Source organism: Cylas formicarius, unplaced genomic scaffold (genome assembly GCF_029955315.1).
Source record: "Cylas formicarius isolate icCylForm1 unplaced genomic scaffold, icCylForm1.1 PGA_scaffold_10__41_contigs__length_53128322, whole genome shotgun sequence".
In the NCBI taxonomy this organism is placed as follows: Eukaryota; Metazoa; Arthropoda; class Insecta; order Coleoptera; family Brentidae; genus Cylas; species Cylas formicarius.
This window is the reverse complement of record NW_026844214.1, coordinates 43276235-43420413: the sequence shown is the minus strand read 5'-3', so window position 1 is coordinate 43420413 and position 144179 is coordinate 43276235. Positions and strand designations below refer to the sequence as shown.

General features: G+C 35.7%; 6 protein-coding genes and 1 pseudogene across 8 annotated transcripts; 5 read left to right on the top strand and 2 right to left on the bottom strand.

The window, feature by feature from the left end:
• Nucleotides 1–55680: 55680 nt before the first annotated feature.
• Nucleotides 55681–88689, top strand: LOC132705180 (ras-responsive element-binding protein 1-like). Its single transcript, XM_060675626.1, has 5 exons — nucleotides 55681–55954; nucleotides 75405–75485; nucleotides 81445–84580; nucleotides 84705–88468; nucleotides 88522–88689. Exons 2-4 carry the CDS (start codon nucleotides 75419–75421, stop codon nucleotides 85843–85845), a joined length of 4344 nt encoding a protein of 1447 aa, XP_060531609.1. The 5' UTR covers nucleotides 55681–55954; nucleotides 75405–75418; the 3' UTR covers nucleotides 85846–88468; nucleotides 88522–88689.
• A 481-nt stretch (nucleotides 88690–89170) lies between these two features.
• On the top strand, nucleotides 89171–98146 carry LOC132705247 (conserved oligomeric Golgi complex subunit 1-like). Its single transcript, XM_060675733.1, has 8 exons — nucleotides 89171–89320; nucleotides 89376–89476; nucleotides 89528–89694; nucleotides 89746–90015; nucleotides 90073–90301; nucleotides 95154–95445; nucleotides 95735–96361; nucleotides 97458–98146. Exons 1-8 carry the CDS (start codon nucleotides 89306–89308, stop codon nucleotides 97557–97559), a joined length of 1803 nt encoding a protein of 600 aa, XP_060531716.1. The 5' UTR covers nucleotides 89171–89305; the 3' UTR covers nucleotides 97560–98146.
• Nucleotides 98147–98325: 179 nt separating this feature from the next.
• LOC132705255 (uncharacterized) lies at nucleotides 98326–110465 on the bottom strand. 2 transcript variants are annotated; one of them, XM_060675746.1, is made up of 7 exons: nucleotides 110340–110465; nucleotides 106071–106122; nucleotides 105443–105524; nucleotides 104359–105385; nucleotides 103334–103461; nucleotides 103127–103276; nucleotides 98326–101074 (listed from the first exon to the last, which is right to left on the bottom strand). In XM_060675746.1, exons 1-7 carry the CDS (start codon nucleotides 110361–110363, stop codon nucleotides 100759–100761), a joined length of 1779 nt encoding a protein of 592 aa, XP_060531729.1. In that variant the 5' UTR covers nucleotides 110364–110465; the 3' UTR covers nucleotides 98326–100758. The 2 variants fall into 2 exon arrangements, with proteins under 2 accessions (XP_060531729.1, XP_060531726.1); XM_060675743.1 differs by lacking the exon at nucleotides 110340–110465 and adding an exon at nucleotides 107581–108143.
• Nucleotides 110466–110764: 299 nt separating this feature from the next.
• On the top strand, nucleotides 110765–113081 carry LOC132705287 (cell growth regulator with RING finger domain protein 1-like). 2 transcript variants are annotated; one of them, XM_060675784.1, is made up of 7 exons: nucleotides 110765–111007; nucleotides 111063–111214; nucleotides 111263–111434; nucleotides 111485–111638; nucleotides 111714–111821; nucleotides 111877–112001; nucleotides 112055–113081. In XM_060675784.1, exons 1-7 carry the CDS (start codon nucleotides 110913–110915, stop codon nucleotides 112260–112262), a joined length of 1014 nt encoding a protein of 337 aa, XP_060531767.1. In that variant the 5' UTR covers nucleotides 110765–110912; the 3' UTR covers nucleotides 112263–113081. The 2 variants fall into 2 exon arrangements, with proteins under 2 accessions (XP_060531767.1, XP_060531773.1); XM_060675790.1 differs by having other exon boundaries at nucleotides 110766–111007; nucleotides 112088–113081.
• A 403-nt stretch (nucleotides 113082–113484) lies between these two features.
• LOC132705203 (DNA excision repair protein ERCC-6-like) lies at nucleotides 113485–120842 on the top strand (annotated as a pseudogene).
• Nucleotides 120843–120988: 146 nt separating this feature from the next.
• Nucleotides 120989–121566, top strand: LOC132705323 (acylphosphatase-1-like). Its single transcript, XM_060675850.1, has 4 exons — nucleotides 120989–121151; nucleotides 121206–121222; nucleotides 121272–121381; nucleotides 121435–121566. Exons 1-4 carry the CDS (start codon nucleotides 121019–121021, stop codon nucleotides 121547–121549), a joined length of 375 nt encoding a protein of 124 aa, XP_060531833.1. The 5' UTR covers nucleotides 120989–121018; the 3' UTR covers nucleotides 121550–121566.
• Nucleotides 121567–123460: 1894 nt separating this feature from the next.
• On the bottom strand, nucleotides 123461–143429 carry LOC132701999 (focal adhesion kinase 1-like). Its single transcript, XM_060670426.1, is given in 9 exon segments — nucleotides 123461–123797; nucleotides 129304–129632; nucleotides 129700–129972; nucleotides 131669–131857; nucleotides 134916–135085; nucleotides 135526–135864; nucleotides 135933–136087; nucleotides 142830–142867; nucleotides 143000–143429. Coding segments are annotated over 9 exon segments (2031 nt in total). The 5' UTR covers nucleotides 143204–143429; the 3' UTR covers nucleotides 123461–123463.
• Nucleotides 143430–144179: the final 750 nt, after the last annotated feature.

Genomic DNA, 144179 nt, shown 5'->3' with positions numbered 1-144179 from the left:
CAAGTCAGTTTCAAATGCCGTTTACCACACTTATTGCAAAATATGCTATTCAAGTTTAAGTTTTCCACTAAAACTATATGTGTAACAAAATGCAAAATCCAATAAAGAATAAAACTTGATTGATTGAAAAGGGCTCAACACGAGCATTTGATTGATATCTTCGAGGATTGTCATATAAAATAAGCAAGTTACATTCGTCCGTCGAAAAAACAGAAAACGCCACTGCACTTGACTAAAAAGGTGCTTCAGTAATGTTTTTATCAGAATCAGAGATTTTCATAATCAAAATAATTCTTAAAAATATAATTCATGATATGTAAGTTGATTTTCTTCTATCTGTTCAAACACTCTGGTCGTAAGACCATGCAGTACACTAAATTTTAAACGGTCAAAAATGGCGGCCGGAAACGAATTTTCTCCATTTCCAACGGACACTGGTTCACGGCTCATTCTGAAACCCGACGGTTTTGCATTGCGAGGCGGTTTCGACCGTTACTAGAAAATTCCCGCCTCACAATGTCCATTCGAGAGTGACGGCACCCTGTAAACCACCATATATTTCCCTTTCAATGAACTTAAAAAAAAAACACACACACAAAAATCAAAAACGGAGCACGGGTCACACGGGTGGCGGTCATCTAACGGTCGAAATTTGCCAGCAATCAAAATTGGTTCACATCCTTTACTATTTTACCTGACTTCCTCGCGGTATCCTTCGGGAACTTTCTCATGGTCAAACTTATCCTTTCAGGTAAATTTTCCCCCGCCGCCGTGCATTAGAATGACCATCCGACCGTGGTCATTCGACGTGGAAAATGTGTAACACGGCGGCCGGAAAGCGTTTTTTACCTGCCCACAATATGTATACACGACGTTGATACCCTTTGACCCCACCTGAAGAAATTCGATCTAATTTAAATAAAGGATTAAATATTTTAAAGGAAAAAAGGTACGCTACCTAGACGACGTAACTATACGGTTATTTTTTTTTTGTATATACCACGACCGCTGGTCATCAAAAACAGATGGACCAACTTGTGGACATCGGCGGCGACAAGGTAAGACTACTAGGAAGGTTACTTCTCGTAGTGCGAAAGAGTGAGCTAGATGGGACGATTCCCAAACGACCGTTATACGTTGCTTCGAAAAATTCGTTACAGAAAAAATTGGAGCGGCCTCCTGATAATGACGTTAAAGAAACGATTAAAAACAAAAAAATAGTTTTTTTGGCTTATACTTCGAAAAAAATCTTCATTTGCAAATACCTGGAATATGCCTTTGCTGGTTTTCTCTAAAAAAAAATTCCAAACCTCAGTTTGGTTAATAAACGCCAGAAAATGTCTTCGTTGTCGTTTGTGAAACAGTCACTATACCCAGAGATGCAGCATCTCATTATCATTACTTTTTATCACTTTAAATAAGAGTACCTCTTTTCGAAGCGAACTGTTTAAAAAATATAATTTTTTCAGAAAAAAATAGAAATTTGAGGGCAAAATCAGTGCAACTTTTTCTGAAGCACTTTTATTAACCAAATTGAATTATTTAAAAAATATATTTATCCTAGAAATGTTTGAAACACCCAATATATTTTGTTCCTTCACCTCTCTTTATCTTTATTTAATGATTTGTTTTGTTATTAGTCTGCTAAAGATTACAGAAAGAAAAAATTACATAACCCCGAAAGCAAATATTTTAAGCAAGTTTTGATGCAAAATTAAGCGAAAAATTATGTAGACTTTGTTTCTATTGGTCATAACAATGAATGGAATGCGTCATACAGTATAATCGTTGCAGCATTCTGATCAATCCTGTTTCCAATTTCCCAAAAGAACATCGAAGCCTCTCGTAGACCTACTATATCCCACTTCGTTCAAATTCAATTAGCCTTTTTGCAGGAAATCATATAGCTCTGATTGTTAACAGACTTTGAAAAAATCAATCGACAAAAAATACATCTCAAATTTTCATGTCATAACATGACGTGATTTAAACACAATCAAACATGATAAGTTTGATTGTGTTTACATTTTAACAAAATTCAAAAAAATATAGACAATCATCATATTTAACTGTGTTTAGTTTGTTTCATTATGCCATAAAGTTAAATATGTTAGACATGAAAATTTAGGCTAAATGTTTAGTTTCATGCAAACACATTTGTCTCATTTACGATAAGAAATATGAATCAATGAAATCATTCAGGAACATAGGTGGTATATGATAAGTAGAGTGTTATGATTTCAAAAACGTTTTTTTTATTGAATTCTTCTGTATGAATTTTCCGATATCCTGAACTTTAATACTGTTAAATTGACGTCGCAGTACGTATGAAAGTGAATATGTTTTCTTAAAGATCAAAAATGTGAAGTGTAATCCAGATTTATCAGTTGAGATTGAGAACAGTAAAGTGCTAAAGTGGTTCCTGCTGTTATACAGCAGTGGGACATGGACGGTGAAGCAGGGAGGAAAAAGAAATTAGACCCTGTCAAAATGTAGATGTATAGGCGAATGCTTCGGTGGATTTCCGGAAGAACAAATGGAGAAGTTCTATCTAAACTGCCCTAAGTTAACAAAAATTATGAAAGTGAGGAAGGTAGCCTACCCGGGGCATCTAATGGGCCACGTGGAATATGAACAGCCCCAATTAATACTTAACGAAAAAATAGAAGGAAAGAAGAAAACGAAGAAGAAAAAAGAAAGAAGGCTCAGGAACATAAGAGAATAGACGAACATAGATGGTAATACACTAATCCATCCAGTCCAACACAGAAAACAATTTTCCACAGTGGTCGACAACCTCAACGCAGTTAGCACCTAGAAGGAGGAGGTACAAAAGAAACAATAGTGCATAAGTATTGGAGGGATGTGATATATAGCAACTTTCACTTAAGTTAGCTCCACAAAACCATAGTCACATGCAGAAAAGTCTGCAAACCGCATTAAGTACATTCCTGCACCACCACCACTTCTGCATAATGAAGTTACGTTAAGCGTACAGCATACAATAAGAAACCTCGCACTATGCAAGAACTCAAAGTTGAAATTCGTCCAGAATAACAAATACTTTTGAGAGCGATGCACAACATTCAAGAGATGTTAGCAATGTGCGACAACGAAGAACAGTGACACTGCCTATCCCTTCATTTAGATCTAATCAAAACAAAATCATCTTGAAAAGAAATATTATGGTTATTTGAAAAACATGCGCCTCGATGTATGAAAATAGAAAATTTGTGCCTCTTGGTAATCGATTTTTCCTGGTGAAATTAATTATTATTTAAAACTCGTTCGACTTTCGAGCGAATACACGAAACAGGTAATTTGAGTCGACGCGTTATCTCTCTCGTTTCGTACGTTCGTATTGTTATTATCGGTACCGCCGCGATAAGAGCGACCGGCTCCTGGAACTACCTACTCGCGTATTAGAAGGTTTAAAATAGAAAAAAAAAACTAAAAGCGTGTACTAACGTTCAACGTATCTCGCAGAGAACGGCAAAATAATAATTGTCCTCGATAAGAGTGCCCGCCCGTCGTCGTCTCGCGTTTTCTGTCCGGAAAAATACTTATCGTAAAAATATGTTAAACTATGGAAAGAGGCTTCGACGGGGTCTGACACGCGTTTTAAAATGGTTTCGAGATAAAAATGGGCCTCGAATCGGAGCGAGAATGAGTGTAAAACGAACGATTCTTCGTCGAATTAACGTCAAAACGATTTTCTTCAAAATAAATTATTTTATACTGTACTATTAAAGAAAACCATCAAAGGAAAGTAATTGTTGTGTTGACATGTATATACCATGAAAAGCTTGAAATATTAGCAAACAATTATTGACAACCTGGCGTTAATTTGAAAAATATGGACATAAGTAAAAAATAATTAAAAGTAAAGAAGTGCCAAATGCTGTAAAAAATTAGATTCTGAAAGTTCTGATCAATGACTGTACAATCGAATATTTCACAGGCTACCGTAATATTATTTACATATATTCTGGATTCCTACTGCGCGGGTTGTTTATAAATCAAACTTGCAGACATTTTGCCAATCATCCCGTTGGCTTCTTCAGAGTTTAAGTGAAACTGGCTCGCATTCTACTCTGTACCTCCTTATATATTGTTTGAGGCTAAAGGATGGGTATTCCTATACTTGCCTAGAGATTTCTATAAATTCTCGGATTGTTCATTGGTAGAAAAAACGATTTCATGCAAGAATAAGCAATCAAACAATCTCAAGAGCGACTCAGGACTTTACCGTTCTCCAATATGGGAATCAGTCATCCGAGGCAATATTCATGCCCATCCTTTTGCTCCGCCCTCCTCAAATCAGGTGCAGAGTAGAATGCTAGCCAGTTTCAGTTAACATTTGAATAAACCAATAAGATGATTGACGGCAAGTTTTATTTATGTACCACCGACGTAGGAAGCATCCAAAAGATTTGTAAATAGTAGTTGATACCTAGTTAATTTTTTTTTAGTTTATGACAAATATTATATTTTATTTTCAATTTAAATAAAATAATAATATAAATCTAATATAGTATATAATAATAGACAGCTACATCTGACATGGTGTACGACCTTACTCACCCATCAATAGGGTTAGAGTAGTTTTCAATGGCAAGTCACTTTTTATTTGTAGGCTCGTGATGGTTGTATAGATGAGTCCGCCGAAGATGTGAGGAATGCGCCAACTTCTAGATTAATAACACGACACAACCTGTCGGGTTGCTCTACCAATCAAAATTTATCCAGCAAGCTAATGTAAACCTTCTTCCGTGACTCCCAAGGTCACCAGACTTGTGACCAATTGAACATAATAAAATATGATAGAAAACTGATTCTGTTGCCGCATCCTATTTTTTAAATCCTTTCAATAAATTTTTGTTTTGTTTGAAAATGTTTGAAAATGTTATCGACTAATGCTCAATATATTTTGTATAACACAAACTAAAGTACACTAAACCTAATAGTTTTTTTTATATTCACCATCGTGTAAAAAAAAATACGAAGAAAACTTGTGAAATTGTGGGAAAACAATTCATGTATTTTACATCACGATAAAGCAGCTGCTCAGTCATCGTTGCTTGTGTTTAATTTTTTGGACAAAAACAAAGCCACAATCATGTCTCACCGGATATGGCCTCTTGCGACTTTTTCCCGTTTTCAAAAATCCCATGAAAGTAAGGGGCTTTGGAACGATTGAGGAGAAAAACTCAAGGTCATAACAGAAAGTGCTTACCAGAAGTGCTTCGAGGATTGGAAGAAACGTTGGCACAAATTTATTTATTTTGATAACTAAATAAATACTTTTTGATAAAACTTAGAAGTCACCTTACTTTTTGAACTTACTTCGAATATGCCAAATGATACGCGATTACTTTTTGACGAGAGAATTCAGAGTTTTGGTTAGCAGAAATATTATAGAAGCTACGACTTATTGCCATTACAATCTCTCAGTTCCATATACCAAGTGCCCTAATTGAATGAAGAAATTTCAAAAATCCAATATCTAAATTTTCGATATTTTTTAATTTAATTTATTTATTTAGGTACACTGTTCAACAGGATAAACCCAGCTACAGAACAGGTACATAAGTGACATTTTTTTCTAATGCGAAAGGACGGCAAAATGCTAATACAACGTAAAATAAAACAAAAATAATTATGTGCCATTCATTAAAAAACAAATTTTAGCGTCACGTACAGATAAAGAAAATATATCAAGCTGGAAACTTGACGAGTTGCACATAACGCAAATTCTGTGGAAAGGAGAAAATTTGAAAATATTCGTACGCGGCGTAAAAAGGTAAAAGGTTTGATATACTCTTGAGGTAACACTGGAAACACCAACGTTCAATTTTGATAAGAGGCCCGAATCAACAACAATAATTTTGTACATTATGCCTATTACGAAGCGAAGTATTGCTTATATCACTTGGGGGATACTTATTATCATGCCTGAAAGACAAGAGGTTCAAGAATTTTCGTTGTACGGATTCCAGCTTCTTTGAATGGACTTGGTAAAACGAACTCCATAAAATATCAACGTATTTTAACTCAGATCTAACAGATGCGTAGTACAGAGTCTTTAAAGTTTCTAAATCTGTTATGTCTCGAGAGTTTCGTGCTATAAACCCGTACATTCTATTCGCGGGAGACCCAGCGGAGTCAATATGTGGAATGAAAAAAGTTTAGAGTCAAAAGGGACACCTAGATCAACAAAAGTAGCTGGACGCTTAAGTACGATGTCATTCATTTGGTAATCATATCGGATAATATGACTTTCAAGTGAATGCGTCATGACATTACATTTGATAGGATTTAACGACAAGTTATTATGGACACACCAGTTTTCAATACGCTTTACATTAAATGGCAGGTTTTGGCAGCCCCGAATACTATCAATTTTGAAGAACAACACGTTTTTCGGGCTATTCCTCACATGACATATTTCCACTTATCATATCCCTATCTTTCATAGTGTAACTATTAAACATAGTAACAATTAGCTATAAAGTTACTTCTTCTTCTTTCTCTTTTAGAAGGCGTATCGCCTGTTTAGTTCCGGTTTCCTCCTCGTCTAAGCAACTTTTGCGAGGTTGACTGCCAACTATCTCGCCAACGTTTAGGTGATCGTCCAGTAGGTCTTCTGCCATGGGGTACGTTGTTGCGAATTATTATGGCCATTCTGTCGGGGCCCATTCTACTGACATGCTGGTTAAATTCTCTTCTTCTCTGCCTTATCAATGTGTATCCAGTTATCAGTCTTAAGGTCTTCATTTCAGTAGTTCGTAGGATTCTCTTTGTTACTGATGTTTCAGTTCTGGTTTCCGCACCATATGTCATCACTGGTCGTACGCAGGTTTTGTATATTCTTGACTTACATTCTGCACTCAAATGATTGTTTTTCCATATGGGATATTTAAGATGTCCTGATATTGCGGCAGCTTTATTGGCTTGTTTCCTTACTTCTCCTTCCAGGAATCCAGGGCTTGTAATTTTGCATCCCAGGTATTCGAATGACATTATCTGATCAATAGTTTTGTTTTTTATTACCAATTTGCACCGTAGAGGCTCATTTGCAATGGTCGTGCATTTGGTCTTATTTGTGGAAATTTGCATGTTAAGTTTTTCTGCCTGTCTGTTAAAAGCTTGTAGCATTCTTCGGAGGTCGTCCTCTGACTCTGCAATAAGTACTGCGTCATCGGCATAGCATAATATGTTTACTTTATGTATTCCCATTCGATATCCTAATCCAGTATTCTTATAAAGTTACATTAGCATATTATAGCATGGCAACTTTAAACATAATAAATGAATCAATAAATAATAATTATTCAACTATATGTAAAAGGATAGAAAATTAAAAGAGTAATTAACGATCTTATTTTTTATATCTTTCAAATCCAGGATGTAGAAGGTTTTATTTTTTAGTGTTATAAATTTGATATTTAAAACAAAATCTTTACGCTATTGAATCAGTGCCATTTTTCTCCAAGAAAATCATTAAGTGGTCTTAAAAATCGCCAACCTTTGGGCATCACACTGGTCCAAAATTAAGTGACTCGTTTATTAATCACTCCCTCCAATCAAATCAAATAAACTTGTGACTCAAATGCCGTTTACCACACTTGTTGCATAATATACTATTCTATCGACGTAAAAATTGCTATGAGAATATCAGGTGTAATGACAAACAGTCCCTTAATTTATACGCCAGTGTAACCTTGAGACAACATATATGTACGGAGCTCCTAAAAAAACTACTTGCTTAGATAAGTTTCTATACGCATGTTTCGTTAAAAATACTCGAAATAAAAAAACAAGTACAATTAGCTTGTCTTCCTCCGACTTCAGTTGCTGCTTATCTTTTTCGGGTATATTACCAAGTTTAACTGTGGCTTGGTTATCAGTAGGATCTAAAAGACTGGGGTTGGAAGTTGGTCCACAATACATTAGAACCAATAAAAATTTTACTCCCACCTGCACCGAAGAAACTGCTAAATACCATTTTTGGTGTGCGTGTACTAATGTTGAATCAACCACAGGGGGGAATTCGTTTGATATCAACCATAAGACATGCGAGACATCGCTATTGACGCAATTTACTCACATCCAAGAAATTTAAGAAGATGAAGAAGAACAGCAAGAACACTTACTACATTTTGAACAGTTATATTTTAGAAACGGTGGGTCTTAGGAAAAAAATATTAATCCACTTTTATAGATAATTTTACTTTTAGTAATTTTTTTTCCAAATACTGGAATGATGAGGAACAAATTTTATTCTCGAGTGTTTTAAACAATTTCACTCGTGTCCAGCTTGTTGTGAATTTATGTACTTTCACTCTTCTGTTCAGGTCTAATTTAACCCGACTACTTCTTAATTTTTTCTTTTCTTTCTTATCCCCACCCGATCCAATTAAACTCTTCAGTCCACCAATGACGACCCCAGATAAGACCCCACCCCGATACCGAGCTGACAAATTAAGCCCCCTTAACCCTTTCCTCTTTGTACCGCAACCCTTAACCCTTTCGAATCATCCGTCAGGAATCCGCACGTTTTCTCCCACTTTTATGCTAATTAACCCGTCGGGATGCTTCCAGAGGCTGCGTCTCAGCTTCAGTCTGGTTCTGACTTTACAGAGCTCACCAAGCCAAAAGAGATCAGCTCCGAAGAGCAGAAACATCGATGTGACGCGATCCGTTTTAGATTTTAGTCTGCAACCGTATTGTGATATTCCCCGTGATTTTTATTTTTATTCTTTATCTCGTGTTCCTCTTTATCGTTATTAGTTAGGGCGACTTTTTTTTTAATCTTTTACAATTTAGGTAATTAGGTCTTCGCGCGCGTTCGAAACCCGTCCAAATATTTATTCGACAAATCTCTCGCGCTTATCGTTCGATTCGATTCAGTTTAACGAACAAAAGAAATTTTATTTTGTAAAAAAAAATCTCCGAGCCCGCGGCAGTAGGTATACGACAATAAACGCGCGTTTTTATCGTGGACCTTCGTGATGACCGATTGTTTTCCCGTCTTAAATTTTATCGTACCTTTAAAAATCACGTAATAATTTATTTCTCGCGACGCGCGGTATCGAGTTGGCGGCGATCGACGAGGACGCGTGCCACGCCATGGACGACGGATCGGATGTCATTCTCGGAAGCCTACTGCGATGCCCGAACGGTAAGCCGAGATTTTTTTAATTGTTATTGCCGTCGCGGGTATCCCGACGACGTTATCTCCGCTTGTCGGGCGATAGGGGCGGAATTCGTCGTGTGGAAAATAATAGTCTCGAACCTGATATACTATTGGCGATTTTACAACTCGGTGAGAGTTTTGGCGGAGAAAAATGTTAATCTCCCCTGCATGTAAAATTTGGACCGCTTACGTTGTTTCCATATGAGTTTCCTATACTTTTTCTGGACAACTGACAGCCGAGTTTATTTGACACGAGCGGAGCGCAGCGGAGCGAATGCTTAATAAACGAGTGAGAGTTTACCAAACATGTTGCATACTCTTTCAACGACCGTCTCAATCTTTTGTGATTTACCATGATATCAACTTTTTTCCACGCAGGTCTAGCACATTAAACTTTTTAACAGATATTTTTAAAATCAAATAGTATATTATGCTATATGCTATATATATGTTTATTTGGCACGAGCGGAGCAAGTGTTTAATAAACGAATGACTAAAAAGTTTAACAAACGTGTTGCATACTATACTTTTTCTACGACCGTCACGAAAGAAATCACAATTTAAGAAATTAACAATAATAACAGATTATCGGATTACTAAATTCGGAACAAAATATTTACTAGTTGCCATTAAACCTATTCGTTTATCGTTCGTATCGGTTCTACTATTGTTGTCTCTTTTTAACTGTGTACGCTAGACAGAGAGAGATGTATTATTGGATATGTCATATAAACAACGGAATAAACACAATTTTAAAACGTTATGTTGTTTAACTTTTACAATTGATCATTAAGTAGTTTATTTCAAAAAAATTAGTGTAACTGGAAGAAAAATCATCCAAGGACAGAGCTTTTAAGAGGATTAAATTTATAAGATCGTATAGGTAAGAAAAAGCAGGTCCCAACATTCAATTTTGTTTTGTCTGTACTAATGTGACATGGATATTTGAAAATCGTACAATTGATCTAAAAACTGTAAAAAACACTGAAGTTCATGCGAACGGAATGTAAAATTTCTGTGGGAAACTGAAATTGTAAATGTCACTTTAGTTACCGACTAGTCCACTAGATTTTAATCGTAGCTTATAGCACGTAGTATTCAAATTGTCTGATATATTGCATAACATTTTTCTGTGTATTAGTTTTTGGGTACATTTTTGCAAAACAACACGAATACATTCACTGACATGACCGTCAGAATTGACAATCTCTGAAAACATCCGATTGCTCCCAAACCCGTGCGGTAAAATCCCGGAAATCTCCGAAGTGGCTCGGATCCGTGGGAAATGAAGCTGAAGTGTAAAGTGACGCTTCCCGCACGCTAGGTCGGTGTATAATAAGGCATTTTACAGACGGGAGTAGAAAAAGACATTTAGCTACTACCAACGCATCCCCTTTTTGAACGCGTTTTTAGAATTTCACTGATATTATTACTATTAATGTAGCTGCCCTAAAAGTATTGAAAATAAAAAAATTATGTAACTAATTTTTTTCCTATTTTTGTTGTATGCCTAGGTGCTACCTAATCTAAAACAACGCTAATCATCGTTCAGTTCAATTATTATTTTAAATATCAAGAGTTCAATAAGAGAAAACAGCGTTTCGAATCTATGTTAAAGAAGGCGAAAAAATTTGGACAGCTTTTTAGGAATCTGTGCTTTTTTTTTCCAACGTGAAAAAGTTTTATCGTTTAAATTAAATTTTATTTTTTTTTATATATACAGGGTGTCGGATAAGTGCTGAACCGACATTAGCTTTAAAATTTGAAACGGAACACCATATATATTTTGATATGTTTAGAATCCTTGCCAAAAATAAAGGTAACTTTTTATAGAAATTACTTATTCGAATTTTGTGCAGTTTAGATAAAAAAACTGAGATTTTATATTTTTTATGCTAAATTATGTTCTTAGTAAATATGGTCTTCCACGGCTCGCAGTAATGACTGCTTGATCAAATGTTAAACACATTTTTAGAGGACTTCCTTGTAACGACTTTCGATGACCAGGTATTTTAAAATTATACAGGGTGATAAATTAAACGAAATTTTTTTCAAATTTCAACTTGCAGCATTCATTTTATTATATATATATATATATATATATATATATATATATATATATATATATATATATATATATATATATATATATATATATATATATATATGATGACACTATATTCCGGGATATCATCCGTTCGGTCGTTGAACTCCGACTGGAATCCTGCAAATCCTGCATCCGACTGGAATCCTGCAGACGTTTCGCCAAAATCTCACTTGGCATCTTCAATTCCGCGTGAAATGGTTTTCGTAATTTTTAGGAATAAAAATACTGACATGAATGGCATATCTTTCTTATATTTTATTTAATTTTAATGATTATTTCAAGGAATGATGGGACAATTACGATTTCGCATATTTAAATAGTTTTCATTAATAGTAAAAAACTCCCCATTTTTTTAAAGTGGTAGGCTGTGGTAACCAAATAAGTGTTTATAATTGTTTTAAGTGACTTTATAATCAAGAGTCAGAGATGTGATTTTAATTAAGCAACATTATTATTACTTAAGTTAAAAATGTATAGTGGTGCAAGAAAAAGCAGATATGCTTGAATGTTTTTTATCGAATTCGCAAAGTTCAGCTGTGGCTCTTGGAGAATATCAAAGAAAGTTTCTTGTAAGGCGGAGCAAAGCAAAGCAGTTGAATATACTAGTACATTTTGAGAATATACCAGAATCCTCCACTCGTCAAGCCGCGTCAAGACACATAAATTGTGTAAAATGAAATAGGTGAAAAGCATTTAAGTTTTTACCAGTGCAATATCTAGAGGAACTGGACTATGACGCAAGATTACACTACTGTAATATTTTAATGGACATGCATTTTGCTGATAACGCTATGTGTCATATAATTTGGACCGATGAGTCGATTTTTCATACAAATACCCCAATTTTTAATCGGAAACACATTCCTGGAGTGATAAAAATAAGAAAAGGGTGTTGGAACTAAAATAAGGTAGACGATCTTTGAAAGTGTGGTGTGGAATATATGGATCAAAGGTTTTAGAGCCAATTTTCTTTAATGACAACTTAAACTCTAGACGATATTTAAATATACTCAACCATTAATAGTAAATAAAATACCGGCTTGTGAACGTGCTCAGTTAATATGGCAGTAGGATGGCGCTCCGTACCACCGGGGAAACGATATCACTGAATTTTTAAATCAAAATTATAATGTTTGGATAGGACACATCTTGTGGCCACCTCGAAGTCCAGATCTTCCTCCACTGGACTTTTTTTTTGGGGAGCAATCAATTAAAAATTAATCAATTCAATCAATTAAAGAAAGATGCACTACGGTAAATGAACTACAAAGGTGTATTAGAGAAGCTGTAGTGCAACTAAATAACACCGATTTTATTTCTAATGGTGCAAACCATATAGAGGTTGCTTATACAACGTGCGTTATTCAAAATGGTGGACATGTTGAAAACCTACTGTAGATTTTCTATTTGGTTTTACCTTAGTTTTTACTTTAATTGTTAGGGTTACTGTTGTTCGTTGCTTTTACTTGTTACTGTTGTTTTAAATTTTTAAACTTCTATCATAATTATACATATTATTTTACATCGTTGACTATATAAAAAATGATGACGTTTTAATTCCCTTTTACAAACCTTTTTATTACCTTAGCTACAAAAAAGACCCATTGTCAATTGCAAAAATTCTTAAAATTATTTAGAAAATAGGAATGATATGCTTTTTTAAAATTCTTTAAAATAATTAGGTGTCAGTATTTCCAAAAACCATTAGATTTAGGCATAGGACATGTATATACCAAATTATAGATATTTTGACCACCCAGGATTCTAAAAATATCAAAATATATAGGGTGTTCCGTTTAAAATTTTAAAACTAATATCGGGCACCCTGTATATATAAAAAATAAATAATTTTTAAATTTAATTTAAACCATAAAACTTTTGTATAAACTGGTGCCTTAGGGAGACTTTTTTATTTTATTTTTTTTAAGAAAAGCTATTATATAGTTTGTTTCTCTTTGGTGCGTTTAGTGGAAAACCGGCATACAGTCGGAGGAGACTCTTAGCCGAATAGGCAAAGTCACGGGCCCGCGAGGTGCCGTTAATTCGGACACGACTAACGACAAGTGTTACATGGTCGGCGACAAACGAGGACCGCTTTTTTTGTCCCTCTAGTTTCACGGAAACGCGGAGATGCGTCGGGAAAAATCTGCCGGACGGCGCGGTTTGAACTTTGACTCGCTTAACTGTGGGAGCATGTCGACCCCGGCAGCGGTGAAACAGGTCCATTTCTGGTTTCGGTGTAGTTTACGGAAGACGTAACGACCTCGATACACGGGACGAGATCGTTTAATTTGGTGCCCGGAACGACACATCTCTCCGCGTTCCAAGATGATACGTACGCGTGTGACACTGTACGTTTTAATTAATGGCCGCCCGTTATACGGTTTTTTTATTATGGTCGGCATCCGTTTGTGAACGACGGGACGGCGTGCCCTGCGAAGAACAGCCGCGAATATTTGCCTGCCTAGATAAAAATCACATTCTAAACTCATCAACTCAAATTTTTAGATATTATAGCCGCTTTTCCAATGGGTTAATTATTTGCATAATTCCCTGAAGCTACACCATAATTACATGACGGCGGTGAACTAAGAAATATTTGACAAAAACCAGAGCTTTTGATTTTAGTATTATCTTCCCAGCACATTTATTTCCCATTTAACCAAAAAAAAAAAGTTCTACAACAATTGTAGGATTTAAATTGAATTCGCTGATGAAAAAATAAATAAATATTATACGCTAGAACATTGGCCGCCTGTATGCCGCACAAGCACGTGTAAAATTACAACCTACGGCTGATACTGAAATTCCACATTCAGCGTATAATTACAGATTTTTCATAGAAAATTTTATAATGTAAGAGTGGATTATTACGTTAAATCTACTATTATAAATTGTAAACTTGGTTTTATAATAATGCAATTACACCGTTAACTCAATCTTTTGTGTTGTTTGTGTTTTTTCCAGTCAGATCTACAACATTAAACTTTTTGACAGATGTTTTTAAATTGAAATAGTATATTATGCAACAAGTGCGTTAAGCGGCATTTGAGTCACGAGTTTATTTGACACGAACGGAGCGAGTGTTTAATAAACGAGTTACTAAAAAGTTTAACAAACGTGTTGCATACTATACTTTTTCTACGACCGTCACGAAAGAAATCACAATTTAAGAAATTAACAATAATAACAGATTATCGAATTACTAAATTTCGTACCACTCAAACAAAATATTTACTAGTTGCCATTAAACCCATTTGTTTATCGTTCCGATCGGTTCTGCTATTGTTGTCTCTTTTTAACTATGTACGTTAGACAGAGAGAGATGTATTATTGGATATGTCATATAAACAACGGAATAAACACAATGTGTTGTTTATTTAACTTTTACAATTGATCATTAAGTAGCTTATTTAAAGAAAAAGACTCTAATTGCAAGAAAAATCATCCAAGGATAGAGCTTTTAAAAGGTTTTTTTTTTTGCTCGTATAAGCAAGAAAAGGCAGGTCCTAACCTTCAATTTTGTTTTGTTTGTACTGATGAGACATGTATATTTGGAAATCGTACAGTTGGTCTTGACAAGATATTAATATAAAAACTGTAAAAACTACGAAAGTTTATGCGAAGGGTATGTATAATTTCTGTGGGAAACTTAAATTATAAATGTCATTTTACTTACCGACTAGTCCACTAGATTTTAATCGTAGCTTATAGCACGTAATATTTAAATTGTCTGATATATTGCTTAACAATTTTCTGTGTATTAGTTTTTGGGTACATTTTTGCAAAACAGTACGAATACATTCACTGACATGACCGTCAGAATTGACAAAAGTCAAAATTCAAACCATGCGGTAAAATCTCCGAAAACAATCTGATTGATCCCAAACCCGTGCGGTAAATTTTTTTTGCATATATTAAAGGAAAACAAAACGATATTTCTGAAATAAGACACTAGCGGTCCTTCCTGAGTAAAATATTGACTTAAGTCTTTTTCGCGATCCCGGTAAAAGCGTGATGTGACGCTAGGTGCCATAGTTGCTTGTCACAAAGTATGGACCGTAAGAATTCGGATGAATCCTCTGGAATGTGCAAACCTCTAATTAAATCATTTAATTTGCTCTGGTAAAACACTTCGGGCTCTCTGAAATCTGGTGAGAAATCTGAGTCAACGAAGTCAGCCGCGAACACGACGACTAATAACCAAACTGCGCAGAAGCAGGTTACAACGCTGTATTGACGCTTCTGCGCCAACTGTTCCTTTATAGAGAAATTTACTATTTCCACGGTTGCCAAATCACATCTAATTTCATAAAAATCATGTAACATCATGTAACAAACATATTCATGTCATAGATATGTATATTAATAAAATAACATTTTTAAGTATAGAGTGCTATTAAAAGATGACGTGTGGAGCAAAAATATGGCGTTTTTTGAAAAAAAGGCCCACAAAAATATACAAATAAGCAAACAGACAATATATACTAAGTAGATATAAAAAAATATATATTTAAAAGGCTAAAAATAGAGTTAAAGCAAATAAAAAAAATTGTCAAGCTCAACACATGACCGCTAGTAAAAAGATTACTTTATAAAAAAATCTCATTCATTTATATGAACTTTTGTTAATCTACAATAACACCACATAATCGCCGAGAAACCAAACTAAAACTAAACTTTACGCAAACAGAAAAATTTCCCTGCAATTCGTTAATGTGATTAGTAAAATTTACACCGTTCACTCTAAAATCACATTTCCTTTTGTATTTTCAATGTAAATTTAAATAGACACGAAGTGTCCTACTGTCAATATTGAGATTTTTTGTGGTTCCTCTGTTCATTTGTAGACAGTTTGATAAAAACCAACCGAAAACATAAGATTAGTTTTTGGTTATTTTAGTACATCATGCCTATTTATGTCATAATCAAATGATCTGAAGGAAACTCAACTACAAACACAAAAAAAACACACGAAATAAAATATCACCATAAAATTTTGTTTACTGCATTTTAAAACTACATAAAAAGCTAAGATAGGAAAGTGCACACCGTATCCCTAATATCGAATTGTTTCAACATAGAAAATTTAGAAAATTCTGATTTTCAATTGCATTTTTTGGATAACGAACGACATTAGTCATTATGGTCAATTATAAGATTAGCTTAGTTGTTTTTGAAAAGAAAAAGCAGCAGCGTGTTGTTGTAAAATGTCAATATTGACAGTAGTTACGACACCCTACAGACCAAACAAGTAAATTGCTAAGAAACTTGGGAAGCCTACAATTTATGTATAATTTTGTTTGCAAAAAAAAAGGAAATACTAAAATCAAAGAATTTGGTTTTTGTAATATATTTCTTAGTCCACCTAAATACCTAACTTTAACCCATTTAACCTCCATTTTTTAACAGTTTGAAACTCAAATCAAAATTTCCAGAAACAACAATTCGATCAACTTGCTAAATATGGATGCGATTAAAAAAAACTTGTTTTCGTTAATTGCTATGAAAATCCAAAGTGGCGTCCAACAATTTTTAATTTATATAATCTAATTTAATAAAATATTCAATTTTATTAATTTTTTTCATTTCAATTTAAGTTTTACAGTGCATTAAAAAAAATCCAAGTTTTTTGTATACTCAAAAGTTTTACAGTGCATTAAAAAAAATCAAGTATTTTTGTATACTCAAAATTTCCTAAATTTTGCATTTCTACCTTCTCGTCCGTCCAACGTCTTAATGTCGCCTAGAAATAATGAGGTTACGGCTCTACCGAGAAAGAATAAAAATATAAGTAAAAATAAGTGGGCAAAATTGTAGTTAAGTAATTAATTAATATTGGTTATTAAGTGATAACACGAAATAATGTTGAAAATATGTCTAAAGTCGGCTTCTAAATGGCGTGGAATAATAAAATCAACCGGTGCGTCCAAATTTAAAAGTCGTCTGATGACTGGAGTTGGCTATTTAAATTATTGCATGAAAGAAAACCAGGTCAAATATAACGTCCCAAAAAAAGTTCAGATTTTCTATTTTAAAATGGAAATACCCACCTTGGGCAGAATTTGTTGTCCTTTTGTTTTAATGTTTTAATACTCCGCATCTTTCTGTATTCGTGTTAATGCTTAAAAAATAGCAACCGTATACGCTTATAGTAAGGAAAAAAAAAGTAAAATTGCATACTAGATCACTGACACCCATATACCACAAAAGTATGTGCAATGTTGTCTTACATGAAATTCTACATTCAGCCTGTATTTACATAAAAACGTCAATTTCCCTCTAACCACGGATTATTACATTAAATTATGTAAATAGATGTGTATTTATAAGGTATTATGGAGTACTTTTACATAATGTATATACAGTGACATTCAGCTAAATAAAAACGATCCAAAATTAAATTGTATTTGGAAAACTTTTTTTTTGTAGTTTTACGTGTGATATTTATTTATAAAGGCTGGTAATATACAACACATTTTACCCTAAATCGATCATGATTGATAAAACAATTTATTTTTTTTTTCAAAAATCAATGCTCAACAAAATTTTTAAATTTAAAAAAATCAGTATTTAGTAGGATAACCTTCAGTGTGTACCACCACATCACAAACACCACAAACATCTTGTTTGCGTATACTCAATTATATTTTGACACCGACTGACTGGGATGGAATACCAAGCTTCTCGAACACCCTTCACTAATTCATATACGTTTTTAAATTATTTTGGCTGCATAATTTTTTTTTAATAATTCCACAGAACGTCTATGGGGTTCTGGTCTAGACTACATGAGGACCACTCAATTATATCAACAATGTTTTACGCAAACCACCTTCTTACTGACCGTGCCCTTTGTTAGGGTCATTGTCTTGTTGAATTTTTCAGGTCACAAGTACTTTTTCTTCTGCATATGGCAGCGTCACATTTTCTAATTTAGGTTTGTATTTCTCTTGATCTTTCGGGAAACTTTTCCAAATAGGTGAAATTCATTAAGTCGGCGACGAATCGTTCTTATTGATGCTTTGGATCGTTCGCTGTATACATTTCGCGTCTAATACTGCTGTTAATTGGAGCGACATTTTCAGTTTTTATTCTGGACCTTTCTTTCTAGGTACATTTTTAAAAGTACCATGATTTTAGCATTATAAAGCATAAACTTCCAAACAATTTGAGGTAAAGGCTTCAAATTTGGCTCCTTTTAAATATCACACGAGTGATCACACACCAATAAAAAATAGTCAAGATTAGGTAAATCCCGGCGTCCATCTTTTTTTCGTGATTTTCTTCTGTTTTTCGTACATACCTATGAAACTAGATATATGTCTGAAATTTGAAGCTGTCGTCTCCAAATTTAGCAGGCAAATAGCTTTAGTCGCCTAGCGGAACCTATTGAAATTGGGGGCTGGGGGACAGTGAAGTATTTTTTAGAAATTAAAAAGCGTCTATGCAACGGATTTTTTTTCTCAAAAACGGTTGCAGACATCAAAAAACTTCTTGAACGGGAAGACGTGCAATACCCAAATCTAAAAACGAGATTTTTTGAAAAAGTATAGGGTACGTCAGCAATTTACAAAAAACGGAAAACTTTGTCCTTCTTTTACCGAAAATTGGATATAACTTGAAGACTATGTTACAATTGTCAGTTCGTATTACTTAGCCATACCGGTAGTATGGAAAGCTAAGATTTTTGTATTCGAGGTTTTCACATATTGTGCAGGGTGTTTCGTGCTAAATTGTTAAGTATAATAGGTGTCTCAGCTTTGCATCTGTCGACTTCCGATTTGGTTGCGAAATAGAAGTCTATACGAAGTATTTTATTTTAAATTTTTTGAAACTATTTTATGGCAAAATTCTTGAACCAGGATACGCGATACGAGTTCCGGGACTATAAACTTCAACATATCATTTCAAACATTTTTTCAATTATAAACAGGGTTTTTCTATTATGGACAAACATCTAAAAGACCCTTCTTCTTTCTTCGAGTAAATCAAAATTCCTAAAATATATGGATCTTTGATTTAGATGATATTGTAGGCCACAGCAATAGCTACAACTTTTGTATTTACGATTTTCGTCGAAATATTTAAAAATATCCAAGTGAAAATCGCCATTTTTCGCCCTCAATCTAGACGTGATGACGTCATTTACTATTACTAAAACAAGTATTTTCTCGAAGACCATTTTGCTCTGTGCGCAAAAATTCTTGAACCTCTATAACCTCTCCTTCGAACATTGAACAACAATTATATACAAGGTGTGTGCTTTATGGACAAAATTATTAGCTGTAAATGAAAAACTATAAAAAATGGGAAAATTTGGTTTAAGCAGTATCGTAAACTGTGTGAGAGAGAAACAGGTTTCGTCTATAACACATAAAATATATATTGGAAGTCGCTATTATTTGTACAAATTTTTATATTTACCAAAGTTTGCAGAGACTTTGAAGTTTCGCGAAATGTGAAAGATGCTTTATACAGGGTGCATGCACAATAAAATTACATCGATCTTGCGAAAGTTCCATAGTGGTCCGCGGGAGCACGCTAGAAAAACTATGCGACCCTCTGGGACAAAAAGCCTTTAAAATACAAAGCTGCGTAGTGACTGTGTAGACTGCGTAGCGCATAGTACGGAGCAGACGCTTGGCACAACCACGATTTTCCATCAACATGCAAAAAATAAATGGTTTTTATTTACGGGGTAAAAGATATCTTTAAATTTTTTATATATACGATTCAAAATGTGCTCTACGAATTTTAGCACAAAATAATGAAAATTGTATCGTTTTTAATTTGAGGGCCGCCACTGTACGTAGAATATCTTTTTTTTTCTATTTTTCTACTTCTAGAAAAAACGCAACGGCCCAAATTTACAACTAAAATCACACACATGAAAAACTATAGCAATATGTAGTGCAACAATTGAGAAAATCAAAAATTTAAAATAGTAACACTTCACAGAAGGATCTTTATGTTACTTACCTGGCCCTTTTTTTCAACAAAATTTCGATTAGGCACATTAGCCTTTCTCTCCCAGATAGGAAAAGTAGCCGAAACTATACTGGCCAGTTTCTAGCATCACGTCTCCAGCGATCAAGTGATACAATTCTTTAATGTGGTTGGTAAAATTGCTAAATATGCATTATGTGTATGCTTTTTTTTTAATTCTGCTGTTTAAATAATCTAAACTGTGGGTAAAAAATTAAGTAAAATTACCCTTATTTTTATTAATGTATACCTACCACTCCGTAAACAAGTTTCGGCATGCCGAAACCGTCCCATAGCCGCGATAACAATTGTTATGTTTTGACTCGTCATTAAACCGATTACAAAAACGGCTTATTGCAGTTATTGGCGCTGGGTGTTTTTTTTTTCTAGTAAAGGAAAGCGATAAACGCGCTCGTCGTAAGGATGAGTTTGCTAATAAGTTTTCCGTTTCAAGGAGAAAACGCGACGGGCTGTTATCTCGTCCACGAGTTCGCGTGCGATATATTATCCGTCCGTTGGAAAATTTTCGTCCGCTAATGATTCGCTACTGCTACTGCGCGGAAACTTAAAAAGAAAAAACGTTAATGCGTTTCTTTTTTCCGACGTGCGTCGCCCGCGCCGCTTATCGTCTACTTATATCTAATCGTTCACCTTCTATCACCCTTCCTCTCGTTTTGAAAACCCTTTGACGAATAGGAGCGAGAGAAAAAACGTGCAGTAGAGGAAATGAAGGAGAGACAATTTACTAAAATTGGAAGTGTTTATTTTTGTCGTATTATTGCGCTAACTGACGACGTATTGGATATATCCTGAAATAACTCAAGTGTTAAAAGAATTCGCGGATCGATTTTGAGAATGATAAAAAAAAATACTCAAATTTTTTAAATGTCAGATAATATTATATTGGGGAATATTTTCGTCTGGCAATAAAGAACCTTTATTTTTCATTATTTTCACCAAGATTTGCTGGAACTTTTTGCGACATTTTCGTCTTTAGGGAGTCACAATCTCTGTTCCGTTCCTTAATCTTTCCAATTCTACTTACCGATGTTCAAAAACAGAGGACTCTCTCTCCCGTTCTCCCCGCACATTTCTTTCAATCCCTCCCTATGCCTCTCTCTCTGCAGCTTTCTTTCTATCCCTCCCTACGCCTCTCTGTCTCTCTCTCTCTCTCTCTCTCTCTCTCTCTCTCTCTCTGTAGCTTTTTTCTGTCCCTCCCTATGCCTCTCTCTCTCTCTCTCTGTGTCCCTCCCTATGCCTCTCTCTCTCTCTGTGTCCCTCCCTATGCCTCTCTCTCTCTCTCTTTCTCTCTCTCTCTTTCTCTCTCTCTCTCTCTCTCTCTCTCTCTCTGTCCCTCCCTATCTCTCTCTGTCCCTCCCTATCTCTCTCTGTCCCTCCCTATCTCTCTCTGTCCCCCCCTATCTCTCTCTGTCCCTCCCTATCTCTCTCTCTGTCACTCCCTATCTCTCTCTCTGTCCCTCCCTATCTCTCTCTCTGTCCCTCCCTATCTCTCTCTGTCCCTCCCTATCTCTCTCTGTCCTTCCCTATCTCTCTCTGTCCTTCCCTATCTCTCTCTGTCCCTCCCTATCTCTCTCTGTCCCTCCCTATCTCTCTCTCTCTGTCCCTCCCTATCTCTCTCTGTCCCTCCCTATCTCTCTCTGTCTCTCCCTATCTCTCTCTCTGTCCCTCCCTATCTCTCTCTGTCCCTCCCTATCTCTCTCTCTGTCCCTCCCTATCTCTCTCTCTGTCCCTCCCTATCTCTCTCTGTCCCTCCCTATCTCTCTCTGTCCCTCCCTATCTCTCCCTGTCCCTCCCTATCTCTCTCGGAATTTTTTTGACTCTTAAAAATGCATGAAAAAATTGTTTCAGAAACCTGATCGATACATGTTTTGGCAATTTTTGAAATGACTTCTTCAAAAAGAAAACAAATAATGTTTCAAGTCATTGCAAATTCCGTAACAAACACATCTTATAAATTTCCATTCAACAATAAATCCCTTCATTTAAATTAAATAAAAAATTGAAAAAATCTCGTACACGACGCATATGGATCACTTTGTGCAAAATTAATATTTTTTGTTTTAAAAAGAGAATAATGCAATCAATATATAATTATAAAAACATATCTTTACAAATTTTGTAATACTCTGATATGAGTTATCTTAATATTTCAGTTTTTATTGCACACAGTGAGCGATATAGGTATAGTCCAGCACACGATAAATGGTCATAACTTGCCTGGCATCTCTTGAATAGAAGGCCCTTTACCATCAATAAATTCAGCAATAAACCGATAAAAAGTCGATTTACAAGGGCTTATCAGTACAGGGAGGTATTTTTATTTTTGTAATGTCAACACATTACAAATTTTAAAATCATTTGCGCTTTGCCGTTAGTGGTGTTACAGTTATTATTTGTCATGTTTCGACTGCGGATTGACGAAAATTTCGACGACATAATGAAGCAGAGCATTGAACCAACAAGCAAGTGGCATTTAAAGATAAACTGCAATACGTATATCTTTGTCTTTGTTATTGGACAATTGGACATTCAGTTTGTACGTATTTCATTTTTTTAAAACTGTTTGAAAAGGCATCAGCACGCGTTTACTATAACATTCCTGAAAAATCTATTAATAATTTATACATTTTCATGGAAAATGTGTGTGCTGCAGGTCTTTTTAAAATGATAGAGGGCATGAAAGCTACCATTGCGATGACAGTGGTAAACCTTCGCTTTAATTCCTTGATAATGGTTCACCAAAAAGGAACAAACAATATGACGAAGGCATAATGAAACTGTGCAATGATAATGCAGAGTCGATTCGCTGGGAAATGTATGAGAGTAATCAGATTTCGTCACTTGAATCATTGCAACAGAAATAAAAAAAATGGTCGATTTACTGGCAGTGGTAAATCATTGCGCAGATTTCTGCACAAAATCGCATTTACATTTTAAAAAATTGACAAGCGTAATTGCATTAAAGAGACCAAGGGATCGGAGGAATGGAGAGAACGATATTTAACTCCAATTCATGTATTCAATTTGTGTATATATATAATTTTAACTATACACTCCGCAATACAATGGAATTCATTTAGGTATTTTGAGTTTCAATTTCCTTGCTAGTATCTTCACCCGGTTTGATTTATTGGTCCAAAATTTTAACAAATTTATTACATCATGACCATTTATCGTGTGTCACATAAATTTAAAATTATCCAAAGTCTCTATTTGCAAATAGTAAATATTTTACAGTAAATGTAATAAAAATGAAAATAAAAACATTCTGACTCTTTTCGTGCAATACGATTAACTCCCTGTTTGTATACGTTGGGTGATTTCGACCGAGTAATCGCTCATAAAACATTTTCCTACCTGTAAACGCTTATTTGTAAGTTACAAGACCGACCGTTACGCCGTTAAAGGCGCGCCCCCTGGCGGCGGAGTTGCCCACCTTAAGCCTCATAGACACCAATTATCTCCAAAATTAACCCAGTTCGCTTTGGTATATGACATAACTTTTTCCACATAATTTTTTTTGTAACCTGCATACGAAGTGATTACACTTAACTAGGCATCTAATTATCCTAATTAAATCGCAGATTTCTATTGCAGCACCTAATAGTCTCGTCCTCGATCCAAATGCACTTATATATCTATCTCATTTGAAAATTTAATCGTTTTTTAGGTAAGATAATTATTATTATGTCATAAAAATTACGAAGCTAACCGGCCACGCAGCAATAATTTTGCACGCAGTGGAAGTGGCAATTTCTTGTTAGTCTTAATTAAACTACTAAATTACTATACATACCTACCAGAAAAACATATCATCAAAACAACCAGTGTACTAACCTAAACTAATCACCAATTTAGCGGCGAGCAACAAAAGAGAAATTCACAAAAAGAAATTTAAATGTCAAAAAAGATATTTTTTTTATCTTTGTTTAACCAGAACTTGTGCTCGATTAAATATAATCGTTGTCACAGGGTAATTGGAAGGCGTGAAGTAAGAGGGGTCCCGATGACCCTTGGTCACCCCTAAATGATACCCACGTGTCTTGTTAACCTGTAACCTAGGGTTCATTTCTTTTTGAGCCGTTTGACCTCTTCAGTCAATACCAAAAGTATATATTTTTTTAAGGGCTGTCTTCCAGCGTAATTACTGTTAGGAAACATTTGAAAAATATGTAATCAAAAATTAAAAAATATATAATTTTTCAAAGAAACTTCCACAGGCTACTGTAATACTTTTTTCAAAACTTCTGGATTCCCCCTGCATCGGTTTTTGCTGAGTCGAAATTGCTGACGTTTCGCCAATCACCCTATTGGCTTCTTCAGTTTCAGTCAAGCTCTGAAGAAGCCAACAGGATAATTGACGAAACGTCAGCAATTTCGACTCAACAAAAACCGACGCAGGAGGAATCCAGAAATTTTGCAAAAAAAACATATGTGAATTATATATTCATATTATATGAAATATCAAAGTTGTTGCTCCCAACTCAAAAGCTGCGAATATTTTTTCCTAACGTTTTAGAGATACAACAACAAAAATAAACTAAATAATACAGGTGCTTAGCGAATTAGTTCGCTGTAAAAAAATTATATCTTCCGATCGCTAAACCAGAAAGAACACTTATCTGAACAAACAAATCTGCGTCAGTTATTAGCAGTTTTCACTTTCGCGGCATCAAACGCTAAAGAAATCTGGATCCTTATTAATTAACTTACACGCGTGCGTCTTTCGCAAACCGTAACTACGGGGTCCGTTCGAGCAAAATTTAATCCGAAAACGTCATTAAAAGTATAACTGCCTTTGTAGATCTCGAATTATTCGTTTTGTCAGAAAATTCTGAAAAACTTTTGATGTGTTAATATTTAAAACCAAAAAATAACTATTTTACCTGACCAACACGAGTTGATTTGAGTAATTTTAGGGCGAGCAGTGTATATTGTGCTTGAATTGCTTTGCTTTTCAAAATACCACTTGGCGAAATTGTAAAAAATGTTTTTGACAAAATGCTTGAACGATATTTCTTCTTATTTTTTTGGGTTTTTCCTACATTTACTACATTGTAAATTATAAACTATAAATAAGTATATTGCTCTCTTGAATTCCCTCTAGTCGATTATTAAGATATTTAGTGAAAAACGATTTAAAAAAAAAGTTTCACAGCCTATATACTGAAAACAAACTAAACAAAGGATATAACCTCGCTTTTATCCACTCGTTCATTCGTGGTGTCAAGAAATGATCTGGTGATGTGCTAAGTTATAGGCAAGGCAATTTTGCTAAGGTATTTAAAAAGGTTGTTGTTGATCAACGATGGACGTTACACAACATAATATGTATCCCTACTCCGGGACAGAACGCAATATAGAGGTGTTTTATGACACGTCTTTAATGATGTTGCGCTGTTTGCTGGCGACCTAAAAATGATATCTTCTATTACTAAGTCAATTAGCCTCCAACGGCAGCTCGATGCCTTCCAAAAAGGATGCACTGACAATATTATATTTAAATGTTTCTAAATGTAAAGTTTGGAGTTTCATTCGCAACCTTCATACTAAATTGTATTTCTATGAACTAAATAATATGATTTTGGCATTGTGTTTGACATTTGAACATATTTCTCGCTTGGTGAATTCTGCTCTGAAGAGGTTGGTATTTATTTATACAAATTGTAGTATTTATTTGAATCTACAAACTCCCATGATTTTATTTAATTCAATAATTCGATCTAGAACGGAATATGTGTCTAAAGTACAGAGAGAAGATTCAAACATTCACATTCGCACACTTGATCGATCTACTTTAATTATTTAATATTATTTTAAGATTAAGTCAATTTGTGATATATATTTCAATACTGCTAGTTTGTAGGCTATAACAAGAAATATATTATCGTTCTAATGTTGCTTCTACGTAGGAATAGGAACTGATTTTATTTTTGAAAAATTGTTGTATTAACGATAACCACATTACCGTTTCTCGCCATTGAACCTGTTCGAGGCGTGCTTTGTTTTATTGACCAATCCCGATAGGACTGCGGAGGATGCCCGGACGAAAAATGCGCCAAAACGCAATCTTTTGTTTACAAGAGCATAAACCCGCGATAGAAAACGAGGCAATTATCATAATAATTTTAAATTTTTACGCGCAAATGCCCGCGAGAAATCGAATTATTCATCGCGAGTATGTAGAAACGTGGACGCATGCTCGTACACCCGGAATATATAGGATGAAACTTTAGAAATCTTAAATTTTATCTTCTTTCGACACGTATAAGTAGACGCATCTAACCTAGAAATTGCCACTGCAACTCACTTACGTTTAAATTTATATTAACGATTTGCCGAAATTAAAAAACAAAACAAACAAAATAAAGTTTTTTAAAAAAGTCTCATCAATCGCGAAGTCCTTTTAATGGTTGGCCTCTAAAATTGGATCAATTACCTAGAAATTGCAAAAAACTAGCTATGATCAAGAGTGACGCTCGTCTTAGGTCCCAGGTATATTTCTTGCTCCTTATTTACTGATAGTTTCCATTTTTTCTAAATATTGGAATTGGTATTGAAAGCACTACTTTAAAATCAGTTTTGGTTAGTGAAGTGGCGCACATCGTGGCAATTTTATGTACCTAGTGCCAACGTATATATTACACAAAACTTCCACAGAGTCTTCCAGGTCAAAATCTAAGGCGCTCAGATAGTGCAAGAAAATTACAATCGAAGTTGTAGCGCTTGCTATTAGAAATTAGCAAAATAACATTTTCATCTCTACCTATAGAGTGTAAAATAAGAACCACTTGTTCATTTATCTGTTGGTAAGTAATTTGCATGAATATTAATTATTTGCTCAGCATATCTACAAAACCTCTCTTCTGTTGACATTGATGTCTTCATTCTCGTGTCTTTTTTCTTTTACTAAACTAAAACAGTTTAGTGAACGTTGTTTTATGCATTAATAGAAAATTTCTAAAACAATATAGAACATTTCTTGACAATTATTTAAAAAAAATTTCACTCGTGCACTCTGATCTTCTCTTGCGATCCAACTGAACATGAATAACAACATAAATTGCAACCATGCATATAGTACTTCTTTTCCTCATATTGTTTTGCATACATTGCCTGCCTGTTGAGCCCCATAGTATGTTTAAGAGAGATGTATAGTAATAAAACCTCATAAGGTATGCTAAGGTACGGTACTGCAGAGTTAAACTAGTAAGCCTTGAAATCAAAAACTTTTATGGTTTAAAGTAGCAGGTTGCTGTCATAGGTCGAATGATATTATTTCGAAATGTGAATTATTTATTGCAACGATGCATTTTAGAAGCGCGAAGTAGAACAAGTCTTCCAAGTAAAAGGGATTTCCTACAAAACAATATTTAAATACAAAATTTTGTTCGTTAATCCTTATAGTTCCTATTTTTGTAGAAATAAATATTTGCCAGGAAAACCAATTTCCGTGGAGATGCCTTCTTAGAAAGAAAGTCTAATATTGCTATTATCAAAATACAGTGTTTGAGGGAAAGCATGTAGGAAAGCTACCAAAATGGAGTGATTTCACGTATATAATGGCGAACATAATCTTCGAACTTTAATCCCATTAAGAACCTTTGGGAAGAGTTGGAACATAAAATAATAACAATCTAGATAAAATTAACGAAGCTTAGACGAACATGGCGATTATTACTACCCCAAAACTTAATTTCATCCATGCTGCGACATTGCCAAAAAGTTACTACATTTTTCGAACAGTTTCAGTTAAGCTCTGAAGAAGAAAACAGGATGATTGGGGAAACGTCAGCAAGATTGACTCAACAATAACCGACGCAGGAGGAATCCAGAAGTGTTGTAAATGTCTTGTAAATTATTAACAAAATGTGTTAATGTTAAAACCCTTCAAACCTATTTCTTCTTTTCTATGTACTTAGATGAAATAAGTTTACTTATGTTATTTTATATTTATTATATAGCTATAATAGTCGTCTACTAAGACTATTTAAACTGCATGATTATTGATTTCCCCAATCATTCTTTCAATTACAAATTTTGAAATAATTGACTTCATCGTAAAAGTTCACTTTTATCCGATAGTGTATATCGAGTAACTATAGTGACACTTAGTATACCGAGTCTTTCAAAAAACATCATCGCTGAAGGGGAAATTCCTCACGTAAAAATAAGACTTTTTTTTATTTCAACATAGGTCCGATTCTGCTTCTACTCCAATAAACTTTGGAGGGTAAAATTTACTTAAGCTAGTACATATTTTACTACTATGGACAACTTGACCACTGCCGTACATATAGGCTGTCCCTGCAATAATGATAAAACTTTGGCGCCACTGACTTGTTTTTTCTTTGATAGTAAAATTACGAAAGCAAAAAAAAACTAATATGCCATGTCTTGGCCTGAAAGTTGTCATTGTCATTGACTTGTCAAAGTGATAAAAACTAAAATTTTAGTATTTTTTATAAGTGTTCGATAAATATTTAGTAATTTATATTTAGAGTTCTAAAAGTTTAGGTGTTTTTTCGTTACCGTTGTTGTTGTGGAAGAGAAGCAACTAGAATTTATCAAGACAGAATTCCCGAATGAAAAACACCCAGCGAAAAAATTTTTGAAGAGATCTGCAGACATTTAGGAGGAGCTTGTAATTTAAAGCCTTTAAAATCCAATTCCGGGTGCAAAAGATACCAATGAACTGTTTGGGTTAAGAGGCAGTTGTCAAGGCAGTGGAACGTGGTCCATTTCAAGTTGTCCAAACTCTTTTTGTAATTAAATAAGCACTAATTTAAATCGGATCCATTTTTATATAAAAAAAAGTCTTATTTTTACCTGAAAAAAAGTACCCGAACGCATAAATTCTAACATGGCAAAGCTGGAACGATAAAATCAAATTCCAATGTTGTCAGCTTTACCGCTTTTACGCAGCACGTCATAATTTTGTTATTTTATATCGTCTTATTTATTTTCCTTGCATTTTCGCATGTCTAATTTAGTAAAAGTCTCATAATTTCAAAATTTTGTTTCTTTTAATTACTGCACTACGACAATACCGCTTTTTCAATAAAAAATACCGGAATATTTAAATAATACCTCCAAAACTGCCAAAGCTGACACGATAAAATTCAATAACTGGGATTTTTTGAACATGCAGAATTCAAAATTGCTAGAGTTCTCCAAACGATATACCGTTTTTACAACATAATCCGGTATTTAACTTTGGTAATTTGTTATGAAGATCTAACCGCCGGCAGGCCTACTTCGCTTAAGTTTCCCTTTGTAACCTTGATTAAATAGATTCGGTACTTCGCGCATACAAATGCTGAAAGCTGTCGGATTTGATCGATCATTATTAGTCCAAGCACTGAAAAATCTATGCATACTTTAAAATGTTTATTATAAATAAACAAGAAAGAGAAAATTTAGCTATAAAACAATGTTACAATATTTATAAAAAAAAAAGTTATTCTACATAAAAATAATCACTATCGTCACTGGACCCTTTCTCAATATTAATAATTCATTCTGGCACTAGTTGACTTCTGTAAATATTTTCTTCTTCGATGATATATTCTACACATTTTCTTCCAACTAGAAGCAAATATTTTTTCTACTTCACTTCTATTTAATTCTATTGCCCCAGAACTAAATTTCGGCGAGGTGTTCTTCTTAAACTGGGTTTCAGCTGTCACTATATCAGTTCTATCGGATCAAAGTTGCAATTATATGGTAGAAGATGGTGGAACATGGGCAACTTATACTTCTTATCAAACGTTCCCGTCTTGTTCTTGACGGTATCGTGGGTATCAAACCAGGTCTCAACTAAATATAAATTTCTTGGATTTCTCTCAAATATCTTGTTCTCCACTACGAAATTATTTTTGCATGCAAAGTCATGTAGACTTTTTGGGGCCCCATTTTTCAGGGTTTTTCTTTCTTGGACACGTACCGTGGCATACGGTGTGTGGAAAATAATGTTTAATATTCTTTGGTTTGGTATACTACTTAGTTTAAGTTTATTAGTAATCATTCTTATTTCGTGTGTAATACAGAGTGTGTTGAATCGTGTGCGAATCATGCAAAATATGTGCGAGTCTAGTGTATCTCAGGAGATGCTCCCGCCCAAATGTAGAAAACACTATTCTATTGAGACTAAGGAAGTTATAAACAATGTTTATTTGACTCTCATTGAACGTGGTGCCAGCAAGCAAGCATCTTTAGAAGAAACGGCCACATTGATGAAAATTCCAACATCAACTGTATGGAAAATTGTGAATAATCCCATTTCAGCGAGGAAAAAAAGAAGCGATGCTGACATTTTCTCAAGTGTAGGTGAAAGTGATCAAGATATAATACGGCGTAAAATTTACCAGTTATACGAGGAACAAAGCGTGCCTACATTAGATATCTTAATTAGGAGGCTTGAAAAAGATGAAACCGATGTTAAATTTGGCAGAACTACCTTATGAAAGTGTATTCAACACATGGGTTTTAGATTTAAAAAAATTGACAAAAGGCAAGTTTTAATGGAATCTTTTAGAATTCGGAAATGGCGACTGGAATATCCAGAAAAAATTAGGATTTACAAAGAACAACAAAGGCTGGATGAAACCGGGTTCGACACTTTTGATGCCCAGGAAAAAGGTTGGGTTGACTCAACTGATAAGTGTAAAACAAACGTGCCATCAAAAAGAGGTAAAAGAATAACTATTTTGCATGCTGGCTCTAAAGATGGTTGGATTCCAAATGGACTTTCTCTCTCTGCGAAAAATATTAAAGATTCTTCTCTGGATTACCATGAATACACCACCGCTGATTTATTTGAAAGTTGGTTTAAAAACAACATTCCTCCTAATAGCGTAATTGTAATGGACAATGCAAGTTATCACAGTAGACAGTTGACTAAAACTCCTTCCTCATGTGACACAAAAGCAACAATCCAAAACTGCATGTAAAATAACGACATTTATTTTCACGAAGATGATACCAAAAAGCAATTAATTTAGGTTCTACAAATCTTGTTTTAGTTTCAAAAAAATTGACAAAGGGCAAGTTTTAATGAAATCTTTTCGAATTCGGAAATGGCGACTGGAATATCTAGAAAAAAATTGGATTTAGAGAGAACAACAAAGGCCAATTATTTACTTGGATGAAACCTGGTTCGACACTTATGATACCCCGGAAAAGGGTTGGGTGGAATCAAACTGATAAGTGTAAAACAAACAACATTTATTTTCACGAAGATTATACCAACAAGCTATTAATTGAGGTTCTACAAATCTTGAATCTACAAAAGGAATACGTCTGTGATAATTATGCAAAAAATCTAGGGAATACAGTTTTACCTTACCACTGTATATTTAATCCCATTGAACATGTTTGGCACCAACTGAAATCTGCCATTCGTCGTAACAATGTTTTTCCCCGTGTTAACTCCAATGTCCTCAAACTTATAGAAACCGAAGTTTTTAACATCCCTTCCACAAATTTGGGCAAATTCTGTTAAACATATAGAAAAAGCAGAACAATCGTATATCGATATTGCAAATAATGTAGAACAAATAATAATTAGAACAGGGGATGATAGCGATAGTGATACTGATATATTATGTGAATAATTTTAAGTAATTTAAGTAGGTAATAAAAATAATTTGTAATTTTATTTTAGATTTAAACATAAATATATACATGAATAAATAAATATTGTTTAGTATCCTTTCTAACAAAACCCCAAATAATTAAATTCTAAGCAAAATACGGACCTGTTCGGCCATATTTCATTCTTACAGCTTGCCCGGGTCTTTCCTTAATTCGTATCAGTTAGTCACTTTCTTATATCTATGAACAGACTTTATCGAATTTTATCGTTCCAGCTTTGGCAGTTTTGGAGACATTTAAGCGTTCCGCTACTTTATACTAACCCGGTATATTAGGCAACGCGCAGTTCTACCGGAGAACGACACGCAGCGTACGTCTGCATCTCGAAAGTAAAATTGCTTTCAAAACATCGTTACGGGGCGGCAATTATCCAAATTGTCGTATTAGTCTCGCAAGACGGATTGCGTTTGATCCTTTCCCGTAAATAAATTCCCCAATTGAGAATGATTTTGTTGTCTCTCACGGCGACCGACATGTCGTTTTGCAACCCGCGACGCAAAGATGACGTTTTACGTCGCCAGAGAGAGAGAGACGCGCACGGCCACCCAATTATCAGACCGGAAAATGGGTGGCGTATACGTGTATTTGCAAATTGGCGAGTTTCCCGACGTAAATGGAGGCGTCCGAGACGAGTCCCCGACGTTTCGCACTCCATTTAACCGATCTCGACCGTTTATATTGAATATTTAGAAAGTTTCTCGGAGCTCGTCTCGTAATTACGACCACAGCAATTTTATAACCACCTCTTTCGACCCGTCGATCAGTGAAAATTATATACCTATTAGTGAATATAATGTCCCCTCTTCATCTGGTGCCTTTGGCGATTATATTGGCCCATCAAGCTTTGTCTACTGCCGCCCTGAACAGTTCGACATATGTTTTTCCTGTCGATTGCCTAACCATGAGATTCTTTGCCTACCCAAACCTCTTTTGCCTTCTAGTTACTTTCGAAAATTGATGAAATCGAATTTTTCGAAAATATCTACGCCCGTATAAAAAATTTATTTCGCGGTAACGGTAGGTCCTAGAAGACCGTCGCGTCGTTGGTACAGAAATGTTCAGCGTCGAAAAAAAAATTTTTTTTGTCTGTTGGATGTTCTCCGTTCTCCGTTCGTCTTTTGGTTTCTCCGGGATAAACTTGTTTGGGCTACGAAAATGAGATTTACCTCCTTTTTAACATAGATACATAAGCCTATAAAAAATGGCCTCGATCTGACACCGACATCCATCTTTTTTTTTGCGATTTTCGACCGTTTTTTTGACATTGCTATGAAACACGATAAGTATCTGAAATTTAAAGAAATCGAGTTCATATTTCACACATATATGCAGCTTTGCCCCGTGATGGAACCTATTGAAAATGGGCGGGAGGGGGGAAGTATTTTAAAAAAAAATAAAAATCGCGCGTGCAAGGGTCTACGAAAAATATCATTTTTCAAAAACCGTTTAAAAAAACTGAAAAAATTCTTGAACAAAAAGCCGCAGAAGATTCGGCTCCATAAACGTTTATCCTTGACAATTTTTCTAAAATGTACAGGATGCGCCGCAAATTCAAAAAAACTGAAGAATGGCTCTCCCTATTATTGAAAATTGACTATAACCAGATTTCGCTTTATTTTACATTACCATATAGATCGTATAGACAGCTAAATCTTTTGTAGTTAAGGTTTTTACCTATTGTACAGGGTGTTAAATAAACCTTTTTGAGTTCTGGTCAAAAATTAGAAAAATCATACCTATTAAAAATAGCAACTTCATTAAAACAACTCACAAGGATTGTTATTGATAAAAAAGTAGGAATGGTCGTTTGTCGTGCAGAGAACATTTCAAATGCATTAAATATAAGGTTTTTTATTTCGGGTCTAAAATCTGTCCTTTACCAAGCACATCTTCCCTGCGTTTTATTATTTTGTACATTTCGTTACTTTCAAAATGAAATATTTATACAGGGTGTTTTCTAATTCAATATCAATAACAGACGGGGCAATTTTTAGGTCCATTTAAAAAAAAAAAGTTCATATGAACGTATGTCATGAACGTCTTAACTTTTGAGGATGGGTAATTTAATTTAGATATTTCAATGAAATTTGGCACACATGTACTATCTATCAAGAGGCTTTTTTTTGTTATTTCTCTTAAAATAAAAATTATTCTCCAATAATTTCATTTCTTAATTCTTTTCAATCCGATGTACGGTTTTCGTTGTCGTTAATATAACAGCATGCAGAGAAATTAGTTTTTATTTTTAAGTGAAAACCGTACCACTGACTGTCTATAAATAAATAATATTTTGGTTTATTAGGTTTCCACTGCGCTGGTTGGTTTTGGTTAATTATATGTATCTAAAACAAAATATCTAGTTTTTAGTTACAAACGACTGTTCTTTTTACTTTCGCAGTTTTAATGAGATAACATAACATTCTAACAAAAAGATACATAATAAACGATCCCTATTTAAATTTATTTTATTTATTTAAGTCTACGCACTTCGCATTCGAATTTCGATTTTTCAAAGTATTTTAGTAAAACAAATAATAATAATCAAATTTATTTCACATTGTGTTATAAATACATTACACAAAGGAAATCGCCGTCCAAAAAGGAAAAAGCACTAGATATTCTTACAAATTTCAATTACATCGTATTAATTAAACAATTATTTAAATATTACAGAAAAAATCTTCTATGGAGTAAGGTTCTAACTCTATCAATAACTTTTTTATTGTGTATTGAAAGATTTTTAGATTTGCAATTGTTTTTACCTCATTTGGTAATTTATTATACAATCTCAGGCACATGTAATAAGGACTCCTTTCAGTTAAGGTTAAACGGTGAATAGAGTAATTTACATTTAGGGTTCTGGTATTATATCTATGAAATATCTGTAGTTCGAAGTCCTTTCGATTTTTAAAAAAGAATATCAATGCTTCATAAATATATAAAGCATATACAGTAAAAATACCTGCAGCCTTGAACACCCCTCTACAGCTCTCTGTAAATTGCATTTTTTGACAGTGCGAAGAGTCCTCTTTTGAACCACGAAAATTTTCTGTAGTTGACCACTACCCCCCCAAAAGATAATTCCATACCTCATGCGCGACTGAAAGTTTGCAAAGTACATAATTTTTAAAGTGTCCTTATTCATATAATTTGCAACGATTCTAATTTCATAGCGAATTGAATTTAATTTATTTAGCAGATAATCAATATGTTCAGACCAATCAAGAAATTCGTCAATTTGTAAACGTAAGAATTTAGTGCTATTTACAATGCTAATATTTTCTTTACCTATCTCTATTCCTAATGGTATTTCAACTCTACATAATTTAGTTCTAAATATAATTAAATTCATTTTCTCTTTGTTTAATATCAATTTATTTCCTAGAAACCAGTCATAAGCCCTTGTAAAAATATCGTTGCCTTTATCACTAACCTCAGTGAGATTATTTCCACCTACAGACAGGTTGGTATCATCCGCATAGAATATTATGCTCTCTTGTTCTGACTGTGTTACGAAATACAAGTCATTCACAAAAATGGTAAATAAAATTGGACCAAGAATACTACCTTGTGGTATGCCCAGACTATTTTTCTTAATATCCCAAAAATAACTAGTGCCATTTTGGGTTATTCTTACTTGTTGTTTCCTTCCTATTAAGTATAATTCAAACAATTTTAGAACATTACCTCTTACACCGTATAGATCCAATTTTTTGAGCAATAACTCCCTGTCTATACAGTCGTATGCTCTAGAAAGATCTAAGCAAGTACCTAAAGCTATTCTTTCGCCCTCCAAGTGTTTTAAAATTGTTTTTATAAACTGAAATATAGCGGTTTCTGTTGATTTATTAGCTACATAACCATGCTGATGATTGTTGAACATTTTATATTTATTAAAAAACTCTAAGAGTCTTTTGCAAATAACCATCTCAAATGTTTTAGAAAATCCGGGCAAAAGGCTAATTGGATCTCCTCCCTCCCTTTTTATAGAGCGGTTTTATTAAAGCTGTTTTAAGTTGGTCTGGGAAAACGCAATTTTCAAAGGATTCATTAATCAAAAGACACAACACTTTACTTAACATACGGGACTAATGGTAATAATTCTCTGTGTGTTGTCATATTAACGATATTGTTATGACCATGCAAAGAAAAGGTTTTTATTTTTTTAAAGCAAAAACCGTACATCGGATTGAAAAAAATCAATACATTAAATTTCTTTAGAAATTATTGGAAATTGTCAGAATAGGATTTATTTTAAGAAAAATCAGTAGCGTACCATCAATGTTTGCTAAAAAAAATGTGGTACACTAAATAATGTCTCTTGATACATATAATAATAATAAATAAATAACATAATAAAAATAAATTAATAATAATAATAAGTTTATTTATCAATCAATACAAGCCACAATATCACGACTACAATATAATACTATTCATACTAATTCCCGTAAATACATAACCAAAAAAATAAACGTTAAAAAAATAAAATAAAACAAAAGATCATTTAGTAGAAGTGGAAGTAAAATAATTACGATTATTTGATAAATAGACTAAAATAACACCAAAGAAAAACTTCTTGTCGGTGAGAATTAAACTTATAGGTCTTATTTAATTATGGAAAGTAAAAAGTGTTAATGAAAGATAACGAATACCTACCTAAATTATACATGTAATTAAATATGGAAAAATCAATACAAATTGGAAAAGTCAAAAAGGTAATGAAAAATCGAACAGTAACAAATTGAATGAAAACTAAAATGAAAATGAAACAAGACGTTTCCCTCAAAAGCCTATTTTCTTGTTTCAAGGTTTCATTTTCTTGCCTTCTTGTCAGTTGCAGTCCATTCGATAACTCATCCTTCACTGAATTTATCTCGGCTCTAACGTCTTCTCTTTTATCTCCCCATTTGATGTAATTAATCCTTGAATCAAATCAAAAAGCTGTTTAGTTGTAATTTCGTTCTCTTTCATAATAATTTTAATCTTATAATTTATTTGTTGTGTATTTGTAGTGTATGGTCGCCTTTAATCGTTTGTTTGTTTGACTGAGTATAAAAAACTATCGAATTTAGCGATAAGGATTTTAAGACTCGATCTTGTAGGTTAATTTTAACAGGTTTTGTGTAATTAAGTAATTATAATTATTAGGGTCTAATACTATAATCTATTCGTACATACCGTATATCGTAATACATCATCTGCGTACGTTTTTACTTTTAAAAATCACTTTTTGCTTTAGTAACACAGGAGTTTACTTAGGACCCATGCAGTCGGGTATCTATCTGCTAAGGCCAACCACACAACACCAAAACATTAAAAAACATATTTTTTATTTTTGAAATTTTTACCACCCTGTATATCAAAAGATAAGACGTTTGGGACATATGTTTATATACACTTTTTTTTTAAATAGACCCAGAATTCGCAGTCTTAATTATTGATATTCAATTAGAAAACAACCTGTATATAGGAAATAGGAAGTCTGTTTTAGGTAAAACTACTTACTACTAGGATTGTGGAATTGACCGGTCAAATTTTTTTGTGTCAATTGAAATTAATATTTATTTAATTTATATTTATTCTTGGAACCAAATGGGGTCGATATTTTTATTGGGTTTACCCGAATCGTATTCGGATATTCCTTGAAGAGGGCCCCAACACTACTACTTCCATCTGAAATCAAAGTGAATACCAATTTAAAAGTACAAAAAACGCCAGCTTTTTGTATTATTTTAAATTCTGAACACTTTACACAATAACGTATTGAATTTACAAATTTTCTGGATTCTTCCGGCATCAACATCAACAAGTTTGATTTATAAACAGCCGACGCAGGGGGAATCCAGAAGATTTTTAAATAGTATCACAGTAGCCTGCGGAAATTTCTTTGAAAAATTAATAACATATTATTTAGTCGGAAGCAATGAGACAAAGAAAAAATGGCCGTTCATTATTATGTTAAATACTTTGAATATTAAAAAGCAGAAAAAATATATTAAAACGTAAACACGAAGAGCGAAGCTCAATATGCATTTTAAATGACCCATCTCAATATTTTTTTCCAAAGAATCGTAAACCTAATAGGATTGCCCAATCCCATAAGACGTTCGCCAAAATTATCGATCCCACGTGGTCCCTTGTGACGTAAGCGAAGTCCTGTAACGGTTTTTGTGTATTCTGTCAATGCATTTGAAGGCGTATTAAACCGTTGTATTTTGTGTTCTTTAAACAATTAAAATAATTTAAACTAGTGAGTAGTGCGCTTATGTTTGTGTTAATTGTATTTCTGTAAAAAAAAACTTGGACAAAACAGTGTTTTTAAGCTTTTACAAATACTTTAAAATTGTATGTGCTTGAGTGGCGAGAACTGAGAAAAACAGTATTTTTAACCTTAAACAAAGACTTAAAAGTTTAGTGTTCGTGCTGCTTATTAGCGATGTTATTAGTTAGGAGGTAAGCTCAAAATATTGAACATAATAATATAGGTACTTTTTCAGTGGGATAAGTTACATCAGAAAATAGTTAGGTATTGGTATTGGTATTGGTATTAAAGGGGGGCGCCCTCGCGGGCGTCCAAGCACTTAGGCTACCAGATGGGCCCGTTGTGCCCCCAGAATGCCGCCCCTCCTGTAGAAGGTCAGCAACTCCTTTAGCCCAATACCGTGCACTGAGTCCGGATCGATCAGGGCCGTTCCGAAGACTCCCAATCTTGCCCATGTCAAGGCAGGGCACTCGGTGAGCAGATGATACGGGGTCTCCTCCCCTTCCATGCACCACCTACACTCCGGGTCGTCTCCAATGCCTAGCAAGCAGAGATGCCTCCTAAGCCTGCAATGTCCTGTGTAGGCCCCTGTTAGTGCTCCACACTCCCTTCTGGTCAGTCTAAGCAGCTCCCTGGTCCGAGGAAGGGCGGGCCCATCCATTATAAGCCTCGCCTGCCTCATTCCCGGAGCAACTCTCCAGCCCCCCGCGGCCCGGTCTCTCGCCCAGGCTTCGAGAGTTCCCCGCCTCAAACACGGGGCGATCCCCAAGCGGGGCTCTGGCCCTATATGCCTATGCGAGGAGCCCTCCCTGGCTAAGGCGTCCGCTGCCTCATTGCCCCGGATACCGGTGTGACCCGGGACCCAGACCAACGTGATCCTTCTCTCCTCAGCCACCCTCCTCAGTACCCCTTTGCACTCCTTTATCAACAAGGAGCGCGTACGCACTGACTTCATCGCCATGAGTGCAGCCCTACTATCCGAGCAGAAAAAGAAATAGTTAGGTATGCCTGGAAGGAAATGTACCATGTATGGGTGCAATAACAACTATTTTGATGAAAAAGCAAGTAGTTTTCATCGCTTTCCCAAAGGGAAAGATCTAGCATCCCGAACTACTCGGAACGAGTGGATAGTTCGATGTAGAAGAGAGGACAAACTTAATCCAGGTAGAAGCTATGTCTGCTCAGTTCATTTTACTAAAAATGATCACGAAAGAGACTTACAAAATGAGTTATTAGGTTTTTTTGTTTTGAGTAACACATTAAATTTGCCACAAAATTTAAATTTTAGGTTTACCTTTAAAAAAGATTCTAAAAAAAGCTGCTGTTTCCACCCTATTATTATTTAACCAGAAGACAACAACACAAGCAGGATTATCTAGATCAAAAAGACTTCTTTCCAAAAAAGCCAAAAAAGAAGCTCAGCAGGTATTGTCTGAGCTTTTACCAAAAACATCGAATGCCACAAGTGAAATTTTAGAGAAAAATCCATCTCCAGAACCCATGCCAGAACCCCGACCAGAACCCACCTTCGAACCCCAAATAATAAATTATGATGATACCTGCAGAAAAAAAATTAGAAAGTATGGTAAAATTGTAAAATAAAGATTTAAGTATATGTAGTTAATTTGTTTTAGGTTACGCAACAAATTTGTGTATAAATTTGTTGGTACCAATCTGTAATTCCAAGATCACTCTGGTTCCCCGTATCCGAAGTAAAATGATCGTAATCATGCCCTGACTTACCCCAAATTTCCTTGTGGGGATGTGCTGGGTTGAAGGGAATGCGCTGCACGGTTCTACCGGAGGGTTCGACTCTTGAGCGTGTTGCACACTGCTTTTCAAAACAGGTGTTCAAATTTCCGACTCGCAACGCGCAATTCTCGATTCCGGCACGGCCGCTAGCGAAGTGCCGGAGGCAGGTAAAAATGGAGTAACAAAAAATGTATATATAAAAGAAGGAAAGGTTTCCCGGGAATAAAGGAGGGAGAACAAGACGGAGTATACAGTTGTCAAGGCATGTATATACGCACAAAATAATAATAATTAAACTATATCCCGAAACCCAAAGCACTTCCTAAAGTGAATAAATACCACCCAACGTAAACAAAAAAATCATTCGTAAAGTTAAACAAAAGTAAGATAAAAAAGAGAAAAAGAAATACAAAGTAAATGGAGACAGAACAGTAGTAATATGTATTTTTTATATTATCTACATACGAGGGTACATATAAATACATATTACTATTTACCTACCACCTATAAATAGTTGTTATGCATGCCTAATATATTTTTTGTTTTTTAATATATTCTTTAATATATCCAAAAATAGGGATTTCTACTTTATAAGTATTTGTTGATTTTTGTGTATTTTAAACACAAAGTTTTACAAGTAAATCGTTTTGTTCGCTAGTTCTATGTATTTGTGTGTGACAATATTTAATTAATATATGTATTTCAAGATAATACATATAAGCCACACTTGATTGCCATAGTATTATTTTTACCCGTCTGAGACCCTACCCTACGCTACTTCCCAATAATTATTAAATAAGTACTAAAACGATTTAATGTTGACATTAAATGAAAATGACGAGTGATTATCCAAACAAAATGCTATATTAGCTACTCAAAATACTCAAAGTCCATCAAAACTCATCAAACTCATCAATACAGGACTTCACCTCCGCACAGCCAGCGAGAGTTTTCGCATTGGACTTGCCGACAGATTTGGCGGATTAGGCAATCCTATTAGGTTTACGATTCTTGATTTTTTCCATTATCGCTTTAACAATCCCTATCTTGTCAACATAGGGCTCCTATAGATCTAGCAGCTATATTGTTATCCACTAGCAACTAAAGGTAGTCACTTTCCAACGAATACATGTTTTATTTACGAACAAAGAAATACAAGTCACTCCCCTCGCGTAGTTGTCAATGAATGTCACCGAATCGTCGGATATAAAATACTCTCGCACGTAAAAACCAAGTCTGTGATCTGTCATAAAAACCAAGTGAGCCATCTAAGCCAAGTTCTCTCCGGTAACCAGGCCGGATGGGCCGGGAAGCCCATGGTGGGAAGCGAGGAGAGCCGCATTTTTTATTGTATCGGTTAAATTTTTTTTGTGGACTAGTGTCAGTAAATAATAGTTAACCTTATTTGTACCGCATCATGATAGGCACGGACTTACGAGTATCTAAGGCTACACCTAGAAGAAGTTTTTTAATTACAGAGGGATAATGAGGAAACCGGTGAACTAGATCTAAATTGGAATGACAATAGAAAAGTGACACAAATTTTACAATGGAAAAAGGTGGACTAGTAATGGGGATTGTTGTCTTTCTTTTGCTCAATTATATATGTAGATAACAGTTTTTTACTCACAATATTTTATTTAAACAGTTCTGCAAAAAATAAAATTTATAATGAGAAACCTACGGAAAAAGCGCAGACAAATTGGTATACTTAAAAATTCATTCCACACTTAATCTTCTTATTAAAAAAAAAATATCAAAAAAACTTTCTCTAAAAATTTGTGTGAGAACAAAATGTAATATGTAAAGAATATCAAAATAGTGATGTGCACGATGTGTTTGTATTTCTTAATAATACTCACAAACTATATTATCAAATCATAGAAACGACAAAGTCTGATTAGAAATTTTCGTTATTACATATTCATATTTAAATATTTTATTCACATGATAACTCCATGAGCTATAAATCAAAATCAGATCATCATATGCAATAAGTGTTGCGTTACTGACTTGGTGGATATGTTATACAGAAGTAATACTATACAAGTTGTCCCGAAAGTGTTATAACTATCAAAGTTGTATTTTTAAAATTTATTTCTGTATACCTATTCTATCATTTTTGGATTTTCTGACCAAAATAAGGGTACGCTTGTTGATACCTTAAGGTTTTTAAAACAATTTGAATTTTGTGAGAATCTAATTTTAATTTCTTAAACACATAAGTATTTATAGTAAAATAAGGTAAATTTATCTTAATCTAGTAATTTTCAGTAGCTATAACATGATTAATTTAAATGAAACGTTATATTTTTTAACTTGCTAGGATATTTATTCTTCGTGTTTTCCCAGAATTTTCTCATTTTCTACCACTTCAATCATTTCGATAAATTTCTTGGACAGAGCAGTATTTTGTAAGAATAAAAACTGTGTTTTTGTTAATTCCTGGAAGACTTGTTTCACAATAGTTTTTGTTTTCGGATATGTGATTTTGATTAATATTTATATTTTGATAACTGAACCAACTACGGTACGTTTTCTTGTATTGGTTTTTTTTTATAACTAACAATTCCACACTTCGTTAAACTGTAATAGGTTGAAAAGTACATTTCCTGGAAAATTAAAAAATGTGGGGTTCCATTTAAATTAATCAAGTTATTTTTAAATTAGGATACATTTTTTACCACCCTGTATAAGATACCATTTTATAATTGAAATATTAAATATGGTGTATTGTTACACTCTACACAATTTATACCGTTCTTATGAGAAATTGAAATTAGAATACATTTTCACAATATTCAAATGATCCAAGGTTTAGGTATGAAATACCTTATTTAAACACGCACACGAGTTCCATTTGAAAAAATACAACAAATACTTTTAACACATTTGGGGAAATCTCTATGGTGATGAAAGTAAATTCAAAAATTGATCATGATAGAACTTTACATATATACATTACTGGGACTAAGAATTTATAACATAAAAATTGTCATTTTAAAGATGTTTAATGATAATGATTAATTAACACCGACGTAAAATTATTAATATTCTACACACACAAGTTTGTCACCGCCCCAAATAGTCACATTAGTTTAAAGAAGGATAATTTCACAAATTACCCGTTAAAAAACTACCCACGCTCAAAAACTCCAAGCAGGTAGAGAAATTGAGATATAATAAAAAAATCATCTCTTTTTTTATATCATTTTTACATTTTATTATTATTCTTATTAATGTGTATGGCAAAGAAAAGAATCCCCATTACTAGCCGTCTCACTCTAAATAAAATTTACCTAGCAAAATCGATATTGACTGCATTAACGCAACCTTTCCAGTTTAGATCGAGTTCATTGCCGTATAGATAACGTTGCATTCTAAAATTGCTGCCAGCGTGTGCTGCGCATATCAGTTACAAAAAATGTTTTCTACACCCTTTTATGATAACTTATTGAGTCACTCGTTTATTAAACCTCATAACTCAAAATGCAGTTCACCTCACTTGTTAGACTATAGAGCCCTACAATGTAAACAATTTTTGAGAAGGTCCGTTCAACGTGCGGATGCGCGAGATTTAAAATTTCGTTTTTAAGCAATGACAGCTCTAATTATATTCTGACGTAGGACCCATAAGACCTTGCGGCTTTCAACAAACAACATGGCCGCTGACAGATTGTCGATGTGATGATGCTGCATTTTTACGGCACTATTTTCTCAAAAATTGTCGAAATCCTATCAAATTTTCAGGCAAAAAAGGAGGTTTATCCTCCATTGAAATAACTTTGAAATGCACGTATAAGTGAAAAAATGTTCCCCCTATATAAATAGTAATAGATAAGGGATATTTCTTATGCTTGTTCTAGTGAAAATTATACTTGTGGCTTAATTGCTTGCTTATTGTTCTTGTAATTCTTGTACACTCAAACATATTATCCAAACATCCTTCGTAGCTATATAAGTATACCTAAAAATGTACGGAATTCTGTTTAGTAAATTGACATGTAAATATTTGTGTAAGTCTATTTTCCAGTTTGTTAAATGTCAAATATTAGGTCCTCATATTTGCCACATTTGCTCTAATTTCGTAAAAGAACAAAGTATGGAAAGCACAAATTATGCAAGTTTGTGAGTACGATACGGAGATATTGACACCAAAAATGAAAAAAACAATGACACAGGACACATACTGTTCTTCGACAATAGCAATTACTCAGCTCTGCGTTGCCACTTATGTTCGGATTTCAGAGGTCGATGTTGCGTTCTCATAAAAATTAATCAATTCTACAGAAAAATTACGGTAATGTAGCAACTCAGTTAGTTGGAGGGTGACGCATGCACAAAAAATCCGTACCTTCTCTACGAAAAAATCATTGCCATCTGCGGCGCATCAATTTTTACCGTAGTAAGGCCACTACATTATCTTATAGCTACACTATCAGACAAAAGTAGAGCAACGTCTTCAAAAATAAGATATATTTAACACAAGTCCCAACATTATGATTATACATGCAAGGTATTGTATACAAATACAATACATTTGAGGACATTAAAGTAGGCTATGATTTATTGATGATCACAAACAAAAGAAATGAATTTATTTTGACATTAGTTTTAAATGCGTATTAGCGGCGCGTCAAAAATAGAGCAACATTTTTAAAATTTGTTCAAAAGGAAGCTTTTAGTAAAAGTAAATGCAAAAATAACTCGTGTTGGGTTTATTTTGTGCTAAGTTAACCATTTGTGTGCAGGACTAGCTATGCTAAGAGGAATTCCAATTTCAAAAGACCTAAAGCAAAGAGTAGTAAATGCATTTATGGAAGGTACCAATCAAGCTGATATTCCAAAACAGTTTATGTTACCTCGGTACAGCGTATCTAGAGAGACAGAGGACACTTAGAAAAATTTCGGGAAGACCGACTGACTGACAGGCGCATTAAAAGAATTGCTCAACAAGATCCTTGGACGTCCGCACCTCGAATAATTGCCGAAATTCCAGAAATTACGGTTGGTATACGAACTGTACAAAGAAGATTAGTAGCTTCAAAGTTGTTCAGTAGACGGCCAGCAAAAAAACCGCTGGTTTCAGCAAGACACAGAGCAGCAAGATTGGCCTTTGCATGCCGGCATTTAAACTAGACCATCAATGACTGGAAAAAAGTTTTATTCGGCGATGAAACGCGATATAAAATATTCAATTCTGATGGAATGCGACGTGTGAGGCGACCAACTAATACAAGGTTTAACCCTAAGTACGTAACACCTACAATTAAACATGGTAAAGGCAGTGTTTTTTTATGGGGATGTTTCTCATGGAATGGAGTAGGTCCTATACACTTCATTAATGAGACAATGGATCGATTTGTTTATAGGGAGACTATGCAAAAATTATGCTCCCTTATGCAGAGTGGGAAATGCCGTTACGTTTTATTTTCCAACAGGATAATGATCCAAAACACTCTTCACAACTCGTTCAACAATGTTAGAGTTTTGCAGTGGCCGGCACAGTCGCCAGACCTTAACCTAATTGAAAATCTCTGGGAAGAAGTAGAACGTCGCATTCGTACACAAATGTTTCCAAATAAACAATCGTTGATAGAAAAAATTAATGAAGTTTGGACAAATCCTCCAGAAAATGTCACTCAAAGATGATAGAGTCAATGCCGCGCCGTTGCCAGCAGGTAATTCTCAATTATGGATATTCTATAAATTATTAAGGCATAATTTTAATTATTATTATTGTACTAAAAGATGTGTTTATTTTTTTAAAAATAGAATACAATACAATACTGTTAAATACAACTTTTTGAAATAAAATAAAATACAACACTGTTAAATACAATTTGTTGCTTTACTTTTGTCGCCTTCATTTTCGTCAAATTTTATATTAATTATTATTTAGCTTTCACCAACTAACTTAAGATACACCCAAAATGTTGTGAAAAATTACTTGCTATTCAAGGAAAGTATTTTATCATAACTAGCAAAAAATATGAACAATTTTTTTTTTAATTTGTTGCTCTACTTTTGTCCGATAGTGTATATAAGTTGAACCGACATATTCAGTTTCCAATGGTTTTTATTTGTAGATAAAATGGGAAAATTTACTTCAACGATATAATAAATGTCAGGTGAAATACTCAAATCCTAAATTATTTACAGAAGCCGTTTAAAACTCTTTATTTTTCAATTTGATATACTTAGGTATGATTTAATAGTGAACAACTCAGATGGTCAGTTTAATTGATTTACTGTCGTTTACAGACACGAGAGATATCATCCAAATATTCCGCGTATACCGTGCAATGTAGCTTTTTTTAATTAAAACAATTATTACTTAAAATATGCGTTTTACAATTAAAATATGTATTATTAGTCGATTTATTCTACTACTTAAATATCACACATTTATATTAATAATAATAAACAGCCTATTAAAAATCAAAATATTACAACATAAGTTCCATGTAACCACAAAAATTAAGCACCAACACCATAATTATCAACAAAATACACACCAGTATATACAAGTATATCATAAGTACAAGAAATAGAGGCCCATCATAAACGCATACGCTTTTGGTAGATACTGACGGGAGTAATAAACATTATTAACGCTTTTTTAGGGAGGCACTTTATAGCATAAGGCAATTCATTAAATATTTTAACTGAGTTATAGCTAAAAGATTTCTGGAAAGTTACCGAAGTGTGTCTAGGAACGCAATATCTCAAACAATGGCGGGTGTCTCGATTATGAATATCATTTGCTTTGTAAAGTTCATCAAACAAGTACGGCGTACTCTTATTGGAGTTTAGTAAAAAAAACAAAGGTGGCTAACTGAACTTTATAACGGTCCTCCAGCTTGAGGCAACCCAAATAGAGGGGCACTGGGAAATATGGTCATAATTTCTGAGATAATAACTAAAACGAATACAAGCATTCTGAACTCGTTGGAGTCTCTCCTTATCTCGATTTAGTATAGCTGGCCAATAGGCGATACTGCAATAAGCGGCATGGGATAAAACTAACATATCACAGAGCTTAAGTTTGACTTCTTTACTGAGCCAACCGCAAGTCACCGTCAACCCATAATCCTAAATTTTTACACCCGTATGAAGAAGGGGAGAATCTGATCATTTAGCGTAATCTTAAAAGAGGCGTTTCTTACAATTTCTTCCCTTTTATTTCCAAATAATAACATCTGCGTTTGGTGGTATTCAATAATAAGTCACGAGCCGCAGACGCCTCCGAAATTATTTTTAGATCTAAATTTATTTTAGTAGCAGCATTTAAAGCTGCACTAGCAACAAAAGATAAACATAACTACAACTACAAAATTTACTGCTCTCAATAAATCATCAGTAACATGAAGGAAGGCAGAAGTAGTGCTGTGAAGACCTCGAAAATCCGATTGAGTGTCTGAGAGGATTTTCTTATCGCACAGGAACTGACGAAGTTGTTTTTTCTCCAATTTTTTCAATAAACTTTGAGATGGTTGCCATCAAACTGGTTGGTCTAAAATCGTTAATCCACTTGCACACTCTTTCTTTTTGGAACGGGTATAACTTCAATTTGCTTTCAAGAGTCCGTAAAAGACACTTGTTAACAGTAGTAGTCAAAAGAATCATTTTTACATTAATATTGTCTGAGCCATGAGCGTTAGTTTTACTACTAATCAAAATTTTATTAACTTCCTCTGGGTAAACTTTAGCAAAACGGAGTGAAATAGGACCAAATTGTTTATTAGTGTAATTTGCAGACACAAACCCAGGATCAATACCACCAACAGCTCCAAAAGAAGTAAAAGCATTATTAAAACTATTAGGCTGGATTAAATTGTTTTCAAACATTAAGGTAGGATTACTGTCCACTTGAAATCTCCTCAAAGGACACCAAAAATTTTAAGGATCAGCCAAATACAGTACTAGCCAAATATGCCCTTTTATCGACTCTCACACGGGAGTTTTCTCAATTCTCTATATTGCTTTAAAGCAATATCTAACTTAAGACGTTTGTATCTTAAACGTGACCTATTTAAAGTTTTATCAAAAGTTTAAGGTTTTCGGTAAGCCAAGGGGCTTGGGGGTCTCTTAATTCTCACTGTTTTTCATAATTCAAAGTCAACTTGTACGTTTATATCATCAAAAGAGTATAAAAGATCCTAGTTGCGCTAAGAATATTAATAAAAAATACATTATCGAATGCCGAAAAACCTCTGAAGATCTGAAAAAGGCTTGCAACTTGAGATTACAAGAATCAATACCTCAAGAAGTTAACTAGAGTTACTAGTAACCGGAGCTTCAGTTTCTCGTGAAACTTCGAATGCCGCAAACAGAATTGTGCCACCTGGTTTCATTCCCGAGACACATCAAGGTGAAATAAAAACTTTGCAGTTTTTGGGGTTTTATTATATGTCGTAGGACAAAAAAAGTAAAACTCCTATTGATAGATATCTTTACGACAACCATAGTGGTGTAGTAAACACGCTGTATTTTATTATCATGGTTGATGATTTTATTATTTTATTTATAATGTAAACTAACTTATTAAAACGCAATTTGCAGTGTATATACATTTAAGCATTGTTGTTTTTTAAGTTGTATTGAATTCCTTTTGTGTGCGTTTTTTTTTTTTAATAAAACGCTTATGGTGGTTTTTCACAACAAATTATAAGAAAGTGCGAACGTCAACTTTATTCTCGTATACCTCGTATAATTATTGTTTCACAGTACCCAGTACAATTATTATTATTAGCACAGAACAGAATTAAGAAATTACAAACAGCACTCGTGGAAGCTGGTGGTGTAGCAATTCAATAAATAAATAGACAAATAAAAAATTTAAAAAAATATTTAATTATTCAAATTTAAATTTTAACACTATTGATAAAAACCGCTTTCGCAAATATGTAAATGTTGGAATTTAGTTTTCGTTTGAGGGCCAAAAGTTTCCAACGCGGCAGAAAGAAAAAATCGATAACCATCTCCGTCGAGGCGATGCGGCTCGGCGACAAGTACGTCGACTTTCACCTAAAAACTGCTCATCTATTCCTTATCAAAAACCATTTAAAATACCTGCAGCCGGATCCAGCTCGGCATTGGCATTCCCTTCGTACGTATATATTATAGTCTCTCCTTAATGGCATCTCTAACGATTTGTTAATCGGTTTCTTATGAGATAAACGGAGGTGGGTATTTCAAGTTACAAGCCTGTTTTTGGGATTCCTTCCCGTGTCCGGAAAATTCAGGTGATTTATACCTCCGGAAAGTGGAATAACCTCGTACGATCAGGATAATCCCTGATGGCTGCCGCGAAAACGCCATCGGGCCGCCGACCGCAATCTGTTTCATTTGTTTATCGAATTTAATGAGTCGAAAAAACGCGCACACGTTGGATATACCAGCCAGGAAACTGTGCACATTGTAAAGAAAATTATAATCCTTTGTTCGAAACTGGCAATCACCTTTGGGGAAATTTAGCTCTATATTGTCTGCGAGAAAGAGTAGGACTTTTGTTTTGTTTGTTTGTTGTTGTTTTCCTCCTTCGTATACATTATACAAAATAGACTCAATAAAAATGCAACTTAATAAAATAAATGCAAAATAGTGGAAGTCCGCTCAAAATATTATAATACACAACAGAGAACTACTATTGTTTTCAAAGCTACTGCGATGATTATGTCAAAAAGATCAAAATTAATAATATCAATTTTGTGCAGGTTTCTATATATTTGTTAAAGATATGTAGCTATAATATTAATAATATGAATACTAAAGACCGTTCTATACTAAAAACTCTTCATTTTCGTGTTGGGTGTATATTATTGGAAATAACAAACCCAACATAACAACCTGGCAAAGACTAAATGATATAACACGTTTGAAGTTTTGCAAAGCACCCATAATGGTAAAATAATATTTACTTCACCACCCAGGGACACTCTTCAAACCATTGGGGCCGTTTTCTCGAAAAATCTCTCGCATTACTGCGATTCTCATTACACTCGGAAACAACAACGTTTAAAAAAAAACGCGTCAAAATGGAAGTACTGAAACATACAATTTAATTTACCAAAATATTTTGTAAATATTTTGTTATCGATTTGATTATAAATCATTAAATCGGTCACTTAAAAATATAAGCAATTTTTTTTACTATAAAAGGATCTCTTCAATGTCCGGTTATAAAAACAATATGTCCAACTAATGTTTATAACATTTTTAAAACATTTATGTTTAGCAACCAATAAAATGAAAGGAATAACCGCTCATTCTTGCTTAGTGGTTAGTGCCTTTTGTATTATCTCTTGTGCCTTTTTATAAAATAGTGACACTCCCTACTGTATATTAAGTACCTTTTGTTATTTATTGTTCTGGAAAAAGAAAAATATCAACATATAGATCTTCTTCAGACGGTATTTGCAAAATATTGAAGGAAGACACTTTCCTCTGTAAACCTATTTATCTATTTAGCTGTACAGGGTGGTCGTAATTGGCGAGTTTTAAAAGGAAAACCGATTTCTGAACTAGATAGAGCAAAATCGATTTACAATTGTCACGGGCTGGATTTTATGAAAGATTTAATGGTTAAAACCCCACGGCGATATGATCACTATACCAACCGGGATAAAGCGCGTTTCTCAATTTTCGGCCTTTTTGGATTCAGATAAAAACATTATTAGCACATTTTTAAGGCAAATGCAGTGGCGTACTCAGATTCTTTCTACGGTTCTCAAACATAGTGGCTATGGGCTTAAAAAATGCCTGTTTTAGTCATATAGATTTGTTGGTATCTGTGATGACAAAAATTGGTAGGCCATGCATATAGCGCATATAGCGCAATGTCACCGAATATTTCGGAAGTTAAAAAATAATTTATCCAATTACGGAAGTTTTAAAAAGTCAAAAGCCAAAATCAAAACCACCTAAATGAAAACCAGGAAATCCAAAAATTCAATATAATTGGAGAAGTATTGGAAAATCCAAGTATATCCTCACGAGCACTAGCAGACGCACCAAATGCTGAAAAAATTAAAGTTTTGACTACATCGTGCAAGAAAAGTCCACCAATTACATGAATGGATGCCGGTAGAAGAATCCAGTTTTGTAACTGGTTTATCGGAAAATGCAATGAAAACATTTATTTCGCATTGTCTATTGTTTGGAGTGATGAAGCGAGAATTGACTGTTCCGGAATATTTAACAGATGCAATTCTTATCGCTGGAGCATTGAAAATCCTCATGCTGTAGTGTATCAAATTAGATTCAGTGTATGGGTAGAAATTTTCCGAAGCAGATTTGTGGGATCTTATTTTTCCAATGAATGACAGCGGATGGTTTTATAAATATTTTGCGAACATGTGTTGTTCCATTTTTGAAAGACTTGCCATTTATTCTTGGAGGAAGTATTTATTACCAGTAATATGGTTGCCTCGCTCGCAACACACTGCGAGATTGTTTGATCCAACTCCTTTAGAGTTTTTAAGCATATAATAAGATCTGCAATCAATCTCAGGTGATAAAAATTCGTGGAGCTTTTTGTTTTTTTTTTGCATTTTTCCATGACATGGTAAAATAAGACTCTATGCACGATTTTATCATATGCGTTATAATCGGAATGATGACAGGATAATATAGCTTCATTAAAATAACATTTAACTGCTCACTGTCCATAGCTTCAGATTTTAAAGTGTTGCTTTAAATATTCAAAATACTCATCATGCAGATACTTTAAAAATTATTATAGAAAATTACTGTTACAACACATTAGCAAGTATCTTGTAAATTTAGCTAATACTGTAAAATATTTTTGTAAAAAACGATGCATTTGCTAAATTACATATTTAAGCAAAATTTGTGATAAAACTTTAAAACAAATTGAAATTTATTTTCCGTATTTTACAACATCATGTGATTTTGCAATATAAGAAATGTATAAACAGCATTTTAAAAATACATTGCAAAATTAATATGCGTATACAGTGTGTCCGTGAATCGAGCGTACACATCCGATAGGAAATTTTTATATAAATTAGACTTCTCTACAAGCTGAACTGTTAATAAAGAATGACTTTCTCTCATCTAATAAAAAATAAATACATATTTTGTTCCTTTTGTGCATGTCGAAATATCTGATCTGATAGTAGAATAAAATTATTTATATATTGCATATATTTTGTACAATTTTAAAACCTGAAAAAAAGTCGAATTTTTACCAAACGAATTTAATTATACAAATTAAAGAATATCAATACAACTAATATGCTGCTCATAATCCTTATTTTTAATATTTTTATAATAGTCGTATGTGTATGAATGTACATTTAGTTGATATCTAAAAACACATATATTTAACATATTTATAGCTCTTCTTCATATGTTGTTCCAAAAATTTCAGCTGTTGTTTTTGCAGGGCATTTTCTTAAATCTTTCAGCCACGAGTCTCTTCTACGTCCAGCGCCCCTTTTACTGTTAATTTTTCCTTGAATTGTCAATTACAATTCATATGATATGTCCGAAATACTCAAATTTCACTTTTTGATGGTACAAAGAAGTTCTGTTTGAGCATTCATCCTGCGCAGAACTTCCTCATTCCGAACCCTGTCAGTCCACGATACGTGTAGCTTGCGCCGATATGCCCACATCTCTTTGCTGCTGCGCTGATAACGAAGACGAACACGTTTGCTCTCGCATATATATTTATTTCTATTGTTGTTGTTGTTAAGGATAATATTTTATAAACTTACGTTTTATCATTTCTGTGGTGGTACAAGTACCCTTTGGATACATTAAAATTAGTATAAAATACACAATATTAATTTTCTAGCTTCCACAAATGAGTCGTGACACAGCAGTCTCCCTGGCTACACTCAGTAAAAAAATCTGCCTTTTAAAGTGCAAAAGAAATCACCTTGTAATAAATCAACTCTTTTTTGCAATTTCACTAATCAAAATATAACATTTTAGGTACACTGGAAAATATTTTCATATTGTCTTGTTTATAAATTATTAGTTTAGTCATTTTAAAACATCAACAATTTTCTTTTGTTAAATGGAATTATGTTCAAAACAAATTATTACGTGCTTATTACAAAAGGACGTTTTCCGTTCTCTTATAATAATAAGACTTGGAAGTTTATATTTTAAAGGACGTTAAGGATATCTTTAACATTTTAAACAGAATAGAGAGTCTGCTGTCATTTGACTTTTACCAGTCAGTAGAACAAAGGGATAAAGCCGCTATTAACAACTGCGTGCTCATTCTCGGTAGTCCATTTGTTATGTTGTTAGGCCTCCAAGTTTTTGTAACCGTTTTCTTGGTGGTTTTAGGAATAGTTAATTTTTTTAATTGTCGGCGATATGCAAACAAGCAATGTAAATTAAGCATTACAAAATAGTGTAACCATTATTTATCCTAAACCTAAGTAAAGGCAATTTGGTATGATATGATTCAATGATTTATTTTAAGTAAAAAATTTATATTTTATAACAAAACCTGTTACATTAATCTTGCATGACCCTGAAATAAAAAATAGGACATTCTAACCCAAAGATAGCTTTAACAGAAAAAAAGGACTTTCCTTATAACTTATAATGATAGTAATAGATAGAATAAGTAATTAAAATTGTCATGCACATGTTAGTTTTAAAAAGGCATTATAGAATCATATATCCTCTAAAAAGCACCAATGAAGCAAAATCGTATTTAATTTTCATCCAATCATTAACATTTCTTTTAAATTTTACAACGTTTTTTCTCTGAGTGTCTAAACACAGATCAGTTTTCTGCAAATAAAATTATATGTGGTTTTGAATTTACCACTATATCCATAACTTTTTTTAAAAGAGCAGGTTAATTGTTCCTTGTTTTGAATATGTTTATAAATAACTCTTTTCTGAAGTTTTATATCGGCAAAGGTTACACGAAAATTCATTTCAATGTGTTTCAATATTAGGTGTTTGGTTTTTATGTAATCTACGCCATACGTCATAAACTGCATAAAGCAATTGTCATGTTGCCAAATAAAAAACTGAGACCAGTTTCTATGAAAATATTGATGCTTATCCTAAAGTCTAATAGACAGCCAAACATTATAGAAAATATATTATGCTTGCACATATACGTTTAACAACCACGCACACCAATATTTTGTTCACAATAATAACAAGCCCCTCATACTAATAATTAAATGGAGACTGCTGGCAGTAAACACCAACATGTCCAAACTTGAAAAAAAAAACATAGAAGGCGGCGGCGTCGCTCTTTGCTCCGCGTGTCAGTGTGATTCGGGTGTGAATTTACATTTATTTTGTGAAAATCACAAAAATGTTATAAATTTATCATTCCATAACATGAATTTGATACCATCACATTGTGAAATCACAGTTAACACGGGGATTAGTATATTATGCAACAAGTGTGGTAAACGGCATTTGACTCAAGAGTCTATTTGGCACGAGCGGAGCGCACTGGAGCGAGTGCTTAATAAACGAGTGAGATAAAAAGTTTACCAAACGTGTTGCATACTATGCTTTTTCTACGATCGTCACGAAAAAATTACAATTTAACAAATTAAAAATGACTGACTATCGGATTACTGGATTCCGTACCATTCAAACAAAATATTTACTAGTTTACATTAAACCTACTCGTTTATCGTTCCGATCGATTCTGCTATTATTATCTCTTTTTAACTGTGTACTTTAGACAGAGAGAAATGTATTATTGGATATGTCATATAAACAACGGAATAAACACAATTTTAAAACGTTCTGTTGTTTGTTTAACTTTTCAATTGATCACTAAGTAGTTCCCTTTAAGAAAAAGATTGTAATTGGAAGATAGTATAAGCAAGAAAAACCAGGTCCCAACCTTCAATTTTGTTTTGTTTGTACTGATGAGACATGGATATTCGAAAATCGTACAATTAGTCTTGGCAAGATATTAATATAAAAACTGTAAAAGAAGTTCGTGAGAACCGTATGTAATATTTCTCTGGGAAACTTAAATTATAAATGTGACTTTACTTACCGACTAGATTTTAATTGTAGCTTATAACACGTAGTATCTAAATTGTTTGATATATTGAATAACATTTTTCTGTGTATTAGTTTTTGGGTACATTATTGCAAAACAATAGGAATACATTTACTGACATGACCATCAGCATTAACAAACGTCAAAATTCAAACCTTGCGGTAATAGTAAATTATGCAACAAGTGCGGTAAACGGCATTTGACTCACGAGCGGAGCGAGTGTTTAGTAAACGAGTGACTTGAAAAGTTTACCGAACGTGTTGCATATTATACTTTTTCTACGACAGTTAGTTTTTGGGTACATTTTCACAAAACAACATTTACTGACATGACCGTCAGAATTGAAAAACTTCAAAATTCAGGGCGTGGGAAGTATTTTGATTCTGTAGTGTTTTTTGTCTGACAGTACCAAGTTAAGATCGCCTTTCGACCGGTTCGAACCACCCTGTATACCCGCTTATCCAGAGAGCGCCGAGACCCTTTATACGTCTATATGTATATCTGCTGCCCGCATATTACCCATACGCGTCTAGCGATCTCGCTCCCGTCCACCCACCTGCCGTTCGTTTCTCTCACCTGCGCTCACCTGTACCCCTTCCACCGGACGATCGGCCAATCGCGCTTCGTCCGCCACCTCAGAAGAGTCGATCTTCCGAATTCGTGACCGTATTCCGCTTGCCGCTTCTCGCTGAGGACGCTGCACGAGCACTCCAAGACGCTGCACGTCAGTCGAGACAGAACACGACGGGATCGACGAGGTGCGAGATCGTCCAGTGGCGTGGTGTCGCGTGGTCCGCGCGATTTCTGACTATTTATTTATTTTTTTTTTGCTCGTCGGTCTGTCTTTTTATATTGGTTGTTCGCGCCGGTATCGGTTGGTTTTCGGTGTTTTCGATCGGCCAGTATGGATTATCTTTTCGAGTTCCTGAGGTAAGTCGGTTTTAATGGTGGTTTGTGTCTTTCGTCTGCGTTCTCGATCGATCCGGCTTTCCCGAGCTCCTCGCAAAAAACGGCGAGAGTTGTCAAAGCGGCCGTAATACGAAAGTGGCGAGAGTTCTTACCTAAATCTTGAGAAAAGAATATGTTTAAAATACTTTTTGTCGTCCCTTCGCTAGTAAAATATATTAAGTTCATCTAAAAGTCACAAAATTGACTCATACCCTATCTTCATAACCCTGATTCCCTGGAAACTTTGCGTTCCAAGTATTTTACTTAAATTAATATTTTTTGAGATTTCTGAGAATTTGCCAAAACAATCGCTTGAAATTCGTTTTTTAACTCTTTTTGTCGTCCATTGATGAGCGCAGAAAAAAGGATAACGCGTATTTATAAGTTCCAAAATTTCGGCCAAAATGATTTTAAGTTGCCTAACTTGGCAAGTCCTTCATTTTCAATATGAATTTTTGCTTGTTTTTTTTAAATGAAAATGTGTTTACAATACGGGTTCTTTCGCTGGTTTTTGCGGAACTTTTATTATGTTTTTTTATATATAAAATCAACTTATTAGGGATATGACATCGACTATGGGATTTTTTGGTGTGGTTAGCTAAAACTATGGACTATAACTATATGAAACTACATATTGTAACTAGAGCAAATAAAGATCGCGGTCTAAACAGAATTAGACTAAATAATTTATTATTTTATTATTTCGACAAGGACTGAGTTTGGACTGAATTCCCTTACATATCGGGATCTCAAGTTTCTTTCTTTAATCAACAGGCCTGATATGCTATAAGTTCAAGAACGTTTCGTCTAAATAAGTAAGAACTAAAAGTACAGATTTTCACGAAATTATATATTTTTTTACATGACAATTGTTTCGACATCACCGTGTCTTTATCAAATGTCGACACGGTGTTGTCGAAACAATTGTCACGTCATAATATATAATTTCGTGAAAATCGGAACTTTTAGTTCTTATTTATTTTGATAAATGGATTTTCATCAAGTAAAAGCCACCTCAGTTCACCGTTTTGTCTCTTGGTTGCAGTTTAGTAATTATTATAATTAATAGCACTGGCTAACCTTAGGAATATTGTAATATTTTGTACAAATTTTTACATTAACACGATAATCCCGTCAATAAATAAACAAACATTGAATTTTTTGGTTAGTGTCGCAAGAACTTTTTCAATTATTTTTTCGATTTTTACATTTCCGCGGAAATTAATCGGTTGATATGATGGATTCACGCAAGCATGAAATGAACACTAACACTAATTTAAATGTTAGGGTAAAAAGTTAACTGGGTCTTTCGACAATCCAGATACACATAATACTTTTAATTATTTTCAATAAACCGACAAAATAAATGATTTTTAGAGATTTCATAACCTCCAAATCGTTCAATTGGCGATTTTAAAAGCAAAATTGTCAAAGACAATTTTTCAAAAACCAAGTTGGAGATACTCTTTTTTAAAATTAATATATTCTTTTAATATATTTATTTATATTATATACTCAGCACTGCTAGTTTTTTTTTTCTGTAGGCGATTCTGTTAAAATTGGCGGCAACAATATTTATTAAGCTTTTCTTACACTTTTGTTATGCGAATTAAATTGTATGTCCTTGTTAAAAATAAAGCATAGGAGTAGTATACGGAACACGAAGCTCCTAAAACAAATGAATGAAGTACATCAATATATGTCGTGTGACAAAATGACTATCCCTATACTTCCATTCATATGTACATAGCAAATATTCAGATAGTTTTAGCTGTTTTTGACTAGTTATAGTTATTTTTAGTTATATTTGAGTTAGTAAAAATTTAATACAAATATTGAGATTACATATTATTTTATGTAACTTAAATCAAAAAGTGGTTCGAGTGTAACCACCAAATACTAATACCGTGCATAATGCACGCCTATACCTATGCATACAAATAATAACAGGGATGCAATATTTGTCATAACACTTTGATATAATTGAAAAATTTAAAAAGCTCAAATTAATCGCGTCTCTGCTTCTAGCCCCCCGCATTGCCGCATTGTATGCCTTAATTTTGAATGCTTGAATGCATCAAGAGCACGAATTTGAACGGACAACATTTTAATTCTATATAAAGTTCGAGCAATAATATTAAATTAAGCTTAGTATGTTTTGAGATTTGCCGTGACGCTTGTCAACATTTCCCCTTTATTGATGTTCGTCATTGAATAGTGTTGTCGTCAGTTCGCCATTCGCCAATCTTTGTCCTGGCAAATTATTGTTTGTGAACGTCCATTTTCTTATATCCCAGTTAATGTTCGCGAATTTTTCTTTTCTCTTATTTCCCGCAACGATTAGGCGATCGATCGTTTATAGCTGAGACGAGCTTCTCCGTAGTAATTCCTATCGATTTAAACGGGTCCTGTTCTTAGTAATGCCGCCGCGTGGCCATTGCTTCAAGATAAGCGCTATGGCTACCTCTAACGCGTCACGAACCGGTTCATTACTATGCGAAATTAATAGAAATAACCATAAATTATTCAGCGTGCGTTGCGTACGGTACTTTTTCTCTAAACGCTTTCTCGCTAGTAATTTGATCACATTCGGGCGGTATGTATTTTAGGTATTCATCGCGCAAGCGGGAATCACCGATCAGCAATCGCCGCCTTTTAGATCACCAATCATATACGAAATATGGTTTGAAATGACAGCAACATCAATTTTTTCAAAGGTCGACATTTCTCGACGATATATCTATATAGGGGACAATTTTAACTCAACTCAACTGAAAAATTGATTCCTACTTTTTTAAATCATTGAAAAGTAGGTACTTGAAATTACATTTCCAAAAAAATTTTTTCCATTTCGAACAAGTATAATACCCATAATAAACAAATGCGTATTGGTAATTGTGAATTTGGTTGTAAAAAAATCGGATTTTATAGTTGGTTTTTTGAAATCCGAGAAGAAAGGAGAGACAGCAAGCAATTTGTACTACATATATGCAACAACTTCTTAAATACATTGAGGCCACAACCTTAACAGTAGTCAGTTTAAGAAGAAACTGTCAAAAGATATATGAGTTACAAAAAATGGTGGTTTTAGGAGCCTTAAAATATAATTCTACAGAATCAACATGAAGAAATAACGACCAATAATTTAGAAAAAGTTGTTGATTCTTTGAAATTTATTTTAAAAGTTAAAAGGCCGGGTTTATCACCAAAAACACAATTTCTCTACTCCTAGTACGCATTCGTTTTCTGTATTACAGTTGCACTGTCCAAAGCATGCTATATTTTTGATAATTTTAAGTTCTTTTCAATGATACAAAAATATACAGAGTTTCCCAGCGACTTTTTAAAAATGCACATTTTCCAAAACAACCTGACACTAACTAACTAACTCTGAAACGGAAACATTCATTATTATTTTAATGAAAATTGAGCTCCAGACACCGAGATCTGGAGTTGTGGAACTGACAGGTCAATTTTTTTGTGTCAATGGACCGAAATAATTTAAAAAATGCAATGAAATTTATAATTATCGTCATCGCGTTGTTCTGAGAACTCAATGGAGTGGATATTTTTATTGGGATTCCCCGAATTGCTAAGCATCGAATTCGGATATTCCTTGAAGAGGGTTATAGGTAAATTGGACATCGCATGCCCATAATAATTGATTATAAAATACTTGTTTTTATTAAATAATGATAGATAACACTCTACAATTGTTATTCAAAACATTTTGTCAATTGTCGATCAATTGACCGGTCGATTAAGAAGTGGTCAATCGACCAGTCCCAACACTACCGAGATCGGAATAAAGTGCTGTATCTCGGAAACTATAGTCAACGGAACAATCTTTAAAATCTTTGAAATCCGTACGTAAAAGTATCAAAAAATATATGACTTTCATGGCTAAGGTTTACTCGAATGATTTTTGTTTAAGCACTTTTTCATATGTCGATTCAGATTAACTTATTTTTTTTTAAGTGATAAATTTGAAATAAGCAACTTCTAAACGACTGACCGAATTTTGCATTTGCATCGTCTTATTGAAAAAAACTTAAAACATCGAACCCGTATAAACTTGACATTTCCCATGCTTAGAGATGCCGCTAGAGCGCGTTTTTGGATATAGTAATTGATGAATCCTCCAGAAAATTATCTCATTTCTTATAACCTAAACGAAGACAGAAAATTTAGTTTTGGTTAGTAACTATAAAATTTTAAAAAGATGTTACCATACTGGTATTTATTCTTGTTTATTTTTTTAAGATTCGACCATAATATTTCTTAATATTGTATAATTTTCAAATCATAAAGTATTACGTAAAAAAGAAAATTGAGATTATAATTCTTTTTTCAAAACTTCTGGATTCCTCCTGTGTCGGTTTTGCGGAGTCGAACTTGCGGACGTTTCGCCCATCATCCTGTTGGCTTCTTCAGAACTTGACTGAAACTGTCATCGCAAATATACTTATGGAAGCCTTTGAGAAAAAAAGCTCTCGACACCTTTCATCTACCCAGAATTAAAATACCTTACCTCTGCTCTTCTCTCTAAAAACTTTACATTAAAGATACTAAGCGTTCTATCAAAAAATACACTTCACCACAACCTTCCAATAACAATGAGGCCGAAAGCAATCCTACACTTACCTCTGTGGTCCTTCCTTACATTCAAAACATCTCTGACCACATATCAAAAGTTCTTAAGAACCAAAACCAGATTTACCACATTTGAGATGCAAGGGAGTTTACAGCATTCCATGCATTTGCGACAAGGAATACATTGGAGAACACGAAAGATCCTTAAGACAAATATACTCAACAGCAGTTGCCGAACATAATCATGAAACCAGACATAAATTTTATTATGAGTTCGACTCAACAACAACATGAGATGAATCTAGAAGTTTTGTAAATAGTAGACTTAGATCCTTTTCAAATTGAAATATGAAAAATAGTTACCATAACCCCCTCTTACATAAATATTTAAGCTTATTGTATGTGCGTTATGTTACGTTATATGTTTCCGTTTTAGTTCCTCACTTCTCTGGTGTTCCTCATCTTGTGCAAGTATAACGTCAAAACCAGATTTACCACTTGTCCAAAAAATTCTTAATATCTTCGGTCCGTCAAAGACAAAATTCCATTTGAGATGCCAGGACTTTACAGCATTCCATGCATATGCGGCAAAAAATACATTTAAGAGACCGGACGAAAAATATCAACTAGACTCAAAGAACATGAAAGAGCCTTACGACTAAGACAAATAAACTCATCAGCTGTTGCCGAACACACTCATGAAACCGGACATAAAATTTTATGCGATAAAACTAAAATTCTTGCATGTAATCCGTTCTTCTACCAACGAAAAATCCGAGAGTCTATAGAAATCTATAAGTATCTTTTCAATACTGTATCAATTTTGGAAATGTTATATTGTATGATGTATACGCAATTAGATGTGGAAATCCGAATAACATACGGAGCTGACTCGCTATCTCCGCTTACTTTACTTCTTGTTTCCCAGAAGAAAAAAAAAGGGCCACAAGGGACTGCGGCAATTGGTGGGGCGAGTGTGTTGTGAAACGGCGTCCCCATTGCCTCCACCAAACACACACAAAAAAAAGGTCAGGAGAAGGTTGGGGTTTGGGGGGAGGGGGTTGCGTTGTCGCGGGGGGTGTGGGAGCAGGTGTCCGCGCGATGTGAAGTAAAGCATCTCCATGGTGACCCCCCCAGGTGGCAGATTCAGCGTGCTGATCGATACGGCGACAGAGTGCAGCCAGTGGGCGCCAGCCGCCAGCCGGCCGCCATTTTGGGTGCCGGGGCTTTGCTCTCGAGAGAGAGATCCCGCCGAGAAATCGAATAAGGGCACACCCACCCGATGTTTCGTTTTCTCTTTGTCCCGTTGAATCCGCTTTCTTTGTACGTGTTATTATATTATCAATGGTATCATTTACGATTAATGAATGTTTATTGATGAACAAGTTATCCAAGAAGCTCGAAAAAAAGGTTTTGTTATTTCTTCTTCCTTTCATTTATGGGTGGCTAAATGAATGGAAACATTTGATGGCAGTTACTAAGTTTCGTTGATAACTAATCAAAACTATTAAACTTATTTTAAAACTTATATAAATATTACTCTTTCGCAATACCTCCATTTTAAATGAACTTTTGTGTCTTCACTATTTGGTTATTTTTATTTGAAGTTGTTCAGGCAAGTATAGAATTTTTATGTTAAGTGACGTCATATTTAAATCCTTTTATATTTACTCAACATTAACACAATACAAGAACAAAAACCGCACCAAATTCTGCAGCCATGCATTTAGATGCATTAAAACTTATTATGATCTAAGAAACATAACATTTTATGTACGTATGTAAATATTTCGATATTAGTTAGTTCTTTTTTCCTATATTTAATGTATATTAAAGAATTTAAAATGTCGGTTTTTATTTCTTTCTTACATGTACTGATATTATTAATTTAAAGTCGTGGCAAGTTTAATTCCATTGGAAACATTACATTGTATAATATTGCTTTCTTTCATTTAATTTCTTTGAGTTTGATGAATAATGAATTTTTCAAAGATTAACATTATTTAAATAATAAAAAAATAGTGTATAATACTTAATTATTACTAGAGATTTTTAAATTTTGCGATTGTAAGGTATTTTCAAAAAAAAAACTGTCATTATCATGCATACATTTTTATTACTTTATAGATGGGTATTATTATTTAATTATCATATTTAAGTGCCTTCTGTTTATTGCCTGCTGTAAATAGTCACCGCTACTTTATAGAATCTGCTTAATTTAAAAAATCGTAAAACAACATACTATTTAATTACTGCAAGCAACTTACGTGTAGAAAATTACGTTAATAATTACGATGAGCGCGATTAATCTCAATAACTCTTCTGTTTTCAAGCAGACGTGCTAAATTTTGCAGTAGTATTACTTATAATATTCTATTAAATTTGATTATTTACATTTACATTGATAGTATTATGCCAGATAACTTAATCATTTTTTATTGTTATGGTTATGTTAATAACAAAAAATCTATGTCATGCTTTTCTAAAAAAAAATTATTATAAGAGAAAATACTAAAGTTAATAAAAAATAAAAAAAGATATTTGAAAATTTTTTTTATTTACATTCTTATTTTTCTATTTTTTATTTAGAAAGGTGTTTCATGGGGGCTTGTCAAATGTCAAATTTGTTCCATTTTTTGACATTACTGTCAAGCAAACGACAGTAAGTAGTAGGCGACATTTCTTTAGTGCTCTTTTGTTTTTTTTCTGCCATACCAATAGCCGTTTAGCATTTTTACAATATATCTACAACTTCTTAAAATAATAAACTTTATACAAAGTTGCCATTTTTTTATATGTGAAATTTGACAAATAATAATAAAAATAAAAATAAGATGCTTCAATTTTTTTATTATTATTTTTATCAGTTTTCAATCTATCTAGTTTCAAATCTATAGAAATATTTAAACCTGCCGAAATACGTTAATATAGAGGGCGCTTAATTTAAAATAAGGAAGTTGTTTTTTATCCACGAAAATACAAACACCTTGAATATATTGAAGTATAATATTTTAGATGTATTCACGCAACTTTTTGTGTTTGTTTTTTTCATAATAAACGTACGCCACCCCGTACGTTTTCGAGTACATCAGCGATATATGTGACGCCATATTATTTCGCTCTCCATGTTCCGACCAATGGCCAACGCGTTGTTTAAAAAAAATTATCGTATAAGCCAACCAGACGACGTAACGGCTTCTAGATCCCGCAAACAGAAGAAAAAAAACTACTACCTACGGCACTTTGTCACGCATTCAAGGTGTTCTCCCAATATCATTATCAGACGAGTGCAAACGGCAAGATGTCGCGCTTAATTGACGATCTATGTAAAATTTGTTTAAGTGCGACGTTAATAACGCTCTTAATGGATCTATTAAAAAAAATAATGGGCCGGAGATATCTGCGCGCGTCTAAGAATCGAATTAATAACAGTAATTACGCAAAAGCAAGCGGGTCGAAATTTGTTTTGTCGTCGCAAGAGAAACCAGCACTGACGATATCCAATTCTGGGATATTTGCTCATATTGTTATTGCTTAATACTGGGTGCTCCGAATTTGAATAGAGATACTTTAACAACATATTCAGCAGATAAAAATAAGTTAAAAAGTTCATATAAAGTTATGTCTTCAAAATTGATCATTCCTGTTGTTAAAAGATCTCTTGTAGAATTTGCTTTTAAACTTGGTAGGAATTCTTGCAACATAAAAACCAATTTATAGCATATATAAACTTGACTTTGTGTAACCTTTGACGTTCGTGAGAAAGGTTTAATTAATTTGAATAACAAAAAAGTGGTGCGCCAATAGTTGGTCAATTCTAAACAAAACTGGCCTCTTCAATCTTTTCGCTAAAACGAACCGTTTTTGAGAATTTTTTTTTTGTGCTTACAAATTTATTATTTGAATTAATTAAAAGACTCTCACGAACCCCACTGGCTGACAAAATAAATTTTTTGCTATAAACGTATTTTTTGAGATTTTTATTGAAACAAAAAAAAGATAAATCATTTTAGGACATAAGATTATATGACCTTTTTTACTTATTTTTATCTACCGAGCACGCTGTTAAAGTTTGCCCGTATCTATACAGGGTTCCCCAAACTCGGTGGCCTATTAGAAGAAAATTGATAAAGATACATTATAAAAAATTTACGACGAAAAAATTTACAACATTTCTGTAAGAAAATTTTCTTTTTTCAATCTGTCTCATACAAAATTTTGCATTGAATTTTATTGTGGCAATAAAACGCATCTAAAATTTGTAATGAAAAATGGATAATAATTTTGTTTTGAACCGTTTTGTGGCGAGAAACTAGAATGGATATATTTTGACTTAGATAATATTTATCAAACAATTTATTAAGAAATTTTATGTTATATTGACGTGGCTTATTCCTATTCAAACCACAATTTATATAACAAACAAAGTGGGGGTTGCTGTGATCCAAAAGTATGAGTTTCTTTTGTTGGGCATTTCTTTATTTGAAAATTTATACTCGCAGCTCCTTTTTAAAAAGTTTGGAACTTCTTGATATTTAATCAAAATCTGAATCGAACACATTTAAATATAAAGTACATATCTTTATTTATTTTTTTTTTTTGAGTAAGCTAAGGGAATAAAAGTCCCTCTTTTTCTAATGTGCGTTGTCAAAGAGTCATGACATTTCGTAATTATTAATTTATCTTCAAAAAATGATAATTATGAAGAATTGAAGATATAAAGGGTAAGTAATTATTCGGAATAAATTATGTAATTTATATTAAGAAAATCTGAATTTTCCATATTTCTATACATTTTTTATTTACAAAAAAAACAAATTTAGCGTATATATCAAAATTTGAAAGTTTTAGACGTCCTACGTAACAAACCCTATTAAGTTAACCCAGCTACAAAGGCAGGTCAAAAATACAACATTTTCAAAATCCAAGATAACTTTGACATTCCTGTTGCGTCAACAAAGACGTTATCTTTATTAATAAGGGACACACCGTACCAGAAAAGAAACCCATTTTCATTAAATAAATCTACAGAAAGCTATGCACAATAAAATTTCCGTATTAACCAAATGAATTAATTTTTCAACAAAACTTCTACAGGCTACTATTATTCATTTTATAAAACTTCAGCATTCCTTCTGCGTCGGTTTTTGTTGATTCAAAAGTTAAGTCAACAAAAACCGACGTAGGAGGACTCCAGAAAGAAGTGTTACAAAAAGTATAACCAAATTAATTGTTCATTTCTAACTTCGTTATTTTCATGTCAGTTTTTGCATTGCATTGAGTAAATAAAAAAAATATTATTATTTTATAGATGAGCGCCATATATAGTGTCCAATGTAACGCCGGCGAACTTTATTTTAAAACCAAACTCTGTAAAAATTCAAACAATCAGAATAATCAAACAATTATATGTAGGCCATGTCTATATTGGGAATAACATAGGAATTTTTTTATGGACTATTTAATATAGCGGCGTTCAAGAACCAACATCTCTATCAACACTCCATTATAGTATAAATTAATTATTCACAGTGTTTAAAGAACACTGCATAACCGTTGCTACGAGTGCTATATACCGTCCAGTTATATGTACTTTGAAAAGGGTTGATTATAGTTCCTTAGTGCGTAATTAATTTTTACTGAGTGGAGGCATGCACCAATAGTATATTATGCAACAAGTGCGGTAAACGACATGTGACTCACGAGTTTATTTGACACAAGCGGAGCGAGTGTTTAATAAACGAGTGAGTTAAAAAGTTTACCGAACGTGTTGCATACTATACTTTTTCTACGACCGTTAGTTTTTGGGTACATTTTCGCAAAACACGAATACATTCACTGGCATGATTGTCAGAATTGACAAACGTCAAAATTCAAAGCGTGGGAAATGTCTCCGAAAAAATCCGATTGCTTCCAAACCGGTGGGGCAAAATCTCGGAAATGTCCGAAGTGGCTCGGATTCGTGGGAAACGAAACTGACGTCGTAAAGCGACGCTTTCCGCACGCTAGATCGGTGCGTAATTGGGTATTTTACAGGCGGGAGTAGAAAAAGATCATTTCCATCTCTTCAAAAATATCATAGCTTATCTACTATCTGTATGGCCCCGCCGCACCCTCCACCTACGTCCGAATACCCTCCCCTCACCGCGCGCCGATTAAATCGTAAACTGCCACCCCCGTCATGCAGCCAAAACCAAAACCGGAAATAATGATCTGACAATCGGGGTCCCATTACCGCGTGATATAGCGGTTGCCATGGTAACTCGAACGTAAACACTGGCGGCGACTGCAGACTGGAAATCGAGGGGTGCGTTTATCTTGTCACGTCGTGATCATGATGGGAAAAAAACGCCCCGCGCGCCCCCGCCCCTTCGCCGTTCAACGGTTACGTGTTCTCGCTAGTACTCCCACCCCATTTTACAAGGACACCGGCCGTTTATTTATTTATTTATTTGAAGGGGGTTATTTGCACATTCGCGCGACTCTGTGGTAAAAATCGTAATAAGGGAGAGGGGAGAGGTTAATTCGGGATGATTAATTAGAATTAATTCATTAATGAATTGGGCTAGTAGCAGTAAACCCTTTCAAAAAAACGGATACAAAAAAATTCTGATGTACAGTCCTACATGTTATCATAAAATACTTTTGTTACATCTTTCAACTTTAATGGTAGTTGTTAAAATTTGTAGTTATTTTTAAAAGAATGTTAAATAGTATAAACGATCTAATATAGTTTGATTGCTGTACAAATTTCTAAATCTTGATTTAATATGTGCCCCACATTTTTGCCATGTTGTGGTGTTCTTCACTAATCCAACCGAATATAGGACTATAGATGTGAGACTTTTGTTCCTGTCATACATACTGAACTAAACTATTTTTTTCATACCCAAGTCTTCTGAAAGTACTAAAAGAACTATAAACCGCTATATCGTTTTGTAATACAGCCATCGACACTGCAGTATGCTCGTCGCATAATCAAAGTCTATCAAAGCGATCCACAAAACGCACTAAATTTCATTTGTTCATTTTTGCCCGCGCCCAGTATATACTATTCCCTTTCCCAAAAGCAGCAGTTCCTATCTTTACCGGTAGTGGGTATAATTACCATTTCGTGGAAGAAATATAGAAAATAGTGGAGACAAAAATACTCTCTTGCCAGTACAGCTAATATTGAGCATCTGTTTGATTAAACGCCTCATATTTTTAGCACTTTTTTTTCTCCTAAGTTCAGTATTACGAAATTTCGCAAGCAATGGCTCTCGCTTTTTAAAATTAATAAAACCGGACATGGAAAACTATTTTTTCTACAAAGGTTCATTTTCCTACGTTACCATGACACATGATTTGTATATTAATCTTTATGGTCCCCAATCAAGCGAGTTTCACCACTATATAAAGTAAACTCAACACAAGCTAAACTTTTAGATCAATTTTAAGGGGTAGAGTAGCGTTTCATGCAGTAGAAACTGTAGAAAGTGTATTTCCAAGTATATCCTTTTAGTTAATTATTCTAAGACAGTGCCAGAGGTTACTGTAATACTATTTATAAATTTTCTGTATTTCTGTTGCATCGGTTGTTGATGAATCGAGCTTGCTGATGTTGCGTCAATCATCCTGTTGGCTTCTTCAGAGCTTATGAACTGATTGGCGGAACGTCAGCAAGTTCGATTCATCATATTCATAATTAGTATATATACTCTTTTGGGTTTTGACGTACCTTCTCCAAAAAAGTTTAAGTTTCGAAAAAAGCTTCTTACGAGTATTTACTGTTATTTATACCAATGTAGCGTCGAAATCGCTTGTCATTAGATCCAAAACATATTGTGAAACTTCTGTATGAATATTTAATAAGTAGGAATAGAGGAAACTTTAAAAGAAAACTACATCCTTACAAAAACGCTATTACGCGTGACTTGTTGAGTATAAGCAAAATACATAGTGATTGTCAATCCATGGAATGTAGTAAATAAGATATGATGAGAATGAAAATATATCCACTCTATTAAAACCAGGTTGGTTCTACTTTGGATAATCTGAAATGGAAAGTAGAGGATTGAGCAGTCGTCTATGTCTTACAATATCGACTGGTCAGCTGTTATTATTGAAGTCGACAATTTATTTCGATACTTGCCACGACTGCTTTGAGACAAATCACACATTTGTCAAGGAGCGCTGTTTATCTTCATTGGTTTGCGACTATCTTCATCAAAAGCTTGAGGTGATCGTGGAAAGTGAGTTTTGACAGAAGAATTGTTAAGTCAAAAAAGTAAATATATATTGCAAGAGCGTTTTAAATAACGTAGTGACGTCCCGTTCCTATTGTGCGGGAATTAAACAGCTCGCGCGGTAGCAAACCAATCTAAATGATGAATGGGGCCGATTTTTGATGAGATCACGTCGGTTCCCGACCCGTACAAAAGGCCCGTTGGTACAGATTGTTAACGATGGGGGAGTTAGGGGGTTTGCTTTCACGCCGGATACTTATTGACTTTCGACTGCGCGAGGGCGATGAAAAGGCCCATGCGAAAAAGAGCATCTGATGTATTTTCACGCTCCTAATAAGGCGTAATAAGACTTTTTGGCATTTGAGTGGTTGGTAGGTGCGAGGGGAAGTGTTGAATAGGCCGCCGGTTATATTCGGATATTGACTAGCAGCTCGACTGTCAAATTGCTTTGCTCATGGGAGACAAGAGGTCCGGAATAATTTTTATTTTTTAATTTTCTTCTGGTGTTTACATCCGCCCTCATACTTCGCTTTAAGATGATTCTAGATTTTTAGTCAAACATGGTAATCATGTAATCATGATATATCACCCATGTTTCCGTTATATCCGACGAGATCAATTGCTATTAGATGTTTAATCAGTAGTGAATTCATTAAGCAAGAAGTTTGATAAGAATCATAAATACTTACAAACCCGCCAGTATCCTCGATAAAGGATACTATTAACGGTTTAAAACCTTTGGATAAAGTGAATAGGAAGGTAGAAGAAGATGATAGATATTTTTACAAAATAGGATTTAAATGCCGCAAAATAGACAAAAAATAAATGGTAATGGAATGTCAGAGATCATACATCCGATAACAGGTCTATAATTTACCTTGATGAAATTTGATTCGATACACATGGCCTGATAGAAAAATGAGGCAAATTTTACTATAGAAATAGACTGCTAGTGATAGTAATTGTTGTATTTCTCTTGTCCTTTTATATACCCAAGCGAGACAGAATTATATTTCAAATCAAAACATGCTTATATTTTTGAAATAAAGTATATATCACTATATTATACGCCACCCAGGCCCATCAGATTTGGGGTAAATTTGATCTATAGTTATTGGTAAATTTCTTATCAACGCAGCTTTAAAAATATTTTCACCGTACTTAAAAAATGTTTTAGTTAATTAATTAAAATTAATTAAATTTAAAAAATAATATTTCAATTATTAAAAAAAAACAATTTTCTTCTTAAGGATGGGTTGATTCCAGTAAACATTTGTGGCTACAAGTACAATCAAGTATCAGAGCATAAATTTAATTAGAAATGTAATTAATAATATACCTGTTGAGATCTGGAAAAATGCGCTGCAAAATATAAGATTCTTACATTTGCATACAAAACATCATAGAAACCATTGTAATTAATCTTAATAGCGACTCTGAGAGCGAGACAGAATTATATTTCAAATCAAAACATGCTTATATTTTTTAAACAAAGTATATATCACTATATTATACGCCACCCAGGCCCATCAGATTTGGGGTAAATTTGATCTATAGTTTTTGGTAAATTTCTTATCAACGCAGCTTTAAAAATATTTTCACCGTACTTAAAAAATGTTTTAGTTAATTAATTAAAATTAATTAAATTTAAAAAACTACAGAAATATTTCAATTATAAAAAAAAACAATTTTCTTCTTGAAAATTTAACACTCTGTGTGTCAGAAACGAAACAGCAGTGAACTCGATTTAAATTGGATCGGGACGGCCTGATAGAAAAATGAGGCAAATTTTACTATAGAAATAGACTGCTAGTGATAGTAATTATTGTATTTCTCTTGTCCTTTTATATACCCATTTATTCTTACAGTAATTAGTTACACATAATTATTTCGTAATAAAAACGATATTTCCTTTAAATAAAATAAGACTTATACGTGCGCATACAAGTATTTCTAACGTTTTGAGAAATTCATTTATCAGATAACAGCATTATGTATTATGTAAAAAAAAACATGAAATACTAACAACAAAATACTGATTTATTTTTTATTTTGAAACTTGCAATTATGAAGTAGGTATTGGAACTTAAAAGTGAAACAATTGTATTTTCATTGGCTTATTCAAAGTAAATAACAAAAATTGCAAAAAGGATCAGGAATCTCTTTGATTATACTATATTGTTAAGGCACCTCCCTAGTTAAAGCAAAATTCAATTTCGACGAAATCGGAAAAAAGGTATTTACCATATTGTATGTTAGATCTTTTGGATGTCGAATGTCCAGCTCAGCCATTATGCAACACAAGAATTTATTCTTTTAAAAAATTTTAATTAGCAGCAGTACGAAATTATTAGTATCGGAGGGTGAGGCAAGGCGGCCCCCTGGGGCATGAAGGCCCACCTCAAAAATTAACCTTTTTTTTTCTAATCAAAACCAACCAAAAAAAAAATTTATAAGCTTCACCAAAATTTGGGTAAATTTAGTTAAAGTTAGTCAAATAAGTCGACTTAATGGTTAAAAAACATAAAAAATAATAAAAAGCTTAAGCCCCCCTAAATACTGTACACACACAAGATTGTCACCATTAAAATACATATATCATAATCAATTAGTTCAAAGAAGAATGAGCGATTGGAATGATTTCACAAAGTACTCGTTAACAACGCTTTACTCCCAAAAAGGCCAAATAGGTATCAAAATTAAAAAATAATATAAACAATATCTTATTACAGTTATCTGCCATTAGTATAAGCATATAAGACAAAGAGAACAATTTCTATTACTATACCAGTCTCATTCTAAGTAAAATTTTCCTCACAAAATCCATATTGGCTGCATTCCAATTCCATAGATGGAGTTTACTGCGAAAGAGTTTAAGAGATCGGCATTAACTGTCATGAAAAAACTATTCGGGGGTTTCACACAGGCGAAATCGTCGGTATTAAAAAAAAACGCATCTACAGATGCCGTTATCATTAATCAAATAATTGGCAATATTTCCGCGAACATCTGTATCAAACGGCAGATAAGTTCGCGGGTGCGGTAATTTTCGCGGAAATTCTCAACAATCTCTCGACATACGACGACTATTTTCCGTTTGTTTTGCCGGTTTCCGCGAAAATTGCTATTCAAACGTCGAAAGTGCCACAAGACGACATCGGAATGCCTCAAGGCACGGTCTTAGCGCCATCCCGTCGTGCCAGATTATATAGGATAGCTCATGAATACGGGTTTATATTAATTTTGCATAAGGTTATATTTTCTGGGTTATCATTTACGGGGTGTCCAATATTTACCAACCAAGTTCATTATTTTTAAAGCTGCAAACTTTGACTTTTTTATATGCGACCCTCTGTATGTAATTGTATGATCTTTCCAACATTTAAACCTATATCGATTGACTACGCCCTTCTATAGAAAATATAAAACAACAATAGAAAAGCATAGCCAATCAATGTTGGTTTAAATTAAGCATTCATAGTTTTGGTTAGTTATGCCAATTCTCTACTTTGTTTCCGGTTGCCGAAATAATCAAGATGCCTTGGAAACCATTGAAATTATACTATGTTTCTTCATGTGAGAGAGTAATAAAATGTAAATTTGCAGTGAGACAGATCATTAGACAGAGTATTTCAGTTTTTAAGACCTATAAGTAAGAGGTTTGCTGGTGGGGAAGCCTGCAGGATCTTACCATTTAATATATCCAAGTTAAGTGTTGTTGAATATTAATGAGACACCCTCTACAAACTTTTGTATGAAATGAAAATGAAAATAATTTATATCTACCCGGTTTTCGAAAAACATAAATTAATATTTTTCTTAGAAAATTATTACATACACAGTGTTTCATTTAAGAACATTCGATATCACGTATGTATCTTAGCTGAAAATAATGCCACAATAAGGGTATACATTGAAAATGTGGATCACAACTTCCCATGGCAGGAACCAAAATTTGAGATACACCAATATCTCCCTCAGTTCTCTAAACATTAATGAGAATAGGTCATTGGATTTGGAATAATATTTCATATATTAGCTAAAAAGTTTTGTACACTTTAGTTACGAGCGCAGCGGAGCCAGTTTTTAATAAACTGGTGTATAAAGAAGATTGGTTAATGAAGCACGTGACATCTTACGCACTTCTGATTTGTGCATAGTTCGGTATTTTGGTTGGGCATTATATTTTTTATTTAAACTAGATAATTGTAAATATTTTCTTTCTGTTCATCCCGCCGTAGTTTTAACGCTATATGGCGGAATCTAAAGAAACATACATTTTCTTTTGCGTAAACGGAACCTCCTTGTGGGATATTAGTTGTTTTTTTATACTACAGCGTTTTTGTTAATCGTTTGTTTCCCAAGTTCGTTGACTAACCTACAGCCTGGATGTTTTACGGAAGGTAATGAATTTGCCTCGTCGTTTCCTTTTCTGAGGTTGGGCAATTATCGACACTATGCCGGTTCATCGCATTTCAAACTGAATAAACTATCAAAACCGTTCACGTTAACAACATTTCGATTTCCGAACTCGCAGATCAGCTGTTTGAGCAATATATATTAGATTCAAATTACGCCATCGTCGTTGCTGATCTTGCATTTTGCCAGATTCGGATTTCATACCTAGGTAATAAATATTGTAGATACTAGGAACTCAAGAAAACTTTTCTTTAACAAAGTTTCGGTTTAATTAAAATTTTATCTAGCGAAACCGAAAAACACGATTTATTTTCTGACTCCTGAGTTACAATGCCTTACCAAATCACTTGAACAATTTACAAATTAATACTAAGTTTTCTCTTTTAGTAAATAATGGTAAAAGTTGTGTTTGGCTATATTTTTAGAACTCTAACAACATAAAATTATAATTTTTTAAAAAAGTACTTGTTGAATACCGCAAGGTCAGCTTAAAAGTTAGATTTTAAATTTCGCTCATGCGCTCTTCTCATAGTCGCTTCATAAGATTATGTATTTTCGGCATTATAGAGGTAGTAATTTAACAATTTTTAGATTGTTCCGCAGGAGGAGGAACCATTTAACTAATAAAAATTGTTTCCAACCAGTATAGCTTTTGTTTTTTTTATGGAGCATAATGATCTACCTGCGCCGCTGATATGTATGCACTCATCTCGGTCTGATGGATTTCGTCTCGGATTCGAGAAAGCGTATATAGCGCAATAGAAGATATTTTTTCGCTACGTATAATAATAACCATAATCGCGTTTCTGTTTACATAGTTGCCCAGCGTGTATGTGTACCTATATGGAAAGTATATTGCTCGTAGAATTATATAAAAACGACCGTTTCGTTCGAAATTGTTGTTACGCCCGCCATTTTACACGTAAAGCCAGTAAAAAAACAATACGTTTGTGCTATTTTGTCTAATTATCGGGCTAATTAGTGATTATTATATTTGAATATTTTTAATGACGCCATTTGTTTTAAGAAGCCTTCTTTTATTTATTTTTCTTTCCTTCCCTATTCTGTTAAAGTAAGGCACTAACATATACTTACGCCTCTAAAAGGTTTTTTTATTAACTTTTTGGTTTTGCTTATAATTTGTATTTTTGTTTGTTTCCCAATAATTGATTTGTCTACTTCTTTGCTTTACTACATACTTCGTCATCCTTGTTGTTTTTTGTTTTTGTTGTACTGTAGTGGTTCTTTTTAGGCAACAAATTAACATTGACCAATTCAGGAATCCATTCTGTACATTTACATGTGTTCTATAACGTAGTAATTTTTTTTACATATTTCTCCTCAAAATTTCGATTTTTTTTTTAAACAAAATTGTTATTTCTCTCTCAGATTTAAATCGTGCTTAGCAATATTTAGGCAACAACGGAATAAACAAACAATTTTCAACATAAACGCATCCAGCCGCCTGTAGCGATTCGAGTAAATAAATGTAAATAAAACGAGTATACCGATTGATACATATATCCGTATCAATTGTCTGATGTGTTACCCCGACTTTAGGAACGGCATATGTTGTTTCCACCTGCCTTATACGTAGCCCCTTTTATTAAACACCTGCTCTGTCGCGTGCGATCTGCTTGGGGTCCAGAGGGTTGCGAGATAAAGATTAGCGCCCCCCACTTCGGAGCATTAATGCGGACACGCGACGGGTTAAAGTTCAAGAAGACCGGCGTATATTATAACCTCTAAATGCGCTCTCTAACGGCAGACAAAAGACTCGACAACCTGTTTTGGTTAATGTCATACAGGGCGGTCGCGTAGTGATCAAAAAGCAACCTAAGTTTAAGGTTATGAAAGACATTGTTTTTGACAATAATTTTCGTGTCAATTTTAATAATTACCAATACCCAAACAAAATTCACCCGACTCTTTACCTTTATATTTGGTATTAGATTGGCTTTCAATTTCAAAATTAAGCGAATTCCAACAGAACACATAGATTCAAAAATTCTGTAGCTTATCGTTAAAATTTCCTGGAAGTATTGTAGCAAATTCATATTTATAGTACAAGAAATTTTTCAATAAATAATGATAAAATAAAACCCGAGAAAATAATATCGTTTCTAACCGGGATCGAAACCATTCGATGGTGTTACGATAAACATTTCTCAGCGTTACACATTGTATTTCAGATCATAAATTCGCCATGCAAGGGGTCGTCTTTATGCCGCAGAATCCTCAGCAAGGCTCCCCACCTCCGAACGGCGTAACCGGTAAGTACATCCACGTTTCGGCAACTTAAAACTCGAACCAAGAATAATAGAGTTCGATAATTATTTTCGGTTAAAGTCGGTTCATAGATATATGAAAGTGACTAACTGATACGAATTACAGGTACAGGTTCGTACTTTGCTTAGAATTTAATTATTGGGGGTTTTGTTAGGAAAGATACTAAACAATATTTATTTATTTATGTATGTATTTATGTTTAAATATAAAATAAAATTACAAATTAAGTCAACTGTCTACTGTGACAACTTGCATTGTCCATTACAATGACGCTATTATTAGGAATGTTTGGAACTAGTTTGTTTTTAAACCAACTTTCAAATAAATCAACGGTGGTGTGTTGATGGTAATCCAGAGAAGAATCTTTAATATTTTTCGCACACAGAGAAAGTCCATTTGGGATCCAACCATCTTTAGAGGCAACATGCAAAATAGTTATTCTTTTACCTCTTTTTGATGGCGCGTTTGTTTTACACTTATCAGTTGACTCAACCCAACCCTTTTCCGGGGTATCATAAGTGTCGAATCAGGTTTCATCCAAGTAAATAATTGGCCTTTGTTGTTCTCTGTAAATCCTGATTTTTTCTAGATATTCCAGTCGCCATTTCCGAATTCTAAAAGATTCCATTAAAACTTGCCTTTTGTCAATTCTTTTAAATCTAAAACCCCTGTGTTGAATACACTTCCATAAGGTAGTTCTGCCACATTTAACACCGGTTTTATCTTTTTCAAGCTTCCTAATTAAGATATCTAATGTAGACTCGCTTTGTTCCTCTTATAACTGGTAAATTTTACATCGTATTATATCTTGATCACTTTCATCTACACTCGAGAAAACGTCAGCATCGCTTCTTTTTTTTCCTCGCTTAAATGGGATTATTCACAATTTTCCATACAGTTGATGTTGGAATTTTCGTCAATATAGCCGTTTCTTCTGAAGATGCTTGCTTGCTGGTATCACGTTCAATGAGAGTCAAATAAATATTGTTTATACCGTCCTTAGTCTCAATAGAATAAATAGTGTTTTCTACATTTGGGCGGGAGCATCTCCCGAGATACACTAGACTCGCACATATTTTGCATAATTCGGACACGATTCAACACACGCTGTATTACAGACGAAATAAGAATGATTACTAATAAACAAACTAAGTAGTATACCAAACCAAAGAGTATTAAACACAGAAACTTTGAGTAACAATCTTGTTGCATTGTATGTTAATGACCACCCTTGGATAATCCCATTCAAAAGCAATTGGTCACTTTCTTATATCTATGAACAGACCATACCTGAACCTAATCAAAATGTTCCCTGCGGCAGGCTTGGAGGTTAAGCGTGTGCTCTGACACGTTCGTCTTTACAAATTTTTGTTGGGCGTTTAACAGCAAGGAATTGACAAAAAAAGAGCATTGTGCATTTTGTTTCATTTTCTGTAGTGCTCCTGCTGACCACTATGAAACTTTTGCAAAAAAAATGCACGCTGTATAAAGAGCCTTTCAAATGTGCATTCAACCTAACATCAAAGTCATGTCAAACTTTGGCGATATAAAAATTTGTACAAGCGATTTACAATTATATTTTCCAGGTATTTCGCGCACCCTGTATGATAAAGATAAAAATTGCTGCCTAAACGAAATTTCTCAATTTTTTACGGTTTTTCATTTAATAATGAAGCCATTTAAAAGTTAATTTTTAGTGACTTAGTTCTTTGCATACAATCGACATACTCTGTACAGGGTGGTCCAAATTCGAGGGGCCCCTATGGCTTTAAGCATTTGCAGCATAGTTAGCCCAAAACTAATATGCATGTGACGGGCTCGACTTTCGAGAGAAGTCGAAAACTTAAAACCGCATCGTGATATGTCAAAGCGTTTCCAAGCTAAAAGTAAAAAGCTAAAGCTAAAAATGTGCGCTTCTAAAAACCCGTTATAACTTTTTTATTTGTAAAGATAGAGATTTTTATTAAAAACCTTTTTTGAAGATTTTTTAAGGGCAAATCTACCTATTTCACCAATTTTGTCTTAAAGCCTTTAGTTCAAGAGATATAACACAAAGTTACATTTTTTTAAAATGGAATGCCCCATTTTTTTTTAATTAGTTTTCTAATAATATGAAAGAAGGCAACCTAGCTCAAAAATATTTTTAAAGTTAAAACGTCATCTACAAGAATACGGATCCTTTACAAAATCGAGGCTTTGGACGTATGGAAGACCAGCCAGAGTTAGAGAGTTGAAAGAACTAACGGAATACTAGAAGTTAAAGTGCGAGGTTACTGTGTCCCCTCGTGTCGTAGCCAACTTCATTTTGTATTACAAAAAAAAAACAATAAAATTTGATCTACATACTTAGGCTGCGTACGGCGCCTACTATGGTAAATATCAAAAATTGCAAACATCAACTATTTAATAAAAGTAGGTGTGTGGCACATCGTTCGACAGGAAATTTTATTATAAAACTGATTTTTCAGAAAAATTGGGGGTATCCCATCTAAAGAAATATAACTTTGTGTGATATCTCGGGAACTAAAGGCTCTAAGACAAAAAAATACAATTAAAAAAGTTATAGAGGGCCTTTAAAATCGCACATTTTTGAGGATCACTCTGAAACTCAAAAACGACTTGACATATCACGATGCGGTTTTCAGTTTTTGACTTCTCTCGAAAATCGAGCCCGTAACATGTATATTAGTTTTGGGCTAACTATGCTGCAAATGCTAAAAGCCAAGAGGCCCCTTAATTGGCTTCATTATTAGTTAAATGAAAAACCGTAAAAAATTCAGAAATTTCGTTTAGGCGGCAATTTTTATCATACAAGGTGCGCGAAATACCTGAAAAATATAATTGGAAATCGCTAGTACAAATTTTTATATCGCCAAAGTTTGGGCTAACCATGCTGCTGTAACTATGCAGCCATAAAGGCCCCTCGAATTTGGACCACCCTGTACATAATCGAAAAAATCACCAAAATAAAAGTTTTAGTTCCAGCTCTCTAGCGTTTAATGGTCTAATAATATTTCCGATCAGGTGAATGGTTTTCGATAAAAAAAATAAGGGGCCCAAAATAACTCAAAAAAAGTTATTTTTTTAAATACCTCTTATGAAAGCCAGGTTTTGTAGCATAGACCTCTCTGTGAAATTTCAAGTCGAAACATGCAAATTTTGGACAGATCTTTGATTTAGTGCGGCTCATCCAACACACCCTGTATAATGTGCAAAAACCATATTAACAAAAGTTGATACGGCCTATATAGACAAATGGAAGAAACCGCCAATCGAATCATTCCCCAAGATGGAACTAAATTTTCAATTTTTTGCCCATAATTGGCACACCCGGTAGATATTTCTGATATAGCCCATAGTCTCGTGTCGATACCTTGAACTTTCAAATAGTCACTTTAAAATCGGAAAAGAACAGGTGGTTATGCGATTCGACAGCGAGCGGAGAACAGTAAATAACACAAAATATGAAAACTTAATTTTTCGGCAACTCTCTGCAACATCCGAGATATGAAATTTTGTAGTGTAGATACTTTCGAAAAATTCCATTTAATCGATTTTTTAAAAGTAACAAAGTCTTTTTTCCCAAAAAAGTTCCATTTTATCGACAATCGACCAAAATAATGTGTTCAACATATAAACATTAAAAGCCAGTAAACTAATAAAACAAAATATACTTTTCAACAACGCATGTGCATAGCAACTCACCGTTTACTATTTTTTGTGTTCTATCTGAACCGAACGCGCCCTGTATATACTTTAGCGCGACGAGACACGAAAACAAGGGGATTTATCTCGTGTTGATGGAGCGCAACTTGCCAAAACACAACCGCAGGCAGGTTGCACTTCCTTTGTTGATAAAATGTTATCGCAGTTGAGAAAAATCTTCGATAACGACATGCACGGTGGGTAGGTGCAGTATATGCTGCGGATATCAAGGTTGCGTCATTGGAGAATGTAGTGCTCGGGTTTTTGTAATGAATGGAAAGGCAATTCCAGTGCATATACTAAACCAGTAACTTTTAAAAGTGGCTCTAAATAATAATATAAAAAACAGTTATGAGTAGCCTAAACTTACAAAAAATATAAAAAAAATAATGCAAAACTTCTATAAAAAAATGATAAAATAGAAAAAATGTGTTGTACACTTTTGGTAGGCAGGACTGCATAGAGCAAAACTCTAGAGACACAACACTTTGAAGATTCAATTATTGTACAGGAAAATGCTGATCATACAAAAACCAGAAAATAGGAAAACACTTTGACAGCTAATGAAATATAGTTTGCACTTTCGCAACTTACAAATAAATCGAGATCTTTTAATGTATGAAAATTGAAAATTAACAACGATGCTACTAGTGCTTATTCATTCAACATCAAATATTAAATATATTTAGTATTTATTTATGTAATATTTAGTGATGCAGCATTAGATTTAGAGTAAAATGACATCCTGTACTGTGGGCTAAACAATGAGTAGTCTCAGAGGTATAGTTAATTTGATGCGTTACAGAAAAATATGAATCAAATTGTAGCTGGTAGAATGACATCGGGATTCAGCTCTCCATATCGATTTTTTTTGGCGGCCTGGTCAATTTTTATTCAATTTTTTTTGGGAACAGTCGATCTGGAGGTATACGGTATACACGTAATGCATCGAAAACGACTGATGGCCAAATTTTATTTCGCTTATCACCACGAAAGGAGAAAGCTGACTGGTATAATCTTTGTGTCGAAACCCGTAGCCTGCGAAATCGTTTATAAACCGGGTGTCTCTTTCCAATAAATGAGAAACAAATGTCGCAAGTTACAAGTGTTTTTTTTCCCTTTTTACCTGGGGTGACAATCTGGACACCAAATTTTGGAGAGTAAAATAATTGCTACAAAATAATTTTACTTGGTTGTTAAAAAAAAAAGCATGGAAAAGTTTGAAAACCAAAACATCCACCTTTTCGACTTAAGTAAATTAATGTTATACCAGGTCCCAACTAGTTTATAGGACCAGTTTTATGGCTTATTAAAAATTCCTTTTCGCCGTTGCAGAACTTGGTTTATAAAAACATTATTTAAAGAGATGTCTTAAAACTCATTTCACATTGCCATGCAACTTTTTTTCCTCTTCAACTTGGCATATTAAGTCTCGTTTGTATTCTATCCTCATCGATTTATTTTCTTATATACAGACCTGGTCCTCAAAGAAAACAATTTTTTTTTAAACTAAGATAATAATAAGATAATGGTTCTGGAACGAAACGTCGTAGATACAATCTAAATACATCTTATAAAAAACAATAAAACTTTCAATCTTGGGTTTTCTTCCTAAAATCAACCGATTTCGAAAGATTTAACAGAGTAATTTCGATTTTTATAAATCACCTTGTATTTCTGAAACAAACGGAAATTTGGAAAAGACAATAAGACACTTTTAACACGTTTTAAGATAAACATCCTTTTTTCTATTTAACCGTAACCGTAACTTTAACCGTTCCGCTGCAGTCCCGATGGATTAGTTTGGACCAAGTATAGACCTTCACTACACTTGGACGAGAAAATTCTTGTCGCCGTATCGGTAGACCGATGAAATTCTCGTTCACTTGACCCGATTCGTGCAGGCCTATTGTTTTCTTCTTTAAGGTCTTGCGCAAGAGCTTATATGGAAAACTTCGGTGTCGACGTGATGGTCCTCTTAAACAGCCACGTACGCGCATCTAATTACCTGGGTTATACCAGCTATGGCGTTGTATACCAGATAAAGATATTAGTGAAATCATCTACCCCGGTACAAGTTTCTTCTTAAAATTCGTCGATGGAATTAAATTCTTTTTGGAATCTTTTGTTGATTTGCTGTTTCCTTTGTAACCTGTTATTTGTTTCTCACCTATATATTGCTAGTTATAACTACTCCGACACATTCACCCCTAGCACTACCTTTTTCTATGGTTCCAGTCACCGACATGGAAGAACTGCCCGACATTAAACAAGAGCTTTGTGCCGCCGGTCAGAGCTACCAAAGCGACTCAGGCGTCTTCTCTGCCAACACGACTCAGGGCGACGCTGACGCCCGCAGCGACTGCAGCTCGCCCGAACGCAAGTACGTCTGTCCGATCTGCGATACCATTTTGGCGTCGCAGCACGACTTCACCCTCCACATCAGATCGCACAACAACGAATCCGAAGAGCAAAAGTCGTTCTCTTGCAAGATATGCCGCAAGGTGCTCAGCTCCAACTCTAGCCTCGACAGGCACGTGTTGGTTCACAGCGGCGAGAGACCTTTCCAGTGCAAGCACTGCGGCGACACATTCACCACCAACGGAAACATGCACCGGCACATGAGGACTCACTCGACCAAAGAGAACTACGAATCGGATGGCAGTACGACAGACAGCGGCAGCTCCAAGAGCACCGAGTTTAACAACAACAAAGTAGACACGAAATTCAACAACAAGAGGAAGCTGGACACGACCGATTACGTTAGCAAAAGACGTGAAACGCGTCGCGATGGCGAAGAAACGTCGCGATTCCAGTGCCCCGTGTGCGACAGGTCGGATTTCAGTACCGTCGGCAACTTGGATGCTCACCTGGAAGACAATCATCCAGAGTATCCGGCCAAATGCACCTTGTGCAAGCAAGTGTTCTCCAATAACAAACTGTTGATGGTCCACAAGGCGGCGGCTCATGAAACCAACCAGCCCAAACACCCATCTATACTCGGGTTCAAAGATTTGACCTTCGTTGATTTCTCCAGCAACAAGTTCCCTATCATCGCTAAGCACGAGTGCGAAACGAACCTCCATAAGGTGGCGGGAGGATTAAAGTTTCAATGCCGCAAATGCTCGCGAGCTTTCCCTTGCTCCAGCTCTCTGGAGATCCACGAGAACTCCTGCGCGGACGTGCAGGCTTTGAAATCGCACGACCAGAACATATCAGGTGCTGACATCAGACGCGCTGAGTTTTTCTCCAGGTTGAACTTGATGCAGGACGAGAAATTCGCAAAAGAAGACCCGATCAAACTCAGGGAACACCTCGCCAAAGCGATGGACAACACGAGAGACTTAGCCGACATCCAGTCGATCTTATCCAACATCAACCTGCAGAAGATGCACGCCAAACCGGCAGACCACAAACCCGCAGTCAAACCCAACGTCGAAGACTGCTCGAAGGGCGAACAGGACGAGGAGTCGCAGGACTCATTCGCCATAGAGTTCAGGAAAATGAAGATGCGAGGCGAGTTCCCCTGTAGACTGTGTACCGCCGTGTTCCCGAACCTGCGCGCCCTCAAGGGCCACAACAGAGCCCATTTGAACGGTAACGCCAACGGCACGTACTTCTGCAACATGTGTCCTCACTCGTCCGTCGATAAGGCGGCGCTTATCAGGCACATGCGCACTCATAACGGCGACAGGCCCTACGAATGCTCACTTTGCAACTACGCATTCACGACCAAAGCAAACTGCGAGAGACACTTGAGGAATCGGCATTCCAAGACTACCCGCGAAGACGTAAAGAAATCGATTATTTACCACCCCTCCGAAGATCCGACCAACGACGATCTCAATAAGCTCAATGTCAAAGACGAACCGAAGAAAACTCCGACCCCATCGGGAGTTGACTTGAGCGACTTCAATCCTGTCAAGCTTCACTGTTCCACTCCCAAAACGGAGACCAAGCCTGATTTTGCTTCACCCCCTTTGATTCCCGACCTACAGGCACTGCAACCTACCAGGTTTCCAGCAGCGGTCGACTTTATTCGTAACGAAAACATTCGATCGTTAAAGAGAGGCATCTCGAATTTCTTCCCCCAGCCATTCGGTCTCCTCCCCAAGCCCGAGAACCTAACACCATCCCTCCAGGTGAAAAAACTCGACCAGTTGCAAGACCAACCACGAGTATTCGAGCCTGAACCTTACCGGGAAGAACCGCCTGTGGTGGAAGAGGCCCTAGATTTAAGCAAGAAAAAAGTAGAGCCTGCGGACGTGGCCATGGACGTTCCTCAAGACCTGACCAAAAAGTCGTCGCCAGCATCGCCGAGATTTCCCATTAACGAGCTGCTGTTGAAATCGCCTCCACAGATTGACCCAGCCGCCCTTTATGCCACCCACCTAGCGCACCTCTACCGAAGCGGTTTTCCTGGATGGACGGGCTTTCCAGTCAACCCCCTGCTCTTCCCCGCCTTGCCCGGTCCTCAAGAGATCAAGGAGCGCATGCAACGGTTTCAATTGTGCGGAGGCAGCGTCATTGGCGAAGACTTTAAACCATTCCCGAATATTCCGCCTCCAACGGCCGACGTTACGGCTGCTAATTTGACCCGGGAACCAGAGATGAAACCGTTGAATCTAAACGTGGAGACCGGTTTCAGCGACAGCAGTCCGAGGCTTCAGAGTCCTGGTCAGCAGACGGTCAACGGAGACCCTATGCAGTCGCCCAACTCGGTCAAAATGGTAATCAAGAACGGCGTGTTAATGCCGAAACAGAAACAGAGGCGCTACCGGACGGAAAGACCGTTCACCTGCGAGCATTGTTCAGCTAGATTCACGCTGCGCTCGAACATGGAGCGACACATCAAGCAGCAACACCCTCAGTATTGGTCGCAAAGACAGAGAGGTAATATCGGCCACCCACCCAGGAAGATGGTGAGCGGTGTAGTGACGAAACCGACCTTTTGCGACTTGAACGTGCCCAGTTTCGAGATGCCGAAAGTGTACGACTACCAGGAGTCGAAGGAACAGATCAGCGAAAAGTTGAAGTACGCGATACTCGCGCAGCAGTTGCGCTCGAATCTTGGAGGAGGAGCGAAACCCATAGAGAACGGTAAGAAAGAGGAAGACGAAGACTGCGAATTGGTGATCGACGAGAACGATGATGTCAACGGCCAAAGGAGCGATCAAAAAGCAGTAGGAAAGGGAGAGGAGGACCTGGTACCGGTGTCGAGGTTGCTTGATAACGCGTCGCAGCAGCAGTTTAAACAGTTTTTTAAGCGGGATCCGGAAGACTCGGAGGTGGGGGCGAGCGAAGAAGACGAAGAGGGTTTAGTAGCGGGCGGCAGCACCAGCGAGGAGAACGTCTCCGGGACCGATGAAAACAAGTAAGTATTTCCTTCTATCGTTAAGTCAACACTTGTAAGATCTTGTATTCCTCAAACTTCTTGCAACACTAAAGAGTGAATTTGTGTGGTTGAACCATTAGCCTAAACCGGACACTCTTTCCAGATCGGAATCGGAAACTGCGGCAACCGCAGCACCGGCCAAGAAGAAATCCGCGTACTCTCTAGCTCCCAATCGAGTCAGCTGTCCGTATTGTAGCCGAAAATTCCCTTGGACCTCCTCTCTACGACGCCACATCCTCACCCACACCGGTCAGAAACCGTTCAAGTGCAGTCACTGCCCTCTCCTCTTCACCACCAAATCCAACTGCGACCGTCACCTGCTGCGAAAACACGGCAACACGGCAACCACCATCACCAACGAGGTGGCTGGCAACGCAGCGGCGGCAGCAGGCTACCTCATGCGGAATGTACCTGAGAGGCCGTTTAAGTGCTCCAGCTGCCCTAGCAGCACTTTCTCCACGTACTCCAACCTGAAAAAACACATCAACGGCAAACACTCGACCAATGCGCAAGGCGACGACATCAAAGCTCAGGGTTACGAAGCTGGCAGTTCTGAGGACGAGAAAGGAGGGACCCAAACTGAGACTAAAAACGAATGGGAAAACCAAATCGGATACGGCAGGTTCCCCGTCGAACCGCACGCAAACCAAACGCTCAACTCTGATCTGCCTTTTAAGTGTCATTTATGTGAAGGTTCGTTTGCCGAACGTCACGACGCTTTAGACCATACCAGGGACAAGCACGCTTCCGAATACGATCTGCTGATGTCCAAGAATGCGTTGGATACGAATGCGACTACACCAGATGATGCTGCCCACCATGACGACGACGACCAAGACGCTCGGGGCAAGTTCCCAGATTACAGTAACCGGAAAGTGATATGCGCATGGTGTATGCGAAGGTTCTGGTCCGCAGAAGATCTGCGCAGACACATGCGCACACATACAGGTGAACGACCGTTCAGCTGCGACATCTGTAGGCGTAGGTTCACCCTGAAGCACAGTATGTTGAGGCATCGAAAGAAACACAACGTTAATGGAGGTCCGGATCAGGATGGAAACGGGAGCGAGGATGAAGGGATAGAGAAAAAGAACGGCGAAAAGACAGACGAGTCGGACGGGAACGAGGGTGATCTTATCAGTAACTTGTTGGGAATTAGGGACAGGTCGATCATAGATCGGGTGTTGGACGCGACTGCTGACGACGCAGCTAAACTGCTAGGCGTGAAACCCAACATTAAGTAACGCAGCAGGGTTGGGGGTATTTTTATTTCAATAAATTGAATGGGTTTTTGGTATTCGCCAAACGGAGCCGACACGAAGTCTGTAGAAACAGGACGATACAGGTGTGAGCGATGACCGTTACGCTATTATTTATTTCAGGGAGTTGGTTTGCCCGACCGAATATTGACACACAATTCTAATAGATTTCTCACTAGATACCAATATGTTCTACTTTTGCTCTAACGCCCTTAATATTTTAAAACAATAGATCAAATAGATCAAAAACTCCAAAAATAAAAACCGAAAACTTAACACAAAACATTAGTAAATAGTAGATGATTTATCTCAAAACACATATAAATGCTTTTGTAAACCGTAACCTCACTTACTGTTTGGTTAAAATGTTGGACGAGTCCAAGTTCTTCCACTTGATTCATATTCCACTGACTTGAACCTAATAATGGCAAAGTGCAATAGGTATCCTAATTGTAAACTAATTTATTAGACTGTTCCTGAAAAGCTGAAAGGTACAAATCCTCCTTACGGCTTCAAAGTAAACAAAAAAAAACAAGCTAAACGCTAAACGCTTGACAACTTGACAAAAATATTAAAAATTATCAACGATGCATATTCCATATTATGTTGTTGTTGTTGTTATGAAACATTGGGCTGCTCGCTTATTTATGCATATATTGTCGTTTTAAGTAAATTTCCAAATGGACAAGGACGAAACGACCCGAAATGCTTAAGTGAGGTTATAGTCACATTTTCACTAGGTTACACAGTAATTAAATCAAATCAACAGGTTCGCAAAAAACGTTTTCTCTCTGTGGTCCGCTACTGCCAAAGAGATTATCGAGTATCGATCCAGTTCACACTTTAAATATTTGCCACTTGCCTGGATCGCTCCGTCTGCGCCTCGGGACATCGTGTTGGCTTCCGTACTCGCGCAGAAAGGGAAAACAACCGAAAAGAATTGTGCCGATGGTAGCGTCACAAACGCCATTTATTTCGGACAGGTCAGAGCCGTGTTACGCATATATTTTCGAACTGCATAACGAAAATTATTCGGTTATTTTCTGTTTTATTTAAGGTGTAGGGTTTTACGTGAAGTAATGATATAAAATATCGATTTTCTCTAGTCAGGTTTATCCAATAATATAAGCATTCGATGCGAATGTTGCTATTTTATCTAACTTTTGTTATGACGTTTTTAATGACAAAATCAAAAATCGAGTGATTTAGAGTGTAGTAGACTAGTAGACAGTTTTACGTATATATCTGAGTATGTTATAAATTATTTTCCATTTTCGTTGTATTTTGTACATATATTAATTTAACAGAATACGGTCTAGGTATACCAAAAAGTAAATTATTCCACGGTTGTGCGGCGTTGCCGCATCGCGGTCGCCGAAAAACTGAAGATTTTGGGTGTGTACATAGATATTGTAGTGCATTCGCCTTATATCTTATAGAAAAATAATGTGTCTTACATTGTTGCCTCAAAGTTTATGTATATACACAGTTTACAAGCAATATATCTATTCTTTTAAATATATATTTATACATGAGGTTTCTCGAGCGTTCTAAATAATTAGCTTAAAAAGATTAAAACTGCACCTAGAATAATGTGTTATGAAAATTTGGAAATTTTATTCGTTTTTTTTTATTTCGTTTGTTTGGTAGGGTCGGACGATACTTTCAAGTGATTGTTTAATGATGCAATTATATTAATGTTCGCGTACATGTCGGGAGGGTAAAACATTTTTAGCGATGGCAACACTGTCGGCAGCTGTTGTCTGTTATTTAATTGCAAGCTTGTACAAAAAGCAATTATTTGCATCGTTAAACAAGTGTAGATAAATTTAGTGTTAAGTTGTTTCAAATCGGTAAAGTAATTCAATAATTTGAAACATTTTTTTTCTTCGAATTCTCTATAAAAGCTAGACGTAAGGTTTTTCTTTTTGTTTGCACATTGTATAATGTATTTTTCACACATGTTCACACCGCGTGTCTTATTACGAGCTTTTGATGAAAACCCCTTATTTCCGCGTGGAAGGTTTCTTCGGATGAAAAGCTATTTTTAGAGTCTTTGAAGCAATAAAGTATGTTAGATTCGTAAGAGGTTATCGTTAGATTAATCGCGGGTATTTCCCTGACCATCATGTTTGTATCATTGTAAATTATTGTCTATGCCATATTACGATGTACTTAAGTTGTTTGGTTTGAAATGTGCACCCGGAAAATTGTCATTTGTTATGTACCTTTTCTTTTACGCTATTTAAATAAATTGTCATATAAAATAAACCTGTTTGCTTTTTTTTCCTAGCTTCTAAAAATACTGCAAAGTTTAAACGAGGTTTAACTTTAAAACAGATCGACCAAGCCGTCCATGGCCGTTACTATAATGAATGTTGACACACTGCAGATAAACATTTGACATCTTAGCAAAAAGTTTTAGGTTATAAGTTAAACGGTTGTTTGCATAAAGTTTATTTGAGGTAAAAATGCCGAGAAGTACTCTGATTGATTTAGATGTTGACAAATTGTTTGAGGAGAAAAGTGTAGATGAAATTATAGAGATAGAAAAATTAATAAATGGGGAAATTGACAAAAAACGATCAGAACTTCGGTCTATGGTGGGGTAAGTAACGGGTATCGCTGTTGTGGCAAATCTAACGAAAAACTGTCATGAAGGGATCGCTATAAAGACATACTAGCCGCCTCAGATGCCATAAAGTCAATGAAAACTATATCCGAAGACATTGTTAAAACTATTGACCAAATTACGAATACATGCAAAATATTAATAACAGCACCGGATTCACCTAAAACAAATGCTACACGTGATACTATCCTTCTCAAGTAGGTGAGTAAATGAGCTTAGGACTTTATATAAAGATGTCGCAATTTTGCAGAAGAAAGAATGAAGAGCGTACTTTGATAATTCAGCTGAGATTAGCAATTTCTCTTAATGAACAAATATGGATCGCTATTGAAGAAGAAGACAATTTAATCGCAGCACAACATTGCTTGTTGGCCCAACATATCTACATGGGTATAAATATTTAACTAGCAAATACACATATAAATAGTTATTCCTGCAGGTCTGGACTTAACTGATTGGAGGTACTTAGAGAATATACATTTATTGGAACATTTGAAGCAAAATTTGTCTAGTCTTAAGTCCAAAGTTTTCCGAAACATCTCTGAAAAGTTAGAATATATGGAAATCAACTCAGATGTGAATTGATATCTGTCAATGTGGGTTCGCTATTACCAAATTGGATGTTTTAGGAAGCCAGTAAAAATTTGAATGCCCTAATGCTTTTGGAGAATCAAACGGGGCTCAAAATACTGGAGAAATGTATTGAACATCGAAAGGCAGCATTGGATGGTGTTATTTCGTCCCAACATCCTAGTATAAGATTGTTAGTTATGGCAGTGATTAGGTGTTTACTTACGAGTGTCATATTATTCCATGACTGCTTTATTAGTAATCAGTTCAAGTGAATCGTTGAACATTAGTGGTATTGTTTTTGTTTTTAGAGGCTAAAGAAGGCAAAACGCAGAATAACGAGGACTACTTAAATATTCAAATGCCAGTTACCCCTTTGCTCTCCTATATCCCAGATGTGGTGAGGCAATACAGGTATTTATTTTCAAAGGTCCATGTCAAGTCCATCGAGTAAACTCCTTTTAGACCTCAATCCCCAGTTTTACAAGTGGATAAATTGAATGCCAAAGGCTTGGTTAATAATTGGCTACTCTGTGTGAAGCAATCAGTAGAGGAGGGATTAAAAAAATCTCTGCAATCTGTAACTACTGTCAAGGCTTTGCAGCTGATTCGTGAGGAGTATAATAAAATTAGTAATTCCATATAAATATGGGAGCTTCTTTGTATTTACTATAATTTTCTAGAGATGCCTGAGAACTGGATTCAAATTTGTGTGGATTTGCACTTTCCAGAAAGCTTTGACATGTGGCAGTACTTTTTACAAGATTTGTTGACCTCCAAAGCCAAAAGCCTTATCTCCAGTATAATTTCGCGCAACACAGAAGAGATTAAAAGTGATGTTACTGCGGTGCTTCAAAAAATTGCTAAAACTAAGGATTTCGAGGTTGATTTAAGAGGTTACGCCTGGACTGAGGAGCATTCGGATGTTGATAAAGCAGATCCAAGTCACACAGGTACTTTTTTCTTAGTACACTTGCACTTTTATTTATGTGTAATTTCCGATTTGACAGGTTTAATTATGAAAACCAAAGGGTTTTCCCAAACCCTCATAAATCTCTGTGGGACAGTCGACTCAAAATATTTAGCACTGCTAAAAGATGTTTCGCCATATTTGTATGGTGTTGAAGTGCCTGATAGCTCCAGTAATGGACTTGTCACCACAGGTAAATGTAGGAAATATGTTGATGGTGCCCAATTGGAAAATCATTTAGCAGAGGAATGCATAAGTTACTCACTACGGTAAGTGAATTTTGAAAATATTAAATTTGTATGTAAGTGGAGAAGTGTTTTCTTTATGACAAAAATTCAATGAAATAAATGATGTTATATAAACACTATTATTCATATATAAATCTTCCAAAATGGAAATAGGAAAACAGCGAAGTCTTAAACTCCATCATATTTTGTAAAAGAACATTGCAACGCCCAAAGCACTGACTAGAAATAGGTTTTGCCTGATTTTATAATTTGAAAAGCACTAGATAAGATAAGTGCTTTTGTAAATAGTTACTCCGCATTTGTCATAAAAAGCATGAAAATTTTATAAGACAGTAGCATAGCTTTATAAAATAAGGAATAAATATAATTGTTACATTTCATAAAACTTGTATGTTGTATTTTTTTTACTTGTGGAAGAGCGGCAGCTTTGTTCAAGAGGGAGGGAGCCTGAAAGTTTGCTAAAAAATGCGGATGACTCCTACCTAAATTGGAAGAATTAGCAAGGTACTAATCCAACCCACAACCTTCGGCAGTTGGGCCGCATCTGGCACTGGGAGACATAAGGGGAACGCGCAAAATTTAACACAAAACCAGAGAGACACAAGCGTTATTGCCTGATTTTTCTACTTATGTTTATAAATAAAGTCATAGACATGGAAAAACTACGAAAAACCTTTAACGAGTTCTTGTAAACCGCCGTTGTTTTGTTAGTATAATCAACGTCACGTGATTGGTATAACCAATGGGTTAGGCGGTTATCAATACCAATGAAATAAGTAGACATAGGGAACCTTTTCCTAAATTGGACTGAGGTGGCTTTTATTTGATGAAAATTCATTTAACACAATTAAATTAAAACAAAAAATGTTCAGATTTTCAGTTATTTAATGATAGTTAGAATCCGAACTTTTATTTTTATACGCCCTTTTATGTTCGTTAATGCGTTTCTTAAATCTTCTACCGGTTTGTCCGATATAAATTTGGGGACAGGATCCATATTTCAACTTGTAGACTCCAAATTTTTGAGTTTTTCGGAATTTAGTTTTGTTTTTTAAAAAATGTTCTATGGTGTTTTCAGTTTTAAAAGCAATCTTAAGACAGAATTTAGATAGATGTTTCGAAATTTTCTTGCTAGGCTCTCCTACGTATTTTATTGTTTTGGGTTCGATGCGTAATATGGGATAGATAGAGTTCAGAAACTGCTTTTTAGTTATAATCTTATCTATCACAGAAGGGTGGTGACCATTGTTAATAGCCATTTGTTTAATAATATTTAATTCTTTTCCAAAATTTTTTTGTGGAAAATGGTATATTAAGTAATCTGTGGATAAAAGCATAAAAAGCAACCATTTTGTGTGTGTAAAGGTGATATGAGTTATTATGTATTATTGTGTCCGTGTGTGAGGGTTTACCATAAATTGAAAAATCTAATTTGTTCTGTAGTTTAGCTATCATTAAGTTCAGAAAGTTTAAAGGGTTATCTAGTTCGCTCTCTATGGTAAACTTTATACAGTTATATATGGAGTTAATATGAGTCAAAAAGGACAAGCAGTTGTCTTTCCGTTCCAGTGAAACAAGCAAAAACATCATATGTATGATATTTTCTGAATTGTCCATAAAAATTTCTGCAAGGAATGGTCTGAGTGGGTTACCCATAATTAATTCTTCTTTAGCAATATAACATTAATCATTAACAAATAATCTTGGTCTAAACAAAGTATTAAACTATCTAGCAAGTCTTGTCTCTAAGTGAGAATATTGTCTATGATGTTTATTATTTTAATTGGTGGAATGCTAGGAAATAAATTTTGAAAGTCAAATGAAACTAGAACTGCCTTAGGAGGAATTTTAATACCTTGTTAATTAGTTCGAACCAATTTGATAACATATCTAGGTTTAAACGCAATATGATATTCTAAAATTTTTCTTAATCTTGTTGAGAATTTTACTGATGGTGCTGTTACAAAAGAAACTACAGGCCTTATTGGCATGTTTTTAAAATTGTTAAAAAGACAAAAAATAGCATTTATCCTGCGAAATTAATATCGTATAGTTCAATGCTGCGGTCGCCATTCTCAAAGTCATTTTCAGGAGTAATGTCTTGGTGTAGAGGTGTAGAGACTTTTTAAAGAAAAGTTAAATCAAGGTTGTCTTCCCATGTTTCTCCATAATGCGTCTTTAGAAATGAAGTTATTGACAATTTGTCACCCTTTACTTGCCAGCCAATATCGAGTTCAGTAATACTTGATCCAAAAGCTGGGGCACTGGTCGCATTCAGCGAACGAAACTGTTGTGAACTGTTACAAAACTGCAGCGGAAACGTTTGGTGCCACATGTGCCACAAACACAAGGCTTTGCAACCGCTATTGATACCTAGCAGTAGCGTTTTGCATTACATACAAGGAAAATACCGCTACATTTTCTGTTACTTTTTAACTTCTCTTTTGATTTTAAACAAACACTATTTGGGGAACCAAATCCAATATTCGAATGGATGTTTCAACCCCAATTTGACACACACTTCTGAACCTTTGAATGATAATTATTCAAAATTTTTGTTATACTTAGGTCACATATGATACGAGTACCGGTTTGATTTCAATGATGAGTTTTTATTGTCAGCTTTTTGTCGTCAGTTTTATCAAGGATGCGATCTCCTCTCCATTTTTCAAAATTTTTCATAACCTGTTCGTTTTGAACTCTGTTAAGGAAAGTAATTTCAGCAGGAGTTGTTGGAATATAATATTTAATAGATCTTTTCCCTGGCAATTTTAGATCTTTTGTATTTTTGCCCTTCACACCAACTACAAAACTATCTTGTTTTTATTTTTTTTACAACTTTGTATGTGAAAATCTTAAATTTGCAGGCATTGCTAATGTGGATCAATAATACGATTTGCTTGGCTATCTATTATGTCCACAGGTGGAAAATTCGAGCAATTTTTAGCAAATTGCAAATAGCTACTAGAGATGTAGTCTAGCCTATAGCCTATGCCGATAATACAAAAAACTATAAGAAAAATATATAACAATAAAAAAAAATTGAGGACTCGCCAGATTTTAAATCTCCTTTTTAACAAATGACCTTGAGGCATTCAACAGTGCCATTAACAGATCGTCGATGTAGAGGCATGCGTGGAAAATCTTGTCTACGAAAATATCAATGCCGCTTGGGGCGCATCAATTTTTACCGCAATAGGGTCACTATATTATCTAGTAGCTATATGACCTAAGAGTGCGAATGCAACTGCAAGTTTTAAACCAGTTTGTCATGCTAAGTCCTATCCCACACATGGCGGTCTAAAGGCGGAATTTCCGTCTGCGGAGTCCACTTGCGAAGGGCGGACCACACATAGAATAGTAGGTTGAATACCACACACTCTAGCGGAAGTGTCGTTGAACGTACGAACGCGATATTGTTTGATGAGAATTTAGTTAACTGTATATGCATCTCGTTGATTAGTAGAATGATGGATATTGATAAATTTATCTAATTAATTCAGCAACGGCCACGTGTTTGCGATAAGGGGGGGGGGGGGGGGGTGAATAAATAGAAAGGGAAGTGCTGGTGGAAAATTTTTGAATTGACGGAAAAAGTTGAGAAGCTTGGACCAAGAGGGAAACTAAACCTAACTAAACTAAACCTAAACCATTTGACTTTTGAAAAAAATAATTTTTCTACTCCCGCCTGTAAAATACCTAATTACCCACCGATCTAGCGTGCGAGAAGCGTCACTTTACCACGTCAGTTTCCTTTCCCACGAATCCGAGCCACTTCGGACATTTCCTTCCGGGATTTTACCTCACGGATTTGGAAGCAATCGGATGTTTTCGGAGATATTTCCCACGCTTTGAATTTTGACATTTGTCACTTCTGACGGTCATGTCAGTGAATGTATTCGTGTTGTTTTGCGAAAATGTACCCAAAATCTAACGGTTGTAGAAAAAGTATAGTATGCAACACGTTCGGTAAACTTTTTAACTCGTTTATTAAACACTCGCTCCGCTAGTGTCAAATAAACTCGTGAGTCAAATGCCTTTTACCGCACTTGTTGCATAATATGCTATTCTATATCTCGAAGTTTTACGTTCACGATGCCAGTTAACAGTATCGTCTAAAAATGAATATAAGTAAAACCAAGTTCATAATAATAAGTAAAAATGACATCCGAAACTGTTTATCAGGCAGATTCAGCTAGAAATATGGCCCAAATTCAATTATTCGATTATTAATGAGCAATGGGCCACTCTAGAGAGATTAAATGCCGAATAAAAGAAGCAAGACAAAGTTTAATTAAATTTTAAAACTGTTTAAAAGCCACAATGTGAACCTAAACATCAATCACAATCCTTCGATGTTACGTTTTCTCGACACTCTTCTACTCTTCTAACATTTCAAAATGTGGCTATACAGGAGAATTCTGGGGATCTACAGAATGTCTAATGAATCAGTACTGGAAAGAATGAGTAAAGGAAAGTATTTGACAATTATTATAAAAAGAAAAAACTTGAATATCCGGTCTATATAATGCCAATCAAAAACCATATCTATAACCATTTGACGTTAAAACTTGTATTCTTTATCTGAAAAGTAATGTGCTGGCATTTGTTTCTTAGAGACGAAAAACCGACGAAAGCGGAAGCGGATCTTATTCCGCTAAGTTACCTCCTCCTTTATTTTGCCCCATAATACTTAAATACGTTAATATGTATTAGAGAGAGTGTTTTCAAATTTTTGTTCGAAAGCGAGTTTTGCATCTCGGGCACTCAGGTCTCGTCAGAAACCCTATTGAACGTACATTCAAATATTGTTCATTTCCAAAATCCAGTAATACCTTTACACGCAACGCCCTTTTTTTAAATTTTATCATAGGTTACCTGCGTTTATAGAGGAGCAAATAAGTACCGACATGGACGTGACCAAGGTATCGAAATCGTTGTTCTTTGCGAGATTTTTGGGCGCTGCTTGCGAAATGTGCACAAGCTTTGTTAGGTCCTGCCAATTTAACGGCGACGCTACCGGTTGGAATCGCGTGTGCCGCGACTTCTTGTCGTCCAGTGACCGTTTGTGGGGGAATTGGGTCGACGCCTGCGTAAAAGTCACCGTCCATCTTTCCAGAGAGATGAACGACACGGGTCCGAAAAAAGTGATTCGAGAATTATACGTACGTAAAATGTCTTATAGTGCTGGTCGATCATTTATGCTTAGATGCTTCATTTTTTGGTGATATTTTAAAAATGACTGAGACACCTGTGCACACCTTAATAAATTTGTTTCCTGTAGCTTCGGAACTAAGTGGAACTTTTCTTTTATAAAAACCACAAGGTTCTATCTTTACTATTTAATTAAACCGAAAATATTACAGGCGATTGACACGTGTCACACAACTGACGCATATAAACGGACCTTTAGGGGACATTCGGCGTTAAAATCGTATTTTGGTCTAATTTCAGAAGTGGGATGAGATCGAGATCCAGGAACAAACCGAGGAGAAAACGTTCAAATCCCATATCAGGGTACCGCTCAGACCTAGCGTTTCGCTCGTAACCGTTCTGGCCAAGCTCAACGCCGATCTCGCGCAAATACTACCGTTTACTCTGCCCAATTCCATACACGACCAGTTTTTAATGCGGAACTCGCGCGTCATTTTGGCCGAATATGAAAAAATCGTCTCCCAACCCCTTAACCAGATAACAGCGCTGCAGTTTTTGTTTGACGTGCGATTTTTCGTTAGCCTCTGCGTTCCCAGGGAAAACGTAGATGTAGGGGGCAACGCTCAGCGCATTTGCGACGAGCTAAGACAAAAAATCGACCCATTCGACCTCGATGTCTTCTATTCGTACCTACAGAGTAACGTGAAGAAGGCCGTCGGGCAGCTTCAGACGATGTTCGGGGGTCTCGTGCCTTACAACGCTCAGCCGCACGCCACTGAGACTGTGCCGGCCAAGCACAAAAGTCAAGAAATAACGCCGTCGCTACTTGCATTAAGTAAACCGTCGTCTGACGCTTGGTTTCCGTTGTTGCCGATCACAGGGCCGTCGCATAAGGTCGCCCCGCCTTCCGGTAACCTGGAAATTAAGGTGGGTGAATATTTTGATGCTTTGTAGTTCCATGATATGGTTCTTCCGGTACTTCAATACTGAATGGTCGTTCCCATCAACATTTTTATGGGTCACCTAAGTTTAGGTAAGGGTAGACTTTTGTTTGCTAGAATTCTAAAGTAATCACTAAGACACTTTAACAATAACAATCGTTTAATTTTTTTACTTGCACTTTGTATTTTTTCAACCGGCTAAGCTATTACTTAAGATGTGACACTTTTAAAGACTTGGGTGTAACATTTGACCTGACCTTTGGAAGCCTTCATCAAGCCTGAAGAGAACATATTTTAAAATTGTTTACTTTAGTTATGTACGTACAGTGGTGTCCATTTAAGATACTCCGACACCTTATCTCAATAAGTACTCCACTGAGAAAAAAAAGTTAAATACAAAAACGTTTGACTCTAGTATTTTTATGTATACAGGGTGTTCAGTTGTGCCAGGACAGTAGCCAACTTTTTTTTTAAATGAAATGCTATGAATATTTTTAAAAATTCTAATTACAATTCGGTGGACATTTTTTTTCTGCTACTTGTGTCGAAAATGCGTGAGAAATAGTATTTTCTCAAATTATTGATGAGTGCTTGTAATGGTTGTTTTCTGTTTTGCGATGGGATAACTAAATAAATTGCTGGTTGCATATGCATGCATTAAAATGGCTAAGGTTAGCAAACGTGTTAAGTCAGTAATTACTGATCATAATGGTATGAAGTTGCTATCTTTGATATCAAAGTATCGTAATCTCGTGATTTTCCAAGTGACTTTTATTATTGTGGGATTGTAATATTGTAATATCATAGATTACAAAATAACTAATTTTCTATCTTCTACTTTAAAATACCCAATTATGCACTGACCAAGCTTGCGCAGTGTCATTTTAAGGCGCTTGTCAGTTCTGATGTCCCTGTCACACCTCGCTCAGTGAATGAGATTCATGCTATTTTGCAAAAATATTTGCTGACCACATGTTTTTACTTTCTTAGTGCTGCTGTTAGAGATATGTTTTTAAACACGTATTTGAACTAAGGCAAATTAATATTTTTCAAGCCAGATAAACAGGTTTCCTCTATTGCAGGAAGAACGGAAAGCCCCCGGGAAAACGCTCCACGAGTCGTTCTCCTCGAGACAGCTCGCCACTTCCATATTCGGAGGCATCGCCAGCGACTGGTTCTCTTAATGTCCCAAATAATGCAGTCTCTTTTTTTAAAGCTTTAAGGAAAATAAAACAAAGCAAAAAAAAATACTTCGCATTTTATTTGACACATTCAAAGGGGCCTCGGCGAAATTAAAAATAAATATTAAAAATAGTAACATATAAAAAATAACTCATCTATAAAGTGTAACTGAATAGTGACGTCTCGAAAACTTAAAACTCTTCCGGGCGGCGCCAAAGTAAAGGGATTATTTGCTTTTGCGTGACATGTCGTTACATAAGGCCTCCATTTAAGATATTCCAACACACTATCTCAATAAATACTACACTGAGAAAAAATGTTAAATACAAAAAGTGTTTGACCCTAGTATTTTTATGTATACAGGGTGTTCAGTTGTGCCAGGACAGTAATCAACTCTATTTTTTAAATGGAATGCTATGAATATTTGTTAAAATTATAATTACAATTCGCTTGATTTTGGGAATTTTTTGTCATTACATAAGCATGCCAAATTTTGAGATTTGATAAAAATGAACTTTTCCACTTTTTTGCCGAAAAACAGGCCTTGGAAAAATGTGTTTTTTTATACTTGAAAACTAAAATTGGAAATTTTTATTATGGATCCATGATCCATAATATATAATAATATATAATGATATATAATTCTTTGACCTATCCACGGCGAAAAAATACATACAGTTGCCAAAAATTACCATCAGAAAATGTTTTTTCCAATTAACAAAAAAAAAACATTTTTTTATTTATAAAAATTCCGTATGTATCACGTTTATTGGGCTTGGTATTTAATTCTGTATCATTTCATATACATATATAGCTTGCTAGTTTAAAAGTTATGGCCATTTTTCTACAACTCGTGTATTTTATTATAATATATTATCCTAAGTGTTTTACACATTTATTACTTAATTTTAATATAAAATCAACAAGTAATGCAAGTAAATAAAACTTATTACTAATTACAAAACATTTTTTAGATAACCTCCCTCCATCGTTGGCATATGGTTTCCATTTTCGCAATAGCATTTCTAACCGCGTCTGTTGCATTAAGTCTTTCTACCTCTTTCCGAATTCTCATTTTATTTTCTAACACGCACTGCGACAGATTATATAAAATACTGGGCCTATTATTCGATTACCACACATAAACACTTCTCAGAGCCTGTTTCTTAATTTCTTTTTTCTACTCCCGTCTGTAAAATACCTAATTACCCACCGATCTAGCGTGCGGGAAGCGTCACTTTACCAAGTCAGTTTCGTTTCGGGTTTTTACCGTACGAATTTGGGAGCAATCGGATGTTTTCGGAGATATTTTCCACGCTTTGAATTTTGACGTTTGTCAATTCTGACTATCATGTAAGTGAATATATTCGTGTTTTGCGAAAATTTGACCAAAAACTAACGGTCGTAGAAAAAGTATAGTATGCAACACGTTCGGTAAAGTTTTTAAGTCACTCGTTTTTTAAATACTCGCTCCGCTCGTGTCAAATAAACTCGTGAGTCAAATGCCGTTTATCGCACCTATTGTATAATATACTATTTTTTATTCGATTATTGATTATCACTCCATGTTCAAGATAACGAACAATTCGTGAACAAATATGTTTCATGGGTACCCATCTTGCAGGATACAGCAAGCTATATTCTCTTAGGCATAATGCTGGACTCTTATTATTACTCACGAAGATATAAAAGTTGTTCGACACTGTAAAATTCAATTTTTTCTTAAAGTTGGTAACAAATAAAGGTTAAATAAAAACTGGGCACTTCTGTTCAGGTAAGCAACTATTTTATTAGTTCTTTTTTTCCATGGATATCTTGTAAAAATAAGACGCCGGTTCGGGGGGTTAGAAAACGTTTTCTCAGTAATAAGTTCTATTTACCAGCATTATTTGTCGATTTTGTATTCAATTTAAGTAATTCATATTTAATAAAAAAACTTTTATGTTGTTATGTTATGAGTTGTTGCAGAAAACTGGCCATAACTTCCAAACTACCATTTTTTGTAATAAAAGCTATATAAATAAAAGTTTTCCATTTGTGACCACCCTGTATAATATATTTTCGCCATAGATAGGTCCAAGTATTAAATATTCACCACTTCCATGGATCCATAATAAAAAATTCCAATTTTAGTTGACAAGTGAAAAAACATTTTTCCAAAGACCTGTTTTTTTAGCCCATGCACTAAAGTCGTAAATGTTGGGAACGAAAGCGGGGACCAAACTAGAGACAAATTGGAAACATTTCCTATGGTGAGCATCACGCCAAATACAGAATTACCGATATCAAACCAAGTAGAGGTCAAATCCGGTGCAGATGCCGCAGCGAATTTAACTCCCACATTAGTTGAAGATGAGAAGACCTTCTCGGAGCAATCAAGCAGTGATTTAAAACCAATTCCGGAACCTACTGCGACAAATACTATTGGGGAGTGTAAAAAACCAATCGTAAATGCTGAGAACGAAAGTGAGGCCCGATCTAAAGACAAATTAGAAGCATCTGCCACCGTGAGTATCACTGCACATGAAGAATTACCGGAATCAAACCAAGTGGAGGTCGAGTCCGGCGCAGATACCGCACCGAATTTAACTCGCGTATTAGTTGAGGATGAGACCTCTTCGGAGCCATCAGGTAGTGATACCCTAGGGGAGTGTAGAACAACAATCGTGGAAGCTGAGAAGGCAAGTGGCAACCGACTTAAATACAAAGTAGAGACATCTGCTAAAGTGAGTATGACGCTAAATGAAGAACTACTGAAATCAAACCAAGTAGAGGTCCAGTCCGGGGTAGATACCGCGGTGCATTTAACTCGCATATTAGTTGAGGATGAGACCAGCAAGAGCAAGCGAGAGACGGAGCAATCAGGCATTAATTTGAAACCAATATCTGAGGCTTCTGCGGCAAATGCTATTGGGGAGTATAAAAAAACAACCGTGAATGCCGATAATGAACGTGAGGATCAATCTAAAGACAAATTAGAAATATCTGCCACCGTGAGTATCACTGCACATGAAGAATTACCGGAATCAAACCAAGTGGAGGTCGAGTCCGGCGTAGATACCGTAGTGAATTTAACTCGCGTATTAGTTGAGGATGAGATCTCCTCGGAGCCATCAGGTAGTGATACCCTAGGGGAGTGTACAATCGTAGAAGCTGAGAACGCAAGTGGCAACCGACTTAAATACAAAGTAGAGACATCTGCTAAAGTGAGTATGACGCTAAATGAAGAACTACCGAAATCAAACCAAGTAGAGGTCCAGTCCGGCGTAGATGCCGCGGTGCATTTAACTCGCGTATTAGTTGAGGATGAGACCTCTTCGGAGCCATCAGGTAGTGATACCCTAGAGTGCGTGACATGTCGTTACATAAGGCCTCCAACTCTCGACACTCTCGCGTCTTTTGCATCAGCGCCGTCTCCAGGGAAGAGCATTTGATCTCGAGCAGCTTAATCATCGCCCTCAGGGACGTGTGCAATTCCTCGTGTTCTTTAGTTATGTTCTCCTTCTCCAATGCGATTCTGCGAAATATTCAAAATTAATTAAAATTAAAAAAATCAAATCAATCATATTTAATTGAAATAAATCAAAATAGTCCTCGTAAATTCGGACGTAGATAATGTCACTTTTAAAGACTGGGGTGTAACATTTGACCTGACCATTAGAAGTTACATTCATCAAGCCTGCGGAGAACATATTTTAAAATTGTTTACTTTACTTATGTACAGGGTTGTCCATTTAAGATACTCCAACACACTATCTCAATAAATACTACACTGAGAAAAAATGTTAAATACAAAAAGTGTTTGACCCTAGTATTTTTATGTATACAGGGTGTTCAGTTGTGCCAGGACAGTAATCAACTCTATTTTTTAAATGGAATGCTATGAATATTTGTTAAAATTATAATTACAATTCGCTTGATTTTGGGAATTTTTTGTCATTACATAAGCATGCCAAATTTTGAGATTTGATAAAAATGAACTTTTCCACTTTTTTGCCGAAAAACAGGCCTTGGAAAAATGTGTTTTTTTATACTTGAAAACTAAAATTGGAAATTTTTATTATGGATCCATGATCCATAATATATAATAATATATAATGATATATAATTCTTTGACCTATCCACGGCGAAAAAATACATACAGTTATGCCAAAAATGACCATCAGAAATTCTGTATCATTTCATATACATATATAGTTTGCTAGTTTAAAAGTTATGGCCATTTTTCTACAACAACTCGTGTATTTTATTATAATATATTATCCAAAGTGTTTTACACATTTATTACTTAATTTTAATATAAAATCAACAAGTAATGCAAGTAAATAAAACTTATTACTAATTACAAAACATTTTTTAGATAACCTCCCTCCATCGTTGGCATATGGTTTCCATTTTCGCAATAGCATTTCTAACCGCGTCTGTTGCATTAAGTCTTTCTACCTCTTTCCGAATTCTCATTTTATTTTCTAACACGCACTGCGACAGATTATATAAAATACTGGGCCTATTATTCGATTACCACACATAAACACTTCTCAGAGCCTGTTTCTTAATTTCTTTTTTCTACTCCCGTCTGTAAAATACCTAATTACCCACCGATCTAGCGTGCGGGAAGCGTCACTTTACCAAGTCAGTTTCGTTTCGGGTTTTTACCGTACGAATTTGGGAGCAATCGGATGTTTTCGGAGATATTTTCCACGCTTTGAATTTTGACGTTTGTCAATTCTGACTATCATGTAAGTGAATATATTCGTGTTTTGCGAAAATTTGACCAAAAACTAACGGTCGTAGAAAAAGTATAGTATGCAACACGTTCGGTAAAGTTTTTAAGTCACTCGTTTTTTAAATACTCGCTCCGCTCGTGTCAAATAAACTCGTGAGTCAAATGCCGTTTACCGCACCTGTTGTATAATATACTATTTTTTATTCGATTATTGATTATCACTCCATGTTCAAGATAACGAACAATTCGTGAACAAATATGTTTCATGGGTACCCATCTTGCAGAATACAGCAAGCTATATTCTCTTAGGCATAATGCTGGACTCTTATTATTACTCACGAAGATATAAAAGTTGATCGACACTGTAAAATTCAATTTTCCAGTTTTTGCATAAACTATGTGGCTCATTGGTTGACTGCCCTGAGTTGCTGAGCTAACTGCCAACTGAGACAAAACAATTCAGTTGATAAAATTATTTCATTTCTGTAATGATATTGACGTTTTTTGTCTTAGTCGCTCACAGTTTACCACATAACATACATTGTTGTTAGAGTGAATTATGTGCTTTTCCTATTGCATTACTGGAGAGATTATTGTCAGTTATAGTTTATAGATATTAAGATAAAATTGTCTCGTAAATGGATGTTAATGTCCGACTATTTTCAGGGCATTTAGGGATTCTCGGTCAATAAATTCTTTTTTCATGAAAGTCTTTGGCCAAGATTTTCTGAGAAAAAGAATTTCTGTTTACATCGGCCAAGAAAAAACGCTGTAAAGAATTCTTTACAGCGTTTTTAATTTTACTATATCATTTTAATTTAACCCAAATTATTTTTCGCTCACCGAGAAACCTCATCACCCGAACATTTCTTTAGCTTTTGGTATTTCTCTTCCCATAACTTCAGCGCTTGCTCGGAGCTCTGCAAGTTCAATTTCAGAATATTCTCGTTGCTCTTATATTTGTCTATAATCACTTTCAATTTTTCGTACCTTCTGCAATAAAATGATATAAAATAGTAAATTAATTAACCGAAATAAAATGGCGCTTACGTGAAGACATCAGAAAAGGCCAACTCGAGGTTAGAAAATTGCTTAGCTGTCGCTTGCTTCTCTGACATCAACGTTTCCAATTGCTTGGTCTGCTCTGCAATCCGCTTCTCGTACTCGTCGAGGATCAGCTTATAAAATAGAAAAACTTAAAGATATCGCAAAGAAATCTTAACTCGCATAGTGGTTGAGAAGCAATCGGATCGTGATTTGAACCAAGACTTGAACCGATTGCGTGAAATATCACTGGGGAGTGTAAAAGAACAATCGTAAACGCTGATAACAATGAAAGTGTGGACCGATCCAGATTATAACATCTTCTATAGTGAGTATCACGCCAAATAAAGAACTACAAAAATCAAATCAAGTAGAGGCCAAGCCCGGCGCAGACGCCGCAGTGAATTTAATTCGCATATTAATTGCGGATCAGACCTCTTCAAAGCAATCGGACAGTGATTTGAACCTACTGCGGAAACATACCGCTAAGACGTGCAAAAAGACAATCGTAAACACAACGAACGAATGTAACTGACATATTTCTAATTTGTCTTTAAGTTGGTTCTCACTTTCGTTCTCTGCGTTAATGATTGCTTTTTTACATTCCCAAAAGTATTTGCCGCAGTAGGTTCAGGTCTTGGTTTCAAATTACACCCTGGTTGCTGCGAATAAGTTTTATCCTCAACTAATATGCGAATTAAATTTACTGCAGCATCTACGGCACACTTGACCTCTACTTGTTTTGTTTTAGATAATTCTTCATTTGGAGTGATACTCACGGTGGCAGATATTTCTAATTTGTCTTTAGGTCGATCCTCACTTTCGTTCTCGGCATTCACGGTTGCTTTTTTATACTCCACAATAGTATTTGCCGCAGTAGACTCAGATCTTGGTTTCAAATTAGGGCCTGAGTGCTCCGAAGAGGTCCCATCCTCAACTAATATGCGAGTTAAATGCACCGCGGCATCTACGCCGGACTGGACCTCTACTTGGTTTGATTTCGGTAGTTCTTCATTTAGCGTCATACTCACTTTAGCAGATGTCTCTACTTTGTATTTAAGTCGGTTGCCACTTGCGTTCTCAGCTTCTACGATTGTACACTCCCCTAGGGTATCACTACCTGATGGCTCCGAGGAGATCTCATCCTCAACTAATACGCGAGTTAAATTCACTACGGTATCTACGCCGGACTCGACCTCCACTTGGTTTGATTCCGGTAATTCTTCATGTGCAGTGATACTCACGGTGGCAGATATTTCTAATTTGTCTTTAGATTGATCCTCACGTTCATTATCGGCATTCACGGTTGTTTTTTTATACTCCCCAATAGCATTTGCCGCAGAAGCCTCAGATATTGGTTTCAAATTAATGCCTGATTGCTCCGTCTCTCGCTTGCTCTTGCTGGTCTCATCCTCAACTAATATGCGAGTTAAATGCACCGCGGTATCTACCCCGGACTGGACCTCTACTTGGTTTGATTTCAGTAGTTCTTCATTTAGCGTCATACTCACTTTAGCAGATGTCTCTACTTTGTATTTAAGTCGGTTGCCACTTGCCTTCTCAGCTTCCACGATTGTTGTTCTACACTCCCCTAGGGTATCACTACCTGATGGCCCCGAAGAGGTCTCATCCTCAACTAATAGGCGAGTTAAATTCGGTGCGGTATCTGCGCCGGACTCGACCTCCACTTGGTTTGATTCCGGTAATTCTTCATGTGCAGTGATACTCACGGTGCCAGATGCTGCTAATTTGTCTTTAGATCGGGCCTCACTTTCGTTCTCAGCATTTACGATTGGTTTTTTACACTCCCCAATAGTATTTGTCGCAGTAGGTTCTGGAATTGGTTTTAAATCACTGCTTGATTGCTCCGTGGAGGTCTTCTCATCTTCAACTAATGTGGGAGTTAAATTCGCTGCGGCATTTGCACCGGATTTGACCTCTACTTGGTTTGATATCGGTAATTCTGTATTTGGCGTGATACTCACCATAGGAAATGTTTCCAATTTGTCTTTAGTTTGGTCCCCACTTTCGTTCTCAACATTTACTTTAGTGCATGGGCTAAAAAAATTGCAACTGCTATAAAAAAAAACGAAGAACTGATAAGAGAGACCTTACCTTGCGGGGTAGAGAGGATCGAATTCTTTCAAGACTGATCTTCGAGTTTGGCAAAAATTGGCCAAATCTACATCGAAGTTCGCTAAAAAAAAAGGCATAACAACTTTGTCCAGACTCATGACAATGTTCTATTAAATCTTCGCAAATATTCAAAATATATTTAAGATTTTATTTTGGACAATTGCCTGGCATTTCCGGATTTTCCAGACTGATGTTTTATTAATGAGAACATCTCGGTACAAGTTAAGCGGTTTATTGACATTCAATTAAAAAAAAAACGACGATATTAATCAAACAAAAAATGTTCAGTTTAAAAAAAATGTACAGAATTAGTAAGGACAGTCCATTCAAATCCAAACATCTTCACGTTTTACATAAAATGTGAATTGAATAGATGAAATGAAATTAATGTGTCTGGTTTTGTATGAACTTTTGTACTAATTTTCCTTCAGATTTTTTCCTGCTTTATTATTAACCAAAACCTTAATCGTAAAATACATCAATTTTTTAAAAGAACCACGCGACATAAGACAGCCTTAAACTTTTTCCCGAATTTTCTGACCAATCCAAACAATCAATTAAAAACCGACAAAACACTCTGTATATAAATCGAAATAATAGGCGCTACCTTTTTCCAAGGGCGGGGGCCGGGTACAGCTTTGTTGCGAGTTAGAATCATTCTGAAAAAAAAAACGCATTAAATATGAACAATTAATTGTTTATTCGCAAACGGCTTATCTGTCGAGGGAGAATTGATAAAGCTATCACAGACAGTAAGTTTGTAACGAAGTATCGTTGTCATCGACTATGTGGAGCCCGATCGGGAACTTCGTTCATTGTTATTGTAGTTCGCTACTAAAGTATCGACAATATTTTATTAATAATGAAAAGAGATTGCTCCAAAAATGAAAATTACATTTTTTATAGCTTCAGGGCGTATCTTTCTTATTAATAAAGCCAGCTTTCGTGACCCAAGGCTAGTTTTTCATGAAATGAAACAAATTTGAGGTCTATTCAACATGTGCATGCGCAAGATTCATTTTAAATTTCGTTTTGAACCAATTAGCTCGTCAGTAAGGTTACAGGAGTATTTTCTCCAAATAGGTCCCGATCCCGTTACAAGGAGTTAGGTGTGTGCACAAAGAGCAGGTTAGCGGGTTAGCATGCCTTCTTTACGAAAATATCATAGTCATCTGAGACGCAGCAATTTTTTACCGTAGTAGGGCAGTTATGACAATTCGTCATTATAATTTTAATTTCTGCCTCCTCTTCTTTCTCTTATGGTTACAGTTAACCCAAAATATTACAAATATGAGAAATTGGATATAATATACGAACAAACAAACCTACTTAAATATAGGGTGTTCCATAAAAAAAAAACTCACAAGTATAGTTTAGATATCAAAATTTGTGAGTTTCATAAGAACACTGACTACACCACTGGATACTACGTAATAAACGATATTCAGATCAGTTTGCACCTTTTCCATAGGTTCATGGAAAACCGAATGGGTAGAAATGCAAAAATTACGAAACCACAACACTTTATCGTTATTAATAAGGGAAATACGCCATCGTAAAACCATCAAAAATGAGACACTGTAAACATATTTTAACCGGTCACCACGATGCCTAAATCTATGATGCTACATGCCAGTAAACCAACCACGTTGGTGGGGAAACACAGTTGGCAATTACTATTGGGTCTTAGTTTCCTTATCGCAAGAAAAAACACAATTTTGAATTTTAAAAATGGAGTAATTCTATTTTTACCAAAAATATTATACAGAGCCGAACAAAAAGTTATGAGCCATTGAGAGCGAAAAGGTCATACAGGTAGAGCCCCCAACAAGAGCTGAGTTAGGAACACATTCGGCAAAAATCCCCAGGAAGCAATTTGGTTCAGTTATTTCGGAAATAATAAAATTACGCATTTGTATTAACTTTTTACCTCGCTTTTTAACTTGAAAATATCTGCGTAATGTCAAACACTATTAAAATAACACGCCGTATATGTATTCTAACTCGAAAAAGACACAATTGAAGAGGAAGAGACCTTCGTGCTGTTTTCTACTCCACGAAATAATTTTTCAAGATGCCCGAAACTACGACAAAAATTTCGATGGCGCAATACTCACTTGAATATATTTTCTGTAAATGTTAGCGGCGAACTCCATAACGCGGGAATTTTTCGCGGAAAACTGAACGAAATATTATGTTATTGTCGCGATTTGGAGGCGTGTACACCGATATAACATCTAAAAATAAGCGCGCCTGCTTTATTATGGACGCTGCCAATATTTGAAAAAAAGACAAAATACTCTCCGTTGAGCGTCGAAAAAAAGACCAAACCTAAAATTTACAAAGAAAAGCGAGCAGACTGCGAACGCTATTGAATAAAAACGTATACGGTGTATATTTAAAACCGGCGGCGCCAGTGGCGTAGTTCGGTAATTACAGTAAAACAAAATTAGCATATACAGGGACTGAAACATATTTTTCTGGTAACGGTCAAATTTATGAAATGCCAGGAACAACTATGCGTTCTCCATTATCACCAATCATCGGAAATATATTTATGCAAGAATTTGAGAAGAAAGCCCTCGACACCTTCCACCTAAAACCAAAGTTATCGAGACGCTACTTTGAAGATGCTTTTGTTATTTGACCTCATGGTCAAGAATCCATCAGAGATTTTCTTAACCATTTAAACTCTATACACCCTAACATACGTGTTAACATTAAATTATAAACTAATAATAATTATCTCCCATTCTTAGATATTCATATCAACAGAAAACCGACACACACAGACCGATATCTGAACACATAATATCACCATCCCACCCAAAAATCATGGGTTATCAAACTCTCTTGTTTAGAGAGCAGTTAAACTGCATATATCTCCACCCGAGTCACCGAACCCTAAATTACACAATTACACTTTAATAATTTCCACATTAGAGGTACTAGGCGTTCCATTTCAAAACATCGCAAAACGTTTCACCCTTAAACCAGATTTACCACCAAAGAACAAAAATCTTCGACCCGTCAAAGACGAAATTCCGCTTGAGATAGAGTTTACTGCATTCCATGTATATACGACAAGGAATACATTAGAGAAACAGGACAAAAAAATGTAAATTAGGCTAAAAAAACATGAATCCGAACATCAAATATTTTTGTCTACTAAAGAAATATATGAGAAGCCATTGAAATCTATAAGCAACAAAACAATCTTAACCGCGACTCAGGTGTTTAACTTTCGCCAATATGGGAATTAGTCATCCGAGACAATGTTTAGCTTTGCCCTTCTCAAGCAATATATAAGAAGGCATGCGGTGCCAACTATTAGTCGTGATTTTAATTATGCATGTTCCGATTTCTCGAATATTTGGAATCGGAAGTGCTAATTTGCACAGCATAGTTTCACATTTACACCGATTAACATTTGTTCTTATAAACTTAATAGTTTTATGAAGCAAAACGAAATGAACTAGTTAACCCCGAAACCTCGAAAAAACAATTTTTCCTGTAGCTTCGTTATCGTGACCGAAAAGAGTTATGATTGACAAAATATGTGGTTGTGTCACACACCAGTAACTATCTGGCGTTTTACAATTTCGAAGGTAATACTAAAATAACGTAAACTAGGTAAAATAGTAATTAGTTTATATTTTATTATATAATATTTTATACCGATATATATAAAAAAGAATTATAAACTGTATGGTACAGTTAAGTACCATATACTTGAGATTGTGACATGATCTCCGTTGTTGTACTCTGTACTGAGTACATTAAATAAACTACCATTAAATTTATTCAGATTTTAAAAGAAGCAAGAAAGATGCGAGATACATGCCGTACCTAGCACAATCCCATTGGTCAGATTTAAAATTTAAACCAATTAAACTTAGTGTTATTTGCGTGTACCAAGTATAACTGGGTTTATTAATTTGTACAATTTGCGAAAAATCATATTTCAATTAATTAATTAATAATCTTGAATGTAAAAACACATGAATTATTCACCATAATAATACACGTTTTAATCATTTTCTACGACTTTTCGCTTTTTGGAAGCTTTTTCTAGAAAACCAATATTTTTGCTTTCAATTGTTTTATTCTTTTTTGTGCAAAAATTTGTTAAAATATGTAACGTTAACTTATTTTTCTTTCCCACACTCCGTATGATAGAGCGTACCCTCTGTGGTTGCACTGTCTAGAACGTCTCTATAAATACACCTACCAAATCGGTCAGCGAGGGCGGATAACGTCGACAATGATCTAGAGGCAAATCCGTCCTAATTCAACCGCAACTAACCTAATACTATTATCTATGCCAAATAAACACATAAAACCGGAGACTATTGTACACTCGTCAATGGTTTACAGTTCATATTATAAGATTATAGGAGTTGATACCACACTATATATCCAATATATCACAACATAAAACGAAAAAAGAAATGCGTACACCTGCCTTTGTTTTGACGAAAAGATTAATTTTAATAATTCAAAAAAAAACGTACAATATACCTGGGAAAGTTCAGTGCTTCTAATAAGACCATCATCGGATGGAAGATGCAGAAAATATACACGAGCACTGATCGGGTTCAGAAATGTTTGTAACATACTTTTAAAAGTTTCATAGACAGACCAAATACAACCTGCAATGTTCAGATGCAAGATCAGCTTATGGTTTAAATGAAATCAATGAAAATGTAAGGATATATCCTTTTATACATTCTTCGGAATATCGTTTGCCCGGATTTTGCGTACGATCCTACATTATTTGCTTTTTGTATTTTGTTTTAGTTCGTTACATTGATCAAAAAGTCAGTGGGGTCTTGAAATCGTTTTACTATGAGACTTTAAAAAGATTACTACTTGCCTCCTTATCTTCAGCATCAATCATTTCGAACAACTTGAAACCAATAACCTCTCGTAACGAACAATTGCACCAAATTTTTTAACGGTTTCATGTGCTTTTGGCACGACTTTCCGTTCAAATTCCGTTTAAACGCGCATGTTTCTTTCCTAAAGGTCAAATTATTGGCAGTGATGTTTGCAGAGAAAACATTAAAATTGTTGCAGGACAAATAACTTCGATCACACGCCCATTTCAATTGAATAATTATTCATTAATATTGTTTGGCATTAAAGCATTCGGTATTTTATAGTTGAATATAGTTCGTCCTTAATGTTAGAGATACTTGTAATCTTATGGAGAATGACTCTTAAGAAGAGATTACTGACGTCCTTTCTTTTACTGGTCGAATGATCCTGGCAGATTTGCCTACCACCAGATAATTAATTTAAAAAAACTCATTTTAATGCGGTCAGTTTTTGACAGTAGTAGCTTGTTTAGCAACAAAAAAGTTGATTTTGAAATCTACTATTTGTGATGTAATAATTATTAACGCAATCCGCGCTAACTATTGCTGGGGTGCATCAAGTCGCAAAGATGACTTCGTTAGATTTGACCCTGTCGGAATTTTCCTCTTTCTCTTTTTGCGCTGCGGCGTTGGGTTTTTGTGCCATATTTCTTTACATAACGAGGTAAGTATCGCGAATTTTACACAGCTTCTTTCAATAAGTAATCTTGTTGGTATAGGAATATGTTGTATGTCGGAGATCAGAGGACAGAGTGGGCTTTTCCGACTTCTGTTCAACGTGGGTCTCCTAAAGTCCCGCAGATGAACATGGTTCGAATCGAGATTCCATTCACGTTTAAATTACTGAGAGCACAGAGTGCTTCCTATGAAGGTATTTAACATCCTTAAACAAAAGCCAAGCTAAGGTGTCTCTTTTTAGAATTACAATTTTCCTTATTGAGTGAAGTGCATTATGAAGTGCACTGTTTCTGGGGTGTAAGCGTTAAACAGTTTCACTTGTTTTTGTGTCGACCCTGGTATGACATTAGAGACGCATTTGCTAGGGGTGACTTTTTGAATGGATATTATGAACAATCGGGCCTGCAAGCAGTGTAAGTTTCAAATTGTAAGCTGGATGAAAAAAATTGTTTACCTTCTACAGGAATGACGCGAACACGGAGGAAACATACACCGTTAGCTTGAACAAAACAAGTTCTGACTTTTTAAAATCAGGAACACTGCCTAGGAATTACTATCCTTTAGTTGTTATTGTGATTAGGAATGTAAGGGATCAAAATGTTCTTTCAAATGAAACGGTAATTATATATCACTAATCACTCTTTAAGATGTGAAATAATAATAACAAATGGTAAATATTGTAAATATTTTAGGTTGCACTAATCAACATAATTCACATAAAAGATTCAATATGCACTTTACCTACCTGTATTTTGGCCCAGTACCTAAAGCAGGCAAATGGGCAATTGTCTTCATTAAAGGTAAAGCCTTGTGGTCACACCAGCAACAATTTAACTATTGACTTTTTATTTTTAGCAACTTTATTTGTCCACTGAGAGTTTAAACTATGAAACGGCAAACCAGAAGGACAGAGAAGCAGAGCAGCAGTACTGTATAGTGTGCCAGTATTTTGCATTATCGAGGGCCATTTTGCCATGCAGGTAGACTGACAAATGGATCCAAATTTTGGATTAACACATTTTTGGTGGTTTAGGCAAACATGTGTCTGTGCCAACTGTTTTTCCAGATTAGATCGGTGTCCAATCTGTCGAGGCTCCATAAAAAGCTACTTCTGCATTAGAGATGAGCATTATATAACAGATTGCTCAAGCTCGAAGCAGATTCAAAGCCGTTGGTCACTTCTTGACTGGCTCCACACCTGGGATGACCGCCTGACTGATTTTCTTGGCTTTCAAAGATAGAACTTGAAATAGACCTTGTATAAGAAAATTTCTGTGATGTGAATGATAGTATTTGTTTTTTTTTTAATATAGTTTTCGAACAAAAACACTCCTTTACTTGTTCTAAAAGTGTACTACTGGAGTCAATTTATGGTATTTTCAGGCATTACTAAACAATATTCTGCTAATTTTTTAAAAATGTATAATAAATCTTATTAGACAAAGGCAAGTATGTGGTAATGAAGCATTTATACTCTATATTAACAATAACTATTAAGCAGCCAAATATAATATACAAAAGCAAGGCTTATACAGCTGCAAAAATCAATAAACAAACAGTGGCAATCTTAAACATTGTGTTAACTTCAACAATGCTTTTTCTGATCCAAAGAACTGCAAGCTGTTAATTAGTAACAAGTATAGCGCAGGTAATCCTCATCGTTTAAGGAAAATGAGCAGTTCTTGCAGAAAGTGTTTTTGCAGTCGATGCAATCTTGCAGACAATCCAAACAGGAACTTTTTTCACAGTAGTAGCATTTCGTTTCGGTTTCGATAGACACGGAGCAGTTGCAGCAGTGAAAGGCAATGTTAATCATTTCTAGCTTGGGGATCGGCTGAAACTGCTTCTTGCTCCCCTTGTAGAGTAATTGCAGCGTTTTTTCTGATGCAACGGATGTTATCTCCCGAACTTTTAAACCGGTCTTTAACTCCTGCTTTTTTACAGCTTGACTGGCTTCGTCGAATGGGCACAGGCGTTTCTTAGACATCACAGTTACCTTATTTCCCTTTTCAAAAAATTCAAATTTCGGCTTAACCTACAATTTCTAATTTATAAACGTACACAACTGTTAGCCAAGTTTGCTATGATCATTCGACCATTTACGACTTCCGTCGACGATTATTAACTATATAGGCATAGAAATATAGAGGCCCTGTCTATGCCGATAATACAACAATTTGTGAATCAACTATGAAAAAAATTTGAGAACATCATTTCATACATGCGCATGCACGACATAGCTAAAGACAATAGCGGATTCAATAGGGAGTTGACAAGATACAGCCTGCCACTTGCCCTGTCACAGAATTTGAACTTATAGTTATTTCTTTGGTTGTTTTTAAAAATATCGTTCCCATTATTATAACACTTAATAGTTTTTTTTTTAAAAGAAACATGGCCAACTCATTCTAGCAGTGATGGCCAATAGAAGAATATAGAAAATGCTTGATTCCGTTTTGTCTCTCTTATCAAATGATCCTAGCAATCGCGCCCAACATTTTTTGTGAAACGCATAATTGACTTGACTTGTCTCTCTTATCTATAGTTGAATTTTATCGTAATTGATTTGGCAGTGGGTGGTAATTGCCATTCTGAGCTTTAAATTGATATAGGTTATTTATTTATGTTCTTTAACTAATTTAATAAAAAAAGGTGTCATATTATTCCTTCATGATTATTTTGAAAATTCCGAAAATGTTTGCCGAAAATTCAAAAACATTTACAGCTTCAGATATGAATGTTCGTATAATCGCTGTTTGTTGAAATGGAATTTGTATATTCTTATTTTCAAAGGAAATTGAAGAATTAAAAAATGATCAGGGTATTCAGGTATGGGGCCAAAGTCAGGAGTCGCTGGAAAATCAAGCTGCTCTAGAGCTGGCGTTGATTACGAAAGAATCGAGTCATGAATTCTCAGATGCGCCCAATACATGCCACAAAAAATTGAATGTCAGTATCAGTACACAAGCTGAAGCTCCTTTAGAATCCCAAACCGTCGAACTCCAGCACTCCATTTCAGAGCACGACGATGATTTTGAAGAGCATTATTCAGCTGCCGATAATAATTCTGGCAGTGAATATGTCCCTTCAGCAGACGACACTTCAGGTGATAATTTTGAGCTGCAATGGATAGCATGTTAATGCGTGTTTGCAGATCATGACAGTTCAAAAAGGAAACCAAAACGACCAAGCAAAAAATCTTCAGTTAACAAGAGTGCAGGTTTAAAAAAAAGTAAATCCCCACTAAAAAAACCCATTGCAAAGTACAAAGACGACGCATTGGTGAAAAATTACAAAGCGAGGCTTGACAAGTATTATAAAAAACTAGAGGAGCACAAACACTTGATGACCTTGAAGACGAGTCAGATGTTGCCCTTAGTGGTGGCCTGAAAGTGCACAGAGAACTTTGGGAAAGACTCTATGGGTATGTTCCTCTATGTAGCTCTTTGCATATTTTATATTTTATGACAGTTACCAGCAGGACGGTGTCGAATGGTTGTGGGATATACATCAGAAATCCGTTGGTGGTTTGTTAGGTGATGAGATGGGCTTAGGCAAAACAGTTCAAGTGATTGTCTTCCTGCATTCACTGCAGTACAGCAGGATTATTTCGAGCCACTGCAGGTTAGTAGAACAAAACTATGTAAAACGAATCTGTGATAGTTAGGTAAGTATCATTGTAGGTATAATGGCTTAGGGCCCACAATGATTGTTTGCCCAGCTACAATTATCCATCAGTGGGTGAAACATTTTCACGAATGGGCACCGGAATTTAGAGTCGCTGTTCTTCATCAATCCGGCACCCATCAAGGTAAATAATAACTGATGCACGTGTAAATGTCTCTGTCAGTGTTAGAGCTTATGTTTGCTATGCCTATGTAAATTATTTTATTAACTGTTAGGGAACAAAACGGCCTTCATAAAAGACATGAATCAATCGAAAGGAGTGATAATAACCACTTATGCTGGTCTCCTTAAGTACAAGGGAAACTTTGCGGAGTACAACTGGCATTATCTCATCCTCGATGAGGGTCACAAGGTAAGAAACCCATCAGCCAAGGTGACGGTAGCGGCGAAAGGATTAAGGACGCCACACCGTATCATGTTAACGGGAAGTCCAATGCAGAACAACTTGGTGGAACTATGGATACTTGGCGATTTGGCCACCTTCCAGGAACACTTTATAAGCCCGATTTTGAAGGGTGGTTTCGCTAACTCCAGCTCGATGCAGGTATTTAAGCAAAAAATCCTTGATCAAGATTTATTTATGCTAATGTTTTTCTTCAAAATTAATTTAATATATACAGAATGTGCAAATATATTTAAAATATGTCTGAATTGTGAAAAAATTTAATCGCACCAGCGATTGCCTTCCAGATTTAGGTGAAATGGAAAAAAATTATTTAAAAAATTAATTTTAAGGCGAAAAAATGGCAAAACAAATATGTCAAGTAATAATACATATTCCCGTAGGAGGCGACCGCTCTGTCAGTTGCATCCACTCTGAAAAACATAATCTCACCATACCTGCTGCGGAGATCAAAAAACGACGTGCAAAACTACCTCCAACTCCGCAACAAGAGCGAGCAAGTTTTATTTTGCACTTTAACTGACGATCAAAAGGACCTATACAAGAATTATTTGCTGGTATGGTCAATTGCCAACGTAAAGGCAACACAATTTCCGATTTTGAACGCGCTGGATTGCAGCAGCATTGCATGATTGAAATTTCAGTATTACTACACAAAAATTACTTCAATTTATTAGGAGATAAAATAGGAAACCTAACCCATCATTTTTTTGACAGCACCACTTTCTGTTGCAAAAATGACCGCTCTCTGAAAAAAATAAACATTTTTTAATTCTGTACATTTATGGGTTTGGGTGTCAAGAATCCGGTGATCCATGGAGATCAAAAATTTTGTTACCTCTTTGTGTTTCTTCAAATGAGAGGGCTCACCGGTCGCTTTTTAGGGAGAGAGGGTGAGCTCCATCATCGACAATGGTTCAAGAACTTGGCGCAGCGAGAACGCTTTAAGGGCAAACATGCTGGTCGCCATAACCGCATTACGAAAGTTATGCAACCACCCGGATTTGTTTCTTTTCGACGAAAACGAAGCTAAAAACGTAGGTCGTATTTGTGTCACCCCGAATTCCCAAAATATAATAGAATTATTTACTTTTAAACATTGCGTAGTTGGCCAACCAGTGTTATATAAATGACGCGCTAGTTTCGTGATGGGATGGGTGGAAACAGTTTTTATAAATTTTACTTTATAAGGTACAACTTTGGAACCGACAATTCATGTGAATTTACAACGTGAGCGTGAAGTTAAGAAGCAACTAGCTATATTTTAATTACTGAGAGTCTGCACTTTATCAACATGTAACTTCTCCCCGTTAAGACCGAACTACCCTTCTTCGGGATTAGGCCTACTTTTCCATCGATGTACCCATCATCCAAAAGAAGTGAATAAGTTTCATACTTATTTATAATTTATTAATGATTAATTTTTATTTAACTTTAAGAATTTATGTTTTCTTTAATATTTTTTATAGTTTATAGTTTAAAATTGCGCGGCAACGGCAACGAAATTTCTACGGGCGACTTTTTACGCGTTCCCTCTTTTTTTTTGGCCCATAACTTAATTTTCGGGTCGAGCGGCAGTCGATAAAAACCACGCTGTTGGAAAGGTAGTTTTCGCAGTGCTCTTTCCGCTTTAGCTTCCTGTTTTGCATTTCGCTAGTCGTTAATTTTGCCAAATAACATTTCCGCATCACCATGAGGTACCCGGAAGACGAACCCAGAATACAAGGCAGCTCCTTGGCACCAAGGTAAGTCGCTACAGTTATTTCGTTGCCCCGCTCGGCTTACATAGTTTTCATTTCAGTCCACTTAACCAAGAAGGATTAGGAACAAACCGATGTAAAGGAATAATGTCTACATACTGAATCCTTTTAAAGTTACTGTTTTTTCTTTAATATCTTTAATTTTATTTTTTTGTGTTTCCAATACAGTTCCAATAGTTTTTAAGTTATCCAGTGGAATCATATCCAATACTAGCGGGTGAAAACTATTTTCTTCATTGTTACTTATAGCTGTTAAATAGTTAAGATTTGGAAGGTGAATTAGCTTAAATTTCAGTTTAGACTGTTGATAAATTCTTAAAGTTGTTTGGTCCAGTTTTACTGCACAATCTGGGGCAAGTTCCACGATATAGGGTTCTTCAAGCGAGATTTATTTTTTCTCTTGTCCACACTTTCGTTCAGTGACTAATTCTGTTGGGACAATTAATAGGAAATGCCTTCTTGACGATTTTTATAGTTTAAAATTTGAACTAATTCGAGTTTCATTTATTAATTGCTTCTGCCTATACGTGCCAAACATGTGGGGTTGTACCCGGGACTTCCTATGCTAATCGTTGTCCAGGTCCCTTGAATATATCGGTCGAATTTATAACGCGAGCGCTTTGAGGTTAAGAAGCAACTTTAAAACATCGAGAAACACGGCAGAATGAATTGTACTTGATGCACTTATCAGCAACCGATTCGGGAAAAGCTATATTTTAATCATTCAGCGTCTGCACTTCATTAAAATGTAACTTGCTTACGACCCACCATTTTGTTCTTCTATATCTAATTTACTTTGCTATTGTTTACTCTTTGCTTTTACATAGAAAATTTTGAAATATATTTGTCTTAGATAGTAGTAGAAAAAGCAAAAAACTGCCACATTTCAATTAAATAATTTAGGGAAACTAAAAGAAAAGATAAAATAGATAACTCGCAAGCTTCTTTAAAGTCTAGTCGGGTCAACACGAATAAATATTGTTACAGTTCTACATCTGAACTAAAACGAGTTTGATTCACGCAATGTTTGTTGTGTGTGTGTCAGACGAGTTCTTACTGACCGAGTTAACGCCTACAGGACGACGCGGACCTGCCGGACAGTTTCGGATATTACAAAAAATCGGGTAAAATGGTCGTTGTGTCTGCGCTGTTAAAAATTTGGAAACGTCAACGTCACAGGGTGTTGCTTTTCTCGCAAGGCCGATCTATGATAAAGATTTTCGAACAGTTCCTCGTCCAACACCACTATACATACCTGAAGATGGACGGATCGACCAGCGTCGCCTCGCGTCAGGGATTAATCGACAAATTTAACCAGGTATAGGCTTCGTGCATCGTCGAAAACATCACAGCTTTGCATGGATGATTACAGGATTCGAGCTACGACGTGTTCCTGCTGACTACCAGAGTGGGCGGTCTGGGAGTTAACTTAACAGGCGCCGATAGGGTTATCATTTATGACCCGGATTGGAATCCGGCGACAGACACGCAGGCGCGGGAACGCGCCTGGCGGATCGGGCAGGATAAGTCGGTGACCATCTACAGGCTTCTGTCTGCCGGTACCATAGAAGAAAAGGCATGTCTCGACACTAGGTTTTAGGAGACTGCTGTTCGGTCCTAAGTCATTCTAATGGGTACTAACTTTAGGTGCTCGATGACGGCTGCCTAAAGCACACGTAACTAAATGCAACCTCAAAATGGTGTCAAAAATTTGTGAGAAAACAGCTTTTTGCCCGCGAATCATTTTTTCTTGTAAGAGACTGATTCTATTAAGGGACACCCAATTGTATATATGAAAAATAGCATTAGAACTGCTTCAGCCAATTCTGTTTAATAAATTTGGAGCAATTTCCGTTCCATACTTCTGTTTTTCCATACATTGCCATAAAAATTGAGATAGTTTTGGGTAGTTAATAAATGACAATAAAAACAATACATTAGAGGATTTCAAATAAAAATACATGTTTCTGTGGTAACTTGTGTATTCAAAACATTTACTTGGGGTAATCAAAATAAGTGATTGGGACAGTAGACTAAAATTTTGTATATGAAAAATGAATATATTGCCTTCAGGTTTCTCTCCCTACTAAGAGATAGTCGAAAATACAAATGGTGCAACAAAGTGAAGCTTGCATGTCCCCTAGCTTTTCTCTAAATTTTACTGGTTCCCTAGTTATCCCTATTTTAGACGAAGTTTTGTGTTAATATCAACAATTTAAGGCAGTAATCTGAAACATTTTTCCAGATGTACCAGAGGCAGGTGTGGAAGCAACTGTTAAGCAATAAAATATTAATCGACCCAAGCACTAACAAGTTCTTCAAGTCGTCGGATTTGTTTGATCTATTTTCGCTGCCCTCGGATCCGAAACCGGAGACGACCAATATATTTCAGGAGTCCAGGGTCAGTGGCGGCGCCGTTTGGAATCATATTATATAATAATACGCGGGTGCGTTTTAACGTAATCTATTTTAGGTTAGGCTGCAGGAAAAATACAAGGAAAAGCAAGAATCGAGGGCGAAGAGGAAACTGAAAAATCGTCAAACGGACGAAGCGTCGGGCGAGTCTATATTCACTGAAGAGAGGGTGGAGGCTATGAAAGCATTGGCTCGCCAAATCGCCAAAGGAATTACCGCGAATCCTGAACCTCACACACAGAAGGCGGAGAGACTCTGTTACCTAACGGAGAAACAAAGGTTGAGAGAGTTGACACCGCCTGAACTAGTAAAATATAACCGGTTAAACTTCAAGGAGCGCAAAGGCGATGCTGACGAGTTGGTTGCTGGTTGCAGTTTTGAAAAAGCCTTGGAGGCAAGTGCCAAAACGTCATTGAACCAAAAGATCGCGAAAGAGGAACGGAAAAGAAGAAAACGTTTGAAGAAAGCGAGCGTAGGACCCGAAGCGAAAAGAAAGAAGACCGTAGACACGTCTGGTAAGATTGATGGTGTGGATGTGACGGGTTTGGTGAAGCGTGAGGTTCCAAAACGCGAGAAGAGGTCCAAGACTGGGATGAAGTCTCAAGACTCATACATATTGGAACATTTGTTTTCAAAAAAAGGTGAATATGGGCTAAAGTGAAGAGTTTAGGGGGGTTTCGAGGGATAATTTTAGGGGTTTCGGGAGCTCTAGAACATGAATCGGTAGTCAACCAAGGAGTTCGTAAGTATACTTTGAAGATACGCGAAGAGGCCGAGCGGAAGGCGTCGAAAGCATTAGAGGCGCTGAAGAAGTCAAGGTTTAAATAGTTGTTAATTTTTCTTATAATTTTTGTAATATAATTGTTGCATTTATTTATTTTGTTTCATTCTATTTTTCTTTTAGGGTTTATACACGCTATTTAAAATAATACAATAAAAAAGTGATAAATAAAAGGCAATATAATTTTCCCCATTATAAAATTAACCGCGACATTTTCAATGAAATGAAAACTCGTAAATTATACGGGTATTATCAAAACTTTTTGTAGCTTCATCTGAAAAAAGTAAACTAAAAGTGGCAATTAACTGGATTCACCAGAATAAAAAATTAATAATCGGCGACCTTATATAGAAGCAATTCAATTCAATTCAATTATGCGTTTCACAAAAAATGTTGGGCTCGACTGCTAGGATCATTCGCCCATTGCCGACTTCCGTCGAGGATTTTCGCTTCTGATCAATGACCACCACGTACAAAGAAGAAAAATAACCAATAATTTGCTCAGCTAGCAAAAAACGATTCTGACCGATACCAAAAAAAATCGGCTTCCCCCCGCTTCCACCAAGGACCATCCGGGCCCATCCGGCCTCCATACCGGCGTGAACGGGGAAAAACGACGGGGCCGACGACGATTATCACTTTAAGACGTACACTGAACACTCAGAACACTAAATCCACACCGTGGATACCGATATCAAAATTTTTGGGACGAATACATGGGATTCTTTCGGGAGCGAACAGAGGTTAAACCGCCGCGTGCAATGCTCTACCACAGAATCCTACATAGAAGCAAATAATTTCTCTTACTCTCTTCTGAAAAGGTATTCGGGTAACTGGGAAACGAATCATTTTAGGGTTTCGGTTAATCTAAGAAAAGAAAAATATTCTCACCTCAAAATGCTTGGCCGAATGTTCCTGGCAGTCTTAGCCAATAGCAGTAAAAAAAATAAAATGGTTAATTCCAAATTTTGTTTGTTATTTGTATTTTTGGGATTGAAGTTGTCCGAAAACGAAAAAGTTAGTGACATGAATTCCGACGATAAGTTATTTTCCGTTAAATTCGAAATATACGGTAGAGTTCAAGGTATGTTATATTAACAATTGACTTCCAGATACAACATTCATTTGCACTTTTCAGGAGTATTCTTTAGAAAGGTGAGATGCACATTTCGTGAATGTGTCGTTTAATTTCGCAGTTTTATAGTACACCCAGAGCGAGGCCACAAAACTGGGCGTCAAGGGCTGGTGTAGGAACACAGACCGAGATACAGTTGAAGGCACGTTGGAAGGCAGTAAAAAGCGACTTAACGCGATGTAAGGCTCCAAGAAGGAATAAACACATTTCTTACAATATTCCAATATTTTAGGAAGCACTGGTTGCAAACCAAAGGCAGCCCTAAATCCAGAATTGACAGAGCTGTGTTTCAAGATGAACATGAAATAGAGGGGTTCACTTTTGATGGGTTTACGGTAAAACATTAATTAAAGATTTATTATTAGACAAATGTCATTAGAATATTTATTTTGTGTTTGTTTAACTTCTTAACTCGTTAAAAAAGTAGTTCATAAGTGCAAGGTTTTAAATTTTGATTAAGTACAGGAGTGAGGCTGCTTTTCAGTTTTTCCAATTAAAAACTGTTTTTGTTTTTGAAATAGTGAAATTCCCTGTTATTCTCACCAGTCTATTTTTTTATGGATTGATAAGGTTAAATTTTCGAATAATTTCTTAACATGTATGTAGGAGACTTGAAATAAAATGGTATGGTATTAGTCAAGCAAAGAAGAGAAAGAAAACCATCGTAAGTCCTCGATATTTAAATTTATTTACCTAAATTATAATCATAATATATTCAAACGGAAAATAATAACAATACCTATATTCAAAACGCGAGATGGAAATGTAAAAAATAATGCGAAACGTCAATACTGATCCGCAGCTCGTAAAATATATATACGCCGCGTGGGCATGGCGAATTTCGCTCACCTGAGCGGGGAAGCGGGTCGGCAATCTCTGACGTCATCGCGACGTCCGAGCTGAGTATTTTAGTCGTAACGACGCCGGAGACCCCCGAGACTAGTTTAATAATGTTCTGACTAGTATTTATTTTAAACACTTTTAAAAGTGACGACACAAATTAAAAAACACGACACATTCAGACTTTTGGCAAATTAAAAAAAACGCGAGCGGGAGCGATTTCGGGGAAACGTCAGGCAGCGCCACCTACTGGCTCAAGTGCAACGCAATGCCTATTTTTTGGACGAAAATAAATAGTGCAATGCATAACAAATTAATAACTTTAAAGCTTTACCGATAAAAATTTGGTGGTGAATAGTAGTGGATGTGCAGATCAAAAATAGTTTAATTTTGACATACAGGATACCCAGTTCCAGCTGTGTTGATTATTTCCTTAGTTTTTCTACTTATATAAACCTTAGTTTATCAAGTTCAATCAGAATTAAATATTTTAAGTACTTTTTCATAGAAAAATATCACAAAAATTTGTTCTTAGGGTGACGTTTCCCTACTGCCGCTGCCCCGGAAAATCTCTTACTACAATAATAATAATAAACAAGCAGCTATATTTGTACTACGTCCAAAACACTGGAAAACATCAAATAATATATTTTGTCCATTCTTTTCCTTACTGATAAAATTAAAAAACTATAGTGACAAAAATATGGTGTAAAATATATCTTCAATGAGCTAAAAAAATGATTCCAATCATTGCAAAGAATAACCCCATCAAGAAGTGCCAATGAGAGCAATTTATAAGGGCAATGTGTGTCCCATTAACGTTTAACCGAGACAAGTTCTGCAGAATCATAATTCTTTGTGTCAATAAATGACATTATTAAAAAATCTCTGGGTTTAAGTGCAAATTATAAAGAGACTGGGTCCGCGGAAAACCTGTTTGAAACTAACCCATTTGACCGCTCGATACCTATACAAGGTGTAAATTAAGTAACTAATTTTAAAATAAAAAGGTGTTAAACAAAACATTTTTTTTGTTATATTTTTGTTCAGTAACATGTCAATTAGACGAAATTAGACCTACTCTCAATTTTAAATGCAAAAGGTAAAAGGTTTAATATAAGCTGAAAGTTAATATTTCAGTTTCTTGTCATTAATAAACCCAGTATCTCGAGTTTCGTCTAATTGCCTTTTTACTGAACAAGAAATATAAAAAAAACAAATAAGATAGTTTTTTTTGACGCTCTGTACTTAATTAACACTCTGTATAGGTGCAGACAGTTTAGGTCCACCAACAAATATTGAACTGAATCCTCTTTGCGGCTTCTGAATGGTGTTTATCTATGTTGCGACGCGGTACAAATATACGCGACTCGCTCGTATTAATAATATCACCGTCATTTGCCCGTCGTCCGTTAGATGGACTAACTGTCGACTTGTTTCGCGCCTATGCTCGATGAGGACGGCGACGAACCGATAGAGTTGGGAAACGCGCGAGCCGTGACGAAAGTGCATGCGACTGGCGTCGGCGACATGGATTCGGAGCGACCGTCTAACATTACTTGCTGAACTTTCTCCGCGTCCTGCTTCTCCAAAGACTCGGTCGAATGCACGCGCCCGCCCACGTCGGCAACGAACTTGTCCGAGTCGTCGCGAATTTGTCGGCAAATCTGCGGGTAGCGCGTGCGTATCGTGTCTACGACGTCGAGCAGGTTCTTCGAGTCCATCGCGAGCACGTGGGCCGCCCCCAACATGCCCCTGAAACACCGACATAGTCTACCGGGTGTCTCATGGTTGATGAAACTTAAAACTTTTTGGGAAAACGAGAGGTAGGAATAAATTACACAAGCAGGATATGCCAATAAGGCCTGTAGTATCTTTTGTAACAGCACCATCAGTTAAATTCTCAACAAGATTAATAAAAATTGTAGAATATCATATTGCCTTTAAACCTAGATTCGTTCAAACTAATTAACAGGGTTAAAGACATTAAAACAACTGCTAAGGCAATTCTAGTTTCATTTGACGTCCAAGATCTATTTCCTTTTGACGTTACGTTGACGTAAAGAGGGTGGGCGCTTTATTACGGGCCTTTGCTCAGGAATTACTGATATTAGAAAAAAAAAGTTTATACAAAAGTTTTATGGTTTAAATTATATTTTAAAATTATTTATTTTTTATATATACAGGGTGTCCGATAAGTGCTGGACCGACATTAGTAAAATTTAATTAATAAAAAAAAAGAACGATATGCTTTTTTAAAATTCTTTAAAATAATTAGGTGTCAGTAGTTCGAAAACCATTAAATTTAGGTATAGGACATGTATATACCAAATATAGGTATTTTGACGCACTTTGAGAAAAAAAAAATCAAAAACATGGGCGTCTCATTAAAGAAAATAAATACTGCAATTTGAATTTAAAAAAAGAGTCCCTTAATTTAAGACACACTGTATAATTTTAAAATGCCTAGTCATCGCAGCTTGTTAGAAGGAAGTCTTCTAAAATTGTGTTTAAAATTTGAACAAGTTATCATTACTGACACCCGTGGAAGACCATATTTACTCAGAACATAATTTTGCATACAAAAATGTATAATCTCAATTTCTGTCTAAACTACACAAAATTTGAATAATTAGTTTCTATAAAAGTGTACCTTTATTTTTGGCAAGGATTATAAAAATATCAAAATAAATGGGGTTTTCCTTTTAAAATTTTAAAACTAATGTCGGTGCAGCACCTATGTACATATAAAAAACCTTGTATATATAAAAAATAAATAATTTTAAAATTTAATTTAAACCATAAAACTTAACTTTTTTTTCCTAAAATCAGTAGTCCATGAGAAAAAGTACAGGCCTCTACCAAAGTGCCCACCCTGTACGTAACACACATAACAGATAATCTCACTCCAAGACAAGTCCACCCTATCATAAAACACGAATTGCTAGATAGTTTAATAGTTTCTTTAAATCAAAATTATTTTGACTTTAATGGTCGATCTTATATTGCTAAAGAACGTTTAATTATCGAACCCACATAGTCCACTACTTACAGAAATTTTCATGGACAATGTGGAAAATATCATTAACGAACATAAAAAGGTGTATAAAAATAAAACTTAGGATTCTAAATATGCCATTAATTTAAATTCAGAAATTCGCAAGTTTGACGATAATTTTGATATTTGATATTTCAATCAAAAAGCGAAAAACTAAATTTGTTGGAATCTATGGAGACTAATAAAATGAGATATTCGAATCTATTACTTAATGACCAATTAGATTTAAATGCGTCTCCGTTGTTAAATTTAAATTTGTAGGAGTACACCAGTAATTAAAAATATTGTGATGGTGGTGCTTAAGTGTCAATCATATTAAAATTGCAACCATTTATGCTGTATTTTGGTGGCCACATTGAAAACGCAACTGCTTCTGTTAGAATCTATACAATGGAGTATCCTGTATTAGAACGGAAAGATGTTAGTGTTTTATCTGTATTATTGTTTTTCAATACTTTAATATATTTCACTCATATGACTATGAGAATTAATCATTATTGACATTTAAAATATAATGTTGCCGTTTTAACAGTAAATTTTTTTGTTGCTAAAAGAAGCAATACTAGTATTTAATAATATATGAAATATTCCCAGAGACGGTGACATTATTTTGTGTGTTACACCCTTATTGGATTATCTTTTGTTGCAATAAAAGAGATGTCATTTCATTTAGTTTCCTAAAGAAAATTAATTTTATTTGTAGTGATGTCGCAAAACGCCCTTTAGCTGCGATACATGCAATCGAAATCAGGGCAGCGCTTGTCAACGACTCCCACAAAATACGTTCAGCCATTCAAAACTTGTTGACATTTATGTCCGAAAAATTTCGGAGGCCACTTTCTTTTCAAGACAGAGCAAAAACTATTCCATGAAAAAGGGTCGAATGTACCCCAACTTTAAAACGGTGTTGTTCATTTTGGTTATCTGTGATATACGGTCATTTCTCAAAAAATGGACTTTAGAAGAATGTGATTGGTCCCATAGCAGGTATTCCAGAAATTTAGATATAATTTCCAGAATTTGCTCTTCGCAGTTTTAGTCATAAGTTTCTTCAACCACGCTCTTTGCGACAATTACTTTTCACGATAGGACAAAAGTAATCATTTTACTGTATTACACAAATAATTAAAATAATTAGATTTTGTTAGAAAACTGATTTTATTTCGAAACGCTTACCATTTAGGTATAGGAACATAATTCATCAATTGAAAGTGCTTTTATCTACTATCCTATTTTAAAATAAACGTGGTATTCCATCCGTACTTTTCGCCGATTTTGTGTAAGACGATTTGTAAACATTGTGCATATTGCAGGAGGCATTATTCGACACTCTACAGAGTACCATACCCAGGATACTGATAATCTCTAGCCAAGATTTCAGATTTCTAAATACTCAAGTATCTGAGCAATAAGAACTTTAACTTAACGAACAATATAATTAATTAATATCTTGAAAACTGATTGAAAAAATATCATGCAGCAATAGCAGAGCGGAAATTTAAACATTGAAAAAATGAATATTATAGTTCGCTGGAGGAGAGTCAAAAACTTATCGTGACCAAAGTTTTGGTAGTTTTGAGTAGTTTTCTGGTTAGTTCTATAACCTTCGTCCTCAGATGTAAAAAAAAGAATTCTGATTTACTGTTAATCTGATATCTTGACATTCTATAAGTAACCGAACGAATTTTTTTCTATTAAATTTACCAAGTAAATTCCAATTCTTCTTACATTCTTTGTAAGCGAAGGGCCACCGAGACGTAAATTAAAAATCAAACAAACATAGCTACCCGCCAAGAAAAGCACAGTCTGACAGATTCAATAAACAACTCGAAGCGGTTTTAGAATGCACTTAAAAATCTTAATATACATTGCAAAAAACAGCCAAATAAAATACCGGACGAGTTACACAAATCCATAACTTTAAATAAACATTTTTTAAAATCCAATTCAAATGAGGGAACATATTGACTGATTTTGCACTTTACCAACGTGTCAATCTGCTCTCTTAAGTATAACTGACGATATCATTAATGCACCCTAATTCGATTAAATTAATTAAAAACTATTTAGAGAGAGTTCAGTATGTAGAGACAAATGTTGGTGTGTCACCGATAACTAAACAAGTTCAGTTATGTACCACAGGAGTCAACAATTTTGGGCCCTTTATTATTTTCAATTTACACATGTGATATTAATAGCTGCATTAAACAATTCAAAGTGCATCTATATGCGGATGCTCAACTTTATATTAACGAGGACTTAATAAGAACTCATATCACCCTTACCCACGCAAAATGGTTGCTTTTTATGCTTTTATCCACAGACTACTTAATATCCCAGTTTTGGTTAGTTTTGGTTTTGGTAAATATCGCTCAACTTTATATTAACGAGGACTTAAATAATCTGGTGTTTTTTGCTGTTAATAAATGCAACAAAATCAAAATTTTTGGTTATTCGGAAAACATAATGATAGATTGTGTCAAAACATTAAAATTAAAATCGGTGACGATGATGTTCCATATTCCAATCAGAGCAAGAATCTTGAGCCAATTTTTGATTCTGAGTTAAGATTTAAATATCAAGTCAAAAATGTATCCAAATCCTTTTTCTAGGAGTGACAAGATCAAACTGACAGATTCACTTGTTCTTAGTCATTTTAATTTTGCCGATGCTCGCTTAGTGTACAACCACAGAATACAGCGCGTCCAGAAAGCATGCCTTCGATTCATTTATGGCATTTGCCGTAGAGAACCTGTCACTTTTAAATTAAAGGAAACAAAATGGAGAAGGCCAGAACTTTACACGCATGTGTTGTTTCATAAAATTGTGGCCAACTTACTCCACATTGCCTTAAACTCCTTTATATCTCTTTGGTTCACTCTAGACTGGAATATGCATCCGTGATATCTTTGGCTTCAATATCTATAATGGGTATCAGATCAACTATAGTATTATAGCTAAGGCCTTCAATATTGGTACTCTTAAAACCAGAAGATCTCAGAGTGATTTAGTTTTTTTCTTTAAGATTCTGACTGGTTGCTATTATTGTCCAGCTCTTTTACATAGCATACAATTTAACGCATATTACAGGAGCTATGGTAGCTCAATGTTCCGTATAGCTTACCTTCGTGCAAATTATAGATTTTATTCACCCCTTACTAGAATGCTTAAAGCGTGCAACTGTTTAAAGCTTGATCCTTTTCAAAATAAATAAGAACTAAAAGTTCAGATTTTCACGAAATTATATATTTTGACATGACAATTGTTTCGACAACACCGTGTCTTTATCAAATGTATATTTGATAAAGACATAAAGACAATTGTTTCGACAACACCGTGTCTTTATCAAATGTATATTTGATAAAGACATAAAGACACGGTGTTGTCGAAACAATTGTCATGTCAAAATATATAATTTCGTGAAAATCTGAACTTTTAGTTCTTACTTATTTTGATAAATGGATTTTTATCAAGTAAAAGTCACCTCAGTTCTGATTTCTAGTTTTTATACTGCAGTCTTACTCTCTTTGTCTTTAATGAATGTAAAAGTTTTGTAAATTAGTTAAACCGTAAATAAATAAATAAATAAATAAAAATTATAACTACAGATCGGCCACAGTATATAACAAATAAAATTCGATATCGTACAGATGTACACACTCTTAATTTAAGATTTCCCTACTACATATCCCCTCCGCCCCATAGCACAGTCTACTATGAAAGGTGTTTCACTTATAATATTTATATTTTATCTAAACATATTTCACGCAATTTAAAAACATTATCAGTGGGCGCATTAAAATATCAATATAAACAGTTTCTTTGAAGTTAATATTATATGAGTGACTTTTTTGTTTTTTTATATAGAGTGGACTCTTTTTCTACATATTTTCCTTCCTTTTCGTACAGTGTTCTTTTTGCAGAGGATCTAAAACTTTAGTGTAATTGGCATTGTCAACATTAATAGACATTATATGTATACCTTGGTTTCTCAACTAGAATCTTTTTTAAATTGAATTTCGGCCTCCTTTAGATTTAGATGCTGATTATGTAAATTCTTACAGCAAATAAATTATTATTATTATTATTTCGTGTCTAATCTATCTACTATCTACCTTATTTTGGTTTTGTAAAAATAAGACAACATAAGCATTGGTTTTTCGATGTAAAAAAAATGCAAAAATATTTTATATATCATCTTACTTTCTATATTCCGCATCCAGAGTCGTTCGACTGTACTGGTGAGCGAGTTTCATCGCACCAACCAACTCAGCCATATCTTTGGATAGCACCTTGTGCGCCATCTCGACCTCTCTCTGCGCGGCGCACGGGAACGCCCCAACTATGTCGTCGACGCTGGCCAGAAGCGACCGCAACTCTAGTCCCACCTTCTTCACCAAGTCGAGGTACTGGTCTGCGTGTGATTGCTGCACACCCTGCGACAGCGACATGACAGCCCTCACTACGTCTGTCGTGCACTCGTACACCCGATCGTGGGTTCTATCCGGTATGGCTGTCACGTGATGAACATCCTTGAAATCAAAATAACGATGAGCTTATAAAGCGATAGTTTGGATGGAAAAATAAGCAATTTGGTACCTTGGATCTTTCAGAGTCGCTGCCGAAATCGGATCCGCTCTGCTGTCCGCTTAATGTCATCGTGTTTGTCAACGAGCCCACAGGCGAATGGCTTTTGCTGCTCGAGAGCGAGGCGGTGCCGCTCTGTTGCCCGCGGCAACGCCCACCACGCCGTCCCCGGACCGCTGGTGCTCGGAGCAATTCGACGGGCTCGCGGGAAGGGATGACTGATGAGTGTTTTCTAGGCACGAGATCGTTTCGTTGAGAGGGCCAACGACGGTCAATTTTTTCTGCAATGGAAGCAGTGTTTTATTATTACTATTATTTATTGTTTATATTTCTACAACAAGAAATCCGTATCAGACATTACATAAGCCTAAAGAAAATAAAATAGTAAACTAATAGGGATCTATCAGTAAGTATTTTCTAATAGTTTTATTTTTACTCATTTCTTAGAAACGCGCGGGTCTTTAATATAATATCATAAAAAAGGCAAGACGTTTTGAGCCACGAGAGTCCAAATTGTTTAAAACAATAATAAATATATTTATTATATTGATATAGAGAGCATTATACATCTGACAAGTGAGTAGAAGGTGGGAAATTATTTCAAATTGTTTAGTGTTACATACGTACATATATACGTAAGTACGCGCAGCCCTTATAGGAGAATTTCAAAAAAACGTTATTACTCAATCTTAGTTGTGCGATAATTATTAAAATGGACATTGGCAATTTAAATAGCTGGGTGGTAGATCAGAGGGTGCAAACCTGAGTAAAAATTCGTGTACTGTGAACCGGCTGTAATGTTGACATCTCACCACAACACAATTCACAAAACAGCTCTCTAATCTGAGATGCCCAGTTGAATTTGGTGTGCTTTGATTGATCGAGATAGCTCGGGAGACGACCTTGGTCCATTATTTACAGTTTCATAAGAAAACTGTGGCAAGTTTTAAAGGTTTGGTAAATTAAGTGTGTGTGTGTGAAGTTGATTTAGGGAGTATCATCAAATCATCTTTTTTCAAAGTTGGTCTCTACTAGCTCAAGTATGTCGGTATAACGTATGCGTCGAACTGGAAGACATCCGGAAAAATTATTTAAGATGGTTGTTTGGTATATTTTTTAAATTGCGTCCCAAGAGGAAAGCCTACTCTTTCTCAGCATCGACTATGCGGTCCTCGCTGCCTCACTTGCTTTCGAAACTGTTGTGCCTGCCATTTCCCTTAACAAAGAGAAAGACGAGAATGTCACAGCAACGTAATTAACCGTTTTGACCACATCTAACCATGAATCACCCAAGAAAAGCTTTGACTTAGTTGCAGAAGGGGAGTTACTAAAGCGCATAACTTTAGTTTTTTTGGTATTGATTGCAACAGAATTTTCGTTGGCGTACTTGGCCAGACAAGTCAACATTTTCTGTAATTGGCTCTGTGATTCAGCTAATAAAACGACAGCGTGTGCGTAGGCCAGTAAGTTGAGCCTATGCAACTTCAATCCATTGAAGAAAAGTAGTCAATATTAGCAAGACCAAGGGAAAAAGGTAGAGGGCTAAGCAATGCGGCCAGAAGGACACCCTCAGTGATATCCAACATTTTAGTGAAGTCATCCTCGGCCTTAATTTTAACTGTCGCCACTTCTTAAAGGGTAGATTATTTAAAAATTCGTACGGTTTAAGATCCATGCCAGGTTTACATTGTTTTAAAATTGTTTTGATATCATCGACAGTTACACTAGAATCAAGTAAAGGATCTGAAGCGTCGAAGAAATGTGTGTAATCTATGACACGAAACAAGTATGTCGAACAGAGAAAAGCCTCCCACTCGTAAACGGTTGAATTGTTTTTGTTATCATGATTATTAAACCAGAATTCGCGTTGATTTTCCGTTTTCGATAGAGTAGAGATAAGAGAGTTTTCATATAAGCCCTTTTTAGTCAAAATTAAGGTGCGACAGTGTTTTTTTGCTTTTAAGATAAAGTCGTTCTAAACGACGAGAAACGTTGAAACCCGTGCGCTAACCCTTACCAAATTCGTTTTCGATTCGGCGAGCCACCTAGAGTCTTCTTCGGATTCAAGCTGTTGCTGCCGTAGCCTCTGCTCGAGCACCTGGTGACTGAAGTGGCTCGACGGTTGGTACTGGAGATTTTCGAGCAGCTGATCGCCGTAGAGGGAAGCCGGCTGTGGAGTATAGTTACGTCAGACGATGGGTGGAACTTTCGAATTGAAGTTGACGCGGCAAAGTATCACTTTCTGCTGAACTAATACTTATTATTATTTCTTACTTTAAAAAGTTTATTGTTAATTAATACTCTTTTAATGGCAATTTTCGTATTTCGATTTAAAATGATTGTGAATCTAGTTTGAAAGTAACTACAATATCGAGAGCTTTAGTAATAAAAATTTATGCTTAATATACCTAAAAATGTAAATTTAAAATTGAGCGCTTTGGGAATATGTCCAATTAACGGGTTTAGTTATTAAGTTCCAGAGAGTGTTTCAAGTAAAATATTCATATTTTCCCTTTTTATATCTTATTTTGGTTAGTTAAAATTAATTAAAAACCCCTTTAAACCTTGAAAAAGCAACTGGCAGACAAAAGACTTTAAGTAATTATTTACAGTAAATTCATTACATTTAGTGGTCGCTTGGGTGATTTTTGCCACGCCCACGCAAAGTAATCACGCAACGCAAAAATACGGGAGAGGCGGATAAAGGGAAAAAACTTATAGCTACTGTGGATTGCAACGCATTCGCCAAAAAAGTCTATCAAAAACTGTCACGTGCACCAACAGAAAAACCAAACGCAAACAAAGAAAAAAAAGAAAAGTGACGGAGGGGCATCCAAACTACTACGCAAGTGGTCCTGTCGTCGTAGTCGCGCAATACACAAGCCTAGAGAGCTGATCTAAAAAAATTCTAAAGTGTAGCTAACACAATACCAAAATTTCAAAAAAAGGGGCTCCAAACTCTTCTATTAAAACATGAAAAAAAAAAGCAAAAAGTTTAAAACAATTTAGGACACTGGTATGTGGCAGTTAAGAAAAATCCACACAATTGTTAGAAATAAAATCATCAGAAAAAATAAAATTAAAAAAAATATACTGACCACTTGATTTCTATATATTGAACTAGTCGTCTGAAATTTAATTTTGTTTTTATTTAGTGACAGATAATTCTTTTATCATAAAAAACGAGCATTATATTCATTGGTTTGGGAATTACAACTTTTTAATGAAAAACAATGTTAACAACTTTTAAGAATAAATTATTGTCAATTAATTTTTAATATATCATTCTTAAAAAAAAAAGGTAAGTTACTTGGAAATATCTATTAATATTTGTTTTCATAATGTTTAGGACAACTCTTGTCACAAAAAAACAAAAACTTAAATTACTACAAAATCAGGATTGGAAATTGGAAACACAAAGTAATTGAAAAGACCAATTGTTAGACAAGACCCCCACCCTCCAACACACCGAAGTACCTCGGGCCGGCGTTCGATACGACTTAACCTCAAAATTAAATTCTCCTCGACGATCGACTGCAATTTACCAAACTCGTATTTGAAACCGGCTATTTCTTCCTCCAATCGGCCTTGTCTCTTCTCTATCGCGACAATTTTAAACTGGTTCTTGCAAATATTCAAACGGTGGGTGTTTAAGGTTTCGTTCGTGGTCACCCGAAATTCGGATTCGAATTTGGCTCGATTTTTGGGCTCCCATATCCGGTTCTCGATGTAATCGACCAGGGATTCGTCTTCCGGCCCGTCGCGACCACCACAAGCCGTGCAACAACTTAGCATATTAATATCACCGCTTCGCAGCACTTGATTCACTTACTTTGAACGTTACGTTTGAACTGGCTTGTTATCGTTTTAGATAAGAAAAAATACAATTCGCATATGCAGCTGATAACGTATCGGACAAATGATAAGGACTAGATGCAATCCAAAATTCGAACTTAGTTGTGAAATATGTCTGTAGGCAAATAAAATATTCAGAAGTCCCCTGATGTTTGAAAAACCAATACGTGAATATTGACTGAGGACAAATTTTCTTCGGCAACGACTTTCAGATAACAAAAATTAATAACCAAAGCAATGTAACCCAAAACCACAATCAGTTTATTGAGCGAAAATTACTCATATTGAGCAATAAACATTCTCAATGATGAAAATGCATAAAACATAAAGCACATTTTTCACTAACTGACGTCACGAACATCTAACTCGATGATTTTACTGAGAGATAATAAAAATCTCTAACATCGACCAATTCCTGGTAACTGGACCTGAAAACACGAGTGAAGAACGATGCAAAAAAGTAAAACAGACACGCGAGCGCGCCCGGCCACACACACACACACACACACACATGAAACTCCCAACAAAGATGCTCAAAAAATAATTTTACTTTATCACTACCAAACCAATTACGCATCAGTATGGTTTTTGAGCCAAATCCACAAAATTCTATCGTCAGAGTAAAAAACAAAACAGCAAATCTCCGACACCCACCCAAAAATAAACGAATAAAACGACGTCACTGTCGATCGACAGCCACTGGGAGATGAGATAAGGTGCCAAAACAAAATGCACGCAAAAGAAAAAAAAACGCTACCGCGCATGCGGCACGAAACCGGCGGGAACGCCCACCAGCCAAGCGTCATGCTGCATGCGTCCACCAAACCTGTTGCTGGTGGGAGGTTGGTGGCTGTACGAAAAACTGCCGCTTGCGCGCGCAGCTCTTGACGTCGTCGCCACCGAAATCATAAATGCACTCCTCGACGTACTGAGGCCTCGCCCCCTCGGTCTCGCCATACTCGTACATGACAGGGTCGGGATGGTAAACCGGGACGAAATCGAAATGACATTCGATTGGGTCGCCACCAAGCGGCGGCGGCGGAGAATTTTTTGACCTCCTCTCCAACGACCCGGCACTAAACGGCAAGGGTGGCGGCCCAGTCTTATCCAGGCTACCTCGCGATCCATAGACCACGCGACCGTTCTTCTCGAGCGAGTTATATTTAGAGGACGGTTGTTTCCGTTCCAAAGATCCCATCAGGGGCGTCGAAGGACCGGTAGTCGCCCTGGACGGTGTCCTATCCACGGTATTTTTTTTTTGTTTCAGTGGGTGGCACCTCGGGATCTAACTTCTGGAGGTTTTGGATCGGGATCGGGCAGGTTTTGAGGACGGGTTCCGGGACGCGATCTTTGCGCTCGAAATCTACCGCTACCGTGTTAAATACCGATGCGGGAACGGTGTACATGGCCGGCGTCACGCCCCTGTTTTCGTTCTCGCGCATCAGATGCGCGAGCACCTCGGGATTCTGCGCGATGATGTACGTCTGCGGCACCGGGTCCGACGCAGCGTCCAGCGAAGACGACAGCAACGACGCGTCGAGCGCTGCCGAAATGAGAAAAATCTAATAACCGAACGAGTTTTCGCGTCTTCAGATAAATTCAAGCAAATTTTTCTATAAGACCAATAGAATGGTCCACCAGATAATTAAACGGCTAACAAATAAATTAATTAATCACAACCTAGACAGTTTTTGACATGTTAACGGGAATTACTTGGAGCATGACCACATGACACGTTTATTTTATTCACTAAAGACAAATTAATCAACCAAAAATTTAAAGAACTAAATCCAAGACATTTCCCAAAATTTTGAAAAAATACATGTAGTCCCTTTTTTCATTATGTAATAATGTTCTTCCGCGAAAACTAACCAAAACTCACAAAAAATTTGATTACCAACGTCTCAAATAAGTCAGCTTTAAAATAACAAAATATGAATAAAAAAAAATTAGGAATAGACGTTTTCGATTTATTTCACAAACCTTGCATGGGATGCCTGCTAGGCTTCGGCGAGGGGCAACACTCATTTGCGGGTCCCCACGACATCGCCGCCGCCCTCCTCGTCTCTCGCCGCGAGCACTCTTGCTGCGCCCGCTTCTCCTCCACCAGGATCTCCTGCAAAATCTCTTTGATGTCCTTGAAACTTGGCCGTTTGCTCGGCTCGTACGCCCAACACTGCGACATCAGCGAGTAGAGGCGGGGCGGGCAATCTGGCGGCAACGCCAGTCGCTCCCCGTTCTCGATCTTTCCGATCACGTCGTTGTTCTTCACGCCTTTGAATGGTTTTACGCCTAACATTAAGATTTCCCACATGCACACACCTGAGGACAGAGAAAAGAGACACAATTGTGGGAACATGTCTCTCACAGACTAGACGTCAAGCCCTTACCGAACATCCACACATCGCTGGCGGTCGTGAACCGCCTAAAGTTGATACTCTCCGGGCTCATCCATTTGATGGGCAGTTTACCCTTAGAGGCCTTGTAGTAACTCTGGTCCTCGCCCATCCACCGTGACAGACCGAAATCAGCGAGTTTGACGCATCTAGAATTGAATCACTTATATATATGCGTCCCGATTGAAAAAGAAACCGCCTAGCATTATTGAATTAAGTCTGATTCCACCTTTTTCGCAAAAATGATATCCATGTTGCGGAAAAATCTATAAAAACATAAGAAATCTTCAGGTCTTGCTTGTGGAACGTAACATTTACTGACTTGGCAATACTGCGGCGCGCTTGGAATGTAATGTGGGAAGGGGGAAACTGCACAGGGCGGGTGTAATTGACAATGACTTTTTTATTTATGATACCGAGAAAACATTTTTTGGGCACTTTTTTGTATCAAGTGCAGTAGCGTATATAGATTTTTTCTATATTCTTCGTTATCCCATTAATAGTTTTTAAAAATGCCTGTTTTGAGCCGTTTTCAATTATATGTTGATTTCTGTAATCAAAAATGACATAGATATAAGGCATTTCTTATACGTAGGCTCAAGGTTTAGGAAAGGGCTATTTATAACTTAATTTAACTTTTTTCAGAGTTTTTATGGTTTTATACCATTTTATAAAACCATTGGTGTTACAAGTTTTATAAGACGTTCGACAAATACCAAAACACTTTTAAGTTTGATAATATATATAATCTTTGGTGTAGGTTGCTTCAGAGTTTTTAACATGCTTTTTAAAGGGTTCTTAAAAACCTTATTACAAAACTTTTTTTTTGTAACTTGCCCCGTGAAACTAGATATTTCAAGAAAAATAAACACACTCCTTTCAAGGACAAATAAACAACTGAGTAGATATATAGTGCCGATATAAGCAACAGAAACCGTACATAACCTCAATTTCCTAACCCCCCCGCAGCGGGGGGCCCCCCGCGCGTGGCGTCCTAGTGTCCCCCCTGTCTACCAGAGTGCGCTCCGCCCCCCACCTAGCTTGTGTAGCGTCCTGTTTTGCCCCGGTTCCGCCCGTCGCTGCTAGATGTCGCGCGCTTGTGTCGCCAGCTTGGGTAGCGTCCTGTTTTGTCCCGGTTCCGCCCGTCGCTGCTAGATGTCGCGCGCTCCGACCTTCGTAGGCCCCCCCGGTAGAGGGCGGTGACGGTGCGGCGCGGAGACGGTGTGGCGCGGTGACGCGGGTGATCGGGTCGTCGGTAAACAAGTCGAGTGACTTATACAGAGTGTCTCAATAATCACGGTTTAATAAAAGAAAAACTATAGATACAATAGTAAATATTTATTAGCTCATATGTAGACAACGTAATGCTTCGTACAAGCGGTGTTTCTGGTCCATGAGATTTTCTACTTCATCGCGGTCGAGGATAATTTCGTCGCCATGATCCTGTTTCAGTATCAACTCACAGCTCTCTTCTTCGTTCGAATAGGTCACCTCGATACTGCTCCCGATGTAGACTGTTATGTCGTTCCAGAACATGATTTCTCCCACCTCGTCCTCCAGAAAGAACAAAAAATCCCAAAAATCCTGGACTTGAAAATCTATGTGCTTGTTCTTGAAGATGAAACGGACACCTGAATTCTTTATTTCGAAAATCGTGTTTTTATCGATAGTGACCACTTTGTTACACATTGCGACAAACAGACTGACTTCGGTATCAAATTCAAATGTACTTATATATCAACAACCCCCCACTATCGGTGTAATTAAGAGAGATATTTACATTTAGTCAATTTGAATAAGCATTTTGCCAAAAGAAGCAAACAAGCGCACGTAGTTACATATAGCGGGATTAAAATAGTTTTTCGATCTGCCGAGATGTTGTATTCGTTACCGCAATTGTCGTTAACGCCGCCGCTGGTGTTATTGGAATTCTTGATAGCGATCGTTTGCCATTCGCCGTGGTCTTCGTAGCTCCGGTTCGCGAAAACGAAACGTACCTTGTAATTTAAATACGGCTTATCTGCGGTAGTGTTATTCGACAATGTCACGCTAAAAGTTTGTAGCTTGTCGATTCCGTTGACCTGAGCGAGTTGCATACGCGTCCACGTATCGGGCCAAATGCACCGATTATTATGATTTTTGAAACAAACGAACGCTTCAATCACATCCTTAGGTTTATGTATATAGAAAACGTTTTGTACCACAGCCGACAACAAAACATGTTTCTAGCCCGAATGAATCTATCCTAGATCTCGGTACCTGCTTTTATAACACTCAAACAATAATGACATTTATTCTGGGGAGGTGCCGGGCCGTCGATATGCATTTTGCTGTCCGGTCTGTTATAGTGAACAAAGCAGGGCAAATGAGTTTGCAATTCAAAATTGTTGCGATGTCGTACTGGTAACTTATGCCACATATTTAACAAATGTTGCACAGGAATCAATTCAAGTTGTTCGGTATCCAAGCTTCTAAAATCGTCGAAGAAAACTAACTTCTTATTCATTGTTGTGAAAGATCGATAACTTTCTTAACAAATCCCTAATTTGTTTAAAGACACTCTCTGTGGGACAATTAATTCCGACAAGACTCAAGTCTATTTCACCGACTCTCGTTAATTTATTCAAAAATTCGTTGTATTCGTAATACGTTTTCTCTTTGAAAAAATACAAATGTCCGTTGGTGTATCGAAACGCGCCCGACAAATCGTCGGGCAGACCCGGAAACAGTTCCGTAGAACACTCGTCTATTTCTGCATAGTAGCGTTTACCGTAAAATATATACGTTCGACCACCATACGTATTAAAAATAGCGTTCACTGTTTTACCCGCAGGCACACCCAGTCGCTGGACGCTTTGTCGGTCGCCCACTACCGTGAAACTCGGGAAGTGAAGTAAATAAAACGAATCACCGGTGACTACCAAAAGTTGTCCGTTGGGTCTCTGGTAGATATGCGAAATAGGAGCATAAATAGGGACATAATCTGATATCATTTTAGGTTCCATGTAGACTTTATCACCTAATCTTATTATCCAAACCCATTTGTCGTAAAATAGATACATATGATGGTTAGACGTAACCAAAAATATGGATGGATTTACGTGACACAAATCTGGTAATTTTGTTTCGTTTTTCCCTATCGGAGGTTTCGTAGTTGTGGTAGTTGATGTTGTTGTAGTCGGAGTTGTTACGCGGGCGGTGGTTGTGGTTTTTTTACCATATAAACGTTGAAGACCTGCAACATCGTCGTATGACAATGTCTTAGAATTTAAGCTATACCAAGGGTACATAATGGCATTGCGATCGTTACTGTGCGCCAAACCCAACGTATGTCCAATTTCGTGGAACAACACAGTAAACAAGCTCGTTTTTCCTCCGGGCGCAGGCACTTCTAAACCGTAGTACCAATCTTCGGATTTATCCAAATGAACTTCCACGCACTCTTGTTGTTGATTTGGAAAAAATGCATGTCCTAATATGTTACCCCTTCCGTCGAAAGCAAAAGGACAGGATTCGTTCCCTTTACATCTTATGCTTTGTATGTGGGTAGTATATTTGTCAGACATCAAAATCATTATATCCGGCTCTGAGTAATTTAAGAAAAAATTTAAATTTGATTCATCACTCCATATTTTAAAAACCTCGGTTGCCAGCACTTTTAACTCTTGATAGTGACTGGGCGGTACTTGAATATACCAATTTAAATCCGTTTTCTGCCATCGCGAAACAGTCGTGAAGGCATTTTCTATTACACCACATCGGGGTTTATTTATTAGTTCGACGGTTTCGTTATTAAGAGTACCATCCACCGGTAAATTATAGAAATCTTGAAAATCCATTAGGGCACGTTGCAAACTCGACGCATTGATCTGCGTTAAAGATTCGTTGTCGTTAGGTGAAAGGAATCCGAATTTTTGTAAATATTCAATCACACCTTCCTCGGGCAGCGCGGCGACTATCGTCGACACGTCCGAACAGGTAGTAAAGACAGCGTAGCATAGCAACAAGACTCTCATCTCGTTCAAGGTCAGTAAAATACTAAAATGTATTCGGTTCCTAGCTAATCTGATGACGCAGAATATTACTCGAGAAATGGAACGAAAAAAGAATTATACTTCAATAGATTACAGTTTCGCAGTTTGTATTCATATCATAGCATTAGCGTGCTTTATTTTTACGTGTAAATGTATTATTAATTTTTTTGGATTGAAATAAAAAGTCTTATTTAAATAAAAAAAGTTTTATTTCATACAGGGATCCTTGAATACAACCAATTATATAAAAGGGCAGAATTTCTCAACGCGCACATGCGCAGTCTTCCTCCGGAGTGAAACATGCAATGGGCGTGATCCGGTTGAAATTTCGGCGGATTCAACCAATTATCATCATCGAATTTCTCCACCTTAATGACTCTGCATGCGACACCCTCCTGATCCATTTTCGACATTAAAAATTCCATTTTTGATCTTCCTCTCACGTATATCAAGTCAGCATTTTCTATCAGTAGTCCGATCAACGTATCAATGTCGGAATATTGAACAAAACCAGAACTGTATTTGAGACCGTGATGATATTGTTCGAGCCAGCGTACCGTTCTTTTTTCTGCACCGGTCAACGTGCAATATTCACGCGGCGGTTTCAAAACGTAATGACTAATTTGGCATCCATTGTAGACAGCCATTTCTTTAACGACAAATCCATCTTCTAACTGGAAGCCTTGAATATCTACCGCAACGATGCGCATTTTTAATATGACTGGTTAAGATTAGGTTCCTCCGGCGGTATTTATGTTAGATTTCGAACAATCTCGCTGAGCGGTAGTTGTTCCACGATACAATCGTGAATGATGATGCAATAGGCACATGTATTCGCGGGAAATCCCTTTTTTGCTTCGATGTCTAACTTTACGTCGACAGTGCTGGATTTTACACTGTCGTTTCTTCGAGAACAGTCAATGACGAAAATCGCGCAGTTTTTGAAAGCCATATAGTCAAGCAACGCAGTTTTTTCCTCACATCCCTTATAACTGGGGTAGAAATCCGTGTAATTATGATGCGCTTCCACGAAGTCATTCTTTTCAAAATCTAATCGTAAACGTTCGTGAGGGTAATATTCTCCGTTTAGTGTTAATCTTATATCCGTTACGTCGACGTGATCGAAAAGCGTCGCATTTTTCGCTTCGTTGTCTTTGCGATTTGTTTGAAAAGCGACTATTACGTATCGGGGGCTTTCGATAGCCGCGCACGTCTTGACAGACCAAATTTCTTTGGTAGAGCCCGCGGTTAGGGCAGGATATTCATGAAGTTCCCATCGTCTATAGGGTATCAATATGGGTTGATCTAATCTAATCGATTTCAGCAGAGCCAATTTGATTTCGTCGTTTGGAAATATGTGCTTGACCCTAAGATCGACACTATCAATTTTTAATTCCGCCGTTGTTTTAATTGCACTGGCCGCAACACCGCCCATTGGTTTAATTATCATACAATTTTTGTCATGTCTGGCTCTTACCAATCTTATGGTTTGTTTTCCACAAGTTATCATATTATAATCATTAAATATATTTAAAAAGTGTCGTAACGGGATTCGCATGCTAAAATGTCCATTTTCTGTATCGTGAATCGCATTTTCAGGGAAATTCCAGCCGGAAATATCTAGATGCGATGAGTCATCTTTCGAGTAACATAAATAACCTCTAATCGTACTAACTATACCCGGATCACGCACGCTATCCACTTCTTTCCCATTCAGCTCGTACGATATAGTTTCAAAAAAAAATGCTCCTGCATTGTTTACAAATTGCACTTGATCGGTTCCCGTGAGACGTTTCAGCGATCCCTTAATGCAAATAGCAGCGTCGTACATAAGCAGCCAGGCATCTCCTTGATTGATCGTGATCTCAATGGTGTCGTTGTTCAAAAAAGATTTCACAAAGGGATGATAGGTGCGGGTCTCCACGCGCTGGATAGATTTTGGCTTTCTGTGTATGTCGAATATTTGATTCGATAACATCGTAGCCCAGTGATCGGAGAAATTGTTTGTTGCTCAATGTAAGACGACCTTTACGGATACGCCTCGGTTTTGTTACTAACCCTACCGTTTGGATGTTCGCTTTTTTATATTCACCAGCGTCTCCGATTGAGTTGAAAATCAACATTACGTTAATTTTTTAAGTTCCAATCTAATGATGATTTCTTCACCTCGGAAATTAACCAACTCAAAGTTTTGATCCAGAACCTGTAGGGTAATGTTGTAGATTTGTCGTTTGTTTACTGGCAAGTACGTTAGATATTTAGGAGTTTCGTCGATGGCGTACCCCGGATCGACACATTACAACACATATTCAAATCACACAAAGAGTACCGGGGGTTAGAATTCCCGGTACGACATGAAACGACAAGGGAACATCACCAGCAGCAGGAGCAACCCGGTGGATCAAAAGAAACAAAGGAGCAGCAGGAGTACCCGGATGGGTGGTCGACGGAGTGGGACGGCGAGGAGTGCACTTCGTATTTAGATTTTCTCCGGGAACGGGAAGAAGAACAACGCAAGGAACAGGAACAATGGTATGGTCGACTGAATCGACATAAAAAGAAGAAGAAACTCCTCGCCAGACCAATTTTATAAATAAAATATATTAAAATTCAAGTTTATTTAATTATCCTCCCGATCCACCGCGTCACCGCGCCGCACCGTCACCGCCCTCTACCGGGGGGGCCTACGACGGTCGGAGCGCGCGACATCTAGCAGCGACGGGCGGAACCGTGGCAAAACAGGACGCTACACAAGCTGGCGACACAAGCGCGCGACATCTAGCAGCGACGGGCGGAACCGGGGGCAAAACAGGACGCTACACAAGCTGGGTGGGGGGCGGAGCGCACTCTGGTAGACAGGGGGGACACTAGGACGCCACGCGCGGGGGGCCCCCGCTGCGGGGGGGTTAGGAAATTGAGGTTATGTACGGTTTCTGTTGCTTATATCGGCACTATATATCTACTCAACTGAAAATTGACTGACATTTCATATAATTTTATAGCGTTTATACATTAATTTTAATAAACAAACAAAAAAATTTATAAGTAGCTCAAAGCGGTAGACAGCTGTAATGCGTACAGCAACAATGTGGCGAGGTCCAAGATGTGCTTATTATTTTGCAGATATGCCCTTAGTTCGCCCAGCTTGGCTAGCTCCATGATGATCCATACGGGCGAGTCGGAACACACTCCTATCAGCTTTATGATGTGGGGGTGATCGAATTTCTGCATGATATCTAATGAAACCGAAACATATGACGTTTTCAAAATTCTTCGACTGTTCCGGACAAACTCTTAACTTTCAATTCAAAGGCTTATGTTAGTAAAACATAAAATATCAGTAATTTAGCAGAAAAAATGAAATGGTAGCAAATGAACGAATGTTCAAATGACCGAAAATCTTCCTTCGATGCAGTAGAGGCAATCGAATGTAGATGTAGAACTGAAAGACTTGGCTAGAGTTCTGGGAGCAAGCGAGTGACCTAGATATTCATTTGGTTATACAGTTTGGCACAAAAGCTTGGCACGAGCCATTTTTGTCGCAAGGTCCTGTATGAAAGCATATTAACCAATTTGTTGGACCTACCCTTCATCAAATATGGGCATAAATTTTGATTTTTTTCTGGGATTAGAAAGTATTTTATAGGTAGGTACCTCTACCTTTATATAAGTTAATAAGAACCACCAAGAAATATTAAATAACAATATATATATATATATATATATATATATATATATATATATATATATATATATATATATATATATATATATATATATATATATATATATATATATATATATATATATATATATATATATATATATATATATATATATATATATATATATATATATATATATATATATATATATATATATATATATATATATATATATATATATATATATATATATATATATATATATATATATATATATATATATATATATATATATATATATATATATATATATATATATATATATATATATATATATATATATATATATATATATATATATATATATATATATATATATATATATATATATATATATATATATATATATATATATATATATATATATATATATATATATATATATATATATGATGACACTATACTCCGGGATATCATCCGTTCGCTCGTTGAACTCCGACTGGAATCCTGCATCCGACTGGAATCCTGCAAATCCTGCATCC

What these genes read in the sequence shown, in the direction of transcription:
- LOC132705180 (XM_060675626.1), top strand. Translation starts at nt 75,419, where the DNA reads ATGCAAGGGGTCGTCTTTATGCCGCAGAATCCTCAGCAAGGCTCCCCA. An exon ending in ACCTCCGAACGGCGTAACCG is followed by an intron (nt 75,486 to 81,444) that starts GTAAGTACATCC and finishes CTATGGTTCCAG; the next exon opens with TCACCGACATGGAAGAACTG. An exon ending in TCCGGGACCGATGAAAACAA is followed by an intron (nt 84,581 to 84,704) that starts GTAAGTATTTCC and finishes CACTCTTTCCAG; the next exon opens with ATCGGAATCGGAAACTGCGG.
- LOC132705255 (XM_060675743.1), bottom strand. Translation starts at nt 107,619, where the DNA reads ATGGAGTTCGCCGCTAACATTTACAGAAAATATATTCAA. An exon ending in AAGTAGAGACATCTGCTAAA is followed by an intron (nt 103,462 to 104,358) that starts GTGAGTATGACG and finishes CTATTTTATAAG; the next exon opens with CTGATCCTCGACGAGTACGA. An exon ending in GCCTTTTCTGATGTCTTCAC is followed by an intron (nt 103,277 to 103,333) that starts GTAAGCGCCATT and finishes ATTTTATTGCAG; the next exon opens with AAGGTACGAAAAATTGAAAG.
- LOC132705287 (XM_060675784.1), top strand. Translation starts at nt 110,913, where the DNA reads ATGACTTCGTTAGATTTGACCCTGTCGGAATTTTCCTCTTTCTCTTTT. An exon ending in GGCAATTGTCTTCATTAAAG is followed by an intron (nt 111,822 to 111,876) that starts GTAAAGCCTTGT and finishes TTTTATTTTTAG; the next exon opens with CAACTTTATTTGTCCACTGA. An exon ending in AGGGCCATTTTGCCATGCAG is followed by an intron (nt 112,002 to 112,054) that starts GTAGACTGACAA and finishes TTGGTGGTTTAG; the next exon opens with GCAAACATGTGTCTGTGCCA.
- LOC132705247 (XM_060675733.1), top strand. An exon ending in GATGTGGTGAGGCAATACAG is followed by an intron (nt 89,477 to 89,527) that starts GTATTTATTTTC and finishes AACTCCTTTTAG; the next exon opens with ACCTCAATCCCCAGTTTTAC. An exon ending in TGAGGAGTATAATAAAATTA is followed by an intron (nt 89,695 to 89,745) that starts GTAATTCCATAT and finishes ATAATTTTCTAG; the next exon opens with AGATGCCTGAGAACTGGATT.
- LOC132705323 (XM_060675850.1), top strand. Translation starts at nt 121,019, where the DNA reads ATGGTTAATTCCAAATTTTGTTTGTTATTTGTATTTTTGGGATTGAAG. An exon ending in AAAAAGCGACTTAACGCGAT is followed by an intron (nt 121,382 to 121,434) that starts GTAAGGCTCCAA and finishes CCAATATTTTAG; the next exon opens with GAAGCACTGGTTGCAAACCA.